General features: G+C 43.4%; 7 protein-coding genes across 10 annotated transcripts; 5 read left to right on the top strand and 2 right to left on the bottom strand.

The window, feature by feature from the left end:
- Positions 1-7,040: 7,040 nt before the first annotated feature.
- Positions 7,041-62,806, top strand: LOC120806833 (synaptic vesicle glycoprotein 2C-like). 4 transcript variants are annotated; one of them, XM_040158306.1, is made up of 13 exons: positions 7,041-7,113; positions 33,364-34,285; positions 44,459-44,639; positions 47,150-47,301; positions 53,132-53,265; positions 54,045-54,134; positions 54,223-54,333; positions 54,433-54,521; positions 56,090-56,254; positions 58,309-58,442; positions 60,601-60,804; positions 60,999-61,158; positions 61,534-61,717. In XM_040158306.1, the coding sequence occupies exons 2-13, from the start codon at positions 33,679-33,681 to the stop codon at positions 61,715-61,717; spliced, it is 2,211 nt and encodes a 736-aa protein (XP_040014240.1). In that variant the 5' UTR covers positions 7,041-7,113; positions 33,364-33,678. The 4 variants fall into 4 exon arrangements, with proteins under 4 accessions (XP_040014240.1, XP_040014239.1, XP_040014241.1 ...); XM_040158305.1 differs by lacking the exon at positions 7,041-7,113 and adding an exon at positions 25,251-25,372 and having other exon boundaries at positions 61,534-62,806; XM_040158307.1 differs by lacking the exon at positions 7,041-7,113 and adding an exon at positions 25,251-25,369.
- Positions 62,807-66,696: 3,890 nt separating this feature from the next.
- LOC120806075 (proteinase-activated receptor 3) lies at positions 66,697-70,101 on the bottom strand. The gene is made up of 2 exons (XM_040156749.1): positions 69,869-70,101; positions 66,697-69,205 (listed from the first exon to the last, which is right to left on the bottom strand). The coding sequence occupies exons 1-2, from the start codon at positions 69,936-69,938 to the stop codon at positions 68,145-68,147; spliced, it is 1,131 nt and encodes a 376-aa protein (XP_040012683.1). The 5' UTR covers positions 69,939-70,101; the 3' UTR covers positions 66,697-68,144.
- Positions 70,102-78,117: 8,016 nt separating this feature from the next.
- LOC120806893 (proteinase-activated receptor 1-like) lies at positions 78,118-80,813 on the top strand. Its single transcript, XM_040158428.1, has 2 exons — positions 78,118-78,391; positions 79,466-80,813. Exons 1-2 carry the CDS (start codon positions 78,316-78,318, stop codon positions 80,716-80,718), a joined length of 1,329 nt encoding a protein of 442 aa, XP_040014362.1. The 5' UTR covers positions 78,118-78,315; the 3' UTR covers positions 80,719-80,813.
- Positions 80,814-82,739: 1,926 nt separating this feature from the next.
- Positions 82,740-84,899, top strand: f2rl1.1 (coagulation factor II (thrombin) receptor-like 1, tandem duplicate 1). Its single transcript, XM_040156651.1, has 2 exons — positions 82,740-82,949; positions 83,344-84,899. Exons 1-2 carry the CDS (start codon positions 82,877-82,879, stop codon positions 84,399-84,401), a joined length of 1,131 nt encoding a protein of 376 aa, XP_040012585.1. The 5' UTR covers positions 82,740-82,876; the 3' UTR covers positions 84,402-84,899.
- Positions 84,900-86,735: 1,836 nt separating this feature from the next.
- f2rl1.2 (coagulation factor II (thrombin) receptor-like 1, tandem duplicate 2) lies at positions 86,736-89,315 on the top strand. Its single transcript, XM_040156606.1, has 2 exons — positions 86,736-86,950; positions 87,544-89,315. Exons 1-2 carry the CDS (start codon positions 86,884-86,886, stop codon positions 88,638-88,640), a joined length of 1,164 nt encoding a protein of 387 aa, XP_040012540.1. The 5' UTR covers positions 86,736-86,883; the 3' UTR covers positions 88,641-89,315.
- A 3,826-nt stretch (positions 89,316-93,141) lies between these two features.
- Positions 93,142-94,041, bottom strand: ch25hl2 (cholesterol 25-hydroxylase like 2). The gene has a single exon (XM_040158104.1). It carries the CDS (start codon positions 94,039-94,041, stop codon positions 93,142-93,144), a length of 900 nt encoding a protein of 299 aa, XP_040014038.1.
- An 8,791-nt stretch (positions 94,042-102,832) lies between these two features.
- On the top strand, positions 102,833-105,379 carry s100z (S100 calcium binding protein Z). Its single transcript, XM_040157683.1, has 3 exons — positions 102,833-102,858; positions 102,971-103,145; positions 105,224-105,379. Exons 2-3 carry the CDS (start codon positions 103,005-103,007, stop codon positions 105,377-105,379), a joined length of 297 nt encoding a protein of 98 aa, XP_040013617.1. The 5' UTR covers positions 102,833-102,858; positions 102,971-103,004.
- Positions 105,380-109,606: the final 4,227 nt, after the last annotated feature.

Here is a 109,606-nt window from a genome sequence, read left to right as displayed (position 1 = left end):
ACTGAGGAGTACTAGAACACAGACTGAGGAGTACTAGAACATGAACTGAGGAGTACTAGAACACGGACTGAGGAGTACTAGAACACAGACTGAGGAGTACTATAACATGAACTGAGGAGTACTAGAACACAGACTGAGGAGTACTATAACATGAACTGAGGAGTACTAGAACACAGACTGAAGAGTACTAGAACACAGACTGAAGAGTACTATAACATGAACTGAGGAGTACTAGAACACGGACTGAAGAGTACTAGAACATTAACTGAGGAGTACTAGAAAATAGACTGAGGAGTACTAGAATATGAACTGAGGAGTACTAGAACACAGACTGAGGAATACTAGAACACAGACTGAGGAGTACTAGAACACAGACTGAGGCTAGAACACAGACTGAAGAGTACTATAATGAACTGAGTACTAGAACACAGACTGAGGAGTACTAGAACACAGACTGAAGAGTACTAGAACATGAACTGAGAGTACTAGAACATGAACTGAGGAGTACTAGAACATGAACTGAGGTACTAGAACACAGACTGAGGTACTAGAACACAGACTGAGGAGTCCTAGAACACGTACTGAAGAGTACTATAACATGAACTGAGGAGTACTAGAACACAGACTGAGGAGTACTAGAACATGAACTGAGGAGTACTAGAACACAGACTGAGGAGTACTAGAACACAGACTGAGGAGTACTAGAACACAGACTGAGTACTAGAACACAGACTGAGGAGTACTAGAACACAGACTGAGGTACTAGAACATGAACCAAGGAGTACTAGAAAATAGACTGAAGAGTACTAGAACAAAGACTGAGGAGTACTAGAACAAAGACTGAGGAGTACTAGAACATGAACGGAGGAGTACTAGAACACGGACTAGAACACAGACTGAGGTACTAGAACACAGACTGAAGAGTACTAGAACATGAACTGAGGAATACTAGAACACAGACTGAGGTACTAGAACACAGACTGAAGAGTACTATAACATGAATCGAGGAATACTAGAACACGGACTGAAGAGTACTATAACATGAACTGAGGAGTACTAGAACACAGACTGAAGAGTACTATAACATGAACTGAGGAGTACTAGAACACAGACTGAAGAGTACTAGAACACAGACTGAAGAGTACTATAACATGAACTGAGGAGTACTAGAACATGAACTGAGGAGTACTAGAACACAGACTGAAGAGTACTAGAACATGAACTGAGGAGTACTAGAACACAGACTGAGGAGTACTAGAACATGAACTGAGGAGTACTAGAACACGGACTGAGGGGTACTAGAACATTAACTGAGGAGTACTAGAAAATAGACTGAGGAGTACTAGAATATGAACTGAGGAGTACTAGAACACAGACTGAGGAGTACTAGAACATGAACCAAGGAGTACTAGAAAATAGACTGAGGAGCATGTAAAAATAGACTGGGAGTACCATACTAGAAGGTGGAATGAGGATTAGGAGGGAATAGACTGACTAGTACTAGAACATGGACTGGGAGTAATAGAACATGGACTGAGGAGTACAATAGTGTAACAAGTGTGATGCTCCAGAATACTTAAAGTGCAAAATTAGCCCAATTTAGCTATAATACAAACAGAGGAAATCCCTGAATTGGAATTAATTATCATTACAATGACTCTGTTAGTAAAACAAACAAGTATTTATACTCTCAGATAAGTATTGATTTCTATTTCACGGCTGATACAAGCAATCAGTGGGCCCAGGGGCTAAAATTCGCTGTGGGCCCCCACTCACCCCCTGTTTGTTGTATTTTCTATTAAAAAAAACAAATATATCCAGAATAAATTTGGAAATAAATTTGGCACCAAGTCAAAGTCAGGTCATAATGTGCAACTGCTTTGTATCATTTGTGTTGAAGGTACAAATTTGCAATGAATAAATTTACCAAAAACAACACACACAATGAATCTGGGGCCTTCGGGGCTCCCTGAAGGTCTGAGGTCCCAGGGCACTTGCCCTCTTTGCCCAGGTGCTTTTTGTTTTTGTAAGTTATGTGCTAATTATGATAAGCAATTCGTAATAACAATGTGGTTTGATCAGATTAAACTGTCATCACATTTTGATTAAAATGTTGCTAAACTCTAATAACTATAATTGCCTACAATAAACAGATGTTAGTCCACATCGAGGTAAGATTTAATCTGAAGGAAGAGCTTTGTAAATTACTCTAACTGATTATCGGTCATTTGTTTCCTTTACGATTGGGAAAGTATTTTTTGTGAATTAAATCATGTTGAATTTAAATGCCAATTCTTTATAATGAGGGTCTCTAGAGCCCCACCACCACCCCTGAGAGTCTCACTTTAACAACCACCAAAGACTGCAGCCAGGATCAGCACTTAGTGTAGAAATTTCGGAGACCTTACCAGTGGAAACTTAGCATAGATACGTGAGGTCAAATTATTAGAAGGTTTCCTTTGCAGGGTAAGGTAGAGATATTATCCTATGAAAAATCTATTTTTATATCCATGCAAATATGTTTCTTTAATGGCTACAATGAGCTTTTAGCTGCCTGCATGCACGCGCATTATTTCTGATGGGAAGAAAATTATGCCGGGAAATAATACCCACAGATATTTCAGATCCCATCATAAGTCAGAATAAATAAATACTTTACTTTCGTAGTTACAAACAGAAAAAAACACCATAAAGAGGTTGTTACTGTTTCTGATGTCAATGTAGTTACAGTACGTGCGTAGTGAAAAGTAGAAAATTAACCATAGCATCAGGGCTTAAAATAATGAAAACTTTTTTTAAGTTTCCCTAATTTGGTGAAAGAAACAGCCCAATAAAAACACATAATAAAAAAAATAAAGTCACTTTAGGATTGGGAAAAAGCACATATGGCATAATATGGCAGTTTAACAATAAAATATTTAACCTCATACTAAGTGACATAACACATTGATTCATGAAATACATTCCCTCTCTGTCTCCTTCCTGGACATAAGCCTGTACCAGGCCTGTACTTATGTCAACCATGAGTCATGTGATAAGCCTTATGAGATTTAGCACATACACAAAGACAAACAAATCTCTCGCTAACACACACACACACACACACACACACACACACACACACACACACACACACACACACACACACACACACACACACACACACACACACACCTGATCTCACTGAACTCAAACAAACTGGTGGTTTCCAAGTGTTTCAGTGAGAACGACAGTAGCAGGAGAGGAGAGTAGAAGAGGGGAGAAGAGAGGAGAGGAGGGCTTTCAGCCGTGTCATGGGTTTTGTGAGTGTGATGCGGTTCCATGAAATCATGAGACCTGGAAAGGAAGAAACCACAAGACTTCTATTAGCTCCACAATCCAACCTTTCTCTCCCATTAAAAGGAAAAGTCTGAGTGGCAGGATGCTGAGATTTCAGACATAGCTTAGTTGACAGGTTTCTTAAAGCTGTAACCGCCAAAGTACAGCTAACTCACTAATCCACATTATACTTGATAGAAAATGTACACAATAGTTTTATCTAGTACTTATATAGTATTTTCTGAAAATACTGATTATTTCCCTCTTCAAAGCATTTATTTTCAGGCTATCAGGTGTGACAGTTTAATAGTAATCGGCACCCAAGTTGTGATAAACACACTGTACAGGAGAAGAAAGTACAGTAATAGTAGTGGGCAGACAAAACAAGACAAGGATCTTATCTCTCAGACTGAAATCGGCTCTGATTCACCCTCGCAGCCAATCCCTTAATTTCACATTAAGTCCCTGAAAAAACTGACTGTCACTCGGCAACATGGTGATTATGTCTGGGGAAGGGCATTTAGATAACCTGTTGTTTGACTGGATAGGATTTCAGCAGTTGATTTAATCACAGTGACATACAAATTGCCCCTGACTTAGTGGCTCTGTGATTCACTTAGAGGCCAGGAGTCAAGGACCATGACTCAGGCAGGGCTGATCAAGCAGTAATGTGATTAAATCACATCCTCTTTCGAGCTGCAGATTCCTCATGGGTCAGCAGCTCCAAGTGAAGCAAAAAGGAAGGAAACAGCTGGTCCACCAGGATGGATTATTTTACTTCATTTTACTTGGTGTTTTGCAATCCCTTACGGACAGGAAAGCAACTACTCAGTAGTACTAGTCCACAGAAAGTATCAGTCTTTCAAATTTACGACATTTGCTGTTGAAAAGCTGGCAGCCACTCTTTCAAGCTGGTGGCACTCGCTGCAGTTTTCCCTGATTACAGCAGTTCATTTGATTCTCAGAATAGCAAGTTTTTCAAAGGATATTTATTAGCAACAGGCTGTTTTACACCAGCTGCATGTGGACGTGACTGCCGAGCAGCAGCTTCAGGGAGGACAGCCTTGGGAAAAGTCTTGCATAAGAAACCTCAGTGAAAGTTGGAGCAGAGTGTGACCTGCCTCATAAGCTTGCTCTGCCCTCTGCTGGTGGCTGGTGCTGTTATGCACACACTGTGGACAATAATAAAGTTGTGGGCGTGTGTGTGTGTGTGTGTGCGTGCGCGTGTGTGTCTGTGTGTCTGTGTGTTTGTCCGCGTGCATTTGTGTGGTTTTATCTCATCAAGGTGCAACAGCTGTAGCACTAATCCTGACATCGTGACATCCCTCACTTGATGACTTGGAAAGAGTCGACAGGGAACCAGGAAGAAGTTTTAAAACGTTTACAGGCTGCGTTTGTGTCTGCATATGTCATGTGCATATGTGAGGCTTGATTGGAGCGAAGCATTTAATGAACCTCCTGCATTTTCTACATGAACACTTTAATAATTCATCTAATGATAACCACTAAGCATTTTTTTTTTAAATCTTTCATTTTACTTGATTTCATTTCTTTCTAGTATAGTTAAAGTTGACTCCCTTGTTGATATTTTGTCACATTTTATGAATGTGGTTTTTAATTTCACTACAAAAAAACATTAAAACAAAACATAAAGATTAAAAAAGGCCAAAGTTTTGTACTTTTTCTTTGAGTTTAAATTACTGTCTGACAGTCTAAGCCCAATGTAATTTATTTTATTTAGTTTTAGTATTTAGTTCAGCATTTAGTTACAGTGAGTATACAGTGACAAAAGAATCTGTCAAATTTGTCTGCAGTGTATTTCCTTACAGTAATAATAATAACAGCACACAGCAGGTTAACAAAGTGAAAGAAGATTTAGGAAATAGCTCTCTCTGTTGGCTGATGCCAGTATCTACAGTCTAAACCTTTGACCTGCGACACTAAAAAAATGAAATCCCAACACTTTTCCCCGACTCTTTGAGGTCTGTGGAGCACATACGGGTAGAAATGGGAAATGGTTTGGGCTGAGAAGCGACAGAAACACTAGAAAATGCGTGTCCACACACACACACAGATCGGTGTGGACTCATGCATTATGGATACTACCTGCTTGCTTTTTTGTCCTTGCTGCTCTCTTGTCTAGACAGATGGGAAATATTTACCCAGAGTGGCTCCAATTTCCTCCTGAGCAGAAGAAGCAACAGGAGCACTACTGAATAGGATTTCAGTGGTCACACATACACAGCTGCTCCGTAACTTAAATTGGGCCAGTCAGACATACAAACATGTAGTCTTTTCCTGAGTAAGTGCATATTAATTTTATAATACTATAAGTTAATTAATCGACATTTTATATGAGCTCTGCTGTTCACATGGCCATATAAAATACAGTAGGTATGATTCAACCTTTTAAAACACACAGTCCCATCTGTGGGACGTTTTGGCCTTGGCAGCGCTACTTTAGGCGTGTTTTGGTCTGGATTCAATCTTCACACAACCTCGACATCGTTCAAATGACGTATTGCTTGAAAGCTCTAAGTCTCCTGATTCTATCTAGGCAAAGCATTATAGGATCCTCATATCACAGCGGCAGCTGTTGACACAGAATTGGTTCGGATTTGTTGCCGTGGCTCCAAAGTGTTTTCCACACAAAGGTCCTACTACAGGCCTTATATTCACGTTTTTTTTAATTATGTTTTTATAATTAGTAATTTTATAATCATTATATTTAATCAGTCTACAAAATAGAGAAAGAGGAATAAATTAACAGACTTCCAAAGTGTTATTATTGCAACTAAAGGTGTGGCATGGAGCCATTTCTTGTGCCTCCACAACACACATGGGTTATGTTTCAACACTAAAGAATCAGTGCCAAAACGTGACGGGCATTGCATTGGACTCCTCTTAACATTACTGAACCAACTCAATACTTTCAGCGCTATATTGTTTGTATAATCAATGTTCCTCTCCGGTATCTTTCCAGTGTGTAATTCCAAGGCTGACTGGACCGAGCATTGTTGCACACTATTACAATGATCCAGCCTTTATGCTCAACAGTGATCAGGACAGCTGTGCTGATAATATACTGTATTTTACTAAACTACACTTTTTTTTTGTTCAGAGTGATCCCGATCACTATTTTCTGTCTTTTCCTCTTTTGATGTCGTTGCAAGACTGTACATCGAGGTCCCCACCCCCCCCACGCAGAATAAAATCTTAGTATCATTGTTCAGGCTTCCCGAAGCTCCACTGAACAGACAGGCCTTCAAGTACAGAATGTTTGTAAAGGACCCTTAAATGACAGACTGTTACAAATTATATAATCAAAACGTACGGTCAGTCATCCTGATCTTCAGTGATGTGAGCTCTCACATCCGGTGAGGTGGATAAAAATAACAAAAAAAAAAAAAACAGTGGGTCAACCTGCAGATAGCCTGTTTATGAACCTCAGGAGAAAAAGCGGTCTTGTATCTAAAGGGAGAGAAATGTTGCTAGAAACTTAAAGAGAGCTGCTTGTTGGATTGGCATGCTAAACTGTTATTGATAAATAGCCAGTGTGGCTCCTTGAGTAAATTCCTAGTCCACTAGAATAAGCCAATGTCACTGGGAGTAAAGCTAGTGGTCATTCTGTGTCCAGTATACTGTGTCCAATGTGACCAGTAGGAGGCAGTGTGTTACTTTGGTTAAGTAAATTTAACTTTTTCACTTGCAGAGAAGCAAGATTTTAACATCCTCATGCTTTTCACCCGTTTGACATGTTGAAGACGTTCACCAGCACAAGAAACGATGATACCAGTAAGTAAAGCTTTTATTTTGAAATCTATTAGTAGTGGAAATAGCAGTTATTTCAGAGGGTTATGTTAGAATTTCCCCTGTGGGATTAATAAAGTACTCTATCTGTCTATCTATCTATCTATCTCTCTGTCTCTCTATCTATCTGTCTATCTGTCTATCTATCTATCTATCTAACTATCTATCTATCTATCTATCTATCTATCTATCTAGATCTATCTTCATATTTATCTATCTATTTTATATATTTTTACATTCACTATACAACGAGATACACTGCATCTGCTGTTGGGGTAAAAGAGAAAATGACAACAGAATCATTCTTTAGGTTTATGTTGGAATCATCCAAACAAGTCCTATCTAAAGAACAATTACCCAGACCCAGGGCTGTATGGTGGTACATATCAGGTAACTGGTGCAATAGAGGAAACAAAACTGCTTGAACTCTGGCAGAAAATTGTGTGTTCATGTAGGACCGCATTGCTCATAATAGGAGGGAAATAGAGAAAATAGGATTTTGGGGCCTCTAATATTAGATGTCATCACATGCCTATATTTGTACTTTAGTACCAGCAATACTGTCAGAAGTAGCTGTTATTCTTGGCGATGTTTGGAGTGTGCCTCAGAGCATGACACGCGAACGCACACACTCGCTTATTCACACCTGCAGTCCCCCATTTCAGTACTTTGTCATGCTACACTTGCTAAGCTATTTCCATAAATGATTTACAGAATCTGACTTGTCTCCCGAACGAGGATACATTGGGCCACTGAGCTGTGCGAAGCTTTATAATGAAGAGAAACCCTTTCAGAGCTGCCACAATAAGCCTGGCAGTATCCCAGCCTTAAAACTGCGTCACACGAGGAGCAGTATGACTCGACGCGAGAGTCAGACTCTAATTTACCTCCTGTCATTTACGGCTGACACATTCTGACTACTGTCTACAGTACAGTGGGGTCAAAGCTAAGAAAGTGTCTGGAAGTGCTAAATTCAAAGGGCTAAAACGGATTCTATAAAAGAAAAATGACCCCATAGTTCATCTGTGCAAGAAGCTTACTACAACCCATAGTCCTTAACCGTGTGTTTATTATTGTTAGTAGTTCACATTTTGAAATCCTCTTATTCGTTTTTCTTGCAGAGAGTTAAATGAGAAGATTAATACCGCTTTCACATCTGTCTTTTAAATATGAAACTAGAGCCGGCGTACAGTTAGCTTAGCTTAGCATAAAGACTTGAAGCAGGGGGGGAGTGGCCTGTAAAGCTCGCCAATGAACATGTTATATTTTGTTTGTTCTATCCATGCAAAAGCCGAAATGTAAAAATGAGAAGTTGTGCTTTTACAGGCAGTTACATGTTACGTTTTTGCTAAGTCCAGCTATTGCTTTAACAACCAACTGAAATTTTACATGCCTCAAATTAGTCACGTATTGTGCTGTGACTGGGGGCTAAAGCTTTTGGTGACAATCGTCTCTATGTACGGCAACACGCTTCCTCAGGCTCGAGAGTCTAAATCCGCGGTTTAACGTATTTCGTAATTAGGAGAAACTACCGCGTGCAAGCACCCACACCGGACAGATGACATCCTTAAAAGAAGACGAGTCCTCGGCAGGTTCACTGCGCCAGCTTGCAAGGCCTTGCCAGTGACAGAGCTGGCTCTTCTCTCCTCACTGTAGTAGAACAGCCCTCTACAGACACCAGCATCCACCACGCTGAAAGCACAGGGAGCATCCTCCATAGCCAGCATCGCAACGGAGGGAGAGAGAGCAAGCCCTTCCAGATCCAGGGGCATAGGCAGAGCCAGGTTTGGACCGGAGTCTCTATTGGAATTCCTCAGCACCTGCGCTCCAGTTAGCAAATACCATTTAAACACTGCACTATTTGGTTATCACCTGGACTGATTAAATGTGCAGATGGAATTCATACTCCGTGTGACTGTGGCCCTGAGGCCCTGAGACTTTTCGTAGTTTCATGGTTTATATGGCCGGTTTGCTTGTTGCAGTCCGTTTAAGTTTACCGGAAACACATATGTAAGATCACAACCAGCCAACGCTTATTTCACCTCACAATCGGAGGATGTCTTTAGTTCTCTGCACACTGTCTTCTCAGTATACAGTGCGTCAGGGTGGGTGGAAAAAATAGAGTATAGCAGTGCATGTGTGCTTCCTCTCCTCCCCCCAATCCCGTTTTAAAGACAACGGAGCAGAACGACAGCGAGCGGCGGCCTGAAATACAGCTCATTTGTCAGTGACACTGGAATACTTTGACCTTCCCAAGAAAAGCAGGCTTTGCCAACTCAGCGGTTTCCTTTCTAGTCAAATTACAGTCGTCATCCGCATGAGTGAGAATGGCTCCCCTCATTTCGACGACTGAGAAGCACAGCACACAACAGGCAGTTTGCCAATGATGAGCTGAGGCATAGCAGGAGACCTATGGATACTTCTGGCCACTCTGTAAACGCTTTAAGTCAGTAAATACTGGACGAGGAATCCCAGTTGCTCTTCCTGCCGTCAACCACCCCACCACACCAGCCCACTTTAAAAGGGTTTTTTTTGTGTGTGTGTGTGAACTCTTTCCTTATCCTTGTTGAGGGTTTAAGGACAGAGGGTGTCTTATGTTAAGATTGTAAAGAACTCTGAGGAAAATTCGTGGTTTTGGGCTTCATAACAACATGGACTTAATTTGACATCCTGTCACTTTTCTTGTTTTTTTTTTTAATATTCACTGACTTTTGACATGCTGTTTATACATAGCTGCTAGCAGCATTGGTGCAAATGTGCAGAGTATAGCTAGGTTGACTAGAAGCTAAGGTTGAATAAATAACAAATGGCAGCTGTGCAAAATACAAGAACTGTCAGTCTCTGTTTAAAAAAAAAACAACCAAAAAAACCCATTTGATTACTCAGGGCTATGAATAAACAACCAGTAGGCTACACTGCTGCACTGTCGTCAAATATGATGTTCCTCTCTTTCTCTCTCTGTTAATGTCTGTGATGTGCCCCCCCCCCCCCAACAACAGGTTAGGTGTTACGATTTCACCTGTCTAGCTGATCACACTGTAATCACTACTGCTGATCGAGATTTTTCTCCTTATTGCTGTTGTTCAGCTCAGGCTGCCTTTGGACTCGGTCACTATCAGCGCTAGTAAAACAAAAAACTATACGGTGCAATGTAGGAACAAACCAAAGAGAAATACAACGAGACAATTCGCATCTGCATTTATTTCAGATATGACCAAATGTACACAGTGGATCACAGGTGCTACTAACATCAAGGAGGGATCTGCTCCACTTAAGTGTCCCATGCCGCCTTACTGGCATGACTTAAGTCAATACTAGGGCTGGTACTGTCATTAAATGTAACGCAGCCACCGTTAATGTCATTAATCACCCCTGTATGTGACAAGTCAAAATGTCTGCCATGAGAAAGGCCTAAAGGGACAGTCTACCTCCCTCCATGGTGATGAACATTTCAGAAAGCAAAAAAGAAACTCATTAAACAACTGTAATTTTACAGTGCCCCATATTTTAAATATACTGTGGCGGTTTTGGTAGTTAGCAAGCTTAGAGGGTAATTACACTAGCAGTGGCTCTGTCGCATTTAAGTGACTTGAGAAACCGTGCAAGTCAGACACGGTGCACATTACCAGGGACCTGCAACTGGCAAAATCAGATTCATGACACTGGTGCTTTTTGGCTGTGACATGTCAAAGTGTCAAGTGTGCAAAAGGTCTATCCATTGACTAATAATAGCACTGTCATTTGGAAGATAAAATGTAAAATGTATAATATGTAATACGTTCTTAAACATATCACTGATTTATACTGCTTACATACGATGGAGCACTGTTGTGAGCATGAGATAAGTGACCCTAACTCATTATATCCTGTATATTCTGGTAGAAGGCTAACTATGGATTTTCTCTGAGAAACTGTGCTCTTACCACTCTCCTTGTCCCTGTGGATGACACAGGCTTTGACTATTAATAAGCCACAACACGAGCCGTATGCCTTTGCACGAGCTTCGACAGCACACTGGTCTTGAGGAAACTTGTGGGGGAAAACTAACAAACTGAAAAAAGACTCCTCTCATAATGATTCTCTTCCACCGTCATTCGCTGAATCAGTCACTGGAGTATGTACTGAAGGTGCAGACTTTACTTGCAGCAGCTCCGAATCAGAAGTCCTCCTCTCCTCTTATAAACTGTCAGCAGTCCTCCGAAGGTTAAGAGGCATCTGCAGATCCACAGTTCACATGCAGTTATACGAAAAAAGGAAAAAAAAGAAAAGGAAATTCTGCAAATTTATAGACCCACAGCTTCTTCTTCTCGATGATGCATGTATATGTACAGTGTGTGAATATGAGTGCATAAACATGCCTCTGACTGTGTTCACTCAGTATAGCCTAAGAGATACTATATAAGATATGCCATAGAGGCTTTTCTTCAGTCTGCAGTTGGACCCTTTCAGTTTTAATCTTAATTAAATAACACAGAGGACCAAGACCAATAGCTTGGGGGCATACACCGACACTTTCAATGACATTGTGCTGGACCGTTACCAGGATGGTGATAAATTCCATATATTCAGTTACTGTAAATAACCTGATTTCACTAAGACGGTCTCTTTATCCTACAGTGCGTGTCTGTCCATGGTGTGAGGAAAGCTGAAATCCTGACCTGCCACAGGGCTACAAACTCCACTTCACAGTTTCTAAATGGCATCACATTTACTTTTTAGTAATAATCTTTTGCCCAGTTGTTGCTATGAATGACCTGCTTTTGTCTTTTCCTTCTAGTATGCTTGTATTTTAAAATGTACTTTTGAATCTAATATTCAAAAATACATGGCCAAATGTAAAATTTATATATGGATTTAATTTCGAATAAGTTGTCCAAACAACTGTCAGGAATGTGAATTACTGAATAAATAAAAGATGGCTTGTGTGGCCATGTCATTTTTTTACGTTTTTACTTTTTTAAGATGAAACAGAGCATTTTTACATGTTTTTACTTTTTAAGATGCCTCTAATTTATGAAGTTTGCTAATTGATCAGCTTTGCTGTTGCTGCTTGTCTTGCTAGACTTATAAATTAGGGTTTCAGTTATTTTTTGGAGTATTGGGGGTGACGGAAAAAGCTGTAAACAAAACTCTTGACGAATTAGAACTTTAAAGGCTGATATGGTGAGCGTATTAGCAAACAATTGCCAAAGTACGCATCCAGCAGACATTTCACGACATTACCATTCATTTGGAGTTGTGATGTATGTAAGATGAATCTAGCATTCACTCTCCTTTTAGCTCCGTTTTGGTCTTCACCAAGTCCTAAAATAAGTATCTGGCTCTTTGGCAACTAAATGCTCCACTATGTTCACCAGCTAGTCGCCAACTTCTTCTGTCTGCTGTTTGGTGAGTTTATTACGGCTTTTCTGCTGAAAACCGCTGCCTGCTGTGTGGGAAAACGAGGTAGATGAGAATGGCGAGACAGAAATAGGGAAGGCGTGGTTTATAAAACCAAAACAATGAGATGGAAGATGCTAAAATGCTCCGAAGAGCTGCAGGAGCTGAACTGGTTGATAATTCAGCGTTTATCAATCTCAGTTACCCCTTTGCATATATTATTGTGATCCATTGTTAATATAACAAATGTTGATTATGCTGCGTTAACAGTAATATACAGTACTTGTCAGTAACCTACATAGAGTAACATTATACATTAAAAGTGGAACCTGACTCCGGCTGATCCCATAGTATTTCAGGGAGAAAGATAAAATGTTTAAATTGTGTGTGGATTGAATATTGAAATAGGTAAGTGAATAATGACTCAAAAAGCTCCTGAGCTGGTCATTTTATGGTGTGTTTCAACCGTGTTAATTTGGCCATTTTGTTCTCTAGCTTGTGTTAGACATTTCTAGCACCTACTGGACATGGAAGGATCAAAAATACTCTATAATAGGTATAGAGCTGGATAGGATACCACTATTAGTGTCCTTTCTGCCATACTCTGCCGCAATCGGTAAAGTGTTTGCTCATCTGGGTGAGTAGGAAACTGGAGGTCTGGTGATTACGCTGGGCCAGTAATGGCTGCAGTGGGCCTGGAAGCACCTAATATTACAGTAAGTACAACAAAAGCAGCCCAGATGGATATGACAAAGCAGTGTGCAAACTAATAGGACGAAACAGTGTCCTCTCCTTCCTTTGCACAAACTAATGGCTGCTTGTTATGGAAGTAATTAAGAGAGGGATTCATTTATGGCTTTAACCTGTCAGGTCAATCCAGATGCATAGTTGAGCCAGGGATACACTGTAGCAGCCAGATTCACCACCCGAGGAATCCCCAGCTGTGAGTCATACACGGGTTTATTGTTGTATGAGACATGAGGGAGTGGGAGGGAAAGCTGCCCAGCAGAAATCTCTGATTCCCTTCACTGCTCATCTGCCTCATTTTTTGAAAAAGGAACCCTCAGTGTAGTGGAAATCAGCTCTGATCAACGTCAACGAAGAGATGTTGACACAAAACAAAGACAGCTCACAATATTTCCATCGCATACATCTTTTTTTCCCACCTTTCACATGTCTGGCTGAGCATTTTTAAGTGTCATATAAGCTCCTTTTAAATATATGCCCTGATTTTGTTTCCTCCTTTGCTTTTTTTCTTTCACCCTTAGTATGGGCAAACCTAGCTCGCGCTGCTATTCTCGGCAGCACTTTGAGATCTTTGAAAGGTTCATTCTGACATTGGCGCTCAATAGGTTCACAGCCAACATTTCCAAGTATTTTTTTGTCACATTTATTAGACATCAGTGCAACATAATTGCGTAATTAAGTCAATGTAGTTTTAAATATGATGCATACAATATATTCCCCTTACATTGTTGGGTTGGAAATTGTTGGCAATTGTTCTTTGAGGACTGCATTTTCAGACCATCTTTCAGTAAACTGTAGCCCCTCTCAAAAACACAAGAGTTACAGAAGAGTTGATGGATACGGTTAATTATATGACAATATTTTATTTCAAAGAAAGTTTCAAAAGGGTCAAAGCTTGGGAAGATGTTGCCTCAGCTGTAGAAGGACATTGTAAATACAGCCTTCTTGGGGTATTGTTTATTAACTACTGGCCCATGTAGAGATGCACTTCTGGTGTGAATAGCTCAGCTGCTAATTGTGCACATAGATCACGTATCCATTCCATTTCTGGCCTCAACATACCCTTCAGCATTTAAGGACACCCCCCAGCTCATTGCCTTTTGGGGATTTTTGGGAAACTTCCTAACCACCCCAGTGACCTTGGGTAATGCAACCGGCTTTGTTTTAGAAAAAAGTGGCACGGTGAACGATGAGACTGTGTCTATCAGGTAAGCAGTTTTTATCATTATTTGAGAATTACTGCAGAGTTATGGCCCACGTTCTGTTGATGTCTTCACCGCCATCGTTGTCACTGCCATATGGTCTGCAATAAATAAAAGGAGCGCTCCTGATGTACCGGCAAGAATGTTAAAGCTCTAAAGCACATTAGAGCATAGCCTTTAAAGTACAGGCTTTTTATGCTCACACATCACACGTTCAAAGCCATGGTCGAGCAAATTGGATCAAAATGTGTTTTTGTCCAAGTTCAAACTGGCAATTGACTTGAAAATCGTACGCAATATCAGAGATCCTTGTAATAAGGTGTCCTGAGTGACTGTGAGTAATATGTTGGGCCTTCTGGAGAAACATTGTCTTTCACTTTTACTCCAAGATTACTTTTACCAACAACACCAACAATGACCAGCGAAAGGTCAGGAAAAATCAAGTGTATTTATTTATTAAGTTAGTTAGTTAGTTAGTTTTTTATTCATACCATAAGGGTCAAACGTGTTAAGTGTGTTACTTCCCTGCAAATTGGGACTTTCTTTCTGTGCCACAGAAATGATCTATAGCTGTCTTGTTCTAAATTTGGGTTTGCACCACGAAAGATTCTCTTGCAGATTACAGTATTTTGTTCACCAACGCTGGCTCTGACCAGCGTTAGTGAACACAATGATTGATCGTTGGTGGTTGGTGATTGATCGCTGGTGAGTAAACAAGTCCTGGAGGCTATCGGAGTTTAGAATATGTTAGCGGCTCTGTCTAGCTCTTTGTTGGATCTGGGGAAGTTTACAATCAAGCAACTCCACCCAACATTGGCAAAAACTTTGCTTATATCCACATTGTTTTCTCAAGTAATGTTAAAAGTGAAAACAGGCTAATGAGCCAAATAGGGTTATATTGGAATGGAACAACAGTCTAATCTTACATTTTTCATGCATGTGCTACTAACTAGCTCTAGACTGCAAAACAAGAACAATGCTGACTTCCATGTCTTCTAGATGGATCATCAGCTGGGGATGATGCCAACTTTTATCCTGGGACATGCAGGCGTAGCCTAACACTTTTAGCACAATATCACGTATGTAGCCTTTATATGCATATTTATGACACCTTTTAAAGGATTTTTGTTTTAAATGTCAGCTGCCTGGGGACATTAAAAAGTCGGCCAGAGACACTGTCACCGACCAACTCATTAACTGACTTTGAAACTGCTTATGTGCTGTGCAAGAACTAGAAAGCTTGACAGACGTGGCAGTATAAGGTTGACAGGGCTTAGAAAAGGGTTAGTTTCAGCTGCAATCCATTTATTCTGTCACGCGTTGTCTCTCAGATCACCTTTACAATGCTTCTTTTCCCCAGTGACAATGAGGACCAACGTACGGTGACGATTACAGTGATCCTCCTGACTGTGTACCTCCACTGTCTCCTTCTTCACTGTCTTCAAAGATGACTCTGCTGTTTTTCCATCTACCTCTTGCTGAGTCACAATGACAGAAGAAGTACAATGTCTTTGACACTCACCAGGAAATTGGCCAGTGACTCTGGCACAATATGACTGCAGATTGCTTTTCGCCTGTTGTTCCTCTAAGCCGTTGCCATATGACATCAGTAGACCGCGAGGTTGTTAGAGGAGAGCTTGAATAGCATCGTAATAGGATTACCCTTGTCATATGCAGTTATTTCCGGTAGAGCTCTGCACTGTACTACTGGCCCCTGTGCATTGATTCAATTACATATATACATAAAAAACTCACACACCACACGAACACACAAGGGCAAACACACGCTTGTAACAAAACGTGTCCATTTATGATATTCACACACCACTGCTATAACCTCTTTAAAAGGTGGTGGCTGACAGGAAAATATAAGTAATGGATTGAAAAGTGCCTTCCCTCTCCACTGGCTTCTACCCCTGATGTTAGACAGTATATCGCTCCGTTTTCTGCTCCCACTTTGTTTACCAATCTACCACTGTTAAGCATTTGTGGTCTCTTTTTTAACCCCAACCTTAGGTTCTCTTGTATCACTTTCTCGTCTCCCATGGACAATAAATCAAACATGAATCCTTGTGAGTGATAATCAATCATTCATAGTGCTGCTGTCACTCTACGCTTCATATTTCACCCTGAGGTGTGCAACCTTCTTGACCAAGCTCTCCTGAATAATATCTAGCCAAAAAACGGATTCTAATTCAATCGCTGAACAGGCTATTCAATTGTCAGTAATCGTATTAACTGAAGCTCCTGTGTTTGTGAAGTGAGTACAGGTCAGTATACAGTTTAAGGTGCAATACATTTGAGGTGAGGGGACAGTATTTAAAGTCAAACTGAAATTTGAATTCTCCTAATTTTTTGTGTTGGGAATTATGAATTGTAAATATACTGCAGCCATTGTACGTACTTTTCCATTTTTTAAGATTTGCAGAGACAGGATTCCAGTTTATATTAGATTATGAATAGTAAACACCAGTAAACACCATGATTCATTTTTTTAGAAAGACTGATGTAAGAAATGTTTAATGAGAGATCGCACCGGCTTAGAAAGGCTATTGGAAACGACGTCAGGACTGTGACTTTAGTCCATAAACTTTTTACAAAACTTTTTTCCCATTTTTCAAAGATGCCACATAAAGTTGGTGACAAATCGTTGAAAATTTCAGCTCCTCTGTTCTTTTAAAGGGTTTAACATTTGGGAGGATCATTGGTGCTTTTAAGTTTATGTTCCACTTGGAAACTGAAAGCTAGCAAGCTAGGCTAACTAGCCTTCACTTGGAAAGCGGAAGCTACTAAGCCGAGTGCTAAAGTTAGCACTGATTCCCAGCAGACGTTACTTTTCGTTAATGTTATTTCAACACCTGCTGAGTAATTGGCAGCCACTGCACCCTCAGTGCTGTGGTTGGTCTTCATTATAGAAAGGAAAGGAGGGGGGCTAGCTAGCATCGGCTGTCTCTCTTTCATGGGTCCAGATGTTGTGATGGCAGATGACCACACTGTCAAAACTCAGAGCAATTAATAATGCTTGTCCTGTAACCTCAGCACTCCAGACATTATGTAGTGATTCAAATCCTGACACAAGTCGATGCACAGAGTAACATATGGAGTCAGTCAGAACCAAAAATTCATGCCCCTTGGAAACACTACAAGGCATTAACCCTGCAGAAATGTTTTGTGTATTTTTATGTTTGTGGTAATAAACCCCATCTGGTAACATCGACTCATCACTGTAATATGGAAACTCTCGTTAACGCTCATTTAGTGGCTTTTAAAAGCTGTTTGAATAAGAAGATAAAGAACCTACATTCATCTGCTTGTCAGGCCTTGTTTAAGGTTTTAACCTTTCTTAAGGCTGCTATAATCAATATCTATATATTAACAATGGATCAAACGACTATTTATAATGTGAAAAGGTGTCACTCATAGTGATGAGCCCAAAGAGAATTATCACCCACCTCTGCAGTTCAGCACAGCTCTATTGTAGCATCTTTCAGTTATTTTTATTTTTATTTTTTTTTGGTTTGACAGCCCACAACTTTACTGGACGTTTTGAATCACTCTCAGCACTGTTATCGGTCTATTTTTCCCGGTGCAGCAGGCAGCTGTTTTCAGCGAGAAAGCTCGTATACTACCGGCGCAGCACCAAAGGGCATACAAAGTTAACGATGAGCCAGTGAACATAGTGGCGGAACAAAAACGCAGCTAAAAGGAGAGTGAATATGGATTTGCAAGGTGGCCAGAAACATGAGTCATCGCTCTGTGTCTGCTGGATGTGTAAATAGGCAAATCTTTGCTAACGCATTCCCCATATCAACTTTACAAGGTCATAATACAGCCTAATGCTGTAGGAATTGCATTTATAATGGGCAAATCGGTATTTCACTATTTACGTCCAAAGCCAAACATTTGGTGCCAATGCAGGAAAGTAGGGTGCCCCATACGGGGAGCAGGAGACCAGCGTTTGCGTCCTGTCACAGCTTCTATTATTGACAGTAAGTTTATTAGCCATAATCACGATCTTACCTTACCCGTTGCCATACCATAGCTGCAATGTGCAGTCGCAGTCCAAAGCAAGAGTATGAAAATTGTGGCATTGGATGCAGGGAAACCTTGGCATCAAACATAATTCAGTAATTCGCAGAATCTTTTAATATTGACATTCTTCTCTGGTGACAGGTTTCGATAATATGTCAGTGTTGTGTTTATGGCTTTTTTTGCTTCCCCCCAGTTGCCAAAAAAAATCGATTAATACAGGTTTAAACTCGATAAGCCGTCATAATACTTTCTCTTCCTTTCATGAATTGCTCCTTCTTTATGAGAACACTTCTGAAAGGTCGTTCTTCACTTGCTACCGAACACATTTTCAGAGTGAGGTGACATGTGCTTTGGCTTTAACGTTATACAGTTAGTATGACAGTGTAATCAAGTGTGTCTGGATATGGAACAATATGTGGAGGAGGAGGAGGAGGAGTCATGCACAGGACCGGTAATGAGACAAACTGATTAAAAACAAAGGAACAACACTGATGTCGGATGGATTTAACTGGCCAGGTTGAAACAGACTGAGAGGAAAAAAATCAAGAGGTGGAGGAGATAAAAACAGAACATATTATATCATAATTTCTGTACTGGTGGCAAATGTTATGTACAATAAGACTCAGTGTGTTAGTTCTTTCTTTCTTTCTTTCTTTCTTTCTTCCCACCTGTCTCTTCCCCCAACCTCTGGCTGACAAGGAGGGGCAAAACAATTAACATCACTGTCACTATCCATCTATTATCCTCCATCCTAATGGAAGATGACAAATTATGTAATGCGATATAGGATGCTATGGCCCACTTCCTAAACCCTCGTGCGTGTGTGTGCGTGTGTGTGTGTGTGTGTGTGCGTGTGCGTGTGCGTGTGTGTGTGTGTGTGTGTGTGTGAGGGAGTAGGAGGGTAAGAGAGAGGGAGATGGAGCGAATAGGGCAAAGAAGTTTCCACCATTCACCCTGCAAGTGGTTTTTACAACTCAGATATTAAACTGGCCCTTTGCAGTTTTGTGTTACTGTATCTAAGGCATCAGAGGGGAATCGCACGGATAAAGAACAACATTCACTTCAGTGGTCACTTGACATAAAATGTCATCAGTATAACTTGCTTGACAGGGAATAAACGACAAGTGGAGTGAGGCTACTGTGAGGGCTGCATGAGAGGCCCAGCACATTGCCGCTGTTATACTCGCAACCATCTGAGACAGAAGCATGGGTGGTTCATCCATGTTACTGTGGATTGTCCAGTGATAGGGGGGTGCTGTTTCTGGGGAGAGATGTTACCGTAGAAAAAATGTAGAAAAATGTCCTGAGAGTTGCACAGCATGAAATACTCGAAACATTTAGAGGTCCGCACCCCATAGACACCTCGGGAGAGTAGCGCTTGAACTTGTCTTTACGCTAAAATAAGCTAAACTAAGCTCAGCAAAGCTAAGCTAAGCTAAAGTAAACTAGGCTAAAATAAGCCAAAATAAAATAAGCTAAGCTAAGCTTATCGACTCCTAGGTCCAGCTTCATAGTTGATGCACAAACATGAGTGTGTTATTGATCCTCTCCTCTCACTCTTGGCAAGAAAGTAAATAAGCATATCTCCAAATAATGTCATGCTATTTCTTTACAGGTTCCTGCAACAGTCACTTCCTGCAGAACGTTTCCTGAAACCTTTTCCAGGTAGCTCTTACCCCCTGACTGTTTTGCCCTGACTGCTCTACTCTCTCCACCTCTTTCCCTGTACTTCACATTTAGCAACTCCAGAGGATGTTGCACAAGCAACCCCCCCCCCCCCCGAGTTTTATGAATAACCATTTGTATATCAATTCTGCTCTTGTCTGTGCTCGCAAAAACTCCGACTAGTCCACAGGTCAACTCTATAACCTGAGTGTGATCACATGTTGCGTTGACTGATGTGCCCCGGCTATACTGCTGCCCACACTTGCCTCATTACATTAAGTTTCACATGACACTCACTCAAGCACGCACTTGACAGCATCTATACGCCCACATACACACAGATGTCACTTGCAGTGCTTGTAGGTAGAGACCTCCAGAGATGGTATTTTTCTCTTTGCCGATCTTTCATTTGTTCAAGTGATGGCAAAAGAAAGGGAACGACGGTAGAAAGGTTACAGCCCCGAAGCATTTTCCAGCATCATCAGGTTCATGTCATACAGGGTTGTTTGGTTCTTTTAATGCTCAGAAAAAGAGACTGTGAGACTGTATTTGTACCTGCATGGAGAGGAAACAGTTATTACTCAGGACAATGATAATGGTTAGATAGTAAAGTAAGATGATGGTAAGCGGTACAATAAAGGGAATTTCTGATACTCAACCAAAAAAGTGTATCTGATTGCTTTGTGCTTGCAGATTCTCCGTTCCCCTATGTGATCAAACCACAATATAATGTCACTTAAACAGTCCAGTGTCATAATACATATATATGGTGATGTAGCTCGGAAATTTTGCACCAAAGCATCGGGTAGTAAACTAATGCAAATAGTAAAATGACCAATAGTTGGTTCCGAATCAGTTATGTTGTATAAGAAACAAACAAACAAAATTTCATGCCTCTAAAATAAGCTTTTGCGTCATTTCTTCTCCGAGGAGCAAAAGGACTTGACTCTTTGGCATTTGCAGAAGGTTTGTAGACAAAAGTATCTGCTCCCAGTGGGGTTTGGAGACGTGACACATAAAAGATCACAGGGCAAAGGCAAATCAGGCTGTTGTCATGGAACTTTCCGGGATACAGAAAAGGAATAGATATCAAAAACGGCATTTCCACCGGCTCATTGACTGTATTTATTTTATCCTCCATCACGGTCGGCGGAGCTCAGGTGTGCCTGCTGATCGAAAGCACTCATTATGGTATTGCTCTGTTTTTTATATTTGCAGACACAGAAATAAACGGTGACATACTAACGTGTGATAACAAGGAACGGCACTGAGGCTGCTATTATTGGGATCACTGTGACATGCCTGAAAAACCTCAAAAACACACACATTTCAAGTAGAGCCACAGAGGGATGCTTTTATTAACAAGAAGCTGCAAATTTCTTTTCACACATAGAATAAATCCAACCATAATTCCGCCTCTTAACTCCTCCTCTCCGTCTTTGAACGTTGCCGCCCCCCTCTGAACTGATAGCCCTCCTCTCATCCTCCCGCAGGCTCCTCCTCCTCCTCCGCCGCAACCCTTCACCCCTATGTGTTGAGAAATGTGATTAACCTTGCCTTAACCTGCCAGGAGGATTCCAGATGCCATTTGTCTTGTTACTTAACACACCGCTCAACAGAACCTCGACCCTCCCAGGCTCTTTCACGCAGCTCTATTGGAAGGTGGAAGCGGCAGCCGGAGATGAGCCCACTGCAGCCTGTTGGGCCTTATAAGCAGCTCTATTGACCAGCATCTAAAAGAGTTAAAAGGAAGTTTGCTGTTCTGAGAGTAAAATCGTATTCGTTGTTGACATCATCAAAGCAAAATCGTAGCTCGTAGCTAATGATTTTAGTAAAGTTTAGTATGTTAATTCCTACCTGGACTGGAGCTTGTCCATTACTTTGTATGAATCAGTCTTTTTCCCAAGAACTTACTCAGTGGTTTGGAAGTCATGGTAAAAACAGGTAATTACCTACCTCCCAGAATACATTTTTCAAAGGTGTATGTGTGTTTGTGTGTGTGTGTGTGTGTGTGTGTGTGTGTGTGTGTGTGTGTGTGTGCAATGTACGAGCAGGAAGATGAGTAGAGTGTGTAATTACAGGGAAAACCAAGTAGTGCTTCCTGACGCATTCTAAAGCAGCCCTTTTAAACAACTCCCTTTGTTTTTTACGCATGAAATTATGGGCCCACCGAGGCGTATAATTAGAAATCAATTAAACTACATATCACACATCCAACTAAACTGCTCAAAACAATTTCATAGTATATTATCTAAGTGTACTCCCCAAAGGCTGTAATATTGAGAGGTTATGAGAAGAGCGCAAAAATGTCAAGTTTATTCATAAGTATTGAACAGGATATGAGGACTGTTATGTGCATAAATTAGCGCCTATTTAAGGTGGCAATGAGTATGTTTATAGTAATAGTTCAAATCAAAGTGATTGTGTGGATGCTTGTGTGGATGATGTGACAGTCAGTCGCCATACAGATGTGTGCATCTGTATGTATGAAGCAGGTGATTGTATACAGCTAGACAAGCATTACATTAAAATACCCTCAGACAGACAGCGGGTAGGTCATACGTGTGATTTTGAAGTTGATACCGTGTAAATGTAAATGTAAATGTAAATGCAGTTGCGATGTGTGGTGTGTGTATGTGTGTGTTAGGGTTGGAGATGGCCAAGGACCAAATATGTTGGATCCTGCAGTTTCCATAATTCAACACGATAGCGCCTTTCCTCGGCAGCCTGGTATCCCTGGAAATGATGCCGACATTGGACGTACGGTGATTGGGGCCTGTTTCATCAAATCTGCAATACGAATACCGGGGCTCACACCAGGAGATCATTTCTTCTCGTGTTACTTTTGTCATTTTTCCCTGAAAAACGCAAAAGAAATTCCCGGGATCCATGCAAAAGCACGTGAGAGCCCTATAGGACTTGCAAATTTGATCTGCAATATGCCGGCGACGATCAATTGGTGAGACATGACGCTTCCACCACCACAAACTGTGTGGGAGCGGTTTTGCAAATTGCTTTTTGTGAAACGGGCCCTTGTACCTCACATTGTGCTGTGGATCCAATGCCAGTGGCCTGTGTCAACCCAGGAAGTAACTTGACCGTTACATACTGAAGCGAAGACGACTGGAAGACGTTGTAGTCTGTCAGCTGTGTAGCAAACCCGACTTTCATGCAGTAGAGTTCGTCACTGTCACAGAGCCCCAATCCCCACGTGTCTTTTCAGTAACCATAACCACAATCTTTCCCTAAACTTAAACAGCAGTTTCACTTTCCCCACCCTGACCGTACCCCAACTATACCTTACGTGTCTCGTAGTCACAATCTGTCCCAAAATATTGTAGTAAGTGAAAACTTTTAAAAAACTGTTACTGGATATAAAATAAAAAACAACAACCCACAAAACAAAACAAAGGACAACAAAAAACATGGTTACTGAACATGATGCAGGTTTTTGCAGAATCGTCAAATACTGCCCTTAAACCTTTCCATCCTGGTAAACGCCCACATCTTTCAAACTTCTTGCCCCACTTTGTGAAAGCGGGCCCTCTGTCCGATATCCGAAGCCTCAAGCCTAGTCCGGGACAGCCCTGAGCCCAGAGCCACACAGGCCATTACCCCACTGTTTTCGAAAGGCTGAGTAGTAAACCTCGAGACACCTGAAGTGATGTCTGTGTGCAGAGTTGGTGGCGTTGCCCTCTAATAATAAATGCCCAGGCCTGTTAGGGGGGGGACTGACCAGTCGGAGGCAACACCCTTCACCTAGACCCTTCCAGGGGGGACTTTATTCATTGTGAGTTTCACAGCTTGTTTGCTATTATTCTGTCCATTGCGTTAATATCACCACAGTCATGTCCACTGCATGTTCGGCCTTAACAATAAGGCCTTGTTTTGCCGGAGCCCGCAGAGCTTAGAGATCTCGCTGTCCCCCCCTTGCCGTTTTTCTCTCCAGTATCATTCTCTGTGTCCACCCACTCACCCACTCGCATCTCGTGTATGAGCATATTCATGACTGATCCAAAAAAACGAGAGTTAAAAGGAAAAGGGAGATAATAGACAAACAAGGGATCATCACTCTGTTAGAATGTATCAGTCTGAATGCCCAGACCAGGATTTCTAACATCAAGAAGAGAGCTCGTGTTATGTTAATGCAGGAACAAATTGGCGGCAGCTGAGTACTTTTGTGTTGTGCACATGTGTGCGTGTGTGCAGGCATGTCCTGATACGAATAATGTGTGTGTGTGTGTGTGTGTTTGGTTTCAGTCATTTCATTCCTCGAATTAGGCAACAGCTGCTGGATAGAAATGCAAATTTGCCTTGAATGAGTGAGAGGGACGTCCTTCCAGGCTTCCTTCCTCACTCCTTGAGATTTCCCCCGTAATGGTTATTTCTGGGAGCAGAGGAGAGAGGAGTGCTCGTTCGCTGGAGTTGGCAATGGCCCCTCTCCAGACGCGCAGAATAGCTTGGCTTTTCGGGGGCTGCTTGCTCGCCCTGCCCAGGCGTCCGCATTGAACTCTTTTGGCGCCGACTGGCAGCCATCGTGAAGTACAAGCCCTAAACAGATACAAAGACACTGGCTGATTAATTGATAATGAAAATGACTGTTGATGGAAGCCCTCATTGATGCCAGCAGTAATTGCTTGGTGAGATGTATTTTAAAGTCGTTTTGAGCCATAAAAATCTTGATTCTAATCCACTCAGGTGATGGTTAAGTTGAACTCTGGGTCTGGGCAGTATAGTCGTACCCCGGTGGTTTTGAACTGATGTGGCAGATCCAGCAACAGTCCGTCATCCCTCAGTAAACTTCTCCCCAGGAGCCACGTCTCAGCCCTCACCGCTGCTCTTCTTTGTTCTCATTCCACATTCAGGCTCAGCGGTCCGCCAGCCATCCTGCACCACTGAGCCTCGCCGTACGGAAATGCTCACTATTGTCCGTGGGATTCAGGCCTACTATTTGATTTCAGTCTGCCCATCGCTCCAGCTCCCCCCCCCCCCCCCCCCCATCCTCCTTCACCCCTCCACCCCCGCCCACTCCCTCACACTCACGCTTCCCACCTCCCCTCAGCCTCCCAGCCTCTCGCGTCTTCCTCGGACTGCAGCAGAGAAACCGCTGCGTCGAGGAGCAGGAGAAACAAGGAAACCTCGGCGCGATGCTGTGTAGAGAGCGGACGCCTCAGATTCATCGAGCTCAATATGACGGATCTGGTCCTCTCTGCTAGGTTGTAAGTGTTTCCTTTCTCTTCTTATCATATGTGCCAAACTGTAACTTCATCTTCCTCCGCACTCCGCTTCAGTGTGACATAGATCTTATCATTATCCGCCCGTTTGGATCATTGAATGTGCAAAATGGAAACAGGAGATGTCGGATGAGCCAGATTAGAAAATGCTTTTTTTTTTTTTTTTTTTTTTTTTGGAGTGGCAATACAGTTATGAATAAACCCTGTGTGCGCATGATTGACTGAAAAGTTGGAGAACTTTCTAAGTTGTCCAGGATGAGCATCACTAACCGTGCTTGGAATAAAAAAATTCGCACCTCATGAACGAGATCAGAATAGGTCTTCATGCAGAGCATCTTCCGGGGCATGCACCTGCTTAATTCGCCTTAGTTCTTTTGGCAAAGTTTACATGAAATAGAGCAAAAGGCCCAAAAAACACTGATTCACCAGCTACGATGTGACTTTTCGGGTCTTATGTGTGTGTGTGTGTGTGTGTGTGTGTGTGTGTGTGTGTGTGTGTGTCGGTAGTGGTGATGCTGTTGAGGGGGGGGTGTCACAGTACAGGCGTGCTCAACGGTCGCGGAAAGATGAGTTGGTACACACACGCACGGCGGAGGCAACCCCGAGCCTTCCCGTCCGCAGCGAGCTGCGCAGGAACAGGGAACAGACGCGTCCATGGCTCGACGCAGTGTAGGGATGGTCGTGTAACTGTGCAGCGCAGCTTCGCGGGGAGGATTGATGCCCAGGCAGCAGGACAGCCCCAAATCTAATTACGGGACGCGACGCGCGTCAAAAGGCTCCGCGGTGATTGATGCGCCCTTCCTGTACGCGGTCCGTGGGCTGCGCTCAGCCCGCGGAGCCGCCGTGCGGGCCGCAGCGGCAAACGCCGCAGGTGGAACAACGCGGAGGAAAGTGACAGATGAGTTTTGCATAAAGGTGTATCGCGAGGCCGGCTGGCGAGTTTGGCCCGATCGAACGCGCACACGTTCTGGCCAGGCAGGTGTTCGCTCCCGGGCAGTCCTCTGACTGGATGAAAGGTTCAGTCTGAATAGGTACTCGTCCAACACCCGTGTCGGGAGGTTGTTTGCCTTATGTCTGTACAGCTCGGTGTTTGCTTTCGCTCAGCAGATGCACATCCAGGCATCTGTTCAGTCTACCTAACCATTTTCTATTGTGCGCTGCCTGGGCTTTGTCTCTAGGCTGTTTTAATAGAAAACTGACCCCGAAAGAGGGCTTCGCCTACATGGGTCTGCACCACATGGTGACGGCCAGGGGCGGAAAGTCGGGATGCGGTTTGCCAGCCAGCCACTAGCCCCGAAGGCACGTAGATGGTTAACAAAGGTGCAGCTGCCACAGTGGGCTGTGCGTTTGGTCTGAACACACCTTTAGAGGTGCGGGTTTTGTCTTCTGACAGAGCCAAGCTAGCCGTTTCCCCCTTCTTTCCAAAGTTTTATGCTAAGCTAGGCTAACCAACCCCCAGCTGGCTGTAAGCTGTACAGCACAGGCATGGTCTTCACATCCAAGTAGTAAGTGCATTTCCCAAAATGGCGAATTATTCCTTTAATTGTGAAAAAATAAAATAAAGTAAAATAAATTGCAAGTGTAGCTTTATCTGTAGAATAAATAATCACACTTGCCCCCGAAATGTATGATTGAGGCCCAAACAAACAAACAGAAGGGTAATGCTGATAATACTGACCAAATTTAAAACTATACAATTTGTCATTTCTACATTTAACACTGCACTGATCACTCAGACACACACACGTATACACACACACACTCACGGTTTCCATCAAATCAGGATTTGGGCATCCACACAGGGACCCCCACAGCAGCTGGCTAAGCTCCAGCAGACGGTAAACCCTCACAGCCATCATTATATCCAAACAATCAGGCAGCTGTGTGTGTGTGTGTGTGTGTGTGTGTGTGTGTGTGTGTGTGTGTGTGTGCACATCAGGGGGAGAGCCCAAGATAAGCGCTGTGTTGTTTGGTAGTTCCCTTCGCAGCAATGCGTTTGTGAAGTTATGAGTTTATGTGTTTGTGCCCCTTCATTTATGTTCGGTGGACCTTGGAGCTGTACGGCACGATGCTGCCGTAGAACGTACCGTGTGTTCGTTACTCTTAAACTAAACCTCCTCTCCGCTGCTCCCCCGGCAGCCATGCAACGTGTTTAACGCGCCGTTTCACCCTTTGGGAAAGCAGAGCGCATGTCTCCATTGCCTTTAAGATGCTCATTTTTACGTGCTGGGGAATCTGATCAAGATTTTCATCAAAGAAATCAACTCTGGTTTGCTTGCAAGCCTTTAGTTGTTTGTAAAAAGCTGTCACTCTCTCTGTGATTAGCCCCACATTCCTCATCCGCGACCTCTGGACTTTACTCTGCACTGATGTGGTACAGTCAAACTCACCTTCAACAAGCGATTTTACGACCTATTTTCCAGCTGTGCTTTTATGTCTTCAAAGCTTGGCTCATGATCCCGCTGATGTCTGCAGTCGACTTGGGATGACAAAATGTTTTCCCACCGACTCTTAGAAGACAAACAAGGCTAAGTTTTACTTTCCTTCTTTCTACGTGATGTATCTCACATCCATTGGTAACATTCTTGGTGAAATGTCCACTACTATAACCCTCCCGTTGTCCTCATAATCTGTATGCACACCGCGTCGTCCCGTTGAAACTGTGCCGCCTTCGCTGAAGTCCCGATTACCACACGTGGGGCAGCATGCAGGCGCACAGCCTTGGCAGATATATTTCTCACACCCGCGGCACACGCGTCCCTGCTTTGGGCGGGACGTCGAGGAGACTTGTGTCGCAGGTCACGCCGACCCGAGGACAGCGGGAGGGTTAAACACGACCATTTTTTGTCTGGAGCTCATTTCATCAACAAAGTGGACTCATTTAAAAGAATGACGCAGCTGCATTTTTTCATGTTGGGCTGGAGTTGGGCTGAACCTTACCTTGCAGTTATAGTTGTACCGTAGCTGTTAGATAGTGTCATTGTCATGTACGTGTACCTCACCCGCATAATAATTCTTAATGTTAGCAAAGCGTGCACTTAGAAATCTCAAAGACCAGAAACAGTTGTTAAATGGCAGGAACTAAGTAAAAATCAAAGAGACAAAGGAAGAAGATGATCTGTTCTTTTGTGTTAATGTATTTGAACCTGCCATTGCCAAGCGTATATGTTACAATCACAAACTCAGGTTGGTGCTTAAGAAAAATAGGGAACACCATTCTCGTTCTTACAGTCTGAAAGATTGTGAGTTCGAGTGAGGGGCTTGCTTTGACAGCCATAACGCCGAGGGAATGTCTCCGTGTGACAGGAACTCATATTGCATATTTTGCTGTATCACCAGACGGGAAATCCTGCTTTAGTTCTGTCAAAAACCTGAACCTCGCTCGTGTAGCATCTGCAGATCTTGGCGTGTAGTTTGAGTCACACAATGTGCATTAGCAAATGCTCACTGCAGCCATCTGTGGGCACCGCAGAACGCCTGTAGGGCTCTGCACACACCACTTGCATTTACATATTGTCGACCAGTATGTCGCATGCAGATACAGGATCTTATCTGTCCGACTCGCGTGTTTTGCGTTGTTCATCCTGCTATTCCCCACTTCGAACACACGATTTGTTCCGGTTTTGTGCGCAGAAAGTTTTTTGGGAACCACCAATGTCCTGCAGAAAACGTTTTCTCCATTACCCCCTGCACAGTACGAGTATATCTACCAAGGTCCCTGAGTATGCACTTGCAGAGTATACGCGTGTGTGTGCGTGCGTGCGTGCATGAGCCTATTATATGCGTGTGTGTGTGTCTCGGTGTGTGTGCGTTTGCGTGAGTGATTAATGAACGTAGCTGGATGGCGTCAGCGGGCCGTGACAGCACGACTGAGAAGGAATCATTTCTCCTCCCTCCGTGGACTGCTGACTCAGAGCTCGCGTGCATTTTGCTGATTGCTGAAATCACGTAATAAGGCTGCCGTTATAATAACCCCAATCACAGAATCACAGCAGAGGGCGAGGAGAGTCACCGTCGAAAGGGAAATAAAAGCGGCCATAAATTATATTAGCTTCCCTGTTTATGGGGGGAATCGCTAAGGTTGTGGGTTGAAATGTGGTGAAATGTTGTATAACCGTATGTGATTCCCCGCATCAGCAGTATGTGGTGTGTGAAAACACTATGTAGGCTGCTTCAAAAAAAGGGCTGGACTTTTGGGCTAGGTTTTTAGGGAATTATCTCTGTAGCTCAAACGGCATTGAAGGACTTCTAAATGTCAGTATTAATGACCATTTGCATAAGGAGGAGAACGGTTGCCCTGTCATGGATAAAGAAATGTCAACAGAAGAAAGGGACTTCTTTCACATTCGGCTTTGCCATCGAGACGATGACTTTGAAATTCTTGCCACGCTCGGATGAGAGACAAGAGGATGGAGGAAAAGACAGAAGGAAGAAGTGAAAATAGATTAACAATAATAGAGAGGGGAAGCCACAGATCAGCATGGAAGAGGTGCATCACGATCAGGGATTATACAGAGACCTGGCTGCCTGTTTTGCACCATTATTCATTTCCCCTCTATTATCAAAAGTTCTCTCTGCGTTGCAGTGGAGTCAGTTGATTGGTCTATTTTCTCCTTGGCCATTTGGTGCAGAAACTCTCGGAGCATATCGTGATGTTTATCAGAGAGTTCGACCTTTTGTCTCAGACGTCAAGCACTGAGTTGGAGGGGCTGCGTAGCTGGAAATGAGTTTGGGGGAAGTTTCTAAAGATGAGTGGGCTTACACTCTGAGAAAACATCTGCCGGTTATAAACAACAATGCATTTGGTATTTGCAAACGGAAATCAAACATTTCAGCAATAGATCAAGTACAACATCTAAAGCTTTAATTAGTAACCAGCATTGCTGTGTATGGATATAGAGTGTCACTTTGTAATGGATGCTGCATCTTCTACCATCCTTTTTAAAACCCTATATTGCAACAAGTCTTCATACCTGAACGAGAGAATACATAGTTTGTCAGTGCCTTCCAAAATGACCCATGTGATCCTTACAGAAATGGCTGATGTGAGAGTTAATAAATTAAATAAATTAGCTTAGCTTAGCAAAAGGACTACATGTCGAGCGCTGCATGCCCTTTCAATACAATTGTTTGAATTTTAGCTGAGTAATGATGTAAGTGAAATCAAGTTCAACGGTTCAAAACTCTCAAGCAGCACCAATTTTACCAAAATAATTATTTTCTAAAACTTTTAAAACGGCTCACTTTTTATTTCAAGTTGGATCTAAACTGACAAAATATTGTTATTGTAGCGTAAACACAATTGTTCTGAAGCCAAAGGATGATGAGATTTTGCCGGTAAGTCTGGTGTTTAGACACATCCATGGCCAGGGGGAGTTGGGCCCCGTTCTTTCTTGGCGCTAACATGCGTCTTGCGTTATCCGATTATAAGTGGACAGCTGTAAGTGCGTCAGTTCTCACACAGGGCTAGAATGGGCTTCCACGTGTGCCTCCAGCGACCACCCGTGGTCGGATCTCACCTCCCAGCTCTATATGCAAATAAACATGCACGTGATTTCCGTTTGCAGATACCAAACGCATTGTCGTTTTTAACAAGCAGGAGGCAGCAATGCACTTCCTGCGCCTAGCCTGCCAGATATGAAAAGAAAAGGGAATAGAGGAAATCAATACAACAAAGGACTGGGCCTGTTCCTTGGTGTGTTACAGGCAAACCAAATCATCCAATATGGTTGACGCACTCATAATATATTTCCTAGGGCTTTTTGGAATTTTGAGACACACTGCTAAAAGAAAGTGGCCAGACGCGGTCCAGACCATCTCCCAATGTGCTATGAGCGAACCGATCTCAGTGCTTCCTCAAAGCAACTTGGGTGCATTCAGACCTCTGCTTAGAGCTGTCCACTTGTGATCGGATCACCCATGACGGATGTTAATGCCAGGAAAGAACAGGGCCTTACTGTCTCGTCATCTGGCCGTGCACAAAGTTAGTTAGAAGACATTCCCTACTTCATTTCATTGCTGCATTGCACCAAAATCTCTTGGGCTGCTTTATGTTGCTGTAGAGCCCTGGGCTGTTGTGTTCAAATGACAGATCCCAGCTCATGTTTTATCTAATCCCGCAGAGTAAAAAGGTGAGCAGAAACACCATACATCAATCTGCCATGGTCTATTTGGACAGTAACCCCGTCTCGACACCTCGGTGTATGCTTTCCATTCCAGGGACTGCGGATACAAATAGAGCACGTTAGCATGTTAAGCCTAATGTAGAAAAGACAAACACAGTTAATGTTTGTCACATGGCTGAAAGGCTCCATTCATATTACACTATTGAGTGCCACTGGAATACTTGTATTTCAAGGCCTGTTTATGGATATTTTTCTGTGTTGGCTCATTGAAACGATAGAGGACTGTGATGAAGATGTAAGTCTTCTGTATATAAATCATTTCACAGATGATATTGCTACTGTTTCAGGTTGTCTGGCGGTGCTGTTAGTGTTTTTTTATTAGCAGATGTAACATTTGTAGAGCATATTTTACTGCAACATCAGTTTTTTAAGCTGATAAACTATTTATTGTCATTAACTATGGAGGATTTAACATTAGCTAAACTATATTAATGCCAGATATGAAGCAAAGAAGATGTAGAGTATATCAGATCAATGTTTTCCAGTCAAATGGCAGGTCGTAAAAATGCTACTTCACATGTGATTTGCACGTGCAGTATATTTTCATTTGCGCGGTTCATACTCTGTGATTGCCCCGTAACAGTGTAATGTGAAGGCTAAACCGTACCGGTGTTCCTCCTGCAGCAGTCTGGTGACCGCTGGCTGCTGTGTGGCAGACAGACGGCTCGGGGCCTGATGTGGTGACAGGTCTTCTGCCATGCCAGTGTCACAGTCGACGGAGCCCTAAGGGGAGTCGGTCATACAGGCTGACATGTATTCTGAGCCTAGACACATGGACCAGAGACGAATAAGCCTTGACAGAAAACATGGCCTGCCAAATTTCCAAGAATACTATTTTTTCTAAATGCATAACACTAATGACTAAATGATGAAAGGTATGAATAATATTCATTTAATTCAACTTATTTCAGTTCCATTTGACTTGACACAGATGTGCACTGAATCTAATAAAAAAGTCTCTGTGTTCATACCGAGACCCTTAAAAAAAATGACAGTGTAGATTGCAAGCAAGCAGCTTATTACGGCCCATAGTTAGTTAGTTTTATTGTTAGGCGACCTCTAGCAGCCGCAGTATTTTACGAGGGGGGCAAAGGAGGAAGTTACGTAATGTAGTGTAATGAACGACAAAGTCTGCGTTAGGAGGAGGTCGAGACACGCAGTTTATCATGCACACCTAGCTACATGCATCCAAATATAGGAGCCCTGCAATATATCTCACCTTGGTGAAGTTCATCATACTCAGTTTTTGTGGACGGTATCAAAGATGTGCTAATTCGACCACAGCTTGCGCCGCTTATGAATTGCATTGCATCGTATTCATACAGTGGGTGCCTGAAATATTTTGTCCCCACCTGTTTATGTCAGTGAGGTTGGTTTAACTCACTGGTTTCTGAAGATAGCAAAACATATTTGTAGTCTAGTTACAAAATAGTCACCCTTTGTAGGATATGATGCAAATGTGAAGTTCTTACATGGTAGAGATCTTTTTTTCATATTAGAAAAAAAAAATAATCAAAAATCGTCGTAATTTTCAGCCTGAAAATACTCAATGACATTGCTCAGCTAGATCTCAATGAATCGTTTTCTTTTGTTATTCCCCTCATAGTAATCCATTTCACTTCATCAGTAGCCTGCAGTTTGTATGAGCTTCAGTGGGAAGTTTGGCTCTCTCAATGTGGAAATATTCTTTTTGAAGTTCTTTCCAGTGTGCCAAGAAATACCGCCGTCAAGTATTGGTGACAGGCAGCTTTTAATCGAGCTAAACGTTCTTTTCTCTTTCTGTCCACGCAGGCTGATGGTCTCTTCTACTGAGCTCCGACAGGACTGAGGATCTCTCCAATTTGAGATCAACTGTCTCCATTTCAGCACTGTCTGGCTTTTCCCATCCAATGGAATCAGACATCATTACTTAATCATTAGTGTCCTGGCAGCTGAGTGGCGTTTCAGCACTAATAAACTGCCTCAAGTCTTACTCTGACTGGGGATAGAAGACCAGTAATAGAGTAAAAAAAACTGGTAGCTTACACTCGTTGCACCTGTTGGAGTAAAAGAGAGTCAAGAGAGTCAAATTAAAAGACTTTTAGTGCCAGCTATCCCCGTACCAAGATGGATGAAGTGCATAACAACAAGACTTCCTTGGTCAAAGGTGCCAAGGACATCGCTAAAGAAGCCAAGAGGCAAGCTTCGAAAAGTTTCAGCAAAGCTGTTAATCGTGCCTCAGATGAATACTCAGCTCAACGCAGCTACAACCGTTTCGAGAACGAGGATGAAGAAGAGAACAATTACAATACTTACACTCAGCAATACAGTCACTATGCCGACGATGCAGCAAACGATGAGGACGGGGCCTCTAGTGACGCCACGGAGGGCCACGACGATGAAGATGAGATCTACGAGGGGGAGTACCAAGGCGTGCCTGCCCACAATGATGGGAAGCCGCGGGACGGTCAGGTGGCTCTGGGCCAGCCGGTTTCCGACAGCCTAAAGAGCCGTAAGGAGCTGGAAAATGAGAGACGGGCAGATGAGGAGGAGCTGGCCCAGCAGTACGAGCTGATCATGCAGGAGTGTGGCCACGGGAGATTCCAGTGGCAGCTGTTCTTTGTACTCGGGCTGGCGCTCATGTCAGATGGCGTGGAGGTGTTCGTAGTGGGCTTCGTCCTGCCCAGTGCTGAGACAGACATGTGTGTCCCCAACTCTGGTGCTGGATGGCTTGGTAAGGATCTGCAACACAGTGCATTACAGTCACTACTGTGTCTCACCTGTCGGGACTTACACCCAGACAAGGAATGACATACATGGAGATGTGGGATAAAATACAGAAGCCTAAAGAGCAGCTTAACACCCCTTGACAATCTTATATTTGCTCCAGTGGTTGAACTTGTCACCTTGCTGCATTGATGTGAGAGCGTACTCCAGGGCGTGCCAGTGCACCGTGACATCACTGCCGGGTGAGGTTACAGGTGAAGCAGATTAGCAGAGGTTTTTAACATCAAACTCGTGCCGAATGAGGGTGTTTTTCCTGAACTTTGACTTTCAGGTGTGCTCGTTTAGTCAGAAACATTTCATGTTAAAGAAAAATACACGATTTGAAACCACATTTTAGGCACTTTAATGGGGAGGTGCTGGTTTGACACATCAAAGTCCGTTTTAGGAAGCACTACTGCACATGTCAGAAAAAGTTGTATTTCCTTCAGTGGCTTCTGAGAAGCTGTGTGACGTGTGATAAACTGACTCAAGTGATGTAACTTGAGGCAATGTCAACCGAGTCTGAAGACTACGAGTTTGAAAATGAAAAAAAATCTGGATGTGTGGAGTTAAAAAGAAGTGACTTTACCTGACCTCTGTAGCCTGCTAACCATCTTCGCTTGAGGCTACATTTGCACTAGCATAACACAGCCCCCTCTCCGACCGAACTGTCAGTGGTCAGGTTGCATTGTGGGTAATGTAAGCGCCAGGCTTTGACATGGAGGGAGAACGCGTTGGACAAAAAAAAAGACTATATCTCTGGTTCGGCTGCATCGATTTCAATACCTGTTCTTTTAAACTGTCCATTGTGAGTCCTGCAATGTTATAGAAATGCAATGCTACATTGAAAGTAATCTTTTAAGGAGGCATCTGACCTGAAAGCCTCAAATTTACAGTGAAACACTCAGCTTAATTCGATGTCAGAATACTTCAAGTGACAACCAAACAGAACATTATGGAAACCAGTAGTGTCTTCGTTCAGTGATGGAAAGAGGAGGCAGGTTAGAGTTTGTGTATTGATTCGCGGAAGTGGAGGCTTAATGCACTTCACATCATCAGGCATGCTCTGAATCTGGATGTGACCTGTCTGAGCTTTAGATTCATTGCCACGAATAGTGTGACTGTCACACATTCGAGATTCGGAATATCTAATGGGGAAGTGACACTGAGAAGTCCTGACTTTGGAGAGGTAGAGCGCGACGTCTGAAATTCATCCGGCACTGCTCGCAGAAGCCGTGACTCCAACTGAAACAACTCTGGAGGCACGGAAATGGATTCTGGTTGACGCAGATAGATGGAGGTGAAATATAAGACACATACAGACTGGTAGTATTTGGGTTTTGATGGAATTAGTGTCCCTGCTGGCAACCTGCTAATGACCGGTGGTGTTTATAGCATGCAGGGTTGTGCATGGAGAGCAGTGGTGGGTGACACTTCCAGCTGTAATCTCGTTGCTTCAGCAGCTGCAAGCAGGTTGTCATGGTACCAGGTATTTGGATACATCAGTAGGAGGGTTGTTAATCTAGATGGATCATTATTTCTCTCACTAACATCAAAAATGGCTGCGTAGCACCGGCCATTTTTCCCAGTATACTGCGTTGACGTTCAGCGTTAAATTGAAAGCATCGCTCGGCCTGTCATTCCCATACAAAGATTAAGAGAAAAAAACGTACTTCTTTTTTCTTTCCAAAATGTGATTGTGTGTGTGTTTTTCTTAACCGAATAGTGAATGCTAACCTCATTTGTCTGGGGGAGCAGGATGGTTTAGTATTAACACAGATATCCCCCGTCTTCTGACTCATCTCTCCGTGGGAGACAGGAGGGAGAGAATAGCAGGAATGAGTCATTTTACCAACTCACTCACACACCTCATAAATAGAGAGGGTGTGTATGCTCACTTGTAGATGTATTTAGAAGAATAAACCTTACACTGTAGAGCTGACTGGTGTTTTGCCGCAGTTTCAGTGTGGAAGTCACTGACTCTTGAAGCGCTCAATAACAAGCCTCTTCAGTTGACATCTGGCTGGAAGGACCGACTGAAAACAAGCAAGGGGAGTGACAGAAAATAACACCGGGATCATCCTGCACAGTCAAATTTACTTAGAGCACAATCGTTAGCCCAAACTGCACTGCATGACAGAAAGACCTGAGCATTGAGGGGTTTGTTAGCATCATTTCAATGAGTGCATAATTCATTCACATTACATTGTTCCTTATTGCAAATAATTAAAGTACAGTATATGTGCACAGGAACAGAACCAGATAGGTTAAATAATGTTGTAAGGAAACATTGTCAGCCGTCCTGACTCTGCAGTTCCAGAGTATCTGAAGTAGCAGACTGGTAGATGAGGTTTGTTTTGGCTGACTCATGTTCCGTATGTTACATCAACAACTTACACAAAAATTGGATACTGATTAAGGGGAAAAGGGTTTTCCAGCCATTTGCAGCTGAGTGAAGAACCTCTTAGGTCAGGACAGCAAATATAGGAGACGAGAAAAGACAGGAGCACATTCATTATTTGGATCCTTAGTATTCGTATGGAAACTGGCGCTTCAACGTTGCTCATCGAAGCCGAAAACGTTTTCTTTAAAGACGCTCGAATAGTGGAGTGGAAGGATTTCAGGGCCAGTGCGGACGAAGCCCTCGCTGAACGTAAGGCCGGCGAATGCTTGAAGCAGGTTCATAGGAAGTGTCGTCAGACTATGTCTAAAGGCACAAGTGTTTACAGCCAACCCTGTCTCCTAAAAATTACAGTCATGTTCTACTAATCCGCTTTCCTGGTTACATTGTGCCGACAGTGTAATCACTGGCTGGATTATGTTCAGAGGCAACGTTATTATTGTTAATGAATGCAGCACGACATTTATTAAGGACAGTGGAGTCACCTAGGAGGTGGATGATGGGCGACAAAGTGCAAGGCTGTCGCACCAGAGACCCGACTTCGCAACCACAGTCCCATCTGTGGTTTGGGCAACAAGAGCAATTCGGTCAAGGTCGGGGAAAGACTGCGGATTTGGTCAAATGTTAAAAAACACGTGTCTGAAGTCACCGTGAACTTTTTCTGTATTAAAACAGACCAGGATCTTTCCCCGACCTTGACCAAATGCCGTGGGCTCCTAAACATACCCATAAAAATGGAAAATGAAAATTGCTGTAGTCACTACAAGTGGATATTATGCTGCAGGATGGGATATTTCTTTTTGGAAAACAAGTACGTTGTCTTTGAACATTTCGCAGCTCAGTATCAACATACCTGCGACTTAGCATATACATAAATTCACAACATGTTAATAGAAAACGTAATCTGGTCGCACCTATGTTTCCTTCGAATCTTATTTGCCGTTGTACATAAGTTGTATAGAATTGCAATTTTTAGGCGACTGAGAATTTATGGCTCTCACATTGGAAGGTGGGGGGGGGGCTGGCATGTTTTAGAGAGGGGTGAGACACAATAGCCACTGAAAAGGGGGCGGTCGTGCACGCTTTCGGACAGTCTCTCATTGAAGGCATTCGTGGTGCTGCACTCGTTTTTGCACACAAACGGTGGACGACGTGGGTGTGGGAATGATGGAATAAGAGACCACTTGCTCTCTCGTCCCCGCTCACCTGGCCAAGCTTTGCGTGAGGTGGATTCGCTTTTCAGACTGTCAGCTCCGGAAAGTTAAGAAAAAAATTGTGGGACACAACCTCCATTTCCGTTCCAGACGCTGTCAGACCACCTGACAAGCACTTCGTAGCATACTGACGGTTTTAGTCTGGAAAAGTTTGAGGAAACGCTGGATATTTTATAATGCATCAAACAATGAACAACATCCCCTTTAATAATTTAAACTCATATGTGTACACTCAAGAAAAATGCAAACTGGAAATGGAAATTTGCCTTTTGATAAATAGCTGGCTTTTATCTGATATTCCCAAAGCCGTCCTGAACATTTTCATTTATAACCAGTATCCATCATTGTCATGAGACTTTGTTGTTTTCTTTCTAATCACCGTATTAAAAAGTTCACATTATATAAATCCAGTCATAGTTTTCTGGAAATAAATTGGAAAACTCTTGTTATTTTTCTCCAAAATGTGATCTTTTTTAAGCAGCATATTATTGCTGCTATGGACCAAACGTACCAAATGTTTTTCGCTGGTTAATGAGGCATCGCTTTAATATAAAGTGTTACCGACACAAGAACACGTACAATTCATGAAACAAAATAAAAGAGACCCAAATCTTCAAAGATGCCTGACTGCAGCTAAAATGCTGCAATTTGATACCTTTACAATTACACTTTTACTGTGCACCTTTCTTTTCGGTTTCCACCAAAATGACTTGTTCATTCATTTTATTAGCATTTCATTCCCTAAACGACACAAAAATACCGGGTATTTTAAGCGGAACGGCTTTCCCTTTAGTATAATATAAAAGGTGAGATGCTATCCAGATATGGGATGTGCAAGTTTTTTTTTTTCTCCCTGCTCTTGTCTGTCCTCTTACCCTCCTGCTGTAATCCCTCTCTTACACTCTCTCTGTGTCTCATAGCCATGCAGCCGATCTGAAGATATGGGCTGAAGTTAATCTCTGCAGCATTGTGCTTCACTGCAGTTTAGCCATGGTAGACTGGCTCACGTACCTCCCCAGAGAAAGCCGGGGAGAGGGAGAGCTCTGCTTATACACATCCTGTCAGTGCTCTCCCCTCCCTTTTTCTCTTCCAACACATATGGCTTTAATTTGTCTGCGGGTGTTTTCCTGCACCACTGTCAGCATTTTGAGGATGTTCGGTAAAACGGGTGCTTGCTCGCACGAAGCCCCGTCCCAGCCTTAGCGTAGAGTCGGGACCTCAAGGAGTACGCCTGCATCAGGGTCCGTTTGGAGGAGCCTTGTGTAACTGATGCTGATCGCTCTTGCTTTCGGTACCGTGGTTGCTTTACGTGTACGATCACAAACCCCATCGACAGCTGAAGTAAATCAACACAGTGCAGTGATGAATAGGCTCTGCTGCAGCCTGAGGTTAGTTAATTAAAAAATCCAGGGTCAACAACATTTGCTACTGTCTCTTCGTTCCCTGTCTTTGTTGCTTTCTTCTTCACAGCAAAGCGCCAGCGCAGGATCTGTTCCCCTCTTCACTGTCCAGGCAAAGAGCTCACAATTCAGTGTGGCTTCACCCTAAGACCTTAATGACTGAGCCGTTGTGTGTTTCTTGTAGTGTGGAGTATTGATTTGAGGGATAGCAGGATTCGTGCTGTATGGTCTCCTCTGTTAGGATGCTTTTGTGTGTTCATAGAATATATGAACACACAAGCATCTTTAAAATCTGTCAGGTTTGAGTAAAACAAAGAAGATAATACACAAATTACAATTTATGAATCAGACAATATTTTGATGCCACGTTCAGGCCATGTTGTAAGAGTATCTGGCACTTGGATAAAAGAACTTCAGAAGTATCAACAAATATAAGTGCAGTATGGAAGCAACTCGAATGCTACCACCTGGACATTTTGTTTGTTTCCGTAGACGGTGTAGATGTTGCGCAATGGGTAAAATGAGTTTATATAACCAACCCCCCACTTGAAAGAATTTCAAATGTAATCCTGTCTTTTTTCCAGCTGTTTGAGATACTAACATTTAAAAATGTATGAAACTGAAGGCCACAAAAAAATATTTTGTCAGTAAAACTCCTCCAGCTATGGGCAATACATGCTGCATACAGTAGCCTGATCTACCATAGGAGAATGGATGGATCATTTCCATTCTTTTCATTGAATCCACCAGAAATGTCTATTTTTTCCATAACTTCCTAACAAATGTTTCTTACAAAAAGGAGGATAACTAATGTTTCTGTGCCGTTCAAATCAGAGGCGGGATTGTTTCCGGTCTTCATTCTGCAGTCGAGCACAAAACGAATGACCGATCCTGAACGCATGCTGAAAACGGATCCCCGTCTGCTGACTGGAGCGAGCAATTAATCATTTCTGCCTCTTTTATAGTGGATAACTTCACATTGCTGTCACTGTGTTTGAAGGATCCAGTGACTGTTGCCTGGTCTCAAGTTGTTTGTTTTGCTTTTGTTTGTTCCCATTTTTCCGTTATTAGTGCTGAGGACATGTACAGCAGATGAACTTAGATGAGACGAGAGGGCTGAGTATTTTGAGTGAACTCCACTGTTGCGAAAACAAATCAGCAGGTGTCGATGTAGTTAATAACTGAGGAATGTGCTTTGTTTCCGGGGGTCTACGCTTCCCTCCCTTCCTGCCTCCCCCCTCCTCCGCTCTCATTCCCTGCTGTAACCCACCTATCAATCACGCACGCTCCTCTGGGAGTCCCCTCATCTGTTGAAATCCCGGAGCTCTCGCTTAATGTCCCGAATGTTCCCACTGAGGAAATTAGCGCTCGATTATGCTGAATGCTGTCTATGTGCCTGCGCCCTCTCATCCATGCCAGGACGCTGCGTGGCGGCGAGGAGAGGAAAAAAGAAAAAAGAAAAAAAACGAGCAGAAAGGTGTCAAGAGAGACTTACACTTACACGTAAGAGCTAATTACTTCTGGAGACAATTTAAGAATTAGCTGAAATAATCCCTCTAGATGGAGAGAAAAGCTGCGCAGTGTACCGTTAAAAAGAGCATAGACACTCTCTGTGGGGAGCTGTTGCTCAAGGAAAAGATAAGCACTACGGTTCAGGTGGACTCAGTGCAACTTCACTGAGATTGACTATGTTGTGGCATCAAACCACAGCGTTTCTGCTGGATCTTATACATGCGTTTAAAGGACCGATTCACCCAAATTATATATCTATATCTATATATGGATACTGTTTATGTCAGCCGTCCTGTCTCTGTAGTTCCAGAGTATCTGAAGTAGCAGACCGGTAGATGAGGTTTGTTTTGTTGGACTCTTGTTCTGTATGTTGCATCAACAACTTGCACAAAATTAGATACTGATTAAGGGGAAAAGGGTTTTCCAGCCATTTGCCCCTGAGGGAAGAACCTCTTAGGACAGGACAGCAAATACAGGAGACGAGAAAAGGCATGCAAACAAAACAAACTAGAAAGTTGTTCAACTGCAATACAGTGGCAGTAAATGGAATTTAGTTTGTGGTGCTCACAGCATTTACAAAAAAATGAGTAACTGCTAGAGGCAGTGACCCGGTCACTCTGGGCAATCCACGGACGGTTAGCAGTTTTCTTTTAAACTACTGTCACAGATGTCTCAAAACCTGACCAAATAAAAGCAAAACGTTCTGCATGGCTGGATTCAACGAGGGATAAATGGGAAAACAGGTTTTTATTAGCGATGGCAATGTGGTCTCTCACTTTGGTCCCTACAGGAACAGCTCTACAACTTTGGGATGGACAGCCATGAAAGTCCGTCAAGACCTTTGTGGTCCACAGAGGATGAATTCCCCCGATTCCCCCTTTCATTTAGTGTCGCCGGCAGGTCACAGTTTTCACGTGTCCTGTGAAATTTCTCAGCAGGTATCTGATGGACTGGCCCGCAGCAGTACTGTGGCTGAACGTATCCTATGTAGACACTGCCGCTTTCACCACACAGGCCGAAGACATGGTGTAAGGGACGTGCTTCAGTCACACTTGTCTCCTTTCTTTCAGATTAATGATATCTTCATGTGGCCTTGTTAAAAGACTGATTGTTCGACGTAGACTTAGCGTAGATTTGGTTGCTGCCTGATGTTACTCAGTCTATTTAGCGATGAATCATTTTGAGGCTGATAGCAGGTTTAAAACCCTTTTTTTCCCCGGTGTTGGACACTAGATATTCAGATGTAAGTGCGGTTCCCCTTAATGAGGCCAAACACTTGAAACACAGCTACTGTCCCTGCGCTCCACTGTTTTTAACTGACCCCCGCTAATTTACATAAAAGCCCCGCAATCCTAAGCCAATCGGAGGTTGTAGCATCTGACCCGAGTTTGACCCCTGCAGGAAAGCATAAATCCAGTCTCAGAAAGGTTCTTACTGCGTCTCAGATGCCCCATCCCCCTTTATTACAGATACAAACCCAGTGTGAGGGGAGCCATAAAACAAATGAGCTGTTGTTCCCAGATAGCATCTTCTTCAATACATGCGTGCAGATTCATTGTTTGTGTGCAGCTACACCAATCAGAAGATGCCACCAGTTTGTGCAGAATGCAGCAGTTTTGATATTCGCTTTGATATTTGTAAGCTAGCGAGAGTGTGGCTTGCTCTTTACATCCTGCTGGCTATAGGAGAGCCTTTCTCCGCAGTGGCAGTGCATAGATAGATCCAGTGGCTGTCACCTGTAATGAATCACCAGCTCTCAGCATTATGTCTGCGCAGCTTGATAAGAGCCTCTACTTTCAGTGTATCGGTCCCATCACCTCAAACTGAGCGAAGAAGAAAAAAAGAAAAGGGATGAAAAAAAAAGAGAAGGCTTCCTTCCCTCTGCCGGCGTTCTTTCTGGCCGCTGCCTCGTCAAACAACAGCATCTCCCCACACACACACACACACACGTATTAGCATTTTTATTAGTACGTACAGAGTAAACTGGATTATTTACTGCCATGGAACGGTGGAGTTCATCCAAACTCAGACGTATCGATTTTCATATGTTAGAGGTAGGAAATGGAAAACCGTACCTTCGGTCCAGTCAAAACACAGTCGAGTTGCTCTACAGTGTTGCGGCCTCACAGTCTTCTATGTCGTAGTGGTACAAGCCGAACCCAATTAATCGATCCCGACTCTGCTATTTATAGAGACTTACGTTTTATGTGACCTCTCAGTTTTCTGTCGATAGCTGGGAAATAACAGAACCAGTTTCAGTCTGAGCTCTGTTACTCCACTGATGCACTTAGAAAGCACCACTTAGTGCTTCATCTGTTGTTTAGCAGATGTGTGTGTGTGTGTGTGTGTATTTCTGTGCAACTCTGTAGAGACCAATGCAATAATTTACAACTGATATAATGTCACCAGGTGCCAGAGCAATCTAACAGAACAGCAAAAACATTCACGCTTAATACGGTGTAATGTCTTTCGCAAATGGAAATTTAGCTTTTCTATACTGCACAACTGGCTCAGAGTGCTTGTGCTGCAGCTATGCTACGTTAGCGTTACTCTGTAGAAGTGTAGATGTTTGGAGAGCACTGGCACTGTGAAATTGAACTCTAACACCTGCATGGAAACAAAGTCAAATCCAGAATTGTCAAATACAGTACAGCAAAGATTGCCACTAGAGAGCCAGACATTTCCCTCGGGAGTTGGTGGAGACCAAAACAGAGCTGAAAGTAGAGCTCCATGTCTGCTGGGTGTATACACACCTCTTCTTTCCAGAAAGGCATTCGTAGCCTTGCACTTCTTTCTGTAATAAGTGCTGCAGGAAGTGGGCATGAAAGTCGGACAGTTGGGAAATGATCAGACGCAGCCCCATCTACTTACAACAGAGCTACCACAAACGTACACCATTCAACCCCGCAGAGGCCAGTACAGCATTGCTTTTCCTCCATGCTACAACTAGTGTGGAGTTACATTTTAAAAACGGCTCTACAATCGGTTTTAAGAATGTGTTTTCAAGCCTTGTTGTATATCACAGACATGTTTAGACAGCACATGGTTGGTGCACGTTAAAGTGGAAAAACCCTCTATGGCATGAACAGAGGAATGTAAGTAGAGTCTGAGCAGTACGTCAGCCACGCTTATCAGCTGTAGCTAATCACAAATATAAAGTGTTAATGTTGGCTAATAACAAGAAACAGTCCCCAAATGCTGTGTCGCCATTACATAATTTGCCCACTAGAGAGGACTGTAAACGGTAAACGTCCCACTCAGCCACAATCCATTAGTAATCAAATTTGAGGGATTTTCTGTCAAAAGTGTTTGTTTCATATTGTGTCTTCTTGTTAAAACAACGAATATCAGATTTGTTGAAGCTAGCTCCACATGTACAGTGAGTCAGGTTTGGTGCAGAGAGTCCAGTTGTCTGGTTCTCCGACATTTGTTTGAAATTGAATGGGGAATGCGCGAATGAGTGCGACTGCAAACCAACTCCCTCTCTCCAAAACTGAATATGTTTTTCTATTCACTCAGCAGTGTCGCTAACAAACACTTGACCCCAGGCGCTTGTGATCATTTACTTCTTTTTCTACCACTCCGTCTCTCCCGCCCTGCCTCCCTTTCTCCAGGTAGCATTGTGTATCTGGGGATGATGTTCGGAGCCTTTTTCTGGGGCGGCCTGTCAGACAAGCTGGGCCGTAAACAGTGCCTGCTGATATCCATGTCTATCAACGGCTTCTTCGCCTTCCTCTCCTCCTTTGTTCAAGGCTACAGCATGTTCCTCTGCTGCCGCATGGTGTCTGGTTTTGGGTGAGTCCACTTAATGCTTTCCTTTTTTTTTTTAAATTTCTCCTCTCGTCTTCTCTTGAACATTTTCCTACTTTACATACCGTCCTCCTCTGTGTTTCTGAGAGACTGCAGACTCTCTGAGGACTCTTTCCCTCTCCGCCCCGATCTGTTCTCCCACCGGTTCCCCCGCCATCTCTCCTCCTCCAAAGTCAGAGCACATGACAAGAGGTTTTTCTAACGGCCCGGCACCGGCCCGTCCTCATCCCCTGAGTAGGGGGAGAAGGCAGAAAGCAAAATAAGAGCGCTTGCAGAAATGAGCCGAGCACAGTAAATGAACATCTGCTTGGCTGTCCATATCCTTGATAAATGACGTGCCCTCCCGTCTCAGTGATCCGACATCCCTGTTCATTCGGGATATGACTGATAAAGGTCACCTCTAGTTCAGACGTCAGGCCACTGAGGTAAATACAAAGTAAATTATATGAAACAAGGATAATGATGGGACACACTTTGTTCCACAGATTTTTTCATTTGACCGGTGGTAATTAATGAGACTGCTGTAGGTTTTAGATGAGCCTCAGATCGAAATAATAAGATCAAAAGGTAAGTTAAAGTCAGAGGTTGCTGTTGTGGACCTGAGGGCATCGGTTCAAAACCATAACCGCTACTGGGGAGAGCTGTCAAGAAGTGAGACACTGTTGTTTTCAGGCTGCTCTACTGGAGACATAAATTATTTGTGCGTGTGAAGTGTACATATCTCCATACCATCCATTACAGACCCCAACCTGTTTCCAGCACACCCAGTTTAATTGTCTTCTGGCAGAGTTACCTGATTTGCACTCAGCTCACTTGTGTTTAATTACAGTTCTATAGCCCAACCAGTAAGACTCTCACTGAGCCTTAGTCTAAAAAACAAAAAAACAAAAAAAACAACTCCTATTTTAATGGCTTTGCTTTAAATTTTTAATTAGCAGCTTTAGCTTTTATTTAATCATTTGCCGTAATTCTCAATCTGTATGCAGATCCCACTTTATGGTGGGGGTAAAAGAAATGTATGATTGCGCATATACCTTTGAAAAGAGCAACTTTTTTGTGGAAACGTGCCCGAACAAACAGATCCATACTGTTTGGAGCTGTTGTGGTATGTGTGACAGTTTAACGGGTCTGGGTCTCTGTCTTTTTTTAAATTTTTTTTTATTTTACAACCCCAGTCTGGGAGAAATATGATCCAGTGTGTGGCTGCCAGATTGACTTAGGTTCTGCTTGTTCCATTAAGATTTTGCTTACCTCATTAACTTTGCTACCATGAGCTGTCTCGACGAATACGAGAGGCGAAAAAAAAGGATATGTAAAGTCTCTCACTCAGTCTGATCGGGTCTAATCAATTTCTTAATGCCTACAGAAGATAAGTAAGTGTATGGGAATACATTTTAATTAAGGACAAGGCATCATAAATCCATTCTTAGATTTACATATATTTTATCTATCTATCTCTCTAGCTATCGTTTTCTGTTGATCACATTCTACAATTGTCAGGGCCCTCTTGAACAATGTCACATTATGACATACATGATACGTGAAGGAAGAAAGACTTGAGGAAACTTGAAACCCTACAGTAGTCAAACACATATTTCAGTTCATGTTCAACACACTACTTTTCAGACAGGAGAAAATAAACCCAGAGGAAATCCCTCGGACGAATTGACCTGATTAAAGACAGCAAAATGGTAACAGCATGAACATCCCAGAACTCAGAGAGTGGCCTCTGCTTCACACTTGCAGCATTCTTTGTATTTTGCCACTCACCTGTTTTCCATCTTGACACAGATCTCTTCTTGCTGAATCCACTCACTTTTCAAATCGTTTGCCACTTGGTTTGTCTCTACTATTATTATTTATTTATTTATTTATTTTAAAACCCCGGAGCTGTGAAACAAACCACGAGGCTCCTGCTGACTCAGATACACATAAACAGAATGACTAGACATTACGCAACTGTACTAGTGTGGGTCGATGTTGTATGTAATGTGAGACGCTCTCACTGTAACGAAAACGTGTGTTCGACAGCCTCGGATTCTGTGGAATAATGTGACAAGGAAGTTTGAGGAAAATGAGAAAATGAAGGTGCATCAAAAGATGAATCACACACTTTTAACATCCCGTGTGCTGCAGCACGGTGCTTTTTCATTTCCTTTGGTCAGTAGACGACGCCATGGCTTCCTCCAACAAATCTTAGGTGGCAGCAGACAGTTTCTACAGTGATCGCATAATTATAAGTTGTATGTTTGACTTATGTACAGTATTTTATCACATGTTCATACCATATCATTCAGAGTTCAAATGCTCGTTTATTTTCAAACTGACAAATGGAGAAAATGAATCTCCAAACTCCTTTACTTTTTACCAAATGAGTTTATATAACCAGAAATCTGTTTTGCATGTTTTTTTTGTTTTGTTTTGTTTGTTTTGCATAATTAAATGTGAATGTGACTGAAGCAAACATAGTTAATTACAATAAACTGTATTTGCAGGATTGGTGGAGCAGTACCGATAGTTTTCTCGTACTTTGCGGAGGTGTTGGCTCGGGAGAAGAGAGGAGAGCATTTGAGCTGGCTCTGCATGTTCTGGATGATCGGAGGAATTTATGCCTCAGCCATGGCCTGGGCCATCATCCCACACTACGGTGAGTGACAGCCCTGACCTGACGCACCCGTCGTAACGATGCCGCACCGGTGCGAGCGCCAAACTCTGGGGGACTGGGACACAGAATGTTGTCAGTAATAGGAACATCATTTGCAGTGTATTGCGTCACAACAGCAGCAACAAAAGCAGCAACAGAATAAGCAATAAAATTTGGTAAGATCGCAACAGCTAAAATTAGACAACGTAAATAATCGCAGCGACTGCGTTTGTATGTAAGCGGGAAAACTAAGTGGAGTTCCACAGCAGAGCGGCCGTTCAGACAGAAAACAGGCCTACGTTGAAACAACACAGGGGGCTGTATTCGTAAGGGCACATTGCTTAAGGTACCAGGCGGGACGTGAAACCTGATCCGGGCAGACCAGTTTGAGTAACAGACCCATGAGTTTGTAGGCTTATCAGACATTAAAGCCACGAAGTCCAGCTTAACACAAAGTACTTTAAAACAGGATTTTACAGCTAAGTAATCTACCAGGAATGTGCGCAACATGTATGTATTTGATTGGCAAACGTGCACTTTGCGTTGCAGCAAAAGTTGAGCCAGGTTCAACCTTTTTGCTGGAAGACCCTGCTTTGTTTATGCTGCAGCGCCCTACGTTTGGCGCAACCCCTGTGCGGCCTGAGTGGCTCAACTTCAATAAATATATAAATGAAATATGAAATGGAAGAGAGGGCTGCATTTATTTTTCCACACAGGGGGGACATTTGAGCCACCACAAGCAGGAAACAGGGACTCACCAGATCATGGATCTAAGCAGGAGTCCGACCATGCAAGGTTTTAAAAACCAGCAGTAAAATCTTAAAATCAGTCCAAAAAGACAGGTAACCAGCGAGGGGGCAACAAAGACTGAAATAACATGGTCACTCCTCTTGGAGCACGGTGCACATCAAGTTCGAGATCGAGTTTACTTGTCGTGGTGTGCATTACTCACCCTGTGAAAACAGTTGTCCAGCAACCGTGGCTCCGTAGGAGTTTTGTCAAGCCTGAGAAAATAGCCCTGGTGACGAAGGGCTGCATCGGCTTGAGCTTTGAGACTCCACATTTACAACACAAGCTGTTTTGGACCTGGGGGTGCAAGGCCTGAAGGGGGTGGCGCTGTTCAATGGCATGTCGGGTCGGGTGAGAGACACAATTTTTATTGCATTATGGGACAATGTCCAGGGTTTTGCCTAGCCTGACCCATACGAGAAGCTGAATATTTAATTTAATATTTTTAATTGCGTGGTTTTTTATTTTAACTTTTCTTTTTTTTTTTCTTTTTGTCAAAACACACATTTTGAAAGGTAAAAAAAAAAAAAACTTAAAAAAAAGCCTGACGGCATTTTTATATCAGCTATTTTATGCTGCCTGCTGAGCTGCTGATAAAGTGAGTGTTGCAAATTAATTAAGGGGGGGGGGGGGGGATAAAAATATTGGATATAAGATAAGCAAGATAAGCAAATGAGTGGAGACACCTGATATGCCTTAGCTGAATGAGAGAGAGAATGAGAGCAGAGATTCAACTGCATGATTCATGACAGCATAGAATGAGGCTTCAGAACATGTTTGGATACGGCGACCTGGACTAGAAGTTGTGTGACTCTCTGATTTGGACCGGGGTCATTCAGTTTTAGGGAATGTGTGGACATCCAGCAGGTAATGAAAAGACATGTCAGTGATACCAGGTTTTATTGGGACATGCGCTGCGTGACCAAAATATGTCAAAATGCAGTACAGTACGTGCCCCGCGTGCAAGACATGAAGGAGGAGATAGACTTTTCTACACAAAGGACACGGAGACAGATACAGATAGTGCATGGAAGCTGTAGCGTAGGGGCAAAATGACTTCATGTACATCTGCTTTCAGCCCCGACGAACCACGTTCCAAACCGGAGAAGTCTCTCTCCCTGTCAGGAATCATTCGCATCACTAGTTTAAACATTACTACGAACAGAGATGGCAATAAAGTCGGGCTTCGTAGTGCGGTTCTACTCACGCTGACGCTCCCTGCTGTAGCGAGGCGCGTACATCACAACATGACACATAAAATGCGGGGAGCGGTGCGATAAGCATCCCCCCACTCCCGGGGCTTAATTTAGAAATCAAGACCCTCCGGGACGGCGCGCAAGCACAGAGCAGGTGGCCGTGGAGGTGGAGGCTCCGACAATAGCAGCCGCCGGAAAAGCAACAAAGCATATGTCAGCCTACGCGGTGGATGCGCGCATGAAGGCCTTTTACGGCAAATTGGTCACAAAATCAGTAAACGGAGAAACACGGGGGGGGGGGTCGTGGTGGCAGGGAAGCTGTCAGCTGACGCAGCAAAGACGGATGAAATGTTCAGCGCGAACTATGCCGCTTTTAATATCCAGCAACTTTTTACCATCACCAGAACCTTACGGGATTGCAGTGTGCCGCCGTCTCCACAAAATTATGGCTCGCAACACATCGCGTGCCTAATCCGTATCTGTGTTAATGTCATGGAAATTTCATGTGACAGTGTTTGAGGCAGTGAAAAAGCGAAAAAGGCCGACTGATATAACAGATCTCATAAATTATAGCGAGGGAGAGCTGGAGGATAACAGAGAGGGGAGGAGGTGTGTTCCAGAGGATAAGAACAAAATGAACGGAATGAAATCAATCTGGTGTGGAAGGGTGTGGACGAGGAAAGGAGAGCAGAGAAAGAGATTAGGAGGACAAGGGGGAGGTGGAGAGTGCCCATGATTTATGTGGCCTGTGACAGGGATAATCGAAAGGTGAAGGGATGCGGCAGAGGGCTAAAGGGAGGCAGAGGGGAAGGACAGAATGAAACAGTATTAAAGGAAGGGAAGAGAGGAGGGTTTATTTGCCTTTTTCGGGGCCATGTTGATCAGATATAATGACGTTTGCTCTTGGACCCTGCTGTAAACGTCTTCAGTCTGACCACGAATCAAGACTCTACAAGAGAACACCGTGTTCTGTGCAGGGAAAAACAAAAGATTTGAGATGATTTTCAGCACAGGCACATATCAAAACAAAGATATACAGAGTCTGATCATGTCGTTACAGTTCCCTCATCCCTCATGTGTCGGTAGGAAATTTTGAATCCAATGACAACCGCTATATAGAGAGGTAATTGCAGAATACATTGAATGTGCATCGCTTAAAAAGACGACATGAGCCGGTATCAAAAACAGGGTTTGATTTCATGAGAGTCTTAAGGGGCACATCGTTAAACTACTAGTAACACACAGGCCCCATTTCAAAGACAAGCAAAAACATGCATGTATCATGAAACATGTAATTGCCTGTCATGTTATGATATAATATGTACTGGTGCTCTGATAAACCCTCTTGGCCCTTTAATCACCTTCTTCTCGTGTTCTCCTCGACCTCAGTCACTGATCCTTCTCCTCGCTTTTGGGTCCGGCCCATCCCTGGTCTTTCGGACGCATTAAAAACATATTTTCCTTTCTTGACTCTTGTGAGATGCGCTGATAGTTCTGGATTTGTTCGCTCAGAGATTTGACGTCTCCACCTCTGGAATTGTTGCTGCCACTCCCAGTGTAATGGAAGCGAATGGAATTTGCTCAGAAATCACATTTAAGAACTTTAACAGCATTATTGTTTGTTTAGAAACCATGTCCCGGTTCCTCTGGTTAATCCACAGACCTCACTGTAATCATGATACATAAAGTGCGGGGCGCTGTAGACAGTTTTCTTAGGGACTATTTCTTCGGTAGAATGTAGTTCCGGTGATTACTGTTCCTAGCCTTTGTGACGCCAAACAGTATTTATGTGAATTATTACCTACCTGTTTTTGGATCATTTGCCTTGAATAATTACTGGACAAACCCCAAAAACAAGAAGTCATTGTTTAACGAAGAGAAGAGAATGTGTGTGCAGATGCTCACAAGCACACGGAGACATGCATTTGTATTTCTGTTGTACAAAAGATCTAACTTTCTATCTCTATGTCTGTCTTCAAAACTTTATTTGTGTGAGCGAGCCGACGGAGGCTCGTAATTGAAGTCAATTGATTAGATGCCACTGTTTTAACACATTTTTTTCCCCAAGATGCAGTGGTGTGTGGGTAATAGGTTCCGCCGCAGTGCTCTTTGCATTGACTGGTGGACAAAGGCCAGATAACTCCATGTGTGTGTGTGTGTGTGTGTGTGTGTGTGTGTCTACATGTGTGTCATTTTGTCTTTTTTTTTTTTAAAGTGTCAAGTTTGTGATAGAGTAAAAGAAGTGGGGAATTCCAGGAAAAGAAAATTGTGCAGCCTGCTGTGGCTGGCTTTGTACTCTATGTTGTGTGTGTGTGTGTGTGTCGCAGTGTAAGATGTTAAGTGTTAAGGGTTTTATCTTTATGCCTTTCTGTGCGAGAGTATATGTGTGTGTGTTCAAGCACGCATGGTTCTTTGAAATTTCTGTCACAGCACTGAACGATGGCCAAGGACAGTGTGTTTGTGTGATTGTAAATGTGTGTGTGTGTGTGTGTGTGTGTGTGTGTGTGTGTGTGTGTGTGTGTGTGTGTGTGTGTGTGTGTGTGTGTGTGTGTGCGTGTGTGTGTGTGTGTGTGCTGTGCACGTGTGCGTCAGCGGCGTGCTCCCTTACTGTAGAGTGGGGACATAAATCTTGCTGAGTATCTGAATCAGTCAGCCATCCCCTCCAGTCCATTATAGCTATAATCCCCGTAATGAGGTTTGTGCTGGTACAGGCCGGAGCAACCCCACAGGCCACACACACACACACACACACACACACACACACACACAAACATACATACCTACGCTACCAACAGTAGACTGTGGGATACCAAGTGTGGACCACTCTAGGACTCTTCCTTTAAATTGTTCTTTTTCTAATGTAATAAAACAGAACATCTAAAGAGAGAGTTCTGCAGTGTCACGATTCCTTGGAGGCAAAAGTCCCAAATGACATTTCCTGACAAGAAACTAAGGAATGAGCGAATACTGTATTAAACAGAGGAGCACAGTGAACTATGGTTTTTGGACAAGCCATCTTGGCACCTTATGACCTGCTATAGAAACGCAGACTTTTCAGGATTTAACCCCCGAATGGAAAAAGCACTTGTCTCTCTCCACGGTGCTGAAAGGTTCGAACTCAGGCCCAGTCCCATTCGGATCCCTGCAAACCTTTAGCCACTGCGGAGAACCCCCTAGGGACCCCCTCGAAGACGCCGGAGCAATCACGCGTATCACCTTAGCAACCCTCTGCCGTGCGCCGGCGCACCTAGCAGCCGCCTAGCGGCAACCTGGGGACACCGGAGACAACTGCCGGAGCGCGGGGAAAGTTGCGCGCCAGCAACCCGGCAGCCACGTGGCGTTCACCTGCAGCCCAAAATATTTAGCAACGCCGCAGGACAAAACGTAGTACAAGCATGTTTGGCTCAGGCAGCAATCACACCTCTAGCTTGAAAAATAGTAGACTTTTCTAATCGTGGCCGAGACGAATCAAGGATTCAGGAGATAAAAGACAAACAATTGGCGAGAGAAATGAAAAACTGTGTATGTAGAGATGCCAGAGAGTGTGCGTCAGTGTGCGCTGACACTGGGGAAGCACTTGACTTGTAGGCTAATTGATTTCATCAGCCTGGGGCAGAGAAACACCGCGTGTGTTTTGTCCATGAGTGTAAGAGAGTGAAACATAAAACCTACAGTACCTTCAACCTCGAGGGAAAGAAAAAAATAAAAGAATGAAAGCAGCTTGAAACTACAGACGCTATAAATGAGTTTTCTTGTGTTTGTTTCATCTAAGGTTTACATCTTTTGCCTGTATATATTTATATCTATCTCGGTGTTTTCTGACTCCATGTGTGTCCCTCTCTGTGCAGGCTGGAGCTTCAGCATGGGTTCAGCCTACCAGTTCCACAGCTGGAGAGTGTTTGTGGTGGTGTGCGCGCTGCCGTGCGTCTCTGCAGTGGTCGCTCTCACTTTTATGCCCGAGAGCCCCCGCTTCTACCTGGAGGTGAGAGAGAGAAAGGGGAGGGGGGGGGCAGTACGCCGTGGTGCTGGCCGCGCCATCATTTCGCTTGATGACAGTTAGAACGATTCTTGCGGATATCAGAGATTATCAAAGACCTGGAGGAAATTTTGACGCCAGTGGAGCCGTCGTTGTGGCTTTTGTTTTCTTTATTTAACAAAAAAAAGTGTTTTCTTAATATAAAGAAAATAAATTCGGTATTTTTTTAATATATATTACATATTGCATCTTTGTATTAATGCAGGGGTTTTCAGACTGTTATCTACTCCGTCAAATCTGAACACGCAGACGTGATACACATATTTTTTTTTGATTCTGTGTGACTTGTACTTCCCCTTGGATAAAACAATCTCTGATGTCCGTTGCTAATGAAAATCCATATATCTGCCCAGAATCTTCCTCCTCCTCGTAACTGCAGAACTCGCCTGAGACTCGTCATGTTTTTAAGTTTTTCTCCAGAAGTAGTCCGGTGACAGTTGACGGCGCATCCATGGGAACATAGCAACCTGCGTCAGGCTTTGAAAGCTCACGGGCATGATGACGGTGATTTGTGGAGTTACTGTAAATATGTATTGTCGTTTTGCTCAGAGATTTCGAAGCTTAACCTGTGTAACGATGTGATGAGAGCATAGACGGGGGGGGGGGGGCACAACAAAGGGGCTCCCCGGGGAAAAAAGCCAGACCTAGTCCGGCCACTTGTGGATGAAAGGGGAGACGCTAATGTGTGTGCATATGTCCGCATTATATGTTCAACTGTCTCCTAGATGGGTAAACACGACGAGGCCTGGATGGTGCTCAAACACATCCATGACACTAACATGCGTGCCCGCGGCAAGCCGGAGAGAGTCTTCACCGTGAGTACACGCCGGCACCTCCACACTCGCAAGCTTCCTGCCGCCGCAGTGCCGTCGGCGGGTGACAGATCAGTGTCTCCCCCTGCAGGTGAACAGGATAAAGATCCCCAAGCAGCTGGACGAGCTGGTGGAGATGCAGAGTGAGTCAGCCCACCTGGTGCTCAAGGTCCTCTCCAAGATCAAGGCTGAGCTCAGAGGAGTAGGACGCTCTTTTCTCTCTGCCCTGGGTTGTTTATGCTCAGTTTTTGTGGTTGTAAGGACTTCAATGATCTAAAAATCTGTTTCCCTTTTATAATAGATCTGGTTGACCTTTATGAAATGCTTCCACTACCCAGTGAAAGACAACACTATGAAACTGGCTGCAGTCTGGTTTACTCTGTCGTTTGGGTAAGAAACTTTCTTCAGTCTTTGACGTCCTCTCCAGCTCTCTATGTCATTATTGTATGAGTCCGTCAGGTTAAATGACGCTATATATTTCGTATATATCAGCCGAGTCACCGCTACTTTCCTGCTTAATAACAGAGTTTCGATGAAGTTCTCAGCACTAAGGCAGATGCTCCATCACTCATATCCTCCTTATGAACGTTGAAAGGTTAGATTAGAGAGAAAGAACCTATTTGAGAGAAGGTTGCTGTGTGGCTTTTTTTTTTTCTTTTTTTTTTTTTCCGTTGGCTGCTTTAATGAATTAGCAGAATGTACATGTGTACAGAATTTCCAAGCCTGAGGAAAGTCCTTCAAAATCAAAAAAGAGGCAAAAGTAGGCTGTGTTATTCTGCACAGAATAATGTATTCTAGTCTATTCTGCTTTATTCCGGTGACTTCCTGGCTTCAAAAACACGTTTAAACAAGCTGCACCTCTGACACCAGCTTGTCCCTCTCTCCTCTGGAGATTCACACCGCAGCCAATTACGCCACGAGCAGATGTGTTATTTCTCTACTGGCCCACGTATTCCTCTTTTTTCCTTTTTATCCAGACATACATGCACACGTACAGACAAATACACTCGCACATTTAGCTGCTTTGTTACCAGAACTGATTAAAGATGACGTGAAATGCAGTCGACACCGTTGCTATTCAGCGGTGCTGCAGTAAACCGTTGGAAACTCAGCGAATGATGACTGTTTTATGAACATGTTGCACAAATCCGCCTCAGGCACATAAGACACTGAAACTCTTTCGCCGCATGAGAAGAGTCGCATCAGCGGGAGGAGAAAGAGCAGCGAACACCACAGCAGATTTACTCCGCCGCCAGTCGCGGGGACCGGTCCTCAATACCAAGCACCGCAAGGGGGCAATTCCGCCGCCGCCAGCAAAAGTATTAACGCTTGAAACATTTGCATTTTACACCTTAGTGACGGATTAATGAGCCTCCCAATTGGTTACCAGATTAAAACTTTGAGTAGCCGCCTTCGAACTATGGCCCCGAGGGTTGCGGACACCCTTTGATGAGCGGGTCACCACATGCACCGCCCATCCTCACAAGAGATGTGATTGGCTGATCTGGAAGCTATGATATTTTTTTCCTTGTTGGTGCATTTCCTCTCTTGCATTTACGTGTGCTTTTACTAGCCACAGGTTATATTATTGATATGTCTACCATCGTATTATCGTTGGGTAATGTTTCAACGGTTTTGTAATGTACTTACACACGCAGTGTGTTTACGTACGCATGCAATAAGCCTCAGATGATAGACTTACAGTTCAGGTTTAGGGGGACCCATTTAGTTTGAGAAATCATGTCATAACATTTATTAATAAGAAGACAAATGCAATAACAAAACAAGCAGTTAAGTACAACGGCAAATGTAAGACTTGATAAAAATCACTGCATCTTCCATCGTCAGACATGGTGATGAATTCATTGGGACCAGTACCAGAACGAGCTGACGTAGAGTGGCCTGCGTCAGTGACCACTTGTAACACACTTTACTCCAGAGGCTGTCGCTGTGTCCAGGTACTACGGGCTGTCCGTGTGGTTCCCGGACGTCATCAAGCACCTTCAGGCCGATGAGTACGCCTCCAGGGTGAAGACTCAAAGCAACGAACGCACCGAAGACTTCACCTTCAACTTCACCCTGGAAAACCAGATCCACAGAAACTCTGTGTTTCTAAACGACAGGTAACAAAAAAGAATGGGACCGGGTGCAAACTGACCTCTGTTTGGATTGAAGCATTTTCCACTGACCCCAGCCCTCTCAGACGAAGCGTTAACTTCCTTTTTGATCTAAACCTGTGAGCCTCCCCCCGCACGGTGCTGCAGTTCAAGCCGGCTGCTCGTCCCGGTGCGGGATAGCGGTACTATTCGTCATTCCTGCAAACAACACAGCGCTGCTGGTAATATTAATCCTGCCCCTTTATCTCCCTCACCCCCCAGGAAATTAAAAGGCTTATCTCTCTCTCTCTTTCCTTCTTTCCACCCATACACACACATCTGTTCCTTCTCCTCCTGGTTATGACTCTCACTTTCACAAAGGCCACAGAGGAGATGCTTTAATATGCTTTTTTTTTCCTTTTTTTTTTTCTTTTCCATCCTCAATGGAGACCAGGATGCACGTTTATTAAGAGATTAAATCAGGACCAATATCATGACAGATATGTAGATCAGTAACAGACTGGCAAGCCCGGTCATATTAGTCATGCTACAGGAAGGATAATGCTGGTCTTTCCCCAAGCGCTCGTGGAAGAAGTACTCGTTACTTTTTGCTTAAGAAAAAGTAGCAATGCCCCTCGGTAAAACTACCCTGCTGCAAGTAAAAGACCTGCATTTAAAATTTTACTTAAGTAAAAGTACAGAGGTATTAGCAGCAACAGACTTAAGTATGAAAGGTAAAAGCACTTATTGTGCAGAATGGCCCCTTTCAAACTGTTAGATTTCTACGTATATTATATTATTCTACTATAATTATCAACATGACAAGAGCACTTTAAAGTCACAGCTGGTCGACTTGCAACTAATCAATTCACTCGCTGATCGTTTTATAGACCAAGCGATAGCTGAATCTATAACGACGCATCGTATTTCGTAAGAAGATCATTTGTTTTCGTTGTAAAATCTTTATCTTCATGTAACTAGTAACTACAGTTGTCGGGTAAATTTAGTGAAGTCACAAGAACAATATTTCCCTCTGAAAATATGAAGTAGCCTACCTTGGAAACACTCTAATTTGTTCTTAAGTACAGTACTTAAGTACAAATGTAAATGTACTTAGTTACTGTGCACCACTATCCTTACAGTGCCTGTAGTCGGTTATCAGGCGATTTTGTCCAGAGAGGACAATGTTTCTGCAAATCAGAGGAATACTTCAAATATTCCAGGTAGGGACTACTCTTACAAGTCCAGGTCAATAAAAAGTAACCTCAACATTAAAGTAGTTATAATCAACAGTAATGCATCAATTGAAAAATGTGAGAATGTGACAATGATGAACCTACAGAGAACTTGGATCAGCAGCTCCCCCCGGGGCTCACAGAGCTTTTAGTAAGTGTCAGCTCATTGTTGAGCTGTTCGGGCCCACGCTCTTATTTTACCGGTTCATGGTCTGCGGCCACAGCGGGCAGCTGCTTTCAGCTTAAAAGCTCCAAAAGCCCACTGTACACTACCTGCTCCGCAACGGATGGCAGACGGGCAGAGCTAAAGAACCTGACATTTCCGTCAGGGGTTGGCAGAGACCGAAGGCTGAGCTGAAGGACAGGGAGTATGGTGGACTAACGTTCACCAGGTGGACACACAAACGCCGCTCCAAATGAATGATGATGCTGCTCCGTAACTACCGGCAACGGATTGCTAACAAGTTCACTACGTCAACTCAGAAGGGGGGTGATATGTCGCGTTCGCAGCTTGTTTCTGCTGCCTCCAAGTGGCCCCCAAAAAAAAAAAAAAAATCAGTTCTTGTAGGTCAAAGTCAAAACTTTACCGCCACAATTCAGCAGAGTGTGGTCGAGTCTGTCTTGAGAAGAGGAGATCTATTTTTATTTTGATAGTTGCGGCTGTGCATGCACTGAAGCTACCCTGCCTTCGTTATACATTCAATTTTCAAAGGAAAATAGTTACGGTACCAACACCATTGCTGTCAGAAATATTTTACCAATCCGTGTTAATCCTATTCCACCGGTTGATACTTTGGATCTTTCTTACAGTCATTTCCTCCCCCGTCCGCTTCCGTCTCTTCCCAGGTTTATCAGTATGAAGTTCAAGGCGGTCACGTTCATTGACTCGTCTTTCCTCAACTGCTATTTTGAAGACGTCTCCTCGGTGGGGTCCTTCTTCAAAAACTGCACCTTCGCAGACTCTTTCTTTTACAACACGGGTGAGTACACGCCTGCAAAATTCGCTCGCAACCGGAGCATTTCCTCTCCTGCGCACAGCTCCCTGTACTGAGGTATTTCCCTCCGCCCCAGAAAATCCTATTATCCTGTAGGTGCCTTACACATAAGTCTCAATCAGCCTCTTTGTCTCTTTCAGACAGTTCATTTTGGGTCTAATGTAAAAGGTTCTGGCTTAGAGAAAAAAGAATGGGTTTGAGCATTTATGACTTTGCTTTATGCCACAAAATTACTGCTTAACCTCCCTGCCCCTGCACAGATTGCTTTTCTGAACTCGGGTGACTATAGTTAACAAAGAAACCGAGGCAGTTTGGGCTGCAGAGCACTGAAAATGGCCATTTCTAACCGCACAAAGACTCCTGCAGTGGTACCTTTTTTTTGTATGTGATGTTTTAGATGCTTGCAAAAAATACAAGACAGTAAGGAATTTTATTTTCTTAAAGGGAGCTTTCCCTGTTCACTGGCTGAATAATTCATCACAGCGTGTTTTGTTTCGATAAAGACGTTGGAGCCAAGGCATCTGCAGCAGCAGCAACTGGAACATCAGGTCGTACCTCTACTAAATCCTGGCTATGATATAATGCAATACGATGTATGATATGACAATGATACAGTGCGATCCGATCCTTTTGGGCCGGACAACGACACCAGCAGGAAGAAAAGGCAAGACAGGGGAGGCATTTTGAATGTTGTGAGAGAGCCGGAGCTGAATCAGACCCTGTGGGAGCACCGGGTGGGAAAACAGTTCCCTCCAGCACTCGGGAAAGCGCTGAGCATGGAAACAGTGAGGGCACGTCAGGTTGCCGGTAATGCCCCCTGGGAAATGAAGTCTCTTTGCCCCCAGCAATGTGTCTCTAGAGAGCCGAGGATAAATAGAAAGGAGGAGAGATGGAGTGAGTGTCGTGAGAGTAGAGGCGAGAGCTGGGAACGTTTTCTCACCGCTGCAGCTGCCGGAGTTTATTAATCCACCATTTCTGTTCAGGGGGAGGGCCCACAGACATTTAAACTGTACAGAATATCAGTACGGTACACCGTATATACGTGACTATCCTATACATGCGGTAGAGAGGGGTTATGTTTATGACTCAAATTAAAAAATGCAAATATACCAGCGCGAGACTCAATGTAACCAAACAAGAAAGCCTCACTGAGATTAAAGGAGTAGTCTGACACTTCAACAAATCAAAATTCTCATTGCCACAGACTCCTTTTATCATTTTTTTCTTTTTTTTTTAACGTAATTACATGTAGGAAAAGTTCTGTGTTTTTAGGCCAAATTGGCTTTTCATCAAACTTGATTGGGAACAAAATGTTGTAATTTTTCTAAATGCAATTAAAAAAAAAAAACATACTAAAGCCTTGCGAGGCTTTGAGAAGCAGAAATCACTGTGCAAGTTTTGGACTCGGCGCCCGGACAGGAGAGAGATGCATGTGTTCTGCGCACTGATTGCCAAGATAATAAAACCGTCCATAAAAATCATACAAAAGCTCACATCCTCAACGCAGCCTCAGGTGGCTCCTCGAAGTGGCTGGATTAATACAGGTTATGACGGCTTCACCAAACGTCCTGACACCAACCAGTATTTCTAGAATCGAATTTTACTATCAGTCTGCAGGTTTTCCTCTGTGTCAATTAGTTTGTGGAAATTTTATTAAATACAACTTAATTTTGAATATGCACCACGTGAGCACAATATAAACTACAGTATATGTAAGATAAATAACAGAGCCATGGCAACAACATGAGATAATTATGAAGGGGCTGCTTCAGTTGTGATTGTAGCTCAATGCTAAATTAATAAAAGTACCAAAACCCCGGGGACCCAGGGGCAGCTGCCCTCTGTGCCTGATTGATCCGGCTTTGCACCTCAAAGACCTAAGACGTAAACCGAGTCTAAAACCCTCAGTGAAAACAAATGAGTTCAGTTTAAAACCATCAAACAACAAATGAACGCATCCAGATTCTAATATACACTAAAATCATCAGCAGCCAGAGGACAGAGAATGTGTGGCTTCTGCCGAGAGACAGAATATTTTCTATTTTAAATCCTACTTCAGGAGGTGCCAGGCAGATAAAAGCCTGTCTTTATTCATTATTTCAACGCAGTGTGAAAACCGCACTCTCATCTCTCACATTTACAGATATCGATGACACCAAACTAACAAACTCAAGGGTGATCAACTGCACCTTCCTCCACAACAAGACAGGTTGTCAGATGACATTTGAAGATGATTACAGTGCCTACTGGGTCTACTTCGTCAACTTCCTGGGAACGCTGGCTGTGCTGCCTGGAAACATCGTCTCTGCTCTCCTCATGGACAAAATAGGTCGACTTAGCATGCTAGGTATGACATAACATTCTCTGCGGTCCCTGCGGACCTGCTCTGACTTTTCGTTTGGGCTGCGAACAGCAAGCAGTTTCTCTCGCCAAATGTCTCGATGGCTCACGATGCTGGCCTTTGCACCTGCAGTGACCTCTAGTGACGTAAACGGGGCTATTTTGTGTCTGAGATGTAAAGGATGCGTTGTGTCCCCGCAGGAGGCTCCATGGTGCTGTCAGGCATCAGCTGCTTCTTCCTCTGGTTTGGCACCAGTGAGTCGATGATGATCTTCATGCTCTGTCTCTACAACGGCCTCAGTATCTCCGCCTGGAACTCCCTGGATGTGGTCACAGCTGAGCTGTACCCAACAGACAGGAGGTGAGAGCTGCACACAGAACTCACTTAGACCATTACCTTTAATGGCGTTTTACCTGTACACCTACCTCATCAGGAATAGTAACGTATAGGAGATGAGAACATCTGTGACACAGAAGGAGAAAAAGAAGAGCCACCATCTTTTTTCAGTAATAGAACAGTGTTATATTCATGAGCTTTGAATCTGTGTTGGCCATTAAAAGTATTTTACCAAAGCTCACTCGTTGGCAGGGCAAGAAGAGCATTGAAATAAAAATACATGCTCCCATGTGAAATTGACCATAAATTCAGGGAAACACATGCAGTGTAGTAGCTACCTCGAGTCACACGGACACGCGTACTTGACGCTCTCCTCCATATCCCCCTCCTTGTTTTCAGGGGCACGGGATTTGGCTTCTGTAATGCCATGTGTAAGCTGGCAGCGGTGCTGGGCAACCTGATTTTTGGCTCCCTGGTTGGCATCACCAAGGCTATCCCCATCCTGCTGGCATCGTCCGTGTTGGTTGGCGGCGGCCTGGTGGGGCTCCGACTGCCAGACACACGTGCCAACGTCCTCATGTAAACCTCAACGCGGAACAGTATGTTGTACACCAGATATTTGCTCAGTTTACCGAATAACTCATTTATGGACTGCAGTATGATTTAGTTAAATATCACTAAAAACAAGCATTGCTGTCATAATTCTTGCGTTTATCGTTTGACAAATAATGTCACTATGTCCACAAACGTATTAAACACAAACTTAAACTTAAACTTGTTATTTCCGAATAAACTACCTGGTAAATCAGGATAATGAGATGCAGTTCAACTTAACGGAGGGCTGTAGATATAAAGAGTTGGAAGAAAACAGTGAAAAGGTTAGAAATCTGTGTGGTGTCAGTGGCTGGTTACCAAAGCCCTGAGCATTCTTGCAGGGATGCAAAACGAAAAGGTTCCTCTTAGGAAACCGGCTAGAATTGTTTGTGGTTAGAAAACTCTGTGTATCAGCAGCTCATTATCTTCCGTGGGGCTGTTTCACACATGCAGCCCCCAAGTGAATGCGTCAAAGCTGCAGAAGACTTGGACTTCCAACAACAGTCCCCCTCCCAAATCCCGCTCAAGTTATGCTCAGATTAAAGGAGCAGTTTGACATTTTGGGAACCATGCTTACTGGAAGCTACCGCCAGCGGGTCGGTTGGCTTAGCAGAAGGACCGGAAGATGACAGCTGGCCCGGCTCTGTCCGAAGGTACGGTAACAGAGTCTTCTCACCAGAACCTCTGAAGCTCACTAATGAACACATAGTATCCTGTTTGTTTAATCCTTAAGAGAATAGAAGTGTCAAAAAGACAAGTTGTGGGATTACGTGGCAGATTAAAATCACGACGTGCTGTTTTTACACGTGGGTTTTTCGTGCGAATTAAACAAACACGCTGTAACGTGTTACTCAGTGAGCTTCAGAGGTTCTGGTAGGTGGATTTTGTTTTCCTTTGGACAGAGCCAGGCTGCCTGTTTCCCTCTGCTCCCCAGTCTTTACGCTATGCTCCGCTGACGAGCTGCTGGCTCTAGCTTCATATTTGTGAATAACTGTGTAAGGCTGAAAACAAAACGTTGAACTGTACCTTAAAGTACAAACAGTTTTGGAGCAGCTGAGCATTTGTGTGTTCATTTCTTCGGTATTTTGGGTAGGTTATTTTTTTTTTTTTTCTTCAGCAGTTTCTGAACCTGGGATCAGTATTCCACGGTTGATGATGTTCAAACCTTTTGCCATAGAAGTCCATAGAAAAAAAAAGAAACCAATATCAATACAGTAGATTAGTCGAAACTGGCAACTTCAGCAGCTACATTTCTAACGTGACAAGAAGTTTACATTTTCTGCCTTTTACAGTAAGAGACTTTTGAGATTGGAAACCTTTTGTCTGAATGCTTCCTCTCTCCCTCTCTCGTGTCTGTGTTGTGTTCGTCTCGTGGCGCCAAGCTCACCATGAAGGGCTTTGCTCTCCGTCGTAATCTGACCTGTCAAGAAGAATTTATACCCTAGGAAACCTCTGCTGTTATGAAAATCGTCTCTTCTCTTCGTGGTTTTTCTTTCCCTCTGTCTGTCCCGCCGTCATGGTTTCCTCGTGGTGTCTCTCGACCTGTCTTGTCCTCTTGCTCTGTTTATCTCCTCCTGCCTTGCTGCTGCTCCCTCCAAAACTCAAAGGCCTTTCTCAAATGTTGTGCCTCTCTCTCCATTGAGCCCGTCTCTCCTTCCAAACCTCGCTGGAAGCTGTGCTGCTCTGTCCTGCTTTCTGGCTCCCTCATCCCTCGATACCGCAGTGCGTATGTGTGTGTGCGTGTGTGTGTGTGTGTTTGTTTGTGTGTGTGTGTCCAGACAAGCCCTTATAACATACAGTGAGCATCTCATATATAGAAAGCCAAGTTGTTTTTTTTTCCGGTTCTTTTCTAAATTTTAATTAAAAAAAAAAAAAATACATAAAGGGTCAGTTCACCCAAATTTCAAAAAGACATATTTACTAGTCATGCCATCAATGCAATGGAGGTGAATAAAAATGAGTCTGTACTGCTCCTAACTTTGAAAAATTACATGTGAGCATGATTAGGGCCTCGTTGAGACAAACCTCAGCCCTGCGGTGAAAAACACTGCCCTGTCTTTCAATTGAATGCAGCCTGTCCGTCGGTGTAGCCGGGGGGGGGGGGGCAATGCAGAGCGCTCCAGTAAAGAAAACCACACAGTGGCAATGCTAACACGCCGATGTTTAGCCGGTATAATGTTTACCATGGTCACCGTCACACTCTTTTGTGTTACCACGCTAACATTTGCTAATTAGCAGTAATCACAAAGTAGGGCTGAGGCTGATGGGAATGTGATTAGTTCTGCAGGTTTCTTCTCGTCATAAACCAATGTAGTGGACAAATTCAGATTTGGACCTGATGACGGTGTTGTTCTAGCTGAACTTAAAGGATTACCGAAATGATTACAGCTCAGCCTCCGAGAATGTCTTTTACAGAATTTCATGGCAACCCATCCAGTTGTTGTTGAGATGTTTCAGCCTGGCCCGAAGCGGCGGGCTGCCCGACTCCACCGTCCCCAGAGCCATGTAAGGCTAAAAATTCACCAGCAGCGTGTCTTTCTCGAAAAAAATGTGCTTGTTACTCTGGATAATCCACAGGACACTGTCAAGAGTTCATTATTTCCTGTGGGCAAATAAAGCTAAAACTATCTGCATGGCTGGATACCACTACGCTAACTAAGAAAATGTGTGTTGTTGTTTTTTTTGTGATTTGGGTGAACACACCCTTTAACCCTCCTGTGAATGGTACTCTTGCTGCTAGCATGTCAGTGCAACCACGTTAAAATGCGTTAGGTAATTTGTAAAATAAAACCCTGTAATATGTTCTCTTCTGGGTTTGTTCAATCAGTACCAAAGAGTCAGCTGATACAAAAGTACACTACTGTTTCATTCAGTTCGTTCCCAATCAATTTTACGATGAAAGTAGTGCCAACATATGTGGTGTTCTGTTGCTTATATCATATTTCTTAGTCTGGAAATCAATTTAATGCAGTACGTGACCTCCTACATTCAGCTATTTATACTGGTTTTTTTTAATATATATTAGATTTTCTCCTGACTGACATGCAACTCTTTCAAGGTATGAATCCGGTTTCCTGATGAGTGTGTATGATGCTTCATGCGCCTGCTCCTCTGCACCGCCCCCTCTTCCAAACACCACCACCTGTGCTGAACTAACTCACTATACATCACTGTTTCCGATAAGAAATCCTGCATGTTTGTGACCGAAGTCCCTCTGTTGTGTGTGCTTTTTTTTTTTTTTTCCCGTCTTGGTGTCTTCGCTGCTCCTCTGCGGGAGGAGGCAGACGTGTGATTCCCGGGTCAAAGGTGAATGTATCATTCTCACGTGTTGTCAGGTTCGTTGTGGACAGGTGTTTGTTATACCGAGTTGTGAAAGGGCATGCCAGTGGTGAGGCGACTGTCTGTTCTAAGAGATGTTATGCAGCAGGGGTGATCAAATCTGCTTTTATCGAAGGTTTCCAGTCAGAACTGTCATTGGCGTAAAGTCACTAAAGCAGGAATGGAAATGCCAACATTTGAAAACCTCTGCTGTCAGACGATACTCGGAGGCGTGTGTAAAAATAATCACCTGTCCTTGATATGAATTATTTTGATAAGAAAAGGGATTGAAGTGTAAAGGTGGATTCCTCTGGTGTCTACATATTGAATAAAGAGTTTCATTTGAACAGCTGTGGGGCTTTGTTTGTATGTTCAGTGTCCAAATGTGGCTGCATCCTCTCACACCAGCAGATGGCACCACTTATACAATATTTACCATGACCAGCTCGTCTGTGGGCCAGGTTTTATGAGTTATTATAAAAAAGCTTGTTATGGAGATTTATTTTAGGACTAACCACTGAATAACCTCATGAAAGTTTCCCATTGATTGTTTACGTTTGTTTTGAGGCTGTTCTGGGGGAAAAGGTCACTGGGATTCATTTTAGTTCAATTTATTTGTCATCAGTTGTGACTCTGGACCATTTTAAACCACTAGGAGACCAGACTGGGACTAGCTTTTCCTCGTGAGGGGGCCAGTTGACTTAAAACTAGACTACATGACTGTTGCTGTTACTGGACTCCCGTGGCCACATGTGGTATTTACAGGGTAGTTGTAAATGTGAAAACACAGTGTAACAGTAGCACAAGTAGTCAAGAGTCACAATGTCAGCAAGCTGAATCAGTAATGTCAGCTGCAGTAATATGTTTGCCAGCAGTAGTAAACTCAGCCTATATATGCTACCGGTCATATTAAACCAAGTAAGGCTGTGGCGATAAAACCCCTGAGTCTATTAAACTAAGCAAGGGTGTGTTTTATTGCTTATGAATTCGACTGCTAATTTGTAAGAGGAAAATTGTGTTATTTCTTCCTTCCAAAGTCACATAGTCTCTCTTTAAGCCTGAAACTAAGTGCTCTTTGTAGCAGTAAAGCCAGGTCAAACATCATCTAAAGAAATCTGGTATAAAGTAGGACAATATGTAATTTTAGCAACAAAATAAAGATATTGAGATTTGCGTTATCGCTTCATTGTGCTGTAACGCAGCAAACTACAGATTTCTGTTTGTGTCAGAAAGAAACCTGCCGTGGATGCGAGAGTCGCACACATTGCTCGTGCATTTTCACAGGCATCCAAAATATACACAGGAAAACAACAGCTCATACTCTATATATAGATTACTACTGAATACTGAAAAGGCCGAAGACTAAAAACATCACGTCTAAAAACATCACATCAGACTAAAAACATCACGTCTAAATGTTTGCATCAAATGCATCAAAAAATATCAGTGTACGTGTCAAATACATGACTTCCACTCTTTTATCTATTTTCTTGGCCCACAAAAAACATTCCCACATGGTCTACGGTACTCCAGATAATTACAAAACAAGAATGAAGAAATCCTTGCAGGCAACCACAATAGCGGCAGTTTTTCACAGGTTCACCCGCAAATCCCGCAGTCAACAGGTAGCCTGTGTCTGCGTAGAAGTTGTTAACACCGCAGCTTTAGAGTTCAAGCGAAGACGTCCATTACTGCGTGACATCAGCGTCTGGAGAGCGACGCGTTAAATACACCCAGACATTTAACCAACAGGAGGAAATCCAAAATGTGAGAGACAGACAGACACAGAGAGTGTCTGGCACCAAAGCTTCTTCTCCTCTCTCTCATGAAAATTAAGCGGTAAGTATTCAAGTCGCACACAGCCGTGAAAGTCCTCCAAACCATGAGCGGATAGACGGTTAAAGCAACTCAGAACAACGGAACTGGTCTAATCTTTACTCAGTTGGCTACGAGTCCACAGACACGCACTCAGATCTGTGAGGCTGTGCTGAATGCTGCCGTCAACCTCAAGTTTTGACTTGGTGAAAAGTCAGGGGATCGCCAGAGTTCTTACAATGAATCCTGCAAAAAACTCCGTCCAGCCGTTGTAGAGACATTTCATCCAGCACTGCAAACGTGAACCTCATGGCGGTGCTAGAGAAAAGGTCGGGGCATCGCCAAATCCGTGGGATTCAACATCTGGGGACCATGAATGTCGGCGGCATGGATGTGCAGCTGGCAGATGTACAGGAATGATGGGACGGAATCATGTCAACATGGGCCGAAATCTCAAAGGAAGGTTTCCAACAAGAACTGAGGGGGTTTTGAGAGCGTAGGGAGGCCCTTCCCACTTCCTGTGTTGCACGCTCCGAATGTAGCTGCTCGGCGTGTGGTAAGTCTGGGGTTCGGGGGCGGTGCGTCACCTTTAAATCCTGTCACATGTCGAGCAGGAAACGTGCTGGAGGTGTAGTTGCAGGGAGGTTGATGCTTAGACTATACTGCAACTAAACGACTCTATATCAAAGAAACTGTACACGTAGGAACACGGATACAAATGGGTTTGGCTTCAGCCATATCGAAGACAATGCAAAACATCCAAGTAAATAATACAAAGATACGGAATATCTTAGAGATGGTCAAGTTTACATTTTAATGAACAGAAATAATAACTTCATATATGATTACAGGAATAAACTGAGACTCGGGAGAATCATTTTCTCAGCCTGTTTGACATTATTCATCATCAGCTATAGATTTCAAGCATAAAAACCCCCTACAAGAGAACTTTGTGTTATTTTTGCTCTGATTTCTCAAGAATGAAAAAAAGAACAAACTTTTGTTGTAAAACCATAAACAAAAAAACAAAAAAATTAACTATCATGCATTATTTAAAAATGAATATATTATGTCTTTCATGTATAGTATATTAACTATTAACCAACTGTCTGCTCAATCCCCTCTTCTGTCTCTGTCACACACATACTCACACAGAAAAAACTATATTGCTAAATTAAAAACAATAAGAATTCTGTCTGCAGGAACACTGATGTAACAAGAGTCAGTCCCCGGTTTACTACGACATAAATGCAGTTTTTGGTAACATGTACAGTAGGTCTCTCTTAGACAGATATACTCACGGTCTTGCCTTTAAAGGTCCTGAGGTATCGCCCGGAGCGTGCGGACTTGGACATTAAGAGAAAGAGGAAGGGGTCCAGACAGGCATGGAGGCAGCACAGACACACCGCCACGTTGAAGTACACGTACAAGCTCTCTGTCCCATCCACAAACAGTTGCACATAATGGAGGAAGTGCAGGACTCCGGCGGGCACGAAACACACCAGGAAGATGGCGAACACAAGTGAGATGACCTTGATGTACATCGCCCAGTCTTGGTGCGATTGGTTGAGCTTGTAGACGATTCGGGCGTAGCACACAACAGCCACCACCAGCGGCGCCAGGAGGCCAAAGACGGTCAGGATCAGGTTGTAGTAGAGCAGGAAGATATGGGAGTCACTGTCCAGAGGCAGCACGTCATGGCAGGCAATGCGGCCCAGCTCAGGGAGCCGATAGCTCTGCCGGATGAGGAGCTCGGGGACAACGGCGGCTCCAAAGACCACCCAGACGGCCAGCGTGACCCAGCTAGTGCACATCCTCTTGGGGAGCGTTTTGTACATGAACGGGTGCACTACAGCCAGGTAGCGCTTGATGCTGATGCAGGCCAGTGTCTGGGCCGAGCAGTAGAGGTTGCCATAGAAACAGGCCGTGACCACTCGACAGGCGGCCTCCCCGAGAGCCCAGTGGTTTCCTTGGAGATGGTAGTGAGCCTTGAAGAGGAGGGAGAGGAGGAGGAAGAGGTCGGAGACAGCCAGGCTGCAGTACAGGATGGCAGAGGACACCTTCCTAATTTTGGAGGCCAGCGCGCACAAGATGGCAACGTTCGCCGGGATCCCGACAATAACCACCAATATATAAATAATGGGGATAACCCGGGTGCTGAGAGGGCCGCCGAGGTACCCCGCTGTGCTGTTGCTTAGTGACTGCAGCGCTGGAGGGGAATGAGATGTAGCGGAAACTTGAGTCTCATTTTGCAACTTGATGATTTTGACGATCCCTATAAATGTTCTGGGCAGAGGAACGTTAACCTCAGACCTGGTGTCTTGCTCTTTTGTTCTCCTCTTTACTGCAACAAAAAAAAGAAAATAAAAACGTTAACTTTATTCTTTGTACCTTTTTATCAAAACAACTGTGCCATCATCACTGAACAATATACTGAAAAGACAGACATCCTCCTGATTAGGGTCGCGACTAATGATTATTTAGATCATAGATTCATCTGTTCTTTATTTTCTAGATTTATCAATTAATCCTTTAGTAAAATGTAGTAAAATGTGACCAAACAATGACCATGGCAATTTCCTACAGGACAAGGTGATGCATTCAAATCACCTCGTTTTGTCTGATCAATTTAAAGATTGATCGGTTATCAAAGTTTTTTTCCCCTGCTGATTCACTGATCGATTAATTGACCAATTGTTTCAGCTGATAATGACAGAATACATGACACATGAAACGTAATGATGTGTTATTTGGTGCTATAGTGAAGCGGTGAGTAACCACTCTGCAAATTGTGGCTTGCTTTTAAGTTATCTGATTCCCCGTCAGCTCACACAACGCAACCAGAGATTCACTTCTTTCACAAAAAAATCTATGATAGACCTTAGATTTCTTTTTATGATATTTTTATTTCATATATATATTCATATATGATATAAAAAAATTGTAGAAGAAATCTAGTCACTTAAGAAGGCTATTCTTAAAGTAAACTTTAATAAGTATTTCTTACCATTTTCTTGAAGTGTACCACTTACACACGGAACAAAAAGGAGAAAAAGAAGAAGAAGAACTCTCCCCATCTTCTCTTATCGTTGAACAGCACTCAGGCAAATCTTGCTTCTCTCCGGTATTGTATTGTCAGCTTTACAGTTCAGTGCAGTTCCGTGTCCCCTCTGTCTGCTGCTCTGTGGGTGTAATCCAGTCGGAAACACCTCCCCCACCCCAACGAGTATGGAGGAAAACATGTCACAAGTTCAACGAAACCGTGGGTGACTGCTGGTTTCTGTGTGAACATGCACATGGTGAACTTGGGAGTTAATGCCCTCAAACATAATCTTTGTCACACTATTGCACCATCCTCTGTTGTATGAGATTGAAAGCTGAAAGTACTGAACTACGCTCTTTTGTTTATGTGTATCTGCTGTAACCTATCGAGTCTATTCTTTTTGTCTACTTTTCCTCTGAAATTCCCTCCTTAAGCAGGCTCAAAGTCAAAAATAAAAATGTGCAGTGTTTTACAGTATCTGTTCTGTATCCACTCCTACAGACACTTCATTGCAGCTCTTTGGTTTTTAACTGAAATGTTCAACCCCCCTCAAGATGAATTTCAGCCTCCAAAACATGGCAGAACTGTACTTTTTCCCGGCATTATGATCCCTGGAGGGACGCGGAGGGAGGTAATACACGGAAGGAGGCCACTGTGCGAGCAAGGAAATATTTGCCTGAAGATGATAAACTTGTCCAAACATGAGCGGTTTTGTTTTGTCTTCACTTCTTTTTCTACATGGAGATATTTTTATAAAAACCATATTTTGGTTTATAAAACCCTTTAGAAAGTTGCGTACTGACGCTTCAGCTGACAGAAAGTATCAGCAAAATAATACATGTAGCGTAGTGAGATAAAAGCTTAACGGCATATCAACTGGTGTGACTCAATTACAATGAGTCTTATACGCGGTGATAGTTCTAAAAATATCTGTGACCTTAGCGGCACACGACTTTCATGATATCATGTGTTCTGCTTTTTTTCTAGCTTTTAAATTTAAAGGAAAATTTATCTGCTTGAATTTTGTCCTAGTCTTCCGGACACATTCAGCTTGAAGTGCTATGTCATTTAATTTTCGACTAGAAGAAAAAAGTCGAGAGCTTATGTTTATTGCAAGATACAAATGTAGTCAAGGGGTGATTTTGCAACGGCCACATGTTCAACCCAAACATATTGTTACCAGTATACTTCTGCCAAAGCATTTTTTTTTTAAAGTATTTAATAAATTGATTAATGAACATAGATGGGAACCAGACATGGGAGCATCGTCCATGAACTGAAATTCCCAGAAATCACACATTTTTGTCAGGACTTCTGGAGAAGAGGAACCACGTATCTGGTTCCGTTTTGTTCGACTCTTTCCAAGAATGGCAACAAATCTGCAGCAAACATCTGCTTCCTGCATTATAGTTGTCATACATCAGCTTCATATACCAGAAATTCTTCTTTCTGTTGAGAAGAATTTCAGCGTGAAAGCACTACTACTCAAGCCTTTAAGGAGGGACTCCTTTGAAGCAACTAAAAACACTGAGATAACTACAGAAGACTCTAATAACGGCGTGTTTTGCCTTCTCCCTCTCGTGTACATTAAAAACGAATCTAAAAAAGACGTTGGATTTACACAAAGACCTTCAGGCTCTGGCCCTTTAGAAGTGACTGTGTCTCTGCGGTGATTCATTAAATCACATAAACACATAACCTTTTCAGGTTAGGTAAAAACACGTTAAAAAATATAAATACTAGTCTTTTCTTGTTTGTGAAAAGTATGTTGAAACAAGGAAGGTAACAAGGAAAACCCACTTTCCCCAGAAGAGGGCGATATCTGTCTTTATCACTGGATCATTTCATTCCATTGTTGTCTTTCATGTTTTTATGAATGTAGAAGCCACTTAGGGCAGTCGTCACTTTTCCTCTGATAGGTCTGTTGTTCAGCGCTCCCAGGAATACGCTACCAGCCCCTACAGTATTTGGGCAGGCATGGGGCAGAAACCATGAAAGCACATCTACACTCCCTCAAGGGGTATCGCTGGTAGTCCCAGATGGCTCAGATAAGGGGAAATTTGTATGGTTCCCGGTACTGTTCTTTTTTCATGCCGCTATATAAACACCATTAAACCATATGGGGACTCTGGGTCAGATTTTAATGTAGACAATTTTTGCTGCTTTCCTGAAAGTGTAATTGTTTACTTTTGTTTTTTATAAACTTCTCTGGAGGAAAAAGATAGTAGCTATATTCATTCCTCAAAGGAGATTAAAGCTGCAGCGATCAATAATTTTACATTAACAATAGATCAAATGACTGTATAGTGAGAAGGGTCATATTGACGAACCCAAAAAGAGTTGTGACCCTCTGTATATCTGCAGTTACCCCTCAGCTCTATTAAGCATTTTATCATTGTTCAGCCAGTTGTTTTGGTTTTGCCTTTTCCACCCTGCTTTCATTCTCATCAACTTCATCGTTTTCAGACGCTAGAGCAGCTTTTTTTTAGGGGGTGTTTAAACTAAACTGAAAAGCAGACAGGCAAGGCTGGTGAAGAATGCGGAACATTTAGCAGCTACAGTACAAGCGGATAATTCCTGAAATTAGTTGTTCAAGGACGAAAGGATATATTTTTAAAAGATAATAAAAGAAGCAGTTCCAACATTTTCTTCCGTTAAGATCGACATGGAATTTCAACTAGGGTGTGTGTGAGGTATGAAAATAATTCAGGCTAAGGAACCGAAACTTTCGTCCCTCTCCGACAAAAGATTTCATTGAAGTCAGCACTCCCTTGGTTTTTCCTTAGACTTCAGCAGTTCTGGCATAAAGTAGTTCAATACATATTCATGATTAACGCCGTAATAGGAAATGAATCATCTACAGCACAAGCTTAAAGCAGAATAAATGGCATGACTTCACGGTGACTCTGCAAAAATAGAGTGATGCTGTGTTCTCTTTCCAACATGATCCTGTCTACAACAGCAGAAAGTCAATTTACACAGCCACTTTGCTTGAGTACAATTTTAATGGTATGTTGAGTATTTCGATTTAATGCCATTTTTTTTTTTTACCTCTGCTCCACTACATTCTAGAGGGATGTATTGTGCTTTTTACTCCACCACATTCATTTCACAGTGTCATGACCCGGTTCAAGGTTTAGACAAAAGAAGGGAAATCGCAAATGCGGGAAAAACATTAAGTAAACAAAAACAAAAAAAACCCCAAACAAGCACAGTCAGACAGACCGTCAGCTTTGAACAGTCCCAACCCAACAGCCCCGATGCCCAATGAATTTCCCATCAGTAATGATGACCACCACTTTGCCAGGTCACTTCCTGAAAGGAGAAGAGCCCCGGAGAACTCAAAATTAGACCGAACAGAGCGGAAGGGTTGGTCACAACGGCTGTAGTTGCTAGATGTTTGCGAACGTGTAAGCAAACAGTTGCTAGTTTACACCATCCAGCAGGCATGAAGCAACATGAGAACTCATCTGTGTTTAGGTGTCGGGCCACCCTATGAACGTAAGTCCGACATTCACGTGTGGCTCAAAGAGCACAAATGTTCTGACAGGAACAACAAACCAAGGAACACCGAGTACTGCTATGATAGACAGTTTATTTGCCAGTGATGATCACTCGTTCGGGTCTTGAAACACGAAGTTAAGCACATGGACTCGACGTTGTAATTTTTGGTCTTAACTCAGGAGCTCATAGCCCGGATGTGAGAGTTATTTATGACTTGCAGAACAATGACTTTGTACCCCAACTTCTCTAAACTGACCAAAGAGCCCCAGTGAATGCCAACATTAGCCCTTCAGTACATATAAAGCTCGGCCTTTCACCCCTTCTAACAACCTCGCTTCTCCCAGTGACGTAGATCTCATGTGGTTTTTCAAAATGTCATGTGGGTGCCCACTGTGTATCCTTGGGCAGCTTGCATGTTGCATGGCCTTCCACATGTGAGCAGAGAAGGGATGTGTCAAATAGTGCCAAATGAGTGCTTTGCTCAAGGGGTCTGCATTCACCTTACAGGCGCTACTTGCCAGAGACACAAGCAGCAGAAAATGCCCCAGTGCCAGATAAAGCTGTCAGAATCCACTCTTCCGCTTTCCGTCTGAGTAGCCTCGTGTTTCCACAAAGCACACAAACCTGGCTAATCTAAAAATGACAAGGCTGTCTGCTGAAAAATATTGGTAGGGGGCAATTCAGCAACACGTTGACATTGGCGTGGACATCTCCCCTGCCGTCCGTACCCAAATCTGCACTTGCGTTCCGAAGGAAAATTATGTAAAATTTGAATCACCTCGATGAACCAGATTTCTTATTTCACCGTGGAAGAGCACGGGGTTGCGGTTTTTGTCATGGATGTAGAGGGGTTGTGGCTGCACAATGAAACCCATGGCCGGCTCACATGTTACATACCCCACTGTTGCACTAACCTCTCCGAAGACCATGTCTTCACGCACCGCAAGCTCTCTGACTGAACCCCCAATTTAAAATGCAGGGTCATCAGCAGTGAAATTTGGCCCGTGCTAAATATTGAGACGCGCTGTTGAAGAAACAGGGTCAAAACCGCTACTCTTCCATTGAGGCCGCGGGTCGCATTTTCAGCAAACTTTCACCCAAAATAAAAAAAAAAAAGAACAGCTGTCTATGTACAATTTGCTTCATGTCCTGGTGACAGAAGTTGTTCTGCATCATCAGCATAATAGCTTTATGCACCGCAAGGTTTACACAGTTGACTTTGAAAGTTATGTTTATGAGCCATTCAATACCAGAGTCCTTCCTTTGTCCGACGGACCGAAATACATAAAGTTCCTCTTTCAGTAATATTTTTTTTATTCTGTCTTGTACGCATACCAACGCACCCCTTGTCTAACCCCAACTTATCTCAGCAAAGCTGGCTGTCACAGTTTCACGGTACATCTGAATCACACCAGGGGTAAAATCGGAGATTCTGTGCGTGGGAGGCTGGTAAGTCCACTTTTCTCCGTGCATATCTTCGGGAACAAACCGACATGGCTGGTGCCTTCATTTCTTCTAAAGAATGAATAAAAAGAAAGGACAGAGGATGTTATTTTACTGATATCCTCCGTGATATTACGCTGTTGTTGTTATGATATTCATTGTCTACCTCTATGTTTTTGTCAGGTCCTTTTCCCAAGGCCTGTCCTGAGAGGACGATGCCCAGATACTGATAAAAAGTGCTATTGTGGATACAGAAAACAAGAGGAATTCAACTCTGTGCCTGTAGCTTCAGTCCGGGCCTAATCTGCCACAGTCTGTATCCTGCCTCCTCTCATGAGCAGGAATGAGCTTATGTTAGTTTAGGCACGCCCAAGCACAGCAGGCTGCGAGGGCAGCATGACGTCAGCAGTGCATACCATGTCCAGCTGCACTTCCTCTCGTGAGAAATTTAAAGAGGTTATTTTCAGCATTTCCATATAAACAAGGGATCACATGACCACTTGTATGTGTAGGGGTTGATCGTGGCGATGAAGTAACAAATAATTATCACAGTTTCCTGCAGCTCTGTGAAGCTCTATAGCGCCTCTCTCTCTCTGATCATGGTTTTGGTTTCATGGCCCACAGGTTTGCGGTTTCGGTTCACGCTCGCTGCTCTCGCAGCGTTGTTTCCCGCCCAGCACCACACGCCTGACAGGCGTACTTAGCGCCCTGGCAATAGCATTAGCGAGCCAGGTAAGAGCAACGACGAACGAGATCTACTCCTCTCCGGTGGCGGCGAACGCGACTCAAGGGCCCACCGCTGGCTCTGGTGCATTCAGAGTTTAATACGGGAGTCGGGGCTGACACACGGCAACGTTAACCGTGACAAACGGCAGGGCTACGGCCTCGAGTTTCCGCTGCCGGTCCGGCAACCCCGTGTTGATAGCCAGACTTCAGGAGGGAGTTTTAGAGCTGCTGGTAGCTGGATTTTGTTTCCTTTGGACAGAGCCACGCTGCCTGCTTCCCCTGTTTTCCAGTCTTCGTGCCATGATAAGATAACCATCTCCTGGCTCCGGCTGCATATTTAACACCCAGTTCTGACAGTGGCATCCATCTTCTAAACTAACTCTTAGCAAGGAACTGATTAAGGGTCACTTTTTTCTTTGAGAAGGAAGAAAGGGCAGAAAAACAGGCCTTAATCAAGTTTGTTTCTACAGTAAGAAACAGGTCATTGTGACATTTGACAATTGAGTCTTTTGAGAGCAACTGGGTTTGGCCTGGCTGTCTGTGAGCTCAGATATTGACTCCCGTTGGATATTATGCTCAGGAAGAATGAGTCAGACTACTCCCACCCCATCCTGGCCCCATTATCTGCCACCCTCAATGTCAGAAACTATAGCAAAATCTCGCAAACAAAAAGAAAACCAGCACATTTCTCTTTCTCTCTAACAAACACACTTTATCTGCCCCCCCCCCTGTTTTTGTTTTTGTTTTTGTTTTTCAGGTACTCTTCTCTGTCCCCACTTCAGCGCTTTATAACGACAGACCCCCCAGAAGCAGAAAAACATCAAGGCAAGCGCTCCCATGACTTCGGCTCGTTAGATCTCTATCTCTAGCAGGCGGTGGGGGCTGTCTTGCCATGCGCAAAACAGAACATGCATATAATGTGACTTCCTGGAAAGGGAGGCCATTAGAGTCTGAGCGGCGAGCTCACATGAGCAAGTTACAGAAGACTCGTTATCCGTCATCAAAGATTTATAATCGTATAATCTCTTCTGAAATAGGTCATTTTACTGGCTTCGGCCCATCTCACTGTCCATTTGACGTGGTTATGTATTCGGCTGCTACAAACAGAGGAAGCAGTTAACGAGTCTACGGGATAACGTGTCATGGCCGAAAAGGAATGTTGTGTTTAATAAACACAATCCGTAAAACACTGAACTCCGTCTCCTCCCGAAAATCTGTCGGTGGACAGTTTTCATCCCGGAGTTCAAAACCTTTCACGCCCCACCTTAACCCAGCCTTCGCATATTCAGAGGCCACACTGGCAGTTACGTCAGAAAAATAGTGTATTTATGAACAGTGTGTAGTTGTACCCTGGTGTGGTTCAGACGACTGAATGCATTAAATGAGATGAAGACGCGTGGCTGTTTTTACAGCACGTGTTGGGCGACCTGGGTTTTAATACAAAAAAGAACAATTCACATAAAGGAAGCTGTGCAGTCATGCTTTTTTTTTTTCCCAAACAAGAAATATGTCCCTGGTAGGACATATGTGTAAAGTTCTGATGAATTAGTCGCCGCTTTTGTATCTTCACTGCTAGACTCTCGCAATTCGTTATACTCCTGCCGCAGCCAAGGAGCAGTAGTGTATCTAGGTCTGGAGATGGTCCAAGCTGCCGCAGCCTATCCTCAGGGGCCAAGTCACTCCAGCGTCGGCCTCTCTTCGTTGGCTGCCAGTAAAACCTAGATTTCAACATTAGATCGTAACTACTACCTGCGAGACACGATGCAGGCGAAGCCCCTGAGCACATCTCTGGGCTTTTGTGTCCGCGTGGTAGCTGACGGTGCTCACAGCCCGAAAAACGAAGGGAGGCCCAGCAGGTCCTGTCGTGGCCTGTAAACATAAAACATTTCGTCCTTCGCTATGGGATCGTCCAACCCACCTGAAATAATAAAAGCCTGACTTACCCCGCGCTTACAAACTGACCCCCCCTCCCATTCTTTTTTGCTGACTTTATTTCTGTTTTGTCTTTCGATTCCGAAGAACTTTTCAAAAGCTCCCCTTGTGATAAAAGAAAAAAACAAAACAGGCAGCTGAAAGATGAAATTGCACTCAAGTAATGCATGGCTGCAGTGAACTGAGGGAAAAGGCTGGATGAGCTCACCAGTGGCAACCGGGCTGTTGCTATGGCAGCCACGACACGTTATTTCTGAACTTTGAGAACGACTGGTCCCAGATTACTGTTCGGCCCCTACTTGACTGCAATTGTAGACATCGTTTATTGAATAATTCCCATTTGCTTTCAGCTCTATTAGTCGTGCTGACTACTTCCTGTTGTAGCATTGTCATTTTACCGTCTAGAAACCACATGGTTTTCTAAAGTATCTTCACTTTTTTTTTTTTTTTTCCCCCCCTTTTGTCTTTTAAAAGGGTTTTCGCTAAGGTTCATTCGGTGCTGACACATTGACCGTTTAATTGGATCCGGCTGCTGCTGGGTGACACGAGAGGTGACATCAGACGACAGGAATTTGTCTCCGGGTGCAGGCCGTCGGTGGGCTGCAGGGTCGGGGGGGGGGGTTTCGGACGGAGGGGGACTTTGGACTGAAACAACAAAACGCGCTCTCAGATTCGCCGAGGCTGCGAAAGGAACCAGGCTGACTGAGAGGTCGTTGTTGGGTTTTTTTTCTTTCTACGCGGATTATCGATATTTGATACTGGGTTTGGTTTTTTTTTTTTTAGCGCTTAATTTTTCAGCCAGCAAAATGTTTCCAGCGATTCCGAAAACTCTGCTGGTGGTTCTGGCCTGTGCGTGTGCGGCCACGGCCGAAGCCAAAAACGGTAAGGACCACGGTGGCTTCATGCGAGCGACACCATCGGACACACTTTGACACGGGCGCCGCGCGACGGACGTGCGGCGCCGCGCGTTGACGAGCTGCGGCATAACGTGCGCGATGGGTCATTCGCCGTATCGATAGAAGAGTTTAGATAATAAATGGCCTCGGTCAGTTTCCAAGCAGAAGCAGTGACCGACACTCTCCGGCTCCAGCTTCTCGCTGCGGGGATTCGTTGTCTTTCGTTGCTTTACGCTTCATCTTCGGACTCTCGGTTGACCGGAACCGGGCCCTTTTTTTTTAGTGAGGTCCCTCGTTCGGGGGCATTTCGCAGACCGAGGGACCCATCGAAACGATTGTTTTCCAGTACCGGCTGATTTCTATAGATTTCGTTGTGTCGATCGATCCTTAAGTCGACGAAACGCCGAGAAGAAAGTGCCTCAGAAAATGTCTAAATCCTAAAGAAATTCCGTCTCCAACATGACAGAGAAAAAAGCAAATCCTTATTTGAGAAGCTGGAAACGGAGAATATTTGTCTTCTTTCACAGTTTTTGCTTGAAAAATGACTCAAACCCTAAATCGATTATCAAAAGACTCGGTGGCTTTTTATATTTCTGGCAACTGTCCGATTGATTTAGGACTGGAGATAATAAATTATTTTCAATATCGATTATTCCTCTGTCTGTTTTCCGTCATAAAATGGTTAAAAACTGCCCCACGTAATCTTTCATATCCCAAGATGATGTGTTCAAGTTGCTTCATTTGTCTGATTTTCAGATTAGATATTGATTTTACTCTAATAGAAGACTAAAAAATATATATACATACAAATATACATATGTGAGAATCTGGAACCAGAAAATAAAATAAAAAACCCAAAAAACAAAACGTAATCAGTTAATTGAATGAAAATCAAAACAGTTGCCTGTTGTTTATTTTTTGTTGTTGATCAGTTGATCACGCAATCAACCAATCATTTCAGCTCTACGATAGAAATCATGATATGAACAGAAATACCTGTGAATACCCTGATTAAACCATGTTTCACTTGAGCCTCTTGGATTATTTTCTCTCTCTCCAGGCACCATGCGGCCGCGGACCTTTGTCATTTTTGGCCAGTTGGGCACAGATGAACCCATAGGCCAGGATTATCTCTATTCAGACAAGGACGTGACCAGATTCAATTCTTCTGCAAGCGGTCGGGTGAGCAACGTGAGCAGCGGGCCGGAGATCTCCGAGGAAGCGCTGCTGTTTCTCACAGGCTCCGTGTCCACCATCCTCATGCCTTCCTTCTACACGCTGGTCTGCCTCATTAGCCTGCCGATCAACGCCTGTGGGGTGGTGGCCTTCGGTCTGAGGATCCGGCCCAAGAAGCCGGCAGTGATCTATATGTTGAACCTGGCCTGTGCCGATCTGCTCTTTGCCACGCTGCTCCCCTTCAAGATCTCCTACCACTTTGGCGGCAACAACTGGATTTTCGGCCCGCTCATGTGCAGTGTGGTCACCGCCGCCTTTTACTGGAACATGTATTGCTCCGTTCTGATCATAGCCTGCATCAGTGTGGACCGTCTCCTTGCTGTAGTCTATCCTATAGACTCCCTGTCTTGGAGGAGGCCGCAGAACGCAGTCATAGCCTGCGCAGCCATGTGGATATTATCCTTCGTCGGCACCGTGCCCCTCGTCCTCTCCAACCAGACCGTCCACCTTAGCCAGTTGGGCATCACCACGTGCCATGATGTCCAGTCCGCCCATAAGGTCATCTGGAACTACAAGATCTACTTTATCACCCTGTGCTGCGCCCTCTTCTTCCTGCCTCTGCTCGTCACAGTGGTGTCCTACGCTCGGGTGATCTTGTCGCTGAGCAGGGTCCCGTCCGGGGTCCTAGGGCGTTCGCGCAGAAGAAAAAGAGCGGCGGTGATGGCTTTAACGGTGCTGGTGATATTCGTGCTGTGTTTCTTGCCCACAAACTGTCTGCTGGTAGCCCACTACCTGCAGTTTAACGAAGGTGTTATGAAGAGCCAAGAGACCCCCGATGGCTCCTACGCGGCCTATCTGGTGTTCATGTGTTTGGGGAGCCTGAACTGCCTCCTGGATCCCCTGGTCTACTACTTCGGCTCCTCCCAATGCCAGAGGCAACTGTCCAGAGCGCTGAGGTGTCAGAAGACTTCAAAGGGCAATAGCTTCAGTCAATCATCATCCGATTCATGCCGATCGAGCACCACAACAATTCTGAAATCCAGCCGTGCACTGAGCTCCGAGATACACGCTCCAGTTACCAAAGTAGACTCTTTCCAAACAAACCTCAACAGCCAGTACAAGAAACTACTGGTCTGATAGTCCTGTCACATTGAGCAGATGTGGCTGCACGACTTAACTGACTCTCACCTGTGGTGACTTTTAAAGGTCATGAAACAGCAGACCCCCTTTTTTTTTTTACTGCGAAAGTTCAAGTAACAGCAAATAGAGCACAAAGCTAATGTGTAGGCTTTAGCGCACCGTATGTACTTTTCTTTCAGGGTTAGAATGAAGGGAGGATAAGTGAACCTATCCCGCCAACAGAAACGGTTGAAAATCTCAGTTCCATAACCACCAGTGTGCAAGGGCAGATGTGCATTTTTAGTGATGAATGGGAGGGGAACAAAAAAAAAAAAGAACAATTTAGGGAAGGAAGTTGAGATGAGATCGGAATACGTTTTCTAGAAAACTCCAGCTGAAGGTTTGATACTATGAAATGCTTTTATTTTTGCACTGTGTTAGAGTCTAAGACTTTATAATCTAAGTCTGTAGGTATAACATTTAATGTAAGGAAACTACTTGCTATTTTGTCAGTTTTTGGGCATTTTTTTGCTGTATAGACTTGCTGAAAAACTTATTTTCAAGCACCTATGTATCAGTTTTATTTTGTATTAAAAAACAAACAAACCTGTACAACCCCCCCCCCCCACACACACACACACACACACACTTTTTGTCTCCCAATAAATATGTTTTGACTATCATTGTGCCAGCGTTGTAAAGAAACCAACGGTCATGCAATGAGTGAACGACCCACCGGGGCAGAGTTAGTGTCATGCTGCCTCCTGCTGGTGCCGGATGCTGCCGTACTGAATGTAGGTGTCGCGTTACGCCGCTGCCAGGGCGATGTTCTCCCCCAGCAGATAGCGCTACTTTACTGTTAATAAAAAAAGCAACCGGCTATATTGAATGTGCGGCCCACATCACCTGTGTGTGTGTGTGTGTGTGTGTGTGTGTGTGTGTGAGGAGAGAGTCATGCAAAGGTGTAAAGCAAAGGAACAACTGGAGAAAGCGTTCACTAACTGATTTCCTCCCACAAATGTTGTTTTATGGTCCATTTACTTTCTTGATTGATCATGCGACTTATGAAATGTCAAAACAACCAAAAACAAATTCCCATCTCCAGATGTTTTGTCCAACTAACAGTCAAACACCCAGAGATATTCAGTGTGTAATGATCTAGAACTGAATGGCTTTTTGTCAAACACAAGGAGCAAACAGTATTCGTCCGTGCGCAGCTCATTTAAAACGTGAAGTATCTCCTTTTTTTTTTCTGTGGTAAAATAACAACGCTGTATTTCGCAAGTCCAGTTTGTGGCGGAGTGAAGAGACACCTCGTCGATGCTTTTCTACATTTGGGGTTTTAAGAAGAAGAAGACAAACCACACGTGTTTTTACACGTAAGGAAGGTTTGGGGTGTTTTTTTTTTTAAGGTTCTCAGCGAAGAGACGAGGCGTGGATGGTCCGGAGACGCGCACTGGCAGCTTGGACGGGCGTAGGACGACGCATCCACTGTATCGGGGCAACCGTGCCGCGGCCCAACTACAGGTTCGTACCTAGTGCAGCGCATCACTTCACATACACGCCCGCGCCTGCGCACGTTCGCCTGGGGCGCGCAGGTAGTCTCGGGGTGTGTCCTCTCGCCTGGTCGTTCGGCAGCTTCTGCTCTGCTTTCTCCGTTAGGTCGTGAAGTCACACAGGACGAAACAGGACGCAGTTGCCCTTTCGATCAGTTTGGTGCTGTGTGCTTTGTTTTGTTTTCAGGGCCAAATATTTTGTCCTCAAGTTTATAAAATGGGGCTAAAACGTTCACAGTTTACGGAAGGTTGGAGTAGATCACTCGGACACATGTTTACACTGTCTAAACTGAGAACATAACAACTGGAGGTCAGACATCACCAAACTAAATAAAGCCTTTTTTTTATTTACTGGCATAATGACACCGTCCTGTGATAACCCGCAGATCTGGGATGTCATCAGGTATCAGCTGATCTAGGCGCTGAGCTCTTCTCTCCGCCAGGTGAGGAGACGCTCGTTCCGCCGCGCTTGGGGCGGTGACCTGCGCGCGGTCACGTGACGCCATGACGTCACCGAGGTGTGAAAGCTGTTTTCACGCCGCTCCGGATCAGCGACAATAGAGCAGCGAAGCAGGACCCGCGGCCGCCGGCAGACAGTCCCTAACCCTCTGTTTGCGGTCATGGATTTAAGGACGCGATGGCTTCGGCTCTTCCTACTTGTGTGCTCCGTGCACACCTGCCTGTCCCAGAAAGGTACGGTGTCCTCTTCACCTCCACCACTGCCGCTGTTGTCACTGGCAAGGTATTCAGCTCAGATAGAATGGGGAAACAACTCGCCCTTTACTGAACTCGATCCGTCGACTGCACGTCCTGTTCGTTTGATGTTCTGGCCCCGTTGGCCTTTAAAGGCTGGGTTGGTAAAGTCAGAGGTGGTTCGATCATAAGAACTATGGAAATGGATCGTTGTAATACCGGTGACTCAGGCCTGGAAGCCTAAGTTCAGGTTGGAAAGAGGTCGGAGTGCACACAGCTGGAAGGAGTCCAGCTCGCGTTTTACTTTCAGGTGTAGGCAAATTCTAGTATGTTCCTGCATATAAACTGGTTGCACTTCTGCTTTACGCACGTTTCCATATTGTGCCTTTTGCAGAGGACAGAGGTTTTACTGGTACAGAGACCGACGACGGGGTGTGGGTCAGCTCCCAAGCCAGAAAGGTCCTGAGCAGCCGTCTCACAACCGTCTTCCTCCCAATCATCTACATCATCGTGTTCCTCGTGGGGCTGCCCACCAACGCCATGGCAATCTGGGTTTTCCTCTTCAGGACCAAGAAGAAGCACCCGTCATCGATCTACATGGCCAACCTGGCTCTGGCCGACCTGCTCTTTGTCATCTGGGTCCCCTTGAAAATAGCGTACCACTTCAACGGCAACAACTGGATCTACGGAGAGGGTCTGTGCAAAGTGCTGGTGGCCTTTTTCTACGGCAACATGTACTGCTCCATCGCCTTCATCGCCTGTATAAGTGTCCAGCGTTACTGGGCTGTGGTCCACCCGCTGTCCCGGCAGCAGAGGAGCAACTGTGTGGCTGTTTCCGTCTCCGTCACAGTCTGGGTGGTGGTCTGGCTTGTCACCATCCCCCTCTACCTGTATGATCAAGAGGTCCGTGTAACAAATCTCAACATCCTAACCTGTCATGACGTGACCAGGCCCAGCCAGAAGAAAATAGCGGCGGGCTACTTCCTGACGATGGGAACACTGGGGTTTGTAGTCCCCACCGTCGTGTGCATCGTATCCTACGTCCTCATGCTCAAGGCTCTGAGGAACAGCATGGCGGATCCAGCCATCGCCAGGAAGCGACGAAAGGCTGTGGTCTTGATCATCACCGTGTTGGTCATGTTTTTGGTGTGCTTCACCCCCAGTAACATCATGCTGCTGGTGCACTACATCCTCCTGTTGGGGGAGGCCCCCAACAACCTGTACGGGTTCTACATCACCACCCTGTGCGTGGCGAGCCTCAACAGCTGTTTCGACCCTTTTGTTTACTACTTCATCTCCGAGGATTTCAGGGAGCACGTGAAGAACACGTTCCTCTGCAGGAGCGAGAGGACAGTGGAGAGGATGAGGGTCTCCTTCAGCGCTCTGAAGTTCTCCAAGAAGAGCAACGTATATTCGTCTGACACGGGGAACACGCAGAGCACTGACTGTTAATGAAGCGTTGTGGGTTTTTTAAGCTTATTCCTGATCATGAAACTAAGTTAAAATGTTTTTCTTTTTTAATTCTTCCGTGACCCCTTCCTTCTGTGTGGAAGAAGCTTTGAGAGTCTCAGAATCTGCTTTTTTTTAATTGTCGTAAATAAATTCTATTTTTATATCTTTGATAATACAACTCTTCTTTTAATTTAAAGCACCTTGCTTGACAGTTTTATTTGATTTCATTGGGATATGAATGATCGCCTTTTGTGATTTTTAAGGTGTCTGATCTTGTAGTCCGTGCTGTGATTTGGTTGAGATGAACTCTGTCAGCTTTTTGATGTGGTGAAACTAAAATGGGCAAAATCCGCCATGTTGTAGGATACACGATACAAGCTTTAAATATGTGTATATATCTTGTATGTGTTTTTTAAAGTAAACATTTTTACTTGTATAACTACCTTTTTTAAAGTTTGCCAATAAAAGTAACCGGCCAACATCCTGTATTTCCACCCAGTCAAGCTCTTTGGTTTACTGACATTTTCTCCGACTGTATTGTGAGCTAGGCGGGCAGTTGGAAAGGTCAAGCTGTGTGTTCCTGCTTTTCAAAACAATCCTAATATATAACCTTTAGCTGTCAGTCCAGGTTTGTGCTGGTCCTCCAAACCCTCTTATGTCCCAAGCCAGAGTAGAACATTTTTTGAGCCCAAATAATAGAGATACAGTAAATTATTTGTTCTCTCCATGCTAATTTTCCATTTGAAGCCTGGTGCCTTGTCAGAAGTGTCTCTTTTTCTTTCCAAGAGTAGAAAACATTTCCTGAATTGTTGTCCTGACTTTTGTTAAACGAACTGTCTTAAAGTAAAAATCCACTTCTGTTATTGAATTGACATTAGAGCACTGAAGACATTCAATTTTCGTTCATTTTTTTTTTTTAATCAGACCTTTGGGACCAGATCACAATCAATTCATTTAGGTGAGTTATATGAAACTTTACAAGGAAAGCAAGAGAAACTGTATTTTTCAACATAGTAAATGTGCAGTTTGTAGTTTGTTCCTCTAATTTGAGGCTTGACGAAACAGGTTAAAACACTGTACAAATTAATTTCCCTGAAGTAAAACATCATATAACACAAACCAGTTTTTAACCACGTTTTACACTTTGACTATCTGAGAAAAGTTCATTTAAAAATATTTCCTCCTTTTTCGGTTCCTGCGACTCTGTATTCCTGCCTCAGAGGCCTCAGACCCAGAATGCAACTGTTCATTTGCCTACAGGAATAGAGAGACGCGGTCACATCACTGTTACAGCTACGCATTTGCATTGGTTACTAGCTTCCAAACGGTGTTTTTCACAGAAACTATTGCCCAAAGATGTATCAACAGTCATAAAAAGGCAAAGAATAGTGCAGACCGGAGCATATGTAGTCTAATAATGATTATTAATAGCTTTTTAGATTAGTTTTTTAACATGTATCGTGCTACACTGTGTCAGTTCTGTAATACAATGCAGCAGAAATAATCAGCCGATTAGTCCGTCAACAGAGAATTAATCTGTAATGATAAAGGAATCGTTTTTCAAACAATAATACCAATAATTTGAGGGTCCCTGCGTCTCAGATGTGAGAGTCTGCTGCTCTTCCCTGCCCTACATTGTAGTAAATAGAAAATATTTGGGGTTTTGGTCTGCTGGTCAGAAAAAACAAGACATTTGAAGGTGTCACCTCGGGCTGGAGGGAAAATGTGAAGGATCATATTTCACAATTTTCCAGTGTTTAAAAAACAAACAATTGCTCAAGATATTAATGGCAGGTTTGTGGGTATTGATCGTTGAGATTTACACAAAATCATCAACCGTAGTTTACAAGAAATCCTCAATTCCAGGCCACAACAACATCGCATCAACAATAAACAATATAGTTGAGACGCAAATGGAAAATAGTTTTCTCTTCCAGAGCAAAGAAATAAACACCTTTTTTTCCAGTTTAATCTTTTTAACTCTTCTTTCCTGGGGAGACTGTTTTCGTGATGCAGTATTTTTTTATAAAATACGGCAAAAAATAAATACATATAGCTATTTAGGTTAAGTATTTTATAAATTCTACAACACTGATTAAAAATATATTATTCAAGATAATAAAATCCCAAAACTCAATACCACCTCGTCAGGACTGTCTTCAACGTTTATTTATTTATTTTCTGATATTATTTTTTATTTTCAGGGTTTCTACTTCGGAATTTCATTGAGCTTCCGGGAACCGCCGATGGGAAAAGTGCCACGGACTGGAGCAGGTGGGCGGCTACGACACGGTGACCTCAGCGGGCGCGCAGGTAGTCTCGGGGTGTGTCCTCTCGCGGCCGAGAGTGTGTTCCGGCATTTAAGAAGAGCTGCTGGACGGAGAGTGCGATTTAAAAAAGAAAGAAAGAAAGAAAGAAAGAAAGAAAGAAAGAAAAAAAAAAAAACAAGAGGTAGAGCAGAGACCGTCGAAAGTGCGAAGAGATGGATTTAACTCGGCTGCCGTCGCTCCTGCTGATTTTCTGCTGCGTTTCCGCCGCAAAAGCCACAGGTAAGGTCGGACGCGCCTCTGCGTCCCCAGCGCCGGGTCGCCGACGCACCGAGCAAATGACGCGCAGTTAGCCTCGTTTCAGGGGAAAACACGAAGACGTTACTGTAAGATTTGTCCGTATCTCGAAATGTTGTAAAAACACGGGAGCGAGTTTGTGACCGAACCATTGTTTTTAAACCTTGAGTTGTGGTCAACTCCCGGACGGACAGGGAATGTCGGCAAATGTAGGTGAATCTAACTTTTTAGATTTAGAAAACAATATACATCAGGAGTAACTTCTACAGATATTGAATTAGGGTTTCAACTAATGATTATTTTCATGAGGGATTTATCCGATTTGTAATTCAATATTTTAGCCTGAAAACTGGGGCCACGGGCCAGAGCTCAAGGTGACATCTTCAGATAACTTGTTCTGCCCGATCAGCAGTCCTGAACCCAAAGCTGCTCTGCTTACAGTGATTATAATGCAGAGACAGGCCGCAAATCTCCACTTTTGAGAGGCTGGAGTCAGGGAATGTTTAACAATGAGCCTGTTCTGCCAATCGTTTCAGCCCTAATATGTATTTTGTATTATCTATTAATTTTTATTGTAGGTGGGCCAAAGGGACGGGGGTTCTTCGGGGTTGTGGACCCTGAAAATTCAGAACAAGTTGTTGTGGACAGCACAACATCAGACACGCTGAAGAGTGATCTCACCACAGTTTTTCTCCCAATCGTTTACATCATCGTATTTACGGTGGGACTTCCTGCCAACGGCATGGCCTTATGGGTTTTCCTCTTCAGGACCAAGAAGAAGCATCCCTCCTCGATCTACATGGCCAACCTGGCTCTGGCCGACCTGCTCTTTGTCATTTGGACGCCCCTAAAAATCGCCTACCACCTGAACGGCAACCACTGGATCTATGGGGAACCGCTGTGCAAAGTCCTCGTGAGCTTCTTCTACGGGAACATGTACTGCTCCATTCTGTTCATCACCTGCCTCAGCGTGCAGAGGTACTGGGTCGTGGCTCACCCTCTGTCCCAGCAGTGCAAGAACAACAAACTGGCCGTTGGTGTCTGTGTAGCCGTCTGGGCTCTCGTCTGGCTCAGCACCACGCCTCTGTACCTGTACAACCACACCGCCAAGCTCCGAGACCCCAACATAACCACCTGCCACGATGTCAACGTCATAGCCGACCCCCAGAATCCCTTCCCCTCTGTCCGGCTCCCGTACTACTACTTCACCTTTATGGGTATAGTAGTGTTCCTCGTCCCTTGTATAGTGATCGTCGTGGCCTACATTCTGTTGCTCAGGGCTCTGGGGAACACCATGGAGGAGAGCACGGCAGCAAAGAACCGGCAGAAAGCTGTGGTCCTGATCGTGACCGTCCTGGTGACGTTCGTAGTGTGTTTCATCCCCAGCAACATCATGCTGGTGATACATTACTCTCTACTGAAGGATGGAGTGATAAATAACGGATACGGCTTCTACATCTCCACATTATGCCTGGCCAGCCTCAACAGCTGCCTGGACCCGTTCATCTACTACTTTGTGTCCGCGGACTTCAGGAACCACGTGAAGAACACGTTGCTGTGCAGGAGCAGCAGGACTGTTGAGAGGATGCGAGTTTCGTTCAGTTCCATGAAGTACTCCAGGAAGAGCAAATCATACGTGTCAGATGCCGGGAACACGCAGAGCAGCACCTGTTAGCCAGATAAAGGAGAGATGCCGCGCGCGCTGGGCCTGAAGCAGGGCATCCTACAGGCTCTTTGGCACTGGGACACAGCAGAGTGGCCTGTAATAATGGACATAAGGCCCGTCAGTTACAACCAGGTAACCTCAAAACATGAGATAACCAAAGAAGAACTTTAAATGTGAAGATGAACGTGCTGGGATGAGAGCATGTGACATGTGACTTCAATTTTGAGACAGTAATACATATATTCACTTTTCTTTATGAAGAAACGGAGAGAAGGCCTGTTAAGGCCTGACATTTAGTCCCCTTGGCTGCACAGATAAACGTGGTCTCTCCCAAGATTTTGACTGACTAGCTCGCTGTGCTGTAGACCAAGCAAACGATATCTGTAAGAAAACACCCACATTAACCTGATCTGTACAGAGGACTGGAGCAGGAGATTATATCAGGTCTTGACTTGACTTGTGTTATGTCTTATATCAACCTGGCTTTCATCCAATCAGTGAAAGAAAAGGTGTACTTTACATTCATTCCTGCCCTTTCTCCTGCCTGTTTGGCGCATTCCTGCAGCAAGTTTTGAATTTGTCATTTGAAACCACTTGTGCTGAAGTGTTGATTTTTTACTTTTGAATTTTAAAGCGATGAAGAAAATTGCGGTCTTGTTAGACGGTTTCTTAAATAAATGATAAAACAACAGGATGCAGTTTCTGTGAAACTCCTTTTGTATTATTGTGCAACCGATTGAAGTCCTGCGCTGAATGAGGTCACCGGCCTTATTTTCGTCTCGCAGCTGGGAAAGGGATGTGGACTTGACTCATTGTCATAGATCACTCTCTATGCCTTGTGGAAATCTTAGGAATTTGTGGTATGTGTTGTGGATTTCAGTGTCAACAGGTGTCCAGACCACTTTTTTAAAAAATATGTTAAATATTTCAATGTCCACTTGGTTGTTAACGACTGTGTTTTCTGAAGAAAAAGTCAGACGTAAAAGAGGGTCAGAGCGGAGGGGGTTAAAGAATGTTTAAGAGCGGGATGAGGAATGGTAAGAGGATTACCTAAACAGTTTGTCCTCCCACCGCTTTCAGTGTCAAACCCCGTTTCACCAGTACGTGAAACACAAGTTTGAAGCTCTTTCCTGCTTATTTTCATTAATCGACACGCCTCAGTCGGCAACCTCCTCTGACTTTCCCTCCTGATAGTTAATTTTTCATCTCAAATGCAGCCACATTTCTCGTTTTAAGTTAAACCTGTGGCTCTGAAATCTGTGTTAAAGTCGAATGTTTTATTTTCAGTTACCATCACCTGCTTAATACAACACACTTTTTCTCCTAAAAGACAATATAGTGTCAACAAAGGGGTATTGTGAACTAAATTGAATGGTCCTGCTCTCTCATCTCTAGATAAGGAGTGAGCGAACTGATGTGTTTCAAGCAACAACCCCACCCAAACAGTCACTACCCTCCCCCAGGTACACACACACACACACACAGACTGAGAATGGTGACGGATTCCTGTTTAAAGACTGGTTGGGGCAGAGCTCCTGGGCTGTTTGAAGAGGTAAATGATTGTTGTGGAGTGTAATTATACCTTTTGTCAGCAATGTGAGTAGAATACCTGCTTTTCACATGTTGGAGACGGGGGCACTCCCTGGCCATGTTACGTTTACACACTTCACTGTCAAACATTCATGAGGTGCTCCGGGTCTCTAGGGCAAACAGAAATGCTCATAAATCAGGTTGAATAATCCCAAAGGAATAAATTTGATAAAATACCACCAGGAGAAGGGATTATATAGACCTAATATGGACTAAAGAATTGACAATTATATTAAAGAAAAACTAGAAGGGGAAAAACAATTGAAGGGAATTTAAAACCCATTAAATTCTTTTCATAAATGTCAAAACTTAGACCTTGGTTATGATTTGTAAGAGTTGGGAAATCATCTGTTGCTTAAGGATTTGGGTACATCATGAAATATGCGGGGAGTGACATTTCCCGTAGCACAGCTTATGTCCTCGAATGACTACGTAGGAACGCAGGAACAGATTTCTTTGCATGTGACGCAGGTGCACACGCGTTTAAAAGCACGTTTGCGCGGCCGAGCACAGCACGGTCAACGTTTCTCTGCACAGCTTTTCTATGTCAGCCATGAGCGGCAGCGCTGGTATGGTAAGAATGCACGGTCCACCATTAACATGGGCTGTGAAGACTCCACATGTACAGACACATATACAGTAGCTGCACGGAAGGACCTCAGCGCACTGCATAGTTTGAATGTTACTAAGGTTGGAGGAGTAATTCAGCATTTTGGGAAGTATGCTTATCTTGAGTTAAATCATGCCAGCACCAGAAGTCAGTTAGCTTAGCTTAGGACAAAGACTGGAAACAAGGTGCACAGCGACTCCCTGGCTCTGTCCAGAGGTAACAAAATATGCCCAGCAGCGCCTCGAAATCTCCCTACTGATAAACTTTATATCTTGTTTGTCTATTCCATACAAAAATCAAAGTGCAAAAACGGCATGTTGTGATTTTTACAGGGGCTTCCGTTCCAGTGAAGCTGCTTCTGCAGTTGCACGCATGTACATGTGGTGGTTTGTATTGCACATTTCTGTGATGCAATATTTACGGTATGTTCTGAGGGTACCTTGCGACAATCCTATAACCACAAGACCGACATATAGCCGGGTATAAGAAAATTAGAAAATAATAAATACTGCTAATAAATGAACCCAATGAGGGTTTGAAGCGATTGAACCTTATGCAGCAGTCACATATATTTGAGAAACAAGTTAATTTACATCTGCACAAGTGTATAGATACATTCCATAGGGTCCTGGTAGATTGCAGAATAAACCACTGTTGCTCAAACCTCACTGCACACAGTCCTTTAGAAATGAGTCTTTTCACAATCTTTTTCTGAATTTAAGATAAAAACAAGTAGCGCACTGACGGTGAAGTTTCACACACGTTACAGATCCGCGCCGTCACCAGACGCAGGGGTGAAGTTCGTTTATTTAGTTACTGCTGGAGATCCCAGCACTAGAGTCATTTTAACAGACTCACAGACAGTTATGCCTGAGGCGTGTGATGTGTTCTAAAACAGACAATGTGTTGCAACGCTCGGTTCCCTTGTGAGCCGGGAACATGCCAAAAGGATGACCTGGTGAATAACAACAAAGATGGAAGAGTCACAGAAAGTTGTGACCTAGAGCCCGATTACAGTACTATGACTCACTGCATGTTCTCTGTGCTATAAATAGATACTGCATAAAGGGAAAAGTATGTATTTTTTTTCCCCTCTGGGGTTTGATCTGTCAAAATAAGAATTGTTTGTGAAGTGGTTTTGTTTGGGTTTTTTTTTTTTTTTTTTTGCTGGACATGTTGATGCTTGTAGCCTGCCTTGTCTGATTTGTGTGGGAGGAAAAGTGACCTCTGCTGGTCCATTTGTTGAAGTTTAAGTAATATCGTATGTGAGTAAACACTCAAGATTCTGTAAAGTGGTCAGTATTCCTATTCGGATTTTGTTTGAATGACCATTTACTTGAGGCAATTCTGACTCAACACGGCCACACGATTTTATGTTGTAGCTTTTTTCAAAAAAACCAAAAATCAATGATCTGCTGTTCCCCACAGTTATCGCTATCGTTCCAACATAGTAAAGTATTTCGAAGAATAACACCCGCTGCTGTGAATGCACAGACATCCTTAAACTATTTAATTTTTGTTTTCACAGTTGAAGAGTTTGAATCACAAAGATATTCTCCTTTCGGGGGTTTAATGAAGAACTCTTCCAGTAAGAGCATTTTTGTCTCAAAGAGAGGATGATAGATTAGTATTGCGCCCACGCATTGTACTGGGATGCAGCTAAAAGACTGCTATTCATGCGTGTGAGCGAGAGGGTCGGTGCTGAGGAGGAGGAGAGGAAGAATGTACGTGCTAACGTGTGTGTAATCACCCTGACAGATCACACCATCTACCGTCAGCAAATTCTCTATAAGAGCTACTCGGTGAAGTATAACAGAACAAGTCTCAAATAAGTGGTTTTATTTTTCAAGGTAGCTCAAAACATGTTACACGTGTATGGAAACGCACCTGAGAATACCATGGAGACAAAATAACAATTCATTAACATAAATTTAAAGTCTCTATGAATAAGAGATAAATGTAAATAGTACAACAGTACAGGGTAATCAATACTATCACTGTAAACTAAACAAACATTTGAGACAATTCTTCGCAACAACTTACCATAAAGGTCAAAAATGTTAGAGTGATAATCAGCTCCTAAACTGTGAAGAATATCCATGTTCTGTTAGAGAGCAGTGGACGATATCAAAATAGGGTGAGACGATTTAATAATAGCAAGGAGAAGGAAAGGCAGGGAGACAGGAAAGAGAGAAACTGGTCTGCAGGAGAGTAGAGAGAAAAAACAAGGCTGTTGGAATGAGAGCAGGTACAAAAGAGGCAGATTGAGTTAAAGAGAGACGGAGTCAATGAGAGATTAATTCAAGCTCTTTAGTCTTTTCTCCCTTTCATCTCCTCTGGCTCTCCTGTGGCAGTGTGGCTGGAGGGTGTTGGCACAGTGTGGGTTCCCCCCAGCCAGTCCCAGTGAGAAAAGAATGGGGCAAAGTTAGTGCCGGGCCGCTGGTGGTGAGCATCATGCTTGGGTGTACCACCCCAGAGGCCAAAGGGCACCAGGTTATGCATGGCCCACGGGAAGTCGTAGCCGCAGTGGTCCTCTGTGGAAACATAGACGTTGAAGACCATGAAGCCCCATGTGGTGAGGCAGTGGCACTGGAGCAGGATGGGGTCTACTGTGGCCCAAAACCCCACGCTGAACAACTCCCAGCCAGACAGGTACTGGGTGACCAGGCTGAAAGGCTGGTTGTACTGGTGGTGCACGGCGTGGAAGGTGCGGTACAACCAGGCAACCCGGTGGTGCAGCAGGTGCCACAGGTAATACTGGAAGTCAAAGACTACAATGCAGCCCAGGATGCCCAGGAAGAAGCTCCAGAGAGTGGGTGCTTCACGAGGCAGCGGGGTGGGTGGCCTCCACAGCCACTGGGCAACTGCAGCAGGAAAGATATAAAGCAGGTGGTTGTAGATGGTGACACCCAGGGTAGTCCAAATGTTAGGCAAGGTGACCGGTCTGTCAGGATGGAGCCTGTAGCGGTTAATGCAGGGCCAGGTGGGAGCCAGCAGGTCCAACACGGTGTAGAGACCAACCAGGAAGAAGTAGGTGGTGACAGAAAGGACCACGGGGAAGAGAGGGCTCCTCAGGAGGTCGTGGTGGTTCTGGTGGAGGTAGTCCCAGGCAGGCTGCAGAACCAAGTCCCGGGACTGGCCCCCAGTCACGTTGTCCACATCCGACATCCAGGATAAAGCCTTAGTTCTGAGTAACCTGCCTGTGCTCATCACTAACGCAGCGATTTTCTTCCAAAAGAGGGCCGATCCAAGGGGGTTATTTTCTAACAAGCCCCGAGAGAGGATAAAGAGAGTCTAAATGAATGGAAAGATCCAATCGGCTTCCTCGTATAGGTTAAGCAAAAGCAAATTATCTGGGGATGTTGTGCCAAATTGGACTGGTGGACTGTCTTAGCCTCTTATGTATATTCAAGCCCCACCTCCACCCCCCCACCCCCCCTGCATTTTAAAAGAAGGCGCTCTGTAAAGGCTCTTTTTCATGGGCACAAGGACTGCAGCCAGGACTCAGGAGCCGGGCCACAACAGCTCTCATTTTTGACCCAAATCATGGAGAGAGAGCTTCCGTTTACTTGCGAATTTGACTTTGTGACAAGAAAGCAAAGGGCGATGTCTTGTAGTTGTTAACATTAACAGAACAGACATTCAGTGTACTGCAGCGAGTTGTATATATTCCCTTCCTACGTGTTAGTAATCAGCCTGTTAATGTTTTTCCCTTTCTCACTCTCAGATCATCAGACACACACAAAACACACACACACACACACACACACACACACACACACACATTCAGTGCCCAGAAGAGTAATTAATCATACGCACGCTGGTAAATGAGACATGATTTCAAAAGCACTTCCTTTCCGATGCTGGATTCTTGTTGGCTTATTGCTCAGTTCAAGTTTGTTTGTACAAAAGAATTCATTTTTAAAAACGGAACTGGAGCAGCGACCGCAGCTCTTGTTTCCGTGGTGTGACACGGGAGGCTTTAATAATATCATGTGATACCATGTGCTCTATATCAAGATATTAACCAATGTTTTCCTTCTCTTAACACCGATTTTTGATCGAATTGAATCAAAATTAACATCAGTATGTCGGCTTACACCAGCGAACCAGTGAGAGAGGGCCAGACACTAAATATTTCATCGCAGTATCTCATTCGATACATAGATCATATTTTGAGTTTGATTATTTTCGCTCATAACATGTTGAATTAATGCATCCGACATGACAAGAGACAGCACTCGCTGACAATCATTCGACTTGATTAAGAGTCGGCTGAATAAATCAACGCATGTAAATGCAGGGGAAAGATATTATCATTAAAGTGATGGTTTGACATTTTGGGAAATAAGCTTATTCACTTTCTGACTGATTACTTAGCTTCTCATCACCGTGTGGCTGCCATCCTACCGGCAGGGACTCCAGGAAGTAACCGCTCCTGGTCAAGAAATAGTCTAACGCATAACATCAACAACATCACAACAACCATCCTTAAAATGATGAATTGGGGTTTTTAAACTTAGGTTAATTAGTGAGCTTTAGAGACACTGGTAGGGAGATTTTTTTGGCCGGACCGCAACAGCGAATGCCTGTGATTGACTGACTGAGCGAGTGATAAAGCCATACCACTGGACAGCCAAATGCCACGTGACTCCGTGCTGAAGTTCACTTTTGGTCGCTGCTCTTGCAAAATGATTTGGCGCAAACAGTTTCTATTGCGTCATAAGTTGGTGTTGACAGGCAGTGTGGCCAAATTAGCACCTTTGTCACTAGATCTATCGACTTTTCACACTCGTTTAGCAGGTTTTCTTAACAAAAGCAGCCAACGACAAATCTAGCAACTTTTTGGAGAGTCGCCAGTATTGCCCTGCGAGCACGAGCTTCTAACTTTCTCTCTGAGTCATCATTTTACAGGTAAATATACCTGAAATCACCGTGGAGATTTTGTCAGACGACGTCGCGGTTATAAAATCAGGATTTTAGCAGAGCAGAGCAGCAGCTTGGAAACGGCTTGGAAGTGACTGCTGCTTAACATGTGTCGTAACGGGCCATGTTTCAGTCTCTGTTTCATACTTGTTCTGTTGTCGGACAACAGAAACAGAAAAAAACATGTTAATGACAACAGCTTTATGAGGAGTTTGTCTGTATTAAATTCCTGTATATGTGAGCACAGAGAGTAGGAGAGAAGAAAACAGATAAAGGGCTGGTCCAGCCACATGCTAGGTTTAGACCTAGCATTGTTTTACCCTCAGACAGAGCCAGGCTAGCTGCTTCCCCTGTTTCCAGTATTTATGCTGAGCTAACCGGCTGCTGGCTGTAGATTCATTTAATCCACAGACATGGGAATGGTATCGCTCTTCTCATCTAACTCTCGACAAGAAAACACACAAGTATATTTCCCCAAAATTACAAACTATTCCTGTAAGATTCCTGTTGCAGAGGCACCAAAGTCTGGCCATTTTAATGATGTAGCAAAGTAATACCAACAATACGATGCGTTAGAAATACGACGCATGGAATCAGTAAACAGTAGTGCACCTGCAGGCTAATAGTACAAAATGCAACATCTGGTTAAACTGCACAGCTCAGGAGGTGACCAGCGCAGTCGTGAATGGCACCAGCCGCCCTCACCTCACTACCTGTCAAGATTTAAATTAGGGGTTATTTTCACCCAAGCACCAACCAAAAAGCAGTTGAGGAATCACCTCAACACAGTCTGCATTTACAAGCTCTTCTGGTCCCTTTCTTTCTTTCTTTTTTTTGTTTTGACCCTGGAAAAAACAGTTGAGATCTATATATAAATATATATATAATTTTATAATAGCTTTAACTTTTTTCCAAAGCATATATACAGTTTGTTGCAATTTATGTTTTTCACGGAGAGGCATAAACGTCACTCTAGACATTAGTGACACTTTATGACCGGAATGTGTAATAGAAACAGGACGAGAGATGAACTGCAAACAAAGTGCAGTGTAAATAATGTGGGACCACTGCTGGTAACACTAAATGTAGAGCACTGAAAAACACACATCCTGTCTGTAATAGGGCAGCTTAACGTGCACAGCGTGCTCACTGACCAGAGAAGGATCAGCACACTCTCTGATACCTCTGATCAGCCAATAGAGGGCAATAAAAGTCAAGCCTTCACCAAAGATACGCTGCAATAAAATAATGAATGAAGAGAATTCCTACTGCATTCGAGGAATAACTGACTTTGATGTGTTCTTGTTTAAGGAAGGATTCAAAAGTTGGGACGGGGTAGACCGGTTTTCAACAGGTTTAACCGAGGGACGAGCGATGCACGGGAAGCAGTGGGTAGGGCTTGGTTACAAGAATGGAGTATTGTGACAGCACCGCAGCTGATGAAACTTTATCCTGTGCAATCCGGAGCGTTGGTCCAGACAATGTGCTGCACAGAGGGTTTCTGTTTCGACCACCAACGCTGCTCACAAGTAAAACTGCTTCTGCTGCACTGATTGATATTGATATCTGTCTAATTTAAAGCCACTATATTGGTAACAAAAAGTGTAGCCCATCCGTTAAAATATGTGAAGAGACTGAATAAAAATACAAAAAAACCTGAGTAATTCAGGAGATCAAGGGTTGAGGACATACAGTAGTGAATACTGCACGCTGTCTAACAGAGGCCTCTGACTTTTATTTTCCTGGGGGACCTTGATATCAAGTCAAACCCAGAAGAAAGACTGCGATATTGACACAAGTCAAAAATAACTAAAAACAATGAGAAGTGGAACTCACCACGTCACATAATGTGCACTGCTACGTGTCTGAGGAGACGATGACAAGGTGTGAGACTGAGACATCCATTGAGCTCTGCTGCCGCAGCGCGTCCAAGAGCCGTCCAGACTCTCACGGGTTCTGTAGAGTGAGGAAAGTTTCGCGCTGCAGAACAAAGAAATCCGGTGTATAACGACCCAACAGTGAACGCTCGCTGACACGTGCAGTGGTTCATTCATGTGCCTGTTAATTTTATCAGACCCCCATTAGTTTCTGATATGCGGCAGTGGCAGTGCTAAATATGGGCTAATAGGCATTTAACATTTAGGGAACAAAGACCAATGCGAAATGGCTTCTTTGTGTCAGGAAGTAACGAACGGTGTTCGTCAAAGCCAGTCACTGGAGTTCAGACAGTGAGAAACCCTCCAGCGGCTATTTACAGCGACCCTGACGGGCTGAGCACAGCTACGCTAATACCCCGCACCAGGCCTGGTCCCTGATGAAAAGCTTTACTTTGCTTTAACCTCCACGTATTCCGAATTAACCACTATACCCTCAACAATGGTTCATAACACGCAGATATGAGAACATTATAGGTGTTTATTAATGTATCTCTATGAACGGTAAATGAACAGTTAATGAATAACTGAAAACACAGTATAACATAGCTGTAATTATGTGATTACACACAAAAACAAATCCTTACAGTGTGTTATAAGGCTTTTATACACAAGTACAAACCACTGCCATGTGCTGTTTAAAACTGTTTACACTGTTCATGTGTTCGGACTCATGTTGAGCTTTAAGGCTCATTTTTGACCTTGGAAACTGTAGGTTTACAGAAAAAAAAAAAAACCCCTCTTAACTCAAGGACCACTTGCTAGATTCCTTTCCAGCTTTCATCCATACTTTGTGGCCTTTCATCAGCGGATCGAGTTTGCTCAGCTGTCACGGAAAGTGAAGAAGAAGTATTCGTAAATAAACAGACACCTGAGTAATAAATATAATTCATGGAATAAATAATACTTAATGTTTCATGGTGACGTAAAACATCAAGACATATTTAATACGATTCCAACTTTGTTATATGTTATTAATCCTTCATTTTCTCCCATTCATGCTTCACAAGAGGAGATATACTGTAGTTGTTGGCAAAACCCGGTGCACCCGGAGAAAGGGAGGATTAGACCCAGTATCAATGTGTGTGTGTGTGTGTGTGTGTGTGTGTGTGTGTATAGCTATGCAACAGAAAGGTCAGTTTGAAAAAAAAAACATTATCAGACGAGGAATAGAAGTTTTTCTCTGTTTCTCTCAGCAGCGGAAGAACCAGACGCTGAACTGAGGCTGACGAAGGAAAGCCGCTTTAAATGACTGATCATCAGGAGCAACCGGTCGCTGCCCCGCTCCGAGGCTCGGACTGACAGGCCACTTCGCCTCCGCATTTTTTCTCGATTCCTCGAGCTGTGAGCTGGGATGCGGGAGTGTGAAAACAAAGCTACCCCAGCTCTCGACTCCTCTCCCCGCGCGGAGGCTGCTTTGGGGCTGTGCGACAGGACGCGTTCACGGCACCGAGGGGCACGGCGAGAATACGGCTACGGGACCAGAATCACGCCGGGGACCGTCGGCGGGCGCTGGTCTCATCCGCTCAAACATCCTCCGCAGGAGCCGCAGACAGACCCCCCCCCGTGAGGCGGTCCTTTGTCCGAGCTAAAACGTCAGCGTCTGCTCGCAGTAACATGCTCGCAGTTTAGCCGAGAAGATGTTCACCGCCTTCACCTTCTTAGTGTTTTAGCTTGCTAGCATCTGCTAGCTAGCCCAACGCGAGGCGCAGTGCCACTCGTTCCGCACGTACTTCCATGGCGAGCCATCACAGGGCGGTCAGGACATTTCACCCTGGGTATGGGTGATTTAAAAAAAAAAAAAAAAGATTCGTTGATTCAAATTCAACAGCCACTGCAAAGGTATAAGATAAGATAAGGCGAACTTTATTGATCCCAAGCGGGGAAGTTAAAGGGCCTTAGCGGCAGAAGCACAAGGACAGAGCCAAAGGATAAATATTAGATAATTAACTTAAAAATCAAAAGCTCGAATATTTAAATAAGCTACTTTATGAATATCAAAAAATTGCACTCGGAATTTAGCGCGTCTTGCGTTTTATGTCGCCATGTGGCAGCATTAAATGCAACTACGGCATCAAACACAAAGTAATGTGAAGTGCCAAGGCAGAGGTGAAGAAGTTGAACAGTAGCGTGTGTAACCCACAGCCTGGTCCCCGAGTCATACTTTCCTTTTAAAATTCATACATTCAGCAGTCGTCGTTTCTGACCACAGGAGCGATTCACATCAATGTCTTAATGTCAACTCAGCCACCTTCTCTGTGCTGCGGCAAGACACTTCAAAGCTTATATACACGCAGAGCGAATGCATCGTCTCCTGCCGTCCTTGCAGTGACCTTGGCGGTACTGCGGAGGACCCGAGGCCACACGAGCGGACACAAAATGATACGTCATCCGTCGGGTAGGTAGGAGGCAAGGTTTTCATCACCTTAAAGACTGCGAGCAGGGCTTTAAAACATCCTGTAAAAGTCACTCGAGCCCGGCGTAACTCATGTTTCGCGTTTTTGTCACAGGGTATTTTAATGCATGTGGTTGTTATAACATTATTGTCCTCGTAGAGGTTCCTCCACTAAAACAGTGCAGCTGTTTACCTCTAGAGGGTAGACATGTATCATTGAGATAAATGCAACAAAAAAAAGGTTTTTGATTTTTTTTATTCTTCAAATAAAAGAATAATCAAGTTATGACAGTACAAAACACGACACAATACTTGTTAATATAGTAAATTGTCTGTATGGTAAGTTACATACTTTTTGCCGCTGAATATGGTGTACGATGTAAAAATTCTGGTATCCTGTGCACTGCGCGCACTGAAACCAAATCCACTGCTGATTTCTAAAACAACGCAGCAATTTGTGGATTCTGTTGTGTCAGAAATACTTTTAAAACAATTCAGGATTTGATGTGGTGTCGGTTTGGGTCAGGGGTCACACGGGTCGCCTTCCTGCGCAACATTTACCGTTAGCAGCGGTGAGGGGAAACTGTTTCATCACCTTTAGTAAATGGAAAGTTCTCTTCTCCGTGGCGGTGGCTGCGAGTGGAGGAAAAGTTGCGGGCGCACCTGACAACTAACATCCCTCAGGTGTTGTCTTTTGGGGGCTCCGGGCTGAGTGGAGCGTTATTCTCCACCGTCAGTTCAGACACAGTGACTGAGGGACGGGGACGTACGGGACGGACCGAAATGCCACAGGATGGATGTGGCTGCCGCTAAAAATAAACCCCACGATGTGAACATGAGGATTTTGGATCACAAGGTGAAAGTGAGAGAAGGGAAAGCTGATGGCGAGGAAAGCGGCAAATCAAGTCGGTGCAAGCTCGACTTTTTGTACCTAAAAAAAGAGAAAGCAGTGGTTGCTTGGGGGGCAGGGACCGGTTAACAAATCCAAAACATTTTATTGGTGAAATTTTTCAGCGGCCGTGGAGTATACACAGCGTAGTACAATAAAGGAAGCTCAAAGTCAATACGTAAAGACACATATAAATAGGATTTAAAAATCATTTTTTTAAAAATAGGTAAAAAAATGAGCTAAATAGAATAAGACTGAAAAAACAGACTAATAAAAATTACATCACAATCCCATATTTAATTAAACAAACAAAAAAGGCGTCAGCTTTGATTTAAACTAACTGAGAGTTGGAGCAGACCTCAAGTTCAGTTTCTAGTTTCACCAGAATTGTTTTTTATCCCATGTGATAAGGAAACTTTTTTAATAAACGAATCTGCCAAATGATCAGTGACGACTTGTTTTATTTTCTTTTTCACTGCAATATTTACTTGCAAAACAACATCTGCACTTTTTTTTTTCCTTTTTTAACATTTAACAAGGTTGTGTTTAAGCCTTCATAAGACTTGGTAAATGTTAGAGAAATATGGTCTTGGTTAAACACTGAATTAGTGAAAAGTGACTTGAAGGTTATGAAACCACAGTCCTTCCCTAAGCTCAACCAAAGTGCCTGTTTTTCGCCCAAACCCAACCACAGATGAGATTCAGTTCGCAAAAGCCAGGATCCAGCATCACAGTCCTCCACTCTGTATGCCGACCATCCAGACATCCATACATAGTTTATAGGAGACAGGGTTGGACCTCCCACCCTTCCTGTTTGTCTTGGAGTTACCCAATAGAGCAGAAAAAAATATAATGCAGTGTTCATTTAATGTAAGTCTTGTTTTCCTCTGTGTGGGATGTGACGGTGTAAAACATGTTTCGTTTACAAAGATAAAATCTGTCAATCCCGTTTTCTTTCTCACAGTCAGAGTTTTTGATCTGATGCGCTCGTCAACAAGGCCCTGAGGTGTGCAAGAACTTTGTAGTTATTATTATCGTAGTATTTTATAGGTCGAATACACGTGGTGCGATAGTAAGTGCAATGTTGGCCACTGAAATGTAGTGAAGTAGAAGTGTAAAAATCCAAATACTCAACACAAATTACAAGTACCTCAACATTTTGACAGTACAGTCCTTGAGTATAGTATGTACTTAGTTGCTGTCCACTGTACTTAAGGGAAACATTTCGATGGTTTTATTTTCTGTTCACTCATGTAAAAAGAAAACAGTGTTAGTATCCCCTGATTAAAACAGATTACATTTATTTCAGTTGATATTTTCCCTTGTACTGTTTCTCATTAACCAGCAGGACACAGCTGATATAAATTCCCCCCCAGAAAAGTCATGAGGACATGGACACAGCAGGGTATAAGCGTCTTGAATAAAACAAAACTGTGTCACCAGTGTATCAGTCTTATATTTATTCTCCAATCATTTAGAAACCGATTGGATCGTCCATGCTGTCCTTCCCTTAAGAAAGAATACAGGTGAGATTTCTCGGACAGGTCTTAACCCATCCTCCCTCTGATGAAGTGCTGCAGAGAGCCGGAGTCACTTCGGGGACGTGTTAAGTGATGCGGACACACGTGTGAAGGCACATGCGCGGCTCTGGGTCTGATGAATGCCCAGGGGGCCTCCGGGGGGTTACGCCGGTTCGTGTTTTGTTTTTCACTTAACAGCATTGATTAAAACCTGGAAAGGAAGACAGTTACCATGGGCATCTCACCTGTGGAATTAATTATCGCCGCAAAGATAGAGGACGGCCCGCTCAGCTTCTCCTCATTTCCTAATAAACAAGTTGTGCCGCGGCGCCTCTCGTCACATTTGTGCGGGACTCTAACCAGGTAAGAACCCTTCTCCCAGTGACAAACAATTAGTCTGTTTCTTACCCTTACAGGAATAACGTGAATTTGATTCAATTAAATGTGTAAAACATAAAAATGTTCTCGTCTTCAGGAAGCTGCAAGAGCTTTTAATCCCTTCCAGCAGAATGCCGAGCCAGCTCGAGGGTGCGATGGATGCACTCATAACAGTTTTCTACAACTACTCTGGAAATGACGGAGACAAATACAAGCTCAACAAGGGCGAGCTGAAGCAGCTTTTGAACAGTGAGCTCACTGACTTCCTCACGGTAAAGTAGACATTCCAGCATTGTGATTATGTTGTTTATTGTCTATTTAAGATGAAGTTTTCACGTGATGTAGCAGAATATAGAGAAGGGTCTTCCTGAAGGGAAACACCTGACCGTCCTCACAGTGAACTCCCTGTATATTTCTTAATTGATCCATAATGACCAGTAATAATCGTGGTAATTTAATCATTAGGGATCTTCACCAGTTTGGATGATGCTCTGCTGATGCGTCAGTGGCTTAAAAGTTAAATCAGAAAACAAATGATATAAAAAAAAAAAAAAAAAAAAAAAAAAAGAGTACCCTGACCTTGTTCGAGGAAAATTGTTTTCTCATCGATTGCTATCCTGCTGTCAAAGTGTAATTGCTGGTGGCTCCAACATCATAGCACAGTGGGAAATAAAGGATGCGGAGAGCGAGATAGATAAGGGCATTGGCAATGAGCCCCAGCCCCGGAGTCTGTGTGATAGCAGCGTGTGCAGGCCTGCGATTTCAAATGATTGAGACCAACACGTCAACAAAACGGCCGGGGCCCAAAACCTCCGATGCCCTCAGATACTTTTTTTTTTTTCCTTTTCACTTCTCGTCCTCCCTCGTGCGGATGGGAAGCCTCAGGTGCTCACACATCATCATCATCATCAGTGGCCCACATCGCCTCCAAATATAGACCCCCCCCCCATGATGTCATCACATGCCCGCGGGCTGTAGTCGCCTCTGAGAATAGACAGCCACCCTCGGTTTCCTTTGACAGACAACTCTGACGCTTGGATACCAAGGCTTGATTGATTGACTGTATGTGCACACTGTCTATGGTTATTATAGAAATGGGGCGGGTCATATTAAAAAGATGCTTCCCAGACTGAAACTCCAGATGGTAGAATAAAGGACAGCCGTGTCTGCAGTCCCTTCGTTTTTATTTTTTGTAGACTATTAAATGCTTATTTATTATTCATTATTAGCTTAAATTGGTTCTTGGCTTAGAATTGGCAGTTTTAATTTAGACTGGTTGTTAGTTTATTCCAGTACTTCTCCTTCATTTGTTTGATTTCGAGTTCGAAATGGGTCGTATGAAACAATTTGACAAACATTATCCAAAGACCTCAGGAAGTGTGGCTGTCCAAGGAAATCTCCAAATTCGGTGATGTTGAATTTTTCATTTTTAGAATGAACTGAAGGATTAAGTGTTACTTTGTGGTTTGAGAATAATTCTCCTGCTTTTATAGCTAAATACACCACAGAAAAACCCACCGATTTAACTAAAAATTGTATCGTCACAAAGATGAAAACAAGACTGAATGAATAAGATGACAAGTTAATGTTTGTTTTGTTTGTTTGTTTTATTCAAATGAATCCAAATTTTAGTTGTAGTTTTCCTATGATCATTTGTTTCTTTCACCTATTTTATTTTATCTTATTTTATTTTGCTATTTTACTGTGAAACATGGTTTAGCTGGAATGGACAAAACATCCAAGTCAAAGTTTTTTTAATTGATTTATATTTTTGTTTATATTTCAGTTTGTTTATTTTTTACTTCAGGTATATATATATATATATATATATATATATATGTATGTATGTATATATATATATATATATATATATATATATATATATATATATTATTTCAACCTTTGACTTGAATGAGAGCCACAACATAAAGAGCACATTGCTTCAGAGTTGGAGGGTGGAAAAGGAAAAGCCATGTCTTGTTTCTCGATCCTGGAGGAAATAGCCAAAGCAATAAATGTCGTGCGAGATCAGCTGCAGCTCACGGGTCGTTTAACAGCAACATCACTCTGCTCTCCACTGGACACGGAAGGCAGCTTTTGCCTTGAGTCAATACCAAGCTCCAATAACAATCAAACGACAGCATGGGTGTTACTCATCCTACATGGACAGACTGGTATTTCCTATATCATGACCTGCATCAAGTATGTCTTGAAGGTATTTTTAATTGCTCAAACAGGGATATGAAGTGTCAGTAGGAAAATCATTAAACGACCTGGCTAAAAGCCTCCAGAAATGTCCATCACATGGCTTGTTTGTTGGATCCATATTCTTTTCTGTTTTTGTTTTCAGTCTCAGAAGGACCCAATGCTGGTGGAGAAAATCATGAACGACCTGGACTCTAACAAAGATAACGAGGTGGATTTCAATGAGTTTGTTGTGTTGGTGGCCGCCCTGACCGTTGCCTGCAATGACTTCTTCCAAGAGCAGAAAAAGAAAAGCAAGTAGACGTCTGTGGAAAACCAACCGATCTCCATCACCAGTTTAAAAATTGTCACAAAAAAAAAAGAAAAACAGTGCAGTAAATTGTCCCAAGTTGTTTGAGCATTTCCCACAGTACAGGACAATGAATGTAATATTTATGAACTTAGACTCTCCTGCTGTCACAAATCAAAAAATCTGGGGAAAAACAAAAGACGTCGTCCAATCAGTTCTGAGCCTGGAGCTGTAAAACAATGGCTTTGTGATCTCACATCAAGCTTGTTTAATCCCAGTTATAGAAAATACAAAGAGCCCTCTTCCTAAATCTTCCATGGTGTTGACATTGTCGTCTTTTTCACTGTGTATGGAGCTGGGTTTTATCCCAAACCCAGGGGCTTTACTGTAAAAACTCCTCTCGTCTAGTTTTGTCTATGAAAGACGGCATAGAACAATCATAAAAGACATAAAAGACAACTTTGTCATCTAAATATGTGTCTTTAAATCCTCTGTCATCATTTTCTTACAGTTTTCATCCCAGCAGACGTCACAGCCGAGACCCTCCATCTTGTTCGATTATAAATGTCCAATGTTAAATATCTATATATTATAGAAATATATATATATATATATCTATATATTTTCCTTTCGAGCACTGTCAAGGCCTGATGGTGCAATTAGTGGGAAACATTTTTGTCCCATGCCAGTTTTGGTGTCAGTCTCTGTTGGCCAAGAAGAAATGTTTTTTCCCTCATGGTGGTGCAAATGGAAAATGAATCACGGAAAAATGCACAGGATTGATACCGAATAAGCAAACGGTTCCTGTTGTGTTCCAGTGATAAAGGTTTCAGTGTAAACTGTCTGTAACGTTTAATGCTTTCAAATGGAAAAATCCTTTTCCATTTCTCTCCTTTCCTGACACATTCAGAAACCTTCACCTATCCATCTGTTTTTGAATATGACAACTCTTATGGCAGAATGAGTCACAATCACTCAAGACTCTGGGTGACATCATGTAAAAACTAAATGAAACTGCAGCAAATAAAAAGCTCCACATCCTCCGGAAACTGGAACGTGTGAGCTTTTCTTTGATTATTATTTACTGGGTGCAAATACTGGCATACAATATATACTGTGACGTACGTTTGGGCACGTGTGACAATGCAGTGGTAAGAGACGTATTCAGATCCTTGACTTAAGTACAAATACAGTCACGTAAAAATACTCCAATACAAGGAAAAGTCCTGTTCTCCAAATACATTAAAAAAAGGAATTAAAGAACCAAAAGCGACTGATATATATCAGGCACTATATATATATAGATATGATATTATTAGTTTGTTCAGACATGCATCGGTGCATCACTGTTGTAGCTGGTTGAGGTGGAACTAACTTAGTTTACAGTTACTAGTCCAGTGGTTCGGGCTCCTCCAAACGGTTACAGGATAAACCTGAGAGCTCATGAGGTGATTCATGATGTAGAGAAGAAGAAAAAACAAAGTTGTGCTGCACAAATCTGCATTCAGTTTTTTATTAGATCATTTGACCTGTTCCCACCTAACTTTGACCTGACTTATAGACATCTGAGACAAGTAGCCTCAATAAGACGCTGATTCCTGCCAAGGGGTCACAAGCCCAAAGCAAGCCAACGTAGCGTGTTTTGCTAGTTCATGTTAAATGTTAATCTGAAAAACTTACTCGTAATTAGAGCTGGAGCAGAGTAAAAAATTACCTTCTGAAATATAGTGCAGTAAAAGTACGTGGTAGCATAAAAAATGGAAATACTCACAGACACAAGTACCTCAAAATAGTTCTTAAGTACTTGAGTAGCTTTACTTTCCAAAGCCATGCGTGTGTGAGTGCGTGCGGAAGCGAGTCTCATCCAGCTTTCTCTCACTGGGCATCACAAAAGGCTGGAGAGGCTGTGCTTTTCGGAAATGACGGCGCACCGTGTCAAGATGACGCATGACGATCCCGGTGCGCACTGACCACCTGCGTCCTGCGGCATCAGCCTATCAACATCTTCCCCTCAAGCACAAATGCTGATGCCCTCACCTTGGGGAGGACAAAAGTCCAGACCGTCGCCGTGTTTTCTAAAGGTTTTCCTCTCTACGTCCCTTGTCCCAAAATACCAAACCAGTTAATTTGCGGTGACATTCTCAGCTGTGACGTGGAGGAAAATTGCTGAAACAAAATACAGTGGCAAGTGTGATGCTTTTATGCGCGCAGATGGTGCTTGCACAAGCCCTCAGCGTTACAATGCAATTTGTCTGTGATTGGCTGTAATCGAGCAGGATAATCGCCCAATCTCCCGTGGGAAGATGCCATGCAGTAATTATGTTTTTTTTTTGTCCACTTTAAAAAAGGTTGCAATCAATCATGACTGTCTTTTGATAACTTTCAAATGCGGATATTTATATTCTCACTCTTATGCCCTCCACTTCCACACACACCTGAAAAAGAAAAAGTATCAGCATAATCAGAAAGTCCTGTTAGCGCGTGAGAACAATACTGGCCATTTACAAACACTCGAGACAGAAATGCGTGAACCTGAAGTTAAGTTTCAATGCAGATAGGAGCAAAACACTCACAGTGTTTAACAGAGTTTAATCCGATATTTTTTATGGCTGTATTAGAAATAAAATATAAAAGCATTTCCTTTTTTTTCCCTTCTTTTTTTTTATAGACGTCTTCTTCATGACTCAGGAATCACAAGGAGAGCAGAAAGACGGACAGTGATTCACGTATTTGAGACACCACAGGGAGGAGGAGGATGGGATGGGATTTCAAGAGATATGACTGAAATAAAAATTGGAGAAAGGCTGGGGAGGAACAGGAGAGCAAAAAGACATGCCTGAAAGAACACATTTAGCTGTAATAATAACCCCATGAAGTGAATAAGAAAGAAGAAAGAAGGGGGGGACCAGTCTGGAGATTTTCTGTATTAACAAACATATGGGCTGCACATAAATAAAGATTTATATAGGTTTGTTTTGGTATAATTTGGTATTGGTATTAAAGGTTTCCAGGACAGTTTCTCCTCACTTCAAGTGTCACTCGTCCAAATGTTGCTGCTACCCCCGACCAATGTCTCTAAAATGTGCCTCGAGCCCTTATCTCCCACATGCTGTCTTTTCCCTCGTTTCGTCACTTTGTGCGTCACTGTCTGTGTCATAACCCGTCATTAGGCGTGACCTGTGTCTGTGTGTAACGGTTTGAGCGTTTTATTAGCTTATATACAGCCTCATCTGAGGATGAGGAGAGTGAAAATTGGAAAAAAAGCACCTTGCTCCACCAGTAAATAACAATAATAATAATAATACAGAAGAAAGGAAGTGATAAAGATAGACAAGGTGAAAATCAGACACAGCAAATAAAATAAAAACCTTACAAGGATATAAAAAAGAAATACAATCCAGTGAGAAAGATGACAATAAATGGATGAATCAGTGTAAAAGCTGATATGAAACATTGAGAAAAGATGTTGTTTTTAACATTTAATATCCACATCCCTTTAGACTTAAGCTTCAAATACCTGGGCGCGATAAGATACAAGGATTAGAACCTACATACAAACAATGGAAAAAGGACCAGTATCCTGAAAAAAGAGACTTTACTACTCAGTAGTGAAGGAATCTCGAGAAGAAGGGAGTCGGTTGTCTTAGGAAGGGACGACCTTCTTAAGTTAGCCGTGGGTGCAGGCAGAAGTGAAGGATTTGTAAACCGTTGTTGGCCCGGCAGGGATCTTAACATCCAGGACCTCGCTGAGGAATAATTAGAAAGCTGTTTAGAGGACACTTGCAATGGGACACATTATTGACAGGATTTGGACACATTTATTGAACAAAATCGGAGAACACGGTCTCTATTGCGGGAAATGGTAACATACCCCTATAGCAAAGAAAGTAAGTATACTGAATTGCACTTAATTATGGTCCTAGTATCTATCTTTCTGAAAATGATTAATATGCATTTAATATAGTATAAATACTTGTTGATATATATATATATTATATATATATATAGAATAAGAATAGTTTAAAAATTTAGTATTTATATATCATGTATGTCTATATAAAAAAAAAAAATATATAACTAATACTTTAAACTATAATTATAAATAACATGGTCAAAAAATAGATCAAGATCATGTGCTACATGTAGTCAAGTTATATATAGTTTGTTTAATTGTACTACCTTTTACTGTCATCGGTGTGATGTGTGTGTGTGTGTGTGTAAGCTGTTTGTATAGAAAAA

This window comes from Xiphias gladius, chromosome 20, assembly GCF_016859285.1.
Source record: "Xiphias gladius isolate SHS-SW01 ecotype Sanya breed wild chromosome 20, ASM1685928v1, whole genome shotgun sequence".
In the NCBI taxonomy this organism is placed as follows: domain Eukaryota; kingdom Metazoa; phylum Chordata; class Actinopteri; order Istiophoriformes; family Xiphiidae; genus Xiphias; species Xiphias gladius.
This window is presented reverse-complemented; position numbering and strand designations above follow the sequence as displayed.

Coding starts and splice junctions, on each gene's coding strand:
- LOC120806833 (XM_040158305.1), top strand. CDS start 33,679: ATGGATGAAGTGCATAACAACAAGACTTCCTTGGTCAAAGGTGCCAAG. Junction 47,302..53,131: donor GGCCATCATCCCACACTACG/GTGAGTGACAGC, acceptor CTCTCTGTGCAG/GCTGGAGCTTCAGCATGGGT. Junction 54,522..56,089: donor TGGTTTACTCTGTCGTTTGG/GTAAGAAACTTT, acceptor CGCTGTGTCCAG/GTACTACGGGCTGTCCGTGT.
- LOC120806075 (XM_040156749.1), bottom strand. CDS start 69,938: ATGGGGAGAGTTCTTCTTCTTCTTTTTCTCCTTTTTGTTCCGTGTGTA. Junction 69,206..69,868: donor TGGTACACTTCAAGAAAATG/GTAAGAAATACT, acceptor TTTTTGTTGCAG/TAAAGAGGAGAACAAAAGAG.
- LOC120806893 (XM_040158428.1), top strand. CDS start 78,316: ATGTTTCCAGCGATTCCGAAAACTCTGCTGGTGGTTCTGGCCTGTGCG. Junction 78,392..79,465: donor CACGGCCGAAGCCAAAAACG/GTAAGGACCACG, acceptor CTCTCTCTCCAG/GCACCATGCGGCCGCGGACC.
- f2rl1.1 (XM_040156651.1), top strand. CDS start 82,877: ATGGATTTAAGGACGCGATGGCTTCGGCTCTTCCTACTTGTGTGCTCC. Junction 82,950..83,343: donor CACCTGCCTGTCCCAGAAAG/GTACGGTGTCCT, acceptor TGCCTTTTGCAG/AGGACAGAGGTTTTACTGGT.
- f2rl1.2 (XM_040156606.1), top strand. CDS start 86,884: ATGGATTTAACTCGGCTGCCGTCGCTCCTGCTGATTTTCTGCTGCGTT. Junction 86,951..87,543: donor TTCCGCCGCAAAAGCCACAG/GTAAGGTCGGAC, acceptor TTTTTATTGTAG/GTGGGCCAAAGGGACGGGGG.
- ch25hl2 (XM_040158104.1), bottom strand. CDS start 94,041: ATGAGCACAGGCAGGTTACTCAGAACTAAGGCTTTATCCTGGATGTCG.
- s100z (XM_040157683.1), top strand. CDS start 103,005: ATGCCGAGCCAGCTCGAGGGTGCGATGGATGCACTCATAACAGTTTTC. Junction 103,146..105,223: donor AGCTCACTGACTTCCTCACG/GTAAAGTAGACA, acceptor TTTTGTTTTCAG/TCTCAGAAGGACCCAATGCT.